The sequence below is a fragment of the Apodemus sylvaticus genome, chromosome 4 (genome assembly GCF_947179515.1).
Source record: "Apodemus sylvaticus chromosome 4, mApoSyl1.1, whole genome shotgun sequence".
Lineage (NCBI taxonomy): Eukaryota > Metazoa > Chordata > Mammalia > Rodentia > Muridae > Apodemus > Apodemus sylvaticus.
In genome coordinates this window covers 32783811-32927989 of record NC_067475.1, presented here as the reverse complement: position 1 = coordinate 32927989, position 144179 = coordinate 32783811, and the positions used below count along the sequence as shown (strand labels likewise).

Below are 144179 nucleotides of genomic sequence, written 5' to 3'. Positions count from 1 at the left end.
CTGTGAGAACTAGCTGGAGAAGTCCAAACCTATAAAAATATGCCCGAGGCTTATTTTCTTGTAAATTATAATTAAATTCACATTTATAGTTCAATAGATCACTCTGGAGATTTCCCAGAAGCTTTCAGGGGGAGAAAATAGATGATAAGATTAAATGATTGCAGCAAAATAGACTTTTCTACAGCAGGCATTAATTAATACCAGTTCCTATATTAAAGCATCCATTTGTGAATATATAATATGGAGCCATAACCTTTCTGGCTGCTTAAAAGCAATATATGGGGGATTCATTCATCCACCTGGCAACCCTTGCCCTGAATGAATAAGTAAAGGTGTGTTGCTTAAGAAACCAATGTAGTATCCAGGGTGGCGGTGGCGCAAGCCTTTAATCCCAGCACTTGGGAGGCAGAGGCAAGTGGATTTCTGAGTTCGAGGCCAGCCTGGTCTACAGAGTGAGTTCCAGGACAGCCAGGGCTACAGAGAGAAACCCTGTCTCGGGAGAAATAAATAAATAAATAAATAAATAAATAAATAAATAAATAAAAGAAACCAACCTAGTTCTTAGGAGAGTGATGCATGTGATGTATTGAGGAGCCTTGTGGGAAGTCAGGCAAGAACGTGGCTACAAGCCTTGGACCTGCATCCATTTAATGAAGTTTGCTGGCTTCTGTCCTTCCACTTGACAGGCTTTTGCCCCTAGACTCAGTTTTACATTACAGAAAGAATAACTCTCCCCTTCCCCTACCCCCCCACCCCTGTTTTTTCATTTTACTTTTTTGTAGGTGTGTGTGCTGTGCATGTGTGACTGTGTGGCTGTCCGTATGTAAGCTCCGCAGTGGGGTGAGGTATGAGGAGTGTATATTTACCTGTCCATGGATAGCATCCTTGATTAGGTTCTGTGGTTTTATTTTTGAGGCAGAGTCTTCCCTAAACAGAGCTCACCACTTCCGGCCATCTGCTGTCAGACCATTACCTCAGGCATCTACTGTCTTTATGTCCAGCATGCTGGGCTGTCACACTGGGTGGTTTCTCTGTGGGTGCTGGGGATTTGAACTCTGGGTCTCATTGGTAAACTCAGCCCAGGTGACAGCCACTGAATACAGCCATTATTGTTATTATAATCACTGAGATTATCAGAGGAGTCTGGACTTTAGTAACCCGAGAAATCTTCCTTTTATTAATTAATCACTTTATTTATTTATATCCTAAATGTTGTGTCCCTTTCCCCCTTACAGGATTAGGCTCATCCTCTCCCGCTGAGGATACATACATGGCAGTCCTGTGCTGGGGTCCTCGGGCCAGCCTGTGTGTGCTCTTTGGTTGGTGGCTCAATCTCTGGGAGCTCCCAGGGGTCCATGTTAGTTGACCTATTTATTGGTCTTCCTATGGGGTTGCCATCCCCTTCAGTTCCTTCAATCCTTCCCTTAACTCTCGCATAAGTTTTCCTTTTTAATAGTGGCTGCTAAACGTACAATTTCTTCTGCAGTCTTTATTCGGAGGCTGGGGAGATGGCTTTGGGGAGAAAGCACTGAGTCTAATAAAACTCAGCCCAGTCTCCAATTGCACTAGAAGGCTCAGCCTTTGCCACTCAGCCCAGCATGCCTTCTGTTCTTCCAAGGAGGCAGCTGCACCCCCTCCCCCCCCACCCCCCCCCCCTCCATTCTCCCTCCCATTCCCCACTCTGCATCAGGGCCTTCACCTCTCCAAGCCTCCTAGCTCCTCCCCCTGCTGCTGCTCTCAGCCTTCACTTCATGTCTTCATAGCCATCTTCGCTGACCCTATCAGGGTGATACCCTCCAGTATCTCACACTGTGACTTGTCTCAGCAGTTATAACCAGCATGGCGTAGTGACTGTCTCCTCAGATGGACTATAACCCTGTGAGGCGAAAGGAAACTTACTACTTTACAAGCCGACTAAAGTATAGAATTTTTTAAAAATTGAATGGCAACACTCTACACAAGTAGATAATGCTACCGCCAGATGTCACAGTGTTGGTATCGAGACACCTTCCCATAATTTGTCGGCCAAGGGAGACTTTAGAGATTCCTAAAAGAAGACTTGCTGCTGCCAGGTCTCTTGGTTGCCTACCAGATCTCCATGGTAAGACCCTCATGCTAGAGACTTTGCAGAACCCAAGAAATCAACCTATAACTGAGCTGGAAGCTGCCTCCTTTGAGTTAGCATTCACAGAGCTGAGAGGTACTGTGTGGGAGTAAAACCACAGCGGCCTAATATGGACCGTGCATTGCGGGTGTTAGTTACTTATTTAATCACTGTGATCAAAACACCTCACAGACGCAACTTCCTGGAAAGGAAGAGCCAGTTTGCCTCCTGGCTTCAGAGGGCTCACACATCAAGGAGGGAAAGAACTCCATGACAACGTGGTTCATGGTGATGTAAGCATACAGGGAAGGCTTTTCACAGGACACACCAGGAAGCAGGAAGCAGGGGTTGACTATCACCTTCAGTGTCCATCCCCACTGACCTACCTCCTCCAGCTGGGCCACACATCCAAAGATTCCACCCCAAACAGCACTACACCTAGGAAGAAGCATTCAAAACACCAGCTTGTCAGAGGCACTGTAAGACCCCCAAAAGCCGAGGGTGCCCCAGCACCCCATGCCTTGGAAGGCGACCTCCAAATCACTCGCAAGAAACGGTCTCGATGCAATAACATGAGGATTTCTTTATTCCAGAATTCTGGGCTCCACTGCCGTACACCACGCAGGGTTAGAGGACTGTGGACCCCGAGTGCCAAATTGTGACAGCTTTTATAAGTTTACAACAAAGCCCTCGAATCACAAACCAATCATTTCTTAGCATGGAGAGCCCGCGAAATGTGAGCCAATTGACTTGTACCACTCCATAGTTTTTAGGCCAATCAGTTTAAATTATCGGAGCCCGCGCTCAGTGGACCAATAAATTTCCTATTTTCTTGGAGTCTATAGCTGCGTGAACTCCTGGATTGGGGTAATGGTGTAAGCAGTTTACAGAAGCAAGATAAGCAGATAATTAGCTCCTTTCCAGTAACCTTGTGGGGCCAGGATCACCAATTCAAGGCCTTTTTGCCTAGCTCTGAACAAAGGGCAGGGTCTGGAATGTGAAGTGTTTGGGGCTCCTTAGAAGGCTGGAGCTAGGCTGTATTTTCTATTCTTTCAGCACTTTGGGTTTAAAGTTTAACAGCCAGGACAGTTTGGTTATCCATCACAGGTTAATCTGACTCTTTTCTGCATGTCTACCCACGTGTATCTTCTCTCTCTGTCCCCAATTCCATACAGTTTGGTTATCCATCACAGGTTAATCTGACTGTCTTTTCTGCATGTCTACCCACGTGTATCTTCTCTCTCTGTCCCCAATTCCATTAAGCCTACTCATTCCCCCACAGTACTCTGTTGCTCTACTGTTAGTTTGGGTTCCTGGGTGTCTGCCTTACTAGAGTTAGAATGATTGCTTCCAAGAGCAAGCCCTGGTATGTTCCTTGCTTAGCTGTGCTTAAGGAAATAGCTTTAAACCCCCCAGTAATTACCCCCAGCCACGCCTTCCAGGAACCCTCCACTCACGACCCAGAAGTATGCACAGTCCTTTGCCCCTCAACTTGCTCACTGGGAGTAATTGCTCTTTGAGGCACGTGAGATGTTGAAAGGATAGAAAATACAGCCTAACTCTCTAACGACCCCAAGAAGTCAGAAGTTCAAAATGCTATCTTGCTCCTAAGAAGCTCTAACTCCAGCCTTCTAAGGAGCCCCAAACACTTCATATTCCAGAGCCCACTCTTTAGAAACTAGGTAAAAGGTCACATTCCAGAGCCTGCCCTTTGTTAAGAGCTAGGCAAAAGGCCTTGATCCTGGCCCCATAAGGTAACTGGAAATGAGCTAATTATCTGCTTATCTTGCTTCCGTAAACTGCTTAAGCCTTTACCCCCATCCAGGAGTTCACACAGCCATAGACCTCCCAGAAAATAGGAAACTATTTGGTCCACAGAGTGCAGGCTCTGATAATTTGAACCGATTGGCCTAAAAACTATGGAGTGGTACAAATTGATTGGCTTGCACTTCTCGGGTTCTCGGTGCTAAGGAATGATTGGTTTGTGATTCACGGGCTTTGTTGTAAACTTATAAAAGCTGTCCCAATTCTGTACTGGGGGGGGGGGGCACAGTCCTCTACCCCTGTGCGATGTATGGCTGTGGACCCCAGAGCTCTGGAATAAAAAAAAAAATCTTCTTGCTAATTACAACAAGACCGTTTCTTGCGAGTGTTACCTTCTGAGGCAAGGGGCGCTGGGGCGCCCTCGGTATTTTCGGGTCTTACAATGTTCTCAGAAATGAGTAGGATTATCCAGCTTTGTAACGGGAAGGCATACTTATTGATTCTGTGATTAGAGAGTCACTAAATATAGACGTGGTAATCTTGGGCTTAGTTCTAGCACAGCCAGAGGATGGCAAAGTACCTTTTCCAGATGGCCCGCACAACTGAAGTCATGGATCCACTATGCTTAGATATCTCCAGGCAAAGGTATCTTAGGATCTTAGGGCCTTCATGAAAGGCTGTACCAAAGAGGATTGAGACTTGGAAGTAGAGGCTCTGTATATCTCAGTAGCAACAATTAAGAGGACTCAGAGAAGGGACAACAGCCAATCTCTGATCTCTCCAGCCTATTTGCCCCGCCCCCCCAAAAAAGTGCCTTGCAATTATCTGGCTGAGCTGACACTACGGCAATGATTACCACATCTGTATTTGCAGTACTACAGCAACAGCTGGGAAACAGTCCTGCTTGAATCACTCCCACAGCCCAGCCAGGTCCATCTCACCATGGGATCCATTTCCCATAATGCCTCTCCAAAAACCGACTGGCATTGTCTCTCTCCAAAGCCATCTTCTTCTCTGTTGAACTATTTAGACATCCTGGTTCCGGCAAAGTCTAGAACTATAACCAATTAAAAACCACCTACAGAAGTTTCAGCAGAGATAAACATTCACAGAAACCCCGAGACACCCCTTGTGGGCCCAGCATGGGGTGGGGACAGAATGACGTGGTTCCTGCCCCTGGGACAGGGCCCTGGTAGCAGCCACCAGGAATGTTGATGGCTACTGTGAGCACAAGGCTTGTTTGTATAACAATGTACAGATATATAATTTCTCAACTATGCAAAATGTAAAGATGCGATATGAATTCTGAGATGCCTGAACCTCAGGAACAAAGGCAGCTACACTCTGGGCCAGCTTGTCAGAAAGATACAAAGGCAGGCAGATTCCTGAGTTCAAGGTCAGCCTAGAACAGAGGGAGGCTAGGCCCAGGTGTGGTAGAAATGGTAATTTCAGGGCAGGGTCCCATCCTACTAGCTTATCTGTTGTGCTTAACAAAAGCAGACATTCTCTGAATCCTTTTGCAAAATTAAGGGGAAAAAAATGTGTCCTTGGCTGTCTCCTAAGAAACACAGGGTTGGAGTCAGGGGATGCTGACTCATAAGGTAATCAAAAGGAAACCTGGAGTAAATGATTGGACCAGTGCTCTGCCGGGGATGAGATATCCGGAGAATTTTTTTAGGATAAAAAGAGAACTGCTTGGAGAACAGACAGGCGTGGAGAAGAGACAGACTTAGAGACACAAACAGACACACACACAATCACTCACAAGCAAGCAAGCAAGACCTGGACAGAGATGTCTTAGAATAGCAAGCAAGCAGAATATAGACAGAGAAATCCCCAGAGAGAAGTCAGAACATAGACAGAAGCAGACTGGAGAAGCTGTGTCTTAGTCAAGGTTCCTATTCCTGCACAAACATCATGACCAAGAAGCAAGTTGGGGAGGGAAGGGTTTATTCAGCTTACACTTCTGCGTTGCTGTTCATCACAAAAGGAAGTCAGGACTGGAACTCAAGCAGGTCAGGAAGCAGGAGCTGATGCAGAGGCCATGGAGGGATGTTATTTATTGGCTTGCATCCCCTGGCTTGCTCAGCCTGCTCTCTTATAGAACCCAAGAATACCAGCCCAGGGATGGTACCACCCACAAGGGGCCCTCTCCTCTTGATCACTAATTGAGAAAATGCCCCACAGCTGGATCTCATGGAAGCACTTCCCCAGCTGAAGCTTCTTTCTCTGTGATAACTCCAGCCTGTGTCAAGTTGACACACAAAACCAGCCAGTACAATCTGTATCAAACAGAACACAGGTCATCGGCTTGGATCCACATTTTGACTTCGAATCAAGTCAATTTCACTGCTCCCAGACACCCTTCTCTCAGAACCCTTGTCCATGCCAAGGCTGGTCCTTGGCAACACCTGTCTTTGTTTGCTTTCTATTGCTGTAAGAAACTCCATGACCAAAAGCAACTTGAGGAGGAAAGGATTTGTATCTCCTTATACATGTAGGTAACAGTCCATTGTAGAACGAAGCCCAGGCAGGAACTTGAAGGCAGCATCTGGAGCAGAGGTCTTATGTAGCCCAGGCCCACCTGCCTACTGTCGTACTACCCACAGTAGGCTGAGTCCTCCAACATTAAGAAAATGTTCCACAGACATTCCCACAGGCCATCTGACAGAACAATTCTTCAATTGAGGTTCCTTCTTCTGGAATGACTTGAATTTATTTCAGATTAAAGTACTTATTAGGAGTGGCAGCTATAAATGACAGGTATCAAAACTACACTTGTTTAAGGGAGGTTGGGGGGAGGTAAATATGTGCCCAGAACGGAGAAATTTGGATCACTACAGCAGACCATGTCAGTAGAGGTCTTTTCCCTCTGTCTCCAATTTTGCAATTTTCTCTGTGGGATTAAATTTCAGGGGGGCTCTCTCAAGAGAGGAAAGCAGAATCATTCTGCTTTATCAGCTTAGCAGCAGAAGCAGGGAAGAGTCATTGCTTCTCAATAGCACCAACAGAAACCCCAAGATCAAGCCTTAGCATTCTGGCTGAGATTGGATGCCCATCTCCAAACCTATCCACGTGAACAGACGGATGGCAAATGTCAACTGGGCAAGCTCCAGTCGCAGAGCTGAGAAACAGAGTCAGCCCCCCACCCCCACAGTGAGAGTTGGGCTGGGGGGGGGTGGGGGCACAGTGGTGGCGTACGCCTTTAATCCCAGCACTTGGGAGGCAGAGGGAGGCAGATTTCTGAGTTCGGGGCCAGCCTGGTCTGCAGAGTGAGTTCCAGAACAGCCAGGACTACACAGAGAAACCCTGTCTCGAAAAAACAAAAAACAAAACAAAACAAAAAACCAAAAAAAAAAACAGAGAGAGAGAGAGAGAGAGAGAGAGAGAGAGAGAGAGAGAGAGGAGAGTTGGGCTGTACTAGAGTCCAAAGGAAAAACAACTTGCTATGCTGCAAGAGTGGGGAGTGGGTGAACCCCAATACAACACGCCTCATCCAGAATCTGCCAGTCTCTGCTTTCCAGAGATTTAGTCTCCTGCCCCAAACCTCAAGTGGTATGTTGGTGCTAACTGGTGACCCTACAACAACAATAATAGTAACACAGCCCTTTGATGGTGATGACAATGTGCTGCTTACATATTTCCAGTCAGTGCCCCTCAGGACTCCATACAAAGGTACAATCAACTTCACAAAGAGACTGAAGCAGCGGAAAGCAATTTGCCAAAGTCACACAGCTAGTAAGTGATGGATGCAGACCCCAAAGTCGGTAAGCTTACTGCAAAATGCAAACAGATCACCTTGTTTTGTTCTCATACAACTGGACAGTTTAAATAAAGCATGACTCTGTGGTAGTCGGAATAGGCAGGGCCCCATAGACACGTGTTTGAATGGGAGTGGCACTATGAGGAGCTGTGGCCTTGTTGGAGGAAGTGTGTCACTATGGGGGAGGGCTTTGAAGTCTTCTATGCTCAAATTAAACCTGTGTGGTACATGGTATCCTTTGCTGCCCGTGGGCATCTTGGCTCCTTCAGTACCATGTCTGTCATGCTTCTTGCCACGACTGTAAGGGACCACAAGAGCTGCTGCAGTCATGAAGTCCCTTCACAGCCATAGACCCTGACAGAGACCACCTCAGAATTATCAGTGATGACTAAGAAAGATTCCCTCCCATAAGTAAACATGAGGTTTACTTATGTTAAGTGGGACTTGTTAAGAGGCCAGTGACTTGGCTAGGGTGTGTACTGAACCCAACAGATCCAGAGAGCCAGGTCAGCCGCAGGGCTTTAGCAAAGAACCGGAGTTTCAGGGCCCAGTTAGCTAGCGGCAGTTACGCTGTCTCTGGGCTTAACTTGTGCTTTCTGTAAATGCTGGCGGTGGATGTTGTTTCTGAGTTTTTCAAAGCCTGATCTGCTTCGTGGGTCATTTTTATTTGGCTTTGCTTTGTTTTTCTTAATTTGCAGCAAGTCTTTCTGACGTTATTGCCCTAATACATTTTCCCTTTTAACACACAAAATCCAACTTAATCTCAAAGCTCAATGACTGTACTGCGTAACGGTGGTTAGAGTTTCTGAAATATCGATGTTGGTCTGCTTAAAAACAAACTTGATCAAAAACACCGTGGAGAGCTGGGTGTTTGGTAAAATGCTTACCACGCATGAAAGCTTAGTTCAGATCCCAAGCACCCAGTTGGACCTTGTTTGAGAAAACAGGGTGGAGAACAGTAGAAGAAGACACATAAATGATCTCTAGTTACCACACACATTACATATACACACATGTACACGTACACACACACACACTTGCCCAAGTGGGCGCAAATGCAGAAAGTGAATGGAAATAGGGAATTCTGAAAAAGTTCAAGCATTTCTCAGTGTATTCATAGGATGCTTCCACAAATGTCACCTCACCGCTATGTGCCACCCCAGATGTTAGTTACCAGGCCTTTTATTTGGAGCCAGGGATTGAACCCAGGCCTCCAGCTAACCATGTTAAGCCTTCACTGATGTGTACCCATTTCCCAGTGTTTTCATCTTTTAACTGACTCAACTTTTACCTGACTCTGTAACCGTAGGTTACTGTTATTAATGCTGTGGGGCAGCCTTTGAAGTCTCCTGTGCTAAAGCTAAACAAGTCTGGTACATGGTGTTCTATGCTACCTGTGGGACTACTGTAACCAAGTCTCACTGCTATTGTTCCTAAGCAGCCTTAGAAACAAGACACCGAACAGCCAGGGGTAGTGGCATACATCCGCATTCCCTGCACTTTAGTAGCAGAGGCAGAGGGATCAGGACTTCAAAGTCATCCACCATCACAAAATGAGCTCAAGGCCCTGTCTCCAAACAAGCAAGCAAGCAAGCGAACAAACAAACAAAAACCAAAACACCTAGAAAATGAAAAATGAAGTACCCCCGCTCTTTGTCAGAGCATTCAAAGCTAGAAAGACTAAGGACAGAACTCAATCCTGATTAGGATTAAAACAACCACATGAAGAACAATTCTGTTGGAGCCTTTATGAATTTTAAAATATACCTGTTCTATGATCCTACAATTACATTGAGAATGTTCAGTCACTGTAATTTTCTTCAAAATGGCTAAAGAAACTGGAAAAAAGATAATCTGCTCACACAGTGGAGTGTCACTCAGCCATAAAAAGGATGGGCTTGCTGGTACACAGAACAGGGAGCCATCGAAGAAGGCAACTGGACTGAAAAGCAACTTCCCTGCAGGTGTGATGTTTTCAATGAAAGAGACCTCCATCATCTCATAAGGAATGGCCCTATTGGGAGGTGTGGCCTTGTAGGAGTAGGTGTGGCCTTGTAGGAGTGGGTGTGGCCTTGTTGGAGGGAGTGTGTCACATGCTCAGGCCAGTGCCAGTGTCACTCTTCCTGCTTGCTGCTGATTGGATGTAGAGCTCTCAGCTCCTTCTCCAGCACCTTGTCTGCTTGAGTGCTGCCATGATTCCTGCCGTGACTATAAGCGAGCCCCGGTTAAAGGCTTCCATTTATAAGAGTTGCCATGGTTGTGGTGTCTCTTCACAGCAAAGGAAACTGTAACTACAACAGAGAGAAAGATCAGAAGAGTGGACAGGTTGGGTTAAGAGGGTGGCCAAGGAGCTTCCTGGGTTGATGATAATAGTCTACATTTTATAGGAGTTTAGGTTGTATGGGAATCTATCCATTTTATCAAACACAGTGGGTTTTATGCTGGAAGAAACAAATGAAGCCAGCACTGAACTCTCTTATCAATGATCTTCAACTGAAATATTTGGGGGAAATGTACCTCTGTCTCCAACTTAGCATGAAATACATTGACAACTAAGATAACTGAAAACTGGATCAAAGGACTGACAGAGATTAGACAGGTGACAAATCGTATAATACAATGTTGATGGTGGACTTTAAGTGCTTTTATGGGTGTTCACGGTAAAATTTTTTCTACTTAGCTGCAATGTGAAAACCTTCATGACAAAATATTGAACAAAAAAGCATCTGGTGATGATGATGATGGTTTCTCTAGACAGAATTTCTCTGTATAGCCCTGGCTGTCCTGGAACTCACTCTGTAGACCAGGCTGGCCTCGAACTCAGGAATCTGCCTGCCTCTGCCTCCTAAGTGCTGAGATTAAAGGCGTGTGCCACCACCACCCGGCTGCACCAGCTTAAAATAAGATATAATAAGTTTTAAATGTCAGTGTGCCAAAAACCTGGAATAATCACCTAGAAAGAGAACATCAGTTGAGTAATTGTTTTTGTTTGGTTGGTCTGTGGGCTTATCTCTAGAGGATTGTCTGGATTGTTCATTGATGTGTAAGGACCTAGTTCCCCGTGGGTGTCATGGGTGTCATTGTTCTCCACCTGGTGATCCCAAACTATAGAAGAAAGCTGGCTGGGCGTATCTGCCTGCCAGCCAGAAAGCAGTGTCCCTAAGGATCCTGGCTTGCTTCTTTGTCTGCGAAGTGAGGTCTGTGGCTAGAGGTGATGCTGTGTGGACTAGCATACAGGCCTGCCTTCAGATTTCTGTCTTGTTGTCCCTCAATGTTAGAATGTGGCTTGGAGTTGTAAGGCAAATAAAACTTTGGTTCCCTGTGGTCAGAGTGGTTTATCATAACAAGCATGGGACTCATACTTCTAATCCCAGCAACCAGGAAACTAGGGCATGAGGATGACGAGGTTGAGGCCAGTCTGGACACAATGGGATTCTGTTTTAAATAAACAGAAGGCAAATGTACAGCCCAGCTGTACACTAGCATAAACTCACTGCCTGCAGGCACTGCCTTAGCAGGCACATGGGCCTCTTGAAGTCTAGACTTGCAAAAGCATCTGGCCCAATGCTTTCAGTCTGTAAAGCTAAAAGGAATGATTATAGTTTAGGATCACATTTATCTCTCAGCTTTTTGCCTCAAAAAGTACATTTTTCTTCTAACTCTTCTAAAGTCGTCTTTTAAGATTTATTTATTGTTATATGTAAATACATTGTAGCTGTCTTCTGACACACCAGAAGAAGGCATCAGATCTCATTACGGATGATTGTGAGCCACCATGTGGTTGCTGGGATTTGAACTCAGGACCTTCGGAAGAGCAGTCAGTGCTCTTAACCACTGAGCCATCTCTCCAGCCCCCTAGAGTCTTCTGAAGCAAAGGGAGAGGTGGTTGGGATTTATGAATGAGCTAGCTGCTTCGGAAAAGAGAGTCTTAGGAATCCACCCGCTGCACAGGTATGTCTCCAGCTTACACGCCTGGTAAGAAAGCATCTGAGCCGATCACTGCAGACGTCCTGTGGGCACTGCTGTGTGAAGCATCTCCAGGGATGCTGAGCAAGTCCAACAAGGATGGCTCAACTAGCGTTCACAGTGCGCTCATCTAACGATAAGTCAAATCAATAGCAGTTTGGACCAAAATATATTTTCTGACAAATCAATGGCTGCCATTCACAAAATGTAAACAATCCACGATGAGAACAGACAGAAATCTAAAACCAGCAAAGCAAGCAATTAGAATTTTTCAGACTGAAAAACGAATTAGAATAGGAGACTTGGAACATGGACCAAATAAACAAAATGGAAATTAAAAATTAGCAGTAGCAATTACTATCTTGGCCAAGAGAACAAAATGTCCTAAAGATTGACACTCCGCAGTCAGAGGACTGAATAGTAACACACGTTATTGGAATCTGTGGGAGAAAAGGAAAAATGGCTCAAGACTGTCTATTTACTATGGCATCAAAGTCTTCAGTGCTTGTGAATGCAGAGGTCTTTCTAAGTAAGCAGATAGAGTGCCTGTTTATTAGAATGCAACACCGAATGTAAGTGTCTGTCTATATGCTACAATGTTAAAATTATTACACTGCTATTAGAAAACACAAGCCAGGGAGATGGCTCGGTGGGTAGGAGCACTTGCTGCACAAGCAGAAGGGACCTGAGTTCAAGTCCCCAGAACTCATGTAAAAAGCCAAGTGTGGTCACATAAACCCAGTGCTGCTGTCGGGGAGGAAGGTGACAGTAGGAATGTGGGTGTTTGTGGGTGTTGGGGGAGATCCCTGGGACTTGCTAGCCAGAAGCCTAGTTCCAGTTTAGTGAAAGATCCTGTCTCAAAGAAATAAGGGGTCCCATGCTGCCTCCAAGGGCCATATCTGGGTCCAGGGCCCTGAAGCAATGGGGCTGGAGAGTCTGTGTGGATGTCCATGGTCCATGTTACCACCAAAAGCCATGTGTTCTGGGCTGCTCTCTGGGGTCACATGGATTCCAAGGGCTGTGCAAAGCTGGTCCTGCCGCTCCTCTGGGCAGTGCAGAAGAGCTGGCCCTGATGGTGTCAGAAGTCAGAGAGCAGTTCCCAAGCTTTTCCTGCTGTAAAGTGGCAGGACAGGGGCCCAACCTGCAGCACTTGGGAGATTGGGCCCTACACCCAACGTGGGCAGTGCTAGAAACTTGGCCCCAATGCTACGAACACAGGAGAGCTGGCCCTGCCCCTCTCCCCCCGGCAAAGCAGGTGAGCTGGCCCTGGTTGTATGGGCACGGGAGAGCTGGCAGATTTCACCCAGACCAAGATCCAGGGCTCTGAGCTCACCCTCCCCAACTGGTGTCTCCCATTCTGCCTCTCTTCATGTGGGTAGGTGAGCTCAGAGGCCTGGATCTTGGCCTAGGTGATAGCTGAGTTGGTCATAGAGTATGTGAAGGGGCCAGCCCTGCAGAACCAAAGCTACAGTATCTCTATAACACAGATGAATCCTCTGAGGATCCTGTCTTGATAGTGTAGCAGAAGCCAGAGGCCTCAAAGCAGACCAATGGTTCATTGCAACAAACATTTTCAAGTAAAGCTGTTTGCACAAAAGGGTGTACTATGTGACACACCACAGCTTTCATGGAGAGATGGGTTTCATTTGTTTTCTTTTTTGGGTGGTATGTAAAGGTGGAAGATGGACATGAGGGGAGATGAGTTGGATTGTGGTACATAATGTGAAATTCACGAAGAATCAGTGAAGAGCGAAAAAAGAAATGACAGTCATAGAGCATGAAAAATTATCAAGCTAATGTGAAGACTAGGGAAATATCTTTATGCTTTTGAAGTTGCCGCGAAAGGACACAGAACAAATCTCTGTGGTTATTCCAAAGATGAATTACAGATAGCTAAAGAGGGGAAAGTACACAGAGGCATTGCCAAGAAAATTAAAGTAAGGCTATCATTGGGTTTCATTATGTATGTATCTCTGGTAAACCTGGAAAGCCCTTGTGAAGCCGCGTGATGAATAGACTCCCCACATGCATGGCACAGATCCATGCACTTCAGCCCTCCAGATGCTCGGGGCTCCCCAGGACACTTCTGCTCCCTCATGGGCTTCGAAAGCTAAAGTAGTCCGAGATGAGCCGCGTTCTGGCCCGATGAGTCTCTGGGAGTTCTATGATTTTCTTGGCTTCCAGGTTCCTATTAGTTGCGGTTCTGATTCTTAACTGACAAAGTGAGGATGTGGAAACAGCCTGATTAAATGAATGTACCAGAACTCTGAATTATGGAAGGCCTCTTGCAAACCTCAGATGGCTCATTCGATCTCCTAGGACTTGAGTTTTTAGAAAGTCAATGCATAATAGGCCCTACTCCAAAGCTCCAAGGCTGACATAAATTATGATGGAATCTCTTCTAAGCCCCACAAGTTAGACTCATTTATTTTCCCCAAGACACAAGCCAGAGGATGTTCTCACAGTCCAGTCTCATCCATCCTGGTCATCTCCTCTGTGCTACTTAGGCCTCCAAGTGCCTCCTCCTTAAAGACTGCCCGTGGACTTGAAAGTAAAGGGGTCAGTTGGGAAGAGAAGGCATTGAGATAGGCAAGTGAAGTCGAAATGCCGCCATTGCTGTCCATCCCAGTGCCCCACAGTGAAGACGCAGGCATCCTTCTTGGGATCTCAGGGCGGCAGAGAGAGAGGAGGCTTTAGTTCTGAATGACAATGTGTCTTGTAGGTGTCAGTCCCCATTTGGATATCAGGCTCACAGGCCTCAACAAAGGTCATCCTAGCCCACCCAAGAGGAGTGGATTGAAAAAGACAATTTGGTCAGCTATAAATTTCATGTAAATAAACCTGAGTTACCCTGACTATAGGGTCTTGCACAAACACTTTTAGAAATGCAATATATGCAGGGCGTTGGTGGCACACGCCTTTAATCCCAGCACTTGGGAGGCAGAGGCAGGCAGATTTCTGAGTTCAAGGCCAGCCTGGTCTATAGAGTGAGTTCCAGGACAGCCAGGGCTACACAGAGAAACCCTGTCTCAAAAAACCAAACCAAAACAACAACAACAACAACAACAACAACAACAAAAAGAAATGCAATATACTGTTCCATTTTGGGGCTAGCTATGTGAGAGTGTGTCTGTCCTCCGTTGTCTCTCTGAGATGGCAGAAGAATAGAATATAAACTATGAAATCCTGTTTCAAGCAGGTGAATTCATATTGTGGTGGGATCACCTGTACATTAGTAACATGTCAAACTTCCCATGTAGACATGGCTTAACATGAGTTAAGAGAAGAGAGACAGCTCTGTGGTTAACTCACAGGTTTTTGTGTGAAATCTGGTTTAACAGGCCATTTCTACACAGACAAGCTGGAAGTTTTAATGAATCCCATTGGATGCATGTTTTGGTATTTTCAGCTACCCAGTGTACCCACAACTCCGGAGGAAAGAGCCAATCAAGGTGGTCCAGCTTGTATAACTCATATCTGTCTGTTCCTCTGCCAGAAGCTAATTGGATCAAAATAAACATGTGATCTAGGGAGAGCAGAACTAGACCAAGAAGATAAAATACCCTTTCCTAAGAACTGGGAGTTGGGGAGTTTAAGAAACAGTCACACCTACTTAAAGTGTGATCTGTGGACTGGCAGCATCTGTGACAGCTGGGAACTTAGTGACAGTGTAGCTCCAGCATCCTGGACCCACTGGGCCAGTAATCTGAAATGATCCCTGGGTGATTTTGTGGACATTGAGGTTAGATCTGGAGGATGAATGCAGTGAGTGGACACATCTGGAGTGACAGGTTGTACTGGGTTGGTTTCAAGGTACACTAAACACAGGCACGCCAGGTTAAAAAGACGTGAGTTCATGGAATTTGTGCAAGAGTTGAGGACATTAGAGCAGAACTGAAGATAGTATCAGAAACAGGAAGTACTCAGAGAAGAGGCTGGGGGACCAGGGCCAGTGCCACAGGTTCCTCTCCAAGGCCACAGGCTCCTCCCCCAAGCCCACAGGCTCCTCCCCATGTCTACAGGCTCCTCCCCTATGCCCACAGGTTCCTCCCCCATGTCCACAGGCTCCTCCTCTATGCCCACAGGCTCCTCCCTATGCCAGAGTAGTTTAGTTCACCTGTTGGATAGATGCCCAGTGAACCATGACAACTTTACAGTGTAATTCTTTGAGAGAGCTAGATCTAGTGGGTTTCAGTACTGATTTGTCCATTTTATTGTCATCATTTGTTCGTTTGCTTTTCAAGACAGGGATTTTTCGTGTTGCCCTGAGTTGTAGACCACGTTGGCTTTGAACTCAGAGATCTACCTACCTCTGCCTCTCAAGTGAGGTGATTAATGGCACTCACCACCATGCCCACCTGCTAATCTCTATTTTAATATAAAAGAATGACCAACCCTGGGCAGTGGTGGCACACTCATTTTCCCAGCACTCAGGAGGCAGAGGCAGGCAGATTTCTGAGTTCAAGGCCAGCCTGGTCTACAGAGTGACTTCCAGGACAACCAGGGCTACACAGAGAAAGAGTGACCAAGCCTGCTCAGTCAGTTCTCCAGCGTAGGATCGAGGATTGAAAAGAAAGAGACGATGAGACAATGCTGCAACATGACCCCAGTCAATTCTGAGACTGCAGGCAGGTTTATTTTTTCCCAATCTTTTATACCATTTTAATTACATTTAAGTATTAAGGGCGAGCAGTACAATGAGGAACAAGCAAGGCAGTAAGCAAAGTCCTGTGATTACTCCCGTGACAGTTGTTTCCATGGGCTTGTCAGAAGGACCAAAATACCTGAGACCACTTCCTTGTCCAAGCCCAAAATCAGATTCTTGCCTGTTGCCTACTTCTTTTGTTCAACCCTAAGATTAATATTCCTGCCTGAACTTACTTGATTGTTATAGCCTAAAATTAGATGCCTGCCAGAACTTCCTTGTCATGCCCTAATGTCAGATTCCTGACTGAAGCCCATTTCCTTGTCCTTGGCCAATGTCAGATTCCTGCCAAGCAGCCCCCAAAGCTCTCCACAAAAGAGGAATACATTTCCTAGTCTAGGATTTGGGCCATTTGGAGTCTAGTGCTAAGCTCAGCCATCTCAGTTTAAAAAGGATGTTGCTATACTGGGGCCAGGCCTCCGAAGAACAGCCACCATCATAGCCTGACACTGTGTGAATGGCCTGAAAACATCATCTGCAAAAGAGAAGATTTTGAGAAACCATGTCCTGAACCAGGTAAAGCTATTTAGATATCCTTCAACCCTTGAGGTCAGAGCCATGCTAGCTCTGATGGTTACTCTCTCTGTAGGAGAGTCCTAACAACTAACTGCAACTGCTTTACAGCTGCTTTGAAAACACCACACTCTAGAAATCAGTTTTCTCCAATGTCAACACTCCAGGGCAGGCCCAGTACCCAGCAGTAGTTGGATAACACAACAAAATATCTGTGCTTTTTGTTTTGCTATTTATTTATCTTTGTTATTGTTTGTTGTTGTTGGTTGGTTGGGTTTTTGTTTGTTTTGATTTTTATTTTTGTTTAGAGAGATATATAGAAAGATAAAGGTCATGTTGGATGGGTAGGATCTGGGAGGGGTTGGGGAGGAGAAGAATATGATCAAAATATACTGTTTGAAATTTTTTAATGAAAAAAAATTAGTTTTTAAAAGCCCACATTTCCTGCGTCTGCTATAAGTAAGTTAGAAGGGGAAGCCTTTGGCACAGGCTACATTTTTCACCAACTGCACCAACTTTAAGGTCACAAGAGATTGACGATTCTCTCTTCTGATCATGAGTAATTGCCGAAGGCCACATTTCTGTATTCATCTTATTTTTCTGAGAGCTATGCCAAGTTCTATGACAGTTTTTTTTTTTAATCAAGAAAAATGGCAACACCTTTATGAAACTGAAATGCCTTGTGGGTGCCACAAGACACATTAAAAGAAACGTACGCTTTGTGATGAAGAAGCAGCAGGTCCTCGAAGTTCTAATCTGGCAGAGGATGCTAAACGGTAGCACCGAAGCACCTTGAAGCCACGAGGTTAAGGCTTCCTTCCTGCCATTTGTGAGTTTGATTATTTTTAGATTTTAAATTCCTTAAATTTTTACGTCTATTGTGTCCCGAATGCAGGCAGTAGACAGTATTTATCATGTCCAGCTCAGGATAAACAGATGTACTGCTTCCGTACATCAGATACGCTGCTTAATGTTAATCCAACCAGTCAAGAAGGGGACCATTAACACAATTTTTGAGCCACGGACTCTGATCATGTCTGTTCTTGAGTTCCAGGAAAAATAGGGATGCTTATAAAGGCAAACCCCACGGTCCCGCCCCCATTTCCCATTGGACACAATCAGGGGCAAGCAATTACCTGACGTATTTCCTGCCTACCGACCGCCCACCTGCATGTGATGAAGCTCGTCCAGTGCAGTTGGGCCAAACAAATTTGTTTAGGGAGAAACAGGTGACTTGTCTTACTGGAACAGTAGCCTCCAGCATCTGAGAAGTATCATTCACCCTCGGGCTAGGGCTTCAGGTTAGAGGCATCTTTGTACTTAAAGAGTAATTAAAACTTAAAACACTACTTTGGCTCCCACAATAGTGAACACAGACCAACCTACTCGAGCATTTGAAAAACAGCATTAAAACTGAAATGAAGGTTGGGGGGCGGGGTCCGCATCACCGCAGAGGGGAGCAGAGGAGCAGAGGAGCGGAGCAAGTCAAAGCGAGAGAAGACTGTGCACCCTTCCCGTCCGCGCTCTTCAGTACTCATCCTCTGTACCTCATCGTTATTTCCTAATGAAATAATTTCTTGTGAGAGTCCCAAGGCCGGATTTGAAAGCTGCCCGGTTGTCTCCCGGGCTCCTCTTCCTCTGACCTCCCACGGTCTCACTGGCTTTTTTAGCTCGGTCTGTAACAGAAGGCCGAGGGCGTGGCGAACCATATTTCATCCCTGGCTCAGTACAGACTCTGCTAACCGCAGGAGAAATTCCTGCTTAGAGAAGCCGGTTATAAGCCAGCCCTGTGCGCTCCATGGCTGGGGGCATCACTGGCTCAGCAAATAGGGCCCTGGAGAATGCCGGGAATGCGAGCAATTCGGCTTGGGAGTCCCAGTGTGCTCAACAGAACGCAAGAACAATTTCCTTTGTGTTCCTTTTGAAATTGAAAGAAAAAAAAAATAGAGAAGACAGTAAGATCCTTATTTCTCTACAGAGAAATAACATCACCCACGCGTCTACCTTCTGAGGCCTCAGAAGGCTGAGCCCCCGTCACAGAGGTGTCCTCTCTTACTGTAAAGCTACCTTATCAACAACCCTTTTCCATTTCATTGTACTTTTACCACTTACACCTGCATCCATAAATTGTGTGTTTGTGTGTATGTATATGTGTGCATGTGTGAGCGCGCGCAGCGCGCGCATGCGCGCGCGCGCACACACACACACACACACACACAGACGCGCGCGTGCTCTAATAAACCATCCACCATTATTATGCTTGAGACCAGGATGGTACATTGGCCTGTAGTGTACAGACAAACACGCAGGTGAGACACATAAATAATTATATATATAAAAATTGCTTCATACCTTGTGTCTTAGGGTTTTTAGAGGTGAACAGACTTCATGAGCAAGGCAACTCTTATAAGGACAGCATTTAACTGGGCTGGCTTACAGGTTCAGAGGTTCTGTTCACTACCACCAAGGTGAGAGCACAGCAGCATCTAGGCAGGCATGGTGCAGGAGGAGCTGAGAGTGCTACATCTTCATCTGAAGGCTGCTAGGAAAATACTGGCTTCCAGGCAGCTAGGATGAGGGTCGTAAAGCCCACGCCCACAGTGCCATGCCTACTCCAAAAAAGGCCACACCTCCTAATAGTGCCATTCCCTAGCCAAGCATATACAAACCATCACACCCTTTCCCCCAATTAACCCAAGTACTGGCTTAAATGGGAATGGCCCCCATAGGCTCATGTCGTTTAGTACTTAGTCTTCAGCTGGAGAAACTGTTTGGGAAGGATTAGGAGGTGTGGTCTTGTTAGGGGTGGGTGTGTCACTTGGGTCAAGCTTTGAGGCTTCAGAAGCATAAACATTCCCAGTCAGTTCTTTCTGCCTTGGGGTCGCTGTCTCAGGATGTGAGCTCTCACCTCGTCCCCCAGTACCAAGCCTGCCGACTGCCGCCGTGCTCCTTACCTTTTGTTTGTTTGTTTGTTTGTTTTCAGACAGGGTTTCTCTGTGTAGCCCTGGCTGTCCTGGAACTCACTCTGTAGACCAGGTTGGCCTCGAACTCAGAAATCCTCCTGCCTCTGCCTCCCAAGTGCTGGGATTAAAGGCGTGCGCCACCACTGCCCAGCCTTGCTCCTTACCTTGATGGTCATGGACCTGCTTTGAAACCGTGGGCTCCCACACTAAATGCTCTCTTTCATAAGTTGCCTGGGTCACGGTGTTTTATCACAGCAATAGAAAAATAACTAGGACCACCAAGAGCAAATACCACTTTGCATGTACACAACTAAAATTTACCTATTTTAACCGCCTTACAGAATTCCATAACAAAACATCACAATTTTACATTCACGTGACTGCGTGACTGTAGGAATTTGTGTGGTTTCCAGTCTTTTGCCTTTAAGAACTCTTTAACACCCTGAGAAATACAAGCGGAGTGAATTTCTCCTCCAATAGATCTATTTAAGATTAGAACTTCCAAACTGCAGACTCTCAGTGTTTAGCTGCACTAAATCATGCCAAAACGATCATAGCAATTAACACCCCCATTAGCAGTGTGTGAAAGCATGTATCATTCCACATTCTTGATGAAACTTGGATTTGTGTCACTAAAATTTCTGCCAGTATCTAGCTGTGAAATAGCAACATTTCTGTGGCTCTTTTTCACTGATCATTCTCTCTCTCTCTCTCTTTCTGTGTGTGTGCGTGCGTGTGTGTGTGTGTGTGTGTGTGTGTGTGTGTGTGATTGTGTTCCCTCTTCTACCTATTTTTCCATTCCATTGTTTCGTGTTGACTATATGTAGTGCTTATGTATTTTAGACGTGTATCCTCTGGTGTTGGTCAAATATATTGAGATCTCTTTTAAAAAGCTTGCATCTTATATTTTCCACGCTTATGGCATTCCTGAGATGGACAGCCACTAACTTTAACGACTTGTTGCTCTATTGCTCTTCTGAGTCTTGGTTAAGAAACCATTCCTTGAGCCACGTATGGCGGCACAAACCTAAAACCTTAGCACTCAGGAGGCAGAGACAAGAAGAGCACACATTTATGCGAACCTTACCTATATGGTGAGTTCCAGAGCAGTCAGGACCACACAATAAGACTGTCAAAAACAAACAAAATAAACAACACCATGGCGTCAAACTGACACCCACGGGTCGGGGCTGCTCTCGCTTCTTCTCGCTCCAGGATTGGTCAACGTGTAGAGAATAAATAACTGTGGGTGCTCGGTAAAGACAGGGAGAGGGTTTCCCACCTGGAAAGCTTAGGAGAGGGGTGCAAAGAGTGTAAGAGGCAGAAGTCGGGGAGAAACGGTGTGAGCCGGTGTCCTCCATACTCAGCACAGGGGGCGCGCACTGTAGCCCCTCCCTCCCTGAGAGAACATGCGCAGTTACAGGGTTAAGTGTTTTCTTCAGAAGTGTAGTAACTGAGAATTTGCCCCTCTTCAGGAGATTAATCATACATCATACTCACAAAAGCATAATTAAGTTCAGTGAAAAAAAAAGAAAAAGAAAAAAAAGAAGGCATCCAAGGTTACTAAAATGCTCTACAATAAACTCTCCTCAACGTTTTATAACTTTTGCCTTAAAAACTTAAGTTTACACCCTACTTAGATGTGTATGTGTGTACAGTAGAAGGCAGAGATGTCTTTCCCTTTGTTTCTGATTAGATAATCAATCTTCTGGATGGTATTTAGTAATGAGAGTCTTTCCCTCACCACTCCCTCCCTCTCACTGGCCTAGAGGCAGAGCTTTCTACTGATCTATTTTTTTCTGAAGCAATACCATACTTAGTTACTTCTACTCTGTAAGAATCTCTGGCATTTGTTAAATAAAACCTTCCTATTTAGTTCTTTTTGACACACATGAAAATTCACATTTTTATGCCATTCTACATACATTTACAATGACGCACACATTAACCCTTTGTTCGGTTTTTGCAATACTTTCACTATTTTGTCTGAAATGAACCTCTAGCTAAAAAGTTTTCTTCAATATTTGATGAGTGGATGTGGTGGTTTGAATACGCTTGCTCCAGGGAGTGGCATTATTTGGAGGTATGGCCTTGTTAGAGTAGGTGTGTCACTGTGAGGGGTGGGCTTTGAAACTTCTCTCAGTGTAGAAGAGTTAAGACTTCTGCTAGCAGCCTTTAGATGAAGATGTAGAACTCTCAGCTCCTCCTGCACCATGCCTGCCTGGATGCTGCTGTGCTCCCGCCTTGATGATAATGGACTGAACCTCTGAATCGGTAAGCTAGCCCCAATTAAATGTTGTCCTTGTAAGAGTTGCCTTGGTCATGGTGTCTGTTCACAGCAATGTGAACCCTAACTAAGACAGTGAAGGTGTTCTTATTTCCAATTCCTCAAATTTTTCTAGATAGTCTTTACATAACCTTTCTTTCTGAGCAGTACTTTGTGGAATATGGAATTCAGTGTAGTAAATATGTTATTTTATTTCTAACTTTCATTATTGTTGTATGTGTAAGGGAGAGAGCAAGCACACATGTGTGCCTCGCATGTGTGTGGTGGGCAGAGGACAATTTAGGGGAGCCAGTTCCATTTCCCCATGTGGGTCCTAGCCTTGGTGGTCCACTTTAGCAGCAGAGGTTGGGAAGAAATACTGTAAAACAGACTTTACCAGCTGAGCCATCATGACTGGTGAGATGTATTGACTCTGTATTACTACTTGTGTATTATTTTGTACTTTTTTTTTTTGCAGACAACTCTACTATTGGAAAATAATTTTATTCTTAATCTTTATGTATTTTAAGCAACCGGTCTTACTAATTTAGAGTGTTACTATGCTGTCAGAATACTATTTAAGACACGTAACACAATATTTGAATAGAAATGACAATGGAGAGAAGAGGGGACAAAAGGACTAGGGTGTCTGCTGTGAGACTGTCTTTTGTAATGACAGGGAAAGCAAACCCTTGAAATCTCAACACTATGGTTGCCTAACCAAGACCTGAGTGATATAATCAGTTGGCATGTCCGCAGGAGTAGGGAAATCTCTCAAGGACCCACCTCTAGATAAACACTATAGGACAGAACCAGAGAGGGGTGAGCCCCCTCAGGCTATTCGAGCTCAGTGGTCCATCCTACAGATAAATATGTAAGAGCAGTACTCAGTGCTAAGTGGACTCCTCAGAAGGTTGTGCTTCTATATTATACATGTATAACAGTGTGTTACATATATTTATAGGTATTATAAATTTATGTGTAACAGTGATAATTAAAGAAAAAGTGGCTAAGTATTTAAGAGGGATGAGAGGCATGGGGGTTGAAAGAGAAAAGTAGGAAATTATGTAAATACAGTATATATATATATATATATATATATATATATATATATATGAAATTCAAATAATAAATGAATGACACATTTCTGTCTCAGTCCTGCTCTAAGGGGAATGCCTTTGGCATTCCAGAATTAGGTAGAATGTTTGCTGTAGATTTTGGATGATTTCCTTCATCGCATCAGAGAAACCCACTTTTCCTATTTTACTAAGAAGTTTTGTCATGAATGCATGGTGAACGTCTCTGAAAATACCTTATGCCTGTATCATGGCTTCTTTTGTGTTGTAATATAATTGAATAATTTACATGATACTTTGAAATATTCAGCGGATGTTCTATTTGTTACATAATTGACATTTGGTCATAAAATGCTTTTAAAACTCACTGCCTGATTCATTGCTAATCTTTTGCGTAGACCTTTGAAATTGAGTTTGGATTTTAGTCACCCTTTTCCGTTCTGTACTAGTCCACTGAAGAAATAAAGGTTAAAACAAGGTGAGGAGCGCTTCCTCCTTTCTAGTGCATGATATACGATACCTGCATCCTGAATATCTGGTTGTATATGCTTGTTGTATTAGCCAGGGCTCACACAGGAAGCAAATCACAGGATATTATATAATAGGTAATTTATTATAGAAATGAAATCCTGTATAATTGCAAGGGGCATTAGAAATGTCAGGTCTAGGAGGAGGAGAGCACAGTCATCTCTCAGGATTTGTGAGGCAACGGGAAACATGGACAAGGAAGAACTGTAGGAAAACTATGGGGCCAGCCCCGGACCCTCAGTGGTAGGGTGTAGTAGAGAAGGTTTGTGGGAAGCTCATGCTTCACGTGTGAGTGTGGTGGCGGCGGGCCTGAGCTCTCCTAGGATTAATAGGAGGGATAACCAAGCAAAGGACATGAAGGTGCTCACGAGATGTAGAGAGCACAGTAGACTGGTTGTCACGGTGCAGTCACCTGGTTGTGACGGTGCAGACGGGCCTGCCTCGTGGGCATGAGAGACAGGGAGCTGGCTGTTGTCTGGGTAGAGAGAGTCGACCCTTGTGGCACAGGCGCAGGAGAGCTGGAGGGCTGACCTGCTTAGTTTCCTCCCAGGCCCAGATCCGGAGCGCCGAGTTGGCCCACCTAAACATCTATCTTATCTGTGAACTGCTGGAGTGTGGGACTGGGTCCAGTCTGTAGATCTGGAGCTACAGGACCTCCATGAGGCAAGGCAACTGCAAAATATCTGAGAGGCATCCCAGTAAGCATCCAGTATTGATGCTGTAGCAGAAGCCAGAGGCCTTGAACCAAACCAATGACTCACTGCAATGAACATTTGCAAGTTAAGCTGTTGAGGTGACCCACTACAGCTTCCACAGTGAGACTTATCTTTTATTGTTTGTTTGTTTATTTGTTTTTGGAGGTTGCAAGGGTGGGGGGCAGATACAAAGGGGCGGGGAAATGAGTGGTTTTGGGGTGCATGATGTGAAATTCACCAAGAATCAATGAAAAAAATTTAAAGATCGTGAGGGTGATCGACAGCCTGGCAGCAGTCACTGTGAGAAAGAGTGGGAGGAGCGTCTGTGCCTGCGCCTGCGCACTTCTCAGCGACTGGCTGTGGCCATAGCTTACTGGATGAGAACTCCCACCCCCACCCCTGACCCTGTATATCACAACTGAAGTGGGAAACCCGGTGTTTTCCTGGTCGCCACCATAGGGCCTCTAGCTGTAGAAACTCTGCAGTGTCCTAACAGGAAGTTAGGCGTGTTCAGGCATGTGTCTGGACTAATGAGCTTGGAACTGCACAGAGGACATAAAATGGAAAAAGAAACAACAAAATGTAAACTCTTGCTGAGATAACAGCGTTTTTAATTCTCCTAGCCATTTTGCTTAGTTGTTTTGGGGTGTGTATGTGAAGGGTTCTTACTTATTATACTTGGTAATGCTATCACATTCTCAGCGACCATACAATGATTGTATACCCATGTCTAAAGGGCACTTTATAACCAGGCAAAACCTGGATTCTAAAACCTCGCTAGGTGCCGCAGAGGGCAGAGTGTTCTTTCACACGGAGTGGGTGACAGCACGGAATCTCCATCGGGTACTGTGGACAAAACCACGAGAGTTAGAAAACGAACCGTAGTCTCGAAAATATACAAATCAAATACTGTGGATGAAAATGCTTTTTAAATGTGTATTTTCAAACAAATGATCATGTGTCTCTTAGAGACCCGAAGACAGAAGGGAAGGCACACCTCCAGGGTCACATCTGACCAAACCACACAGCAAGCCTGTGCTCTGACCAGACCAGAGGCTGCTGCTGGACCTGGATAAACATTCGCAAGGGCTCCTATTTCTTAGGTTTCCTCATTAGTGCAGAGCTCAAAGGAAGTGAGGATTTGCTGGTTCAAACCCAGACATATATTTTGAGGGACTGTGGGCTTATATTCCATTGGCTCTCTTGAGATTCTAAACAAAGTACTTTTAACATACACAAAAGGAAGGCTTCAGAAGGCTAACTTGGGAGAGGTCGTGCCTGTCAGAAATAAAAGATGAGTCTTATGAACCTGCAGGGTCTCTACTGTCAACTGAAGCAAAACCAAATTCAGAAAAAAAAAAATTGGAGAATGTTACACTGAAGAATTAACTAAGATCTTCAAACCTGAAGTCATCCTGCCCCCGAATGCCCACACAGGTTTCGTCAACATGTCCACTTTGAAAACATGCGTGTTCATGCCTTTTTATTCTGATTATATAACCCAAATCTAAAGATTTGAGGATAAAAGAGTGGCAAAGATAAACAATGGGAGGAGTTGATGCCTGCACAGCCTGAGCCCCGGACTGTCCCTGACACAGTGTGGACACCCATATCCTCTATGTTAGCCACGCCTTGGCCGTAAGGAAGATGCACCATTAGAATCAGAGTTAGTTCAATCTTCTTTACAGTGACAGGTTTAGTGAATTACTTTGGTCCAGCTCAAACTATAACAAACATCATCAAATTATAATAAAATGCAGATGTTTTAGGGTGACTTTATTTAAATAATTAGAATAAATTGATGAAAATAAATCAAGCAATTGGTTTACAATCTCATATCTTAAAATAAAATTAAAAAATCTATGCAAACAGCAAAATTTACCGTTTTTACTGGAAAGACTTCAAGAAGAAAAGACAATGATTAAGAAACACTGTTGTCTCTTAGGAAATGTTTTTAAAGTTAAATACTTTCATTCAAAGATTTTTATAGTATAAAAAAATAAATGATCTAATCTGAATAAATCAGATTCCAAGTTACAATTATTTTCACTAATTTATCACAATTCAGAAGGCAAAATTATGAGCATGGGCCACACTTGCTGTGCGTCTTAGCAATAGTGCTAATGTTCCAAGCATTCCAGGAGGTTGAGCTGAGACGTCTATGTAGATCATGTAATTTGCTTTGCAAACGACAGAGCCTGTGATCACCTGCTTTAGCTCATCTCTTCTGAGGCAACAAGGGAAAGAGGCAAACAGTCCAGGAAGAAGACACAGCTTAGATGTGAATGTCTTGACTTTGGCTTCTAATGATTTTCTCCACTGCGGTTTTGAACGTCTTCAATGGGACTACTTAAAGCAAGAAGCAGAAGTCGCAGCTATGCAGCTATGCAGCTACGCAGCTATGCAGCTATCTTCAGGACCCTGAGCAGTGATTAGCATGGAGACTGGAGTTCCCAGTCTGTAGCACTCTACCATCCGTTGACCTGGTTGCTATTTCCCCTCTGTACCTCTGGCTCCTCCCAGTTTCTGCTGAACAGGCTCTGTTTGCTGTGGCAGGTCCAGAGCCCTCTGTTGGCGAGATCCTTGAGCTGACTGGAGAGAACGCAGCGTCTCAGCCCCCAGGGCTAGAGGCCATTCCCTGTAGGAGGGTAGGTGGGAGTTTCCCTCCATTTCCTGGGGTCCTTTGTCACTTGAAGGTGGGATCCAGCAGCTTTGCCCTGTGCCTGGTCCATATATGTGGGGCTTCTGTCTCCATGAAGTCAGATGCACTGACCCTGTTCAAAGAAGATGGAAGGGAGGACAAGAGAGAAGGATGAAGGGAAAGTGGAGATATCGGGAGATGGAGATGGAGGAAGAAGAGGAGATGAAGAAGAGGAAGAGATTTCATTGTTCACAATGTCTAGAAAAAGAGATCCTTGTAACAGTCATGGGATAATCAACTTAAAAACATAAGAAACAACTTGTCTGGGGCTCGGATTTTTGTTTTTGTTTTTGTTTTTGTTTTTTTTAATACTCCTTTAGGGTTAGCACAAGCTAACCTAGAGATTTATTTTTAGATTTATTTATTTATTTTATGTATGAGTATACTGTTGCTGTCTTTAGACACACCAGAAGAACGTGTCCAATCTCAATGGTTGTGAGCCATTATGTGGTTGCTGGGATTTGAACTCAGGACCTTCAGAAGAGCAGTCAGTGCTCTTAACTGCTGAGCCATCTCTCCAGCCCTTGGGCTCGGTTTTAAAACTGGCAATGCCTCGGTTGGTTGAGATGATCCAGAGAGTGGAGTGCTCTCCGGCCTTTCCCACCTCCGCCTCAGGACCACGAATGCCCTAGAACAACGTTTAGACTTGAGAGCCATTTCCTTCCTCCAGCATGGTCCTCCTTCCCGCAACACAGCACTCTTCCCCTAACCCTCCCCGGGGCAGGCTGGGGCCCATGAAGATGGCTGTGTTCCCCACTTCTAGCTTCAGGCCTTTCTGGGGGCAGAGGGAGCATTGGCTCCTAGCCAGACTGACATCAACTCTTCCCTCACTCCCCCTCCCACCCAACCTCTGTGTGTGCTTTCACTGAAAATATCTATGGGGCGGAAACATGATGGGGGTGGACTACTGACATGGGAAGCTAGTGAGTGGATTGACGCTTGTGCTGTCTGAGTGAATAACTATGTAAGTGTTCTAATCCCACGGTTCCCAGCCTTCCCAATGCTGCCCCTTTCATACAGTTCCTCATGCTATGCTGACCCCCCCCCCCCGCCATAACATGATTTCCATTGCTACTTTACAACTGTAACTGTGCTACTGTTATGAATTGTAAATATCTGTTTTTCAGCAGTCTTGGGTGTATTTGACCTCCAAAAGGGTTGTGACCCACAGGTTGAGAACTACTGTTAGCCTTAACAATGAATCCCCCACCTGTGATATAACACATTTCTGTCAAATCTTTGAGCTTTGGATTAAGTTGCAAAATCTTACCATGTGTTCCTTCTAAGCAGATTTTCTCTGAAAGGAACAATGTGTTGTCAGCTACTTAAGAAAACGTAGTAACTACAAGACGACAGTTTACCTTCTGATAGTGCTAGCAACAAAACCTAGCAACTACTGAAAATCTGAGTTTCAAAAGTAACAGACAACAGTCACCATGCATAAACATTTATTACAGTTTTTATTCAATTCCTTAATGAGGCTTAATATACTGATCTTGTTCAAATTACGCATTAATTTTTTTCTGAATTTAGTATTTTAGGTTACAGTACACAACATGTTCAAAATGGAAATTTTGAATGAGTTTTCTGTAATAAGACCCCAGGTTCTCTCTATTGGAAACCGGAAGAGGGTGTGTGCGATAGGAACTATCAGGAAATACAAGTAGCGCTGACACTTAACTGGCTCCTGCCATTAGCAGGGGACCTGTTTTTGTTGGCTCAAAGATTCCCTTTGCTTTCCCAGTGGCTTATGACACAGAAGCCTGCTCAGTGCTGCCCTCAGGGTTGTAAAGAGGACAATGATATCTGAGCTCCAAACCCAAGGGACAGATCACAATACAAGTCCTGGCAGAAGGACCACAGCAAAGGATGCATAACTCTGTTTTTATCAGAATAAGCTCCAGGAGAACTTGAGAACTGATTCTGTGGTCCCTTAGTGGTTTGACTGGACTTCTCAGCCAAGAGTGTGGCTGAGGGCTAGCTCCCAATAAGACTAGAATATGCTGAACTCGCTAGGACAAAGCTAGACCAACTGTCATTAATAAGAACACTCCCACTAGCCCATGGAACCTGTTTGGGGAGAGCCATTTCCATCTCCAGGGGAGCTGCACTTACAGCAACTGGTAAGAACCTACACCAGGGATGCCCTACAGTCTTAAGTAGCTCACAGAAAGGAGCTAAGTCATGTGGGCTAGCTCAGAGTAATTAGCAGTCTGCAGTATGCCTGGAGAATGGGTTACGAGGGGTCTTTATAGAAAAGGGAAATGTAGTCAAATGTGTTTCTATAAACTCCACGGTATGTCACCTCCCCGCTTAGATAAGGCTAATGGTCTTTTGTGACTAGATGACATTTCTCAATGGAAAACAAGCAAGGTAAAATTACCTACTCACCAGGCTGCAGGGAGGAAGGCGGGCCAGCATCTACTACTGCACCGTTCGTGCCAGCTACTGGCAGACTCCCATTCTTGGGCTCTTGGTGTTCTTCTAGGACCACAAACTGCAGAAGAGAAAAGGGTTCAGAGGATAACTGCTGTGATGCAGAAGTCACCTTGATAAACATTGAACTGTAGCCGATCGCACCCATGCAGAAGGTGAAGCTGGAAAGGAAGGCCTTGTTAACTGTCTCCAGCTAAGGAGAGACTCCGCCTTTTAAATTTCCTTCTTACGATCTTACTATGTGTGCGGGTGTTTTGACTGCATGTATATCTGTACATTATGTGTATGCCTGATGCCCATGGAGACCAGAAGAGAGCCCTGGATGCCCTGGAAGTGGAGTTACAGATGGCTACGAGCCAGCATTGTGGGTGCAAGGAAATCAAATCTCAGTCCTCTGGAGGAGGAGTCAGTGATCTTAGCTGTGGGCCATCTCCCCAGCCAGAGAGCTTTTAGGGAGCTTCTGGAAGCATCGCATTAATTTCTACTTGGGACACAACTATTTTTACTGGGGAATCTGTTCTGATTCTGGAATCTTGGGTTAAGAATCTTGGATCACTGGAGGCTACTACTGTTTTGCTGCAAATTGTGCAAGTATCCATAGGGTTTACAAGTACTGCCCATGGGACAGATGAATAACATGTATGTGTCACATGTGTGTGTATGGGTTACCACTGTGTGTGTGCATAAGGTTATATATAACTCATTTAAGCATACTATCAAGTCCCAAGTAACAAGGTCACTAGTAAGCAGGGACAGCTACTAGCATAACTCCTGTCTTGCAGGGATCCACCACCTAGGTGAGCCGCTCAGGGGCGGAGTGCCGAGAGGGAGGCCCAGGGAAGCACAGCAGCCCTTCTCTTCACTCAACAATCATTTTTGTCATTGTTTGCATGGTTCAAACTCGTCACACACTTGCAGACAGGCTGAGCAGAGCTGACTGGCCTGCCCTCAGGCCGGCCCGGTTAGGTATTAAAAGAAATCAAACAGAAAGAGGAGGAACAGAAGCCGGCCGTGCTCTGGCGCGGGCCCAGGCCGGTGAAGTCCTTCCTCGTCAATAAGTAACCAGGTGAAGGATGGACTGCCCCAAGGTCTGGACTTCTGTTGGTTCAGAAAGGAGCCTTCTACAGGAAGGACCTAGAACTCAACAATAAAGAGTAAAAAGAAAAAAATAAATCTCTGTACCCATCTTTCCCATCAGGAGAAGAGGAGGGGGGTTGACGAGAGGAGCCAGTTAGGTAACAGGGGCTGTTTTCTCTCTCTTTCCATGCCTCAAAACACTCGTCACCCTTACTCTCTTCCTCATTAATGGTCTCTCTGCAGTGACATATTGCAGAATCAATACAGCGGCCTGCTGCGTAAGGGTGTAGGCCCGTTATTTCTAGCTCCCGCCAAGATGCGCACTGCAAACTTTCCAGCCATGTGCCTCTCTGCCAGAAGCACAGAGCTCCAGGACTCTGGCTACAATGCAAGGCAGATGATGGGAGCAGATTTGTTTTTGCTGATTCTTGGGGGAAGGAGTTGGGAACCCGGCTCTCCCCAGCTCCCTCTGACGTGTATGTGCAGCGGCAGTTGGTGTGACGGCTGGGAGGACACGGCTCAGCAGCCCCGGCTTCTGAATGACCGACGTTCCGAGCCAGCAAGCTGCTCGCCACAGCAGTGTGGGATTTTGATTTTTTTAAATGTATTTTTTTTTTATTTAAAGAGACACACATACCGAAACCATGTCTCCTCTCCTATGATTTAAATAAGATTAATTAAGCTTGTAAGTCTCTACAGCCTGCCAAGGGGAATACAGGTAATTTAGCAGACCACGAAGCCATGAGACATCAAGGAACTGAGCGCTGCCCATGTCCTAAATCACGTGGCATTTATGAAGATCAGTCTTGGCATCTCCAGAATGGTCTGCTGAAGAAGAACGCAGTTACACGGAAGGGGATGGGAGACGCAGAGGTTAAAGCACTTGTTGGAGATTGGCTGGACGCTAAGTCTAGAAGTCATTTTGAGAGCAGCTGGCAGCTGGGACAGATTTTGGTTTCTCTAAACATCAGGAAGAAACAAGGGAAGGACTAGGAACACTCATCAAGCAATTCTTAGCCTCATGTACTTTGCTACCATTACCCAAGGTTGGGGACAGGAGGACATGCCAGCCCCGCTGCTGTCGGGTCCATTACTGCTCATGTTTCTGCTTGACTCTTCATAAGGGTTCTTCGGGGGTTTTGATAGCTGCTTCTGAGTCCTGAGATAAAGCCAAAAAACCTGAGACAATCTCAAAATAAAAACGAAATACCCATCCCACTCCATGATAACCCAGAGCAACTATTTTGTCAAATTAAATCTACAGAGGGTGCACGCACAGCCCTGGATGCAGCTCTAGGGGGCAGTACTGTTAAGCAAATAGCTACAGAGATGCCCAACTCTGGGGGCATTGCAATCACTAGAAAGAGTTCTAACAAGCTTTTGTGTCAAGCAATAGTCCTTACCATTTGCGTGTGTAGAGACAGTTTGTATGTGCACACCTGTGTGGAAGTGTGCCCTCCTGGAGGTGAGAAGTGTGGAAGTGTGCCCTCCTGGAGGTGAGAAGTGTGGAAGTGTGCCCTCCTGGAGGTAAGAAGTAGTCCGTGGGCGTCGTTCTCAATGCTCTATGTGTTATTTTTTTAAACAGTATCTCCAGTAAACCCAGAGCTTGCCAATTCAGCTAGGCTGGCTGGTTACGAAGCCCCAGGGATCCTCCTGTTTCTTCTCCTCAGTGATTCAGATATAAGTGCACAGTGTGCCCTGCCTGATTGTATTGTATTGCATTGCATTGCATTGCATTGCATTGCGCAGAGGTGCCAAGGGCTGAACTCAGGTCCTTAGGCTCATATGGCAAACACTTTGCTGACTGAATTATTCTCGTGGCCTTCATCATTTTTGTTATTGGCTATGGCGGTCTGAAGCTGGAAGACTACCATCTATTAGCCACTAGCTCTCAGTCCACACCCACCACTGCGCAGGCAGGCTTGCTGCTGTGTTCATGAAATCAGAGCACTCCAGAGGCTGAGGCAAAAGAATCAAGAGTTTAAGGCTAGTCCAGGTTACACAGAAAAACTCATCTTAAAAAAAAAAATCTAAATTTCTGAAAAACATTAAGTCACATGTTAATACATCAAAAAAAAACTAATTATATCATGGGTTAACTTAAAAAAATTTTTCTCTTTCTTTCAAGATATGGTCTCACTATATATGTATATCTGTATATATGTATGTATGTATGTATGTATGCATGCATGCATGTAGCTCTGGCTGTCCTGGAACTCACTCTGTACTCCAGCCTGGCCTCACAGAGACCCACCTGCCTCTGCTCCTGAGTAGCAGGATTAAAGGTGTGCACCACTAGGACTGGGGAAGTTTTTTTGGGTTTCCTAGTTTTTCTGTTGTTTACTTTTGTTTGTTTTTTACATTTATCTTTGTTTGATGTTCTTTCCAGGGGAATAAGCCATTAATAACTTAATGTTCTTTCTACCAATATACAGAATCCAAATAATAGGCTAAGAAGTGCAGTCATACTGATGGGTTACCAAATTAAAAGTTCAAGAGTTTTCCTAGGAATCTTGTCTCCCAGAGGTGATGGAGGTTTTCAAGTATATATGCCTCTTATTAGGAAGATTACTATTCCTATAAAACAATGGTAACATTTATTATACCCAATCCACCAGCCAGGCCTATGGTGAACTCTTAACACACACTAACCCAGTCTCACAATAACCCCTGAAAGAAGCACTATTATCCCACACCTCATAACACAGAAAATCAGTGCCCACAAGTGAGAAGGCACGCCACGGGCACTGTTTAGTGCCAACTTGGATCTGAACCGTGCAAGCCAATTCCAGGGTCAGCGCTGTTTACTGGTCCAGTATGCTAGAGCAGGGTCTTTGCGGAGAGCGCCTGGCTGATTCTGCTTAATTTTCCAGAATATGAAACATTGGAACTTGAGTGCTTGTTCAGCTTTGGTAACTGTGGCTGGATATTTCCTTCTGACATCAGTAGGTACATTACCTATCACCAGAAAGCTGACACCTGGCAGGCATGTGGGCCGCTGGACAATTTTATAAAGCTCCTTCAGCCGAGTCTTGTGATTCCTTGATTTTTTTTTTTTTTAACAGCACAGACTACTATAATACTTCCTAAGCAGTTTCAACTGATGACAATGCGACATCATTTTAAAGTAAAGGAACAGGAGCACTGAGACGCCTGCTTCCTGGTGCTAAGGTGGGGCTTTTACATGAAAAACTAGTCTTACAGTTTTAAAACCCCTAACTTTAAATTACTGAAAACAAAACCCAATGATCACAGTTTCTTTCCAAGTTAGAGAAGCTCATGGTTTTCCTCTAACAAAAAAGGAGGTTTTGTGGGTAATAATCAGCAGGCAAACATGAAAAATTATAATTATGCTGGCTGATGTGGGTATGTGATGCTATGAGACGGGGCTGCAGGGGTGCATTGTGGGAGATAAGCACATGATGTGAGGATGTAGCACATGCGCAAGGTCCTGCACTCAGTCCTCAGCATCACTGAAATGGAGGGCCACAAATCTTATACATGTGAAATGACTGGGAAGGAAAATGCGGAGCGCTGATGTTTTTGCACAGCGAAGTCCAGGCTTTGGAAAAGAGACTACTCCTCCTTTTAAATGCAGTATTTTGCTCAAGGTCATCCCAAGGAAGTATGTATTCCCTGGGAGAGCTTAGAAAAGTCAAGTTTTGTAGTAGAGAATGGTTACCTGTAGTAGTAAGCCCCCCACGTCCCCAAGAGGAGCAGCAGGACCAGAGCCACCACACAGACAGCCACCACAGTGATGTAGCGCTTCTGCCGGTGGCCAGCATGGCGCAGCTCCCACCAGCGTAAGTCGCGGTGCTGACATCTCTCCCCAACGTAGCCAACGACACAGCTGTTGATGACATGCAAGCAGAGGTCAGCAGAGGTGCCCGGTTCTTACGAATTCAGTGTGTTCAGTGTTCTAGCCCTGCACCTTTCTAGATGCCACTTTGTGAGCCCGTGAAGTCGGCTGCAGGTCACACATCATCCATCCCTCACATCCACTCCCATTACCGCTCACAGGCGTTGCACTATTCCCAACCTGTCTTTGGGATGATGAGCTATTTGCATACCGTCTCTATGAGACATAACTGAACACCGGCGAGAGATAAACTCTCAGGCTAAAGTCCTAAGGAGGCTCCCTTTCTAAGTCAACATGGCCAGGAGACCCCTGGAGACAGATGTCTGGCCGGTTGAGCAGTCCTAGGTCAAAGGAAAGAACTGGAAAGCAGGGCCCCTTGTTGAACACGTCGGTAACAGAGGTGCACACAGGGCCCTGCACTGGAAGCAGGGCCCCTTACGCTATGGAGGGACTGTTTGCTTTTGTAAAACTTACCACTAGCCCAAGAGAAAACAATAGCCCAAGTGAAAAAAATAGAGATACAAGAGGTGAGGAGCTGTTCTGGAGAAGGGGCCATCTGCCTATAAACTCCTTACCGTCCCCTTCCAATGAGATTGTCACTGTAATTATCAGACACCAGTGTGCTAGCAATGCTCTAACGTAAGCGAAGCAATGCTGCCCTCTACTGGAAGTGCTTGTTTCTAGAAGTCAATGCTCAAAGAACTGCATTTTCTTTGCACCAGAATTACATTTTTTTGTTTTTTTTTTTAATCATATTAAAATTCCCTTCTCTTAGCCCCAACCCACCACCAACCCGTCCATTTCTCCACTTCATTCTAAAAGAACCCGAGGACGCATGCACAGAAATACCAGCAGCTCCCGTGGGAAGCCTGGAAGAACACTGTCGAAAGTTCCAGATCTCTTCCCTAAATCTACCATTAGCCCATCCTAAGAAAGAAGAAACTCACTTCCTCAGGAGGGAAGAAAAGGAGCAATACTTAGTAGTCACAATGACCGACACCATACATTTATTTTAACAATTAAGTCTATTTAAACAGCTGACTTCGACATCTGCAATAGCATATTTTTTAACTATTTTTTTGTTGCGGACATCCCCTATTTTATAGGTGAGGAAACAGACTCAGCATTAGCTAATTTGCATGAGGTCACACAGTTAATGGTTGGCAGGCCTGACTCACGTGGTTCTCAGATGTCAAACACCTGCGCTGTCTGCTGCACTGTGTTGCTTTCCCAGGGATTTCTGCTCCACTCACCTCTGAAGACCATGGAAGACACAGCAGGAACTGAGGTGGGGCCTAAAGGTTCTCAGGCTTCCTGGGGTCTATTTTTAATTCTAGCTCATTTTGGTTATAGCTATTTATTGACAATCCCTAACAGTCATTTGAAAAAACAAACAAACAAACAAACTGTTGGACACTAATGGGCTCCACTTGCAAATCGAAGTGATCTGATGTCTTGAGGCCCGTGTCCAGGGCAGTCAAATGACCAGTGCTTCTTCAGAGCATCGGACAGAGACATGAGTCTTTTGGATTATTTGAATTATTGAATTATTAATTACTTTGGCTAAACCAAGAGGTTTCCCTGGGTAAATACATTTGAGTTTCTACGGTCAAACAATATGAAGTCACTCTAGACCAAGTAAGGGTAAAGCAGCCTTTTAAGTGAGTTGTGGCCACAAAGCCATGAGGAATGGCAGAGTTGGCGGCATCCTCCAACCTCACCTGTCCTCAAGAAACCTCATGACCCACGGGAGGCCTTGCAGCCTTGAAAAAGATGCGTCAGAAGGATGGATGTTTGCCCAAAACCAAACCAGAAAGAATGAAGACGTCTTCTGAGCTCAAGAGTTGGAATGTCCCAAGAATCCAGGTCAGCAGCATCACAGGGAAGCAGTGGGTGTCAGTGCTTCCGGCCTCACTCTCCCACATCGCACCTGGGCTCTGCATCTTGCTCCCAGCAAGGAAGGAAGGAAGGGCCGCTAGAAGCCACCCTGCGCAGAAAGCCCAGCGAGGAGAAAGCTGCACTGACAGGACCCCTGAGGTTTGTTACTGAGGACAAATGGATGGAAGCTTTGAAAACTTTTTTTTTTATCAACACATTTTTATCAAATCAATTCAAAATAAAGTTATGTTCCAATGACTGTGGAAAGTAGACTTTAAACATTGCTTTTGGTTAACGGTCCTTAAGTGTGAGGGACATCTTCAGCTGCGGCCTGTTTGTTTAGGACAGGATCTCCTGTGACCCAGGCTGGCCTTGAATAGAATGACCTAGAACTTCCTGATTCCCCTACTACCCCCCTCCCCCCCCCCCCCCCCCCCCCCCCGTGCTGGGCTTGCAGGTGTGCTCCTATGCCTCTGCCCAGCTCCAGCTTAACGTGTTGAAAATACGAACGAAGAAAGATGGTGCTTTCACAGGGACGTAATGACAATTCAGCAGCATCGGATTGGAAAGGAAACTCCACTGTGACAAAGCCCTCTCTAGCCATTTAGAATCCTTCACACTGCAACAGTAATCTGGGGACCTACAGTTAACTACCATGAAGGGAATAAGCCATAGACAATCAACGACACATCCAGTTTTGTAATTTTTGTATTTGTATAATAGGATTAAGTGTGTAGATAAAAACTGATTGCTAACATTAACTATTAATTAAAAGTGAATTATTATTATGTTATACTTGAAAGCATCATAAGTTATAAAATCATGGTATGGTGATATAAACTCAAAAGCAGAGTTCTACTAGAATTGGGTTCTACCCCCCCCCCCCCCCACACACACACACAGGGTTTCTCTGTATAGCCCTGGCTGTCCTGGAACTCACTCTATAGACTAGGCTGTCCTCAAACTCAGAAATCTGCCTGCCTCTGCCTCTGCCTCCCAAGTGCTGGGACTAAAGGCGTGCACCACCACCTCCCAGGTAATTGAGTTCTTTTTACTAATATTTCCAAACATCTCCACAATTTTTGTCATGCTGATGTGATTTTTAATGTAAGACCATACTTAGTCAAAGAATATAGCTTCTTCTTCCTCTAATAACTTTGTTCCTTTTCACTATTATTAACAAAAATCACAGAATTGTTCAAGCCCATAACATGCATTCTGCAGGGCCCCAGGTTCGGCATGTGAGACCCATGTGTGCTCGCACATCTGTCCAGCCCTCCCATTGCCTTGAACATGTGGAATTAGTTAGAGCAGATGTAGTCCAGACTTCCACACTGCCCACTTGGCTTTGTATGTGGATCTCCATGTGTGGGTGTGCATGCAAGTGTGCACTTGTGTGTGGATCTCCATGTGTGGGTGTGCATGCAAGTGTGCACTTGTGTGTGGATCTCCATGCATGGGTGTGCATGCAAGTGAACTTGGAAACCAGAATTCCACATCAGGTGTCTGTACCCTCTGCTCTCTGCTTCTTAAAGTCATTTTTATTTCCTTGTGAGTGTGGATTCACAGATGTCCCAGAGGATGTGTGCAGGTCAGAGGACAACATGCACGAGTCTGTTCTTCCTCTACCGGGTGGATCTCAGGGACTGAACTCAGGTCCGGACTTGGTAGGGAGAGTATTTGTCCAAGGAGACCTCCCACCTCATAATTAGGGGCAGAGTCTCTCAGTGACCTGGCTTCTCCAGTCTCCTCCCCTCCAGTGCTGGGGTAAAACCATTCGTTGCCCAATCTGGGTTTTCATATAGAAGCTAGAGCTCTGACCCCAGGCTCCCTTCCTCTGCTGAAAGCACTTCCTGACGCTCCCCTCTGCCCAGGCCTGTGTGCAGCTTTCGTTACACAGGAAAGGCTTTCCTGGTGAGCACCACGGAGTACCTCAGAGTTCTCGGTCCTCAGAATCATTTCAGGTGACAACTTGGCCTGTCATATGACTCAGGGAGCTAAGAGGGAGCAGACAGCAGCCATTTCACCCCTCAGCAGCTGTTGCCAAGACAACAATGAAAAGTGATCTACTAGAAAGAAAACTTTTTTTTTTTTTTTAAAGCTTTAAATATCAGAGGCAATAGGTTCAGGGTGAATCCAGGTGCAACGTTTTTATAAATCTAGAATCTGGCTGAAACCAAATTGGTTTTGGTAAATTTCCTATAAATATGCCTTCTTCATGTTTAATGAGCAACTGAATTTCTAGATTACGTTCATAAAATTATTTATGTAAAAAGAAAGTCATCACTGTCTATAGAAAAATGTCCTCTGTATAAATTTTACACACTTTCTGAAAGTCACGGACCACACCATCACTTGGGCTGTCAGAAAGATGGTTGACTCACTTGCATGCGTAGCTGCCCACTGTTTCAACATACATGCACACACCACCATGGAGGCAGTATCCATCATGTGACGCTGGGCATTCTGGGTAACTATTCCGGACCAAATGGCGGTCATCTTCCCCAAGGAGAGGGGGTGAGGCAGAGTCTGGAATAGGCAAAGACATTAACTTTATTTTGAGTTTCTGTGAACAACTTGTGCTGTGGTCTCTTGATGATGGCAGAAGTCTCGGGAGGGTTGAGTGTCACCTTCCTAACCAAGCCTGTGTCACCCACCAAGAGCGAAACCCTTCTCTCTCTCTCTCTCTCTCTCTCTCTCTCTCTCTCTCTCTCTCTCTCTCTCTCGGATTATCATACTGGAGGCAAAAAAAAATGGACAAGCCTAAATCTGAAATGAACAACTGGGGTCTTTGTACGGCTCACAAGCTACCCAGCAGCACACAGCTCATTGCCCTCCTAATCGAGGGAGTCACAAACATTTATCCCACAAACTGCTTTCTTCTAGAATTAACTTTTACAGGGGCCCCCTCAGACATGAGACTATAGCAACAGAGGGGAAAATGTTAGAGTAATGGCAGAAAGTCAAGATGCAAAGCCTCTTGATTTTGAATCGCTTCCTATACCTTAAAGAGAAGGCACTGCTGCTTGCAACTGACTAAGAAGGTTTTCAGCCTACTCTCAAACTCATGGCAATCCCTCTGCCTCAGCCTCCCAACTCCTGGGATTATATGCACCAGCCACCACACCTATCTTTAATACCCTTTAAGTGGAGAAAATTATCTGAGAAAAACAAAACAATTCACTACGAAATCCAGAGAGCAGGCAAGTCTGAACTTCCCTGCAGTCCTTTTCTGTCTGCAGAACTGAGAGGGCAAGCCCTATCCTGGCAGCCAGGACCTTCTGTGGGGTGCTGCCTGCGCTGTGTAGGTGATGAGGTCAGCACTGACTGTTTTAAGAGAAACAAAAGCTGGCTGGGTTGTGAATTCATGTCAAGACTTGCTGACTTCAAATCAGCAAAAAAAAAAAAAGTTCAACAAATCAACTTTAAGATCCTTGAGAGTAAGCTGGGTACGGAGGCTCACACCACTGACGCCAGCACTCGGAAGGCAGAGGCAGGGGGGTCTCTGAGTTCCAGGCCAGCCAGGACTACACAGAGAAACACTGTCTCAAAGAAATAACAATGACAACAACAACGTTGATGACAGCAACAACAAAACCACAATCCTTGAAAGTGACTCTTCTCCCATCACAGCCCCCACACACTACTGAAAAGTTGCTGGAAACTCCCTGTTGCCACTACTTGCTGGGCAATGTGGTGCCACAGCCTGTAGTTCATACTGAGGTGTGTAAAATATACCTCATGTGTAAAATACACACGAGGTTTAAGATTCAGTGCCAAAATCTAAGTAGATTAGCTTTCTTTTTGCTTTTTGGTTTTGTTTTGTTTTTAGTTTTTGAGACAGAGTATCTCTGTGTAGCCCTGGCTGTCCTGGAACTCATGCTATAGACCAGGCTGGCTGAAATAAAAAAAAAGTACACTATTATAAGTCCAGATATAGTCTTGACCTGTCTAGCCCAGCTAAGTTTTTCCTCTGAAAACAATGAACCAAAGGAAAAGCAGTCACAGAGTTAAGGAGAAACACCTGTACTAAAACTGTGAGCAAGGATGATGAGGATGATAGGTTTATTACAGATGCTGTGAAATGAACAAAACCAGAATGACCTCAAATTCTGTAGCCCAGCACTAATCTGGTGATGCAATCTAGCTCTCCAGTCAAATGAAACAGTGATTTCTAGAATCCCCAAGGCAAACAAATGGAGTATAAGATTTCTTGAACCAAGTTCCTCACCGTTGATCTGGACCACCCATCCACCTACCAGGGCATGTCAGTCCAGGTGCTGATGGGCGGCCTGCGCAGGTGCAGTTGTAGCCTCCCTCCGTGTTGGTGCAGGTGGCATTTTCGCCGCAGCTATGCACTCCCTGCTGGCACTCGTCAATATCTGCCCCAGGAGTCCGGGGAAGAGAAGGGCATGCAGAGAAGGGAAGAGTTAGGGAAGCACCGAGTCCAGCTGTCAAAGGGGCTTCTTCACCTGGGTTCGGGGCCCTATGCATGGTAGGGGCCCTGTCATGAATGCTAGAAACAAAGATCGCTAGGTCCACGGCTGCACACCTATTCAGGGCTCCTGGGCTCCCCGGCTCCTGACAGGATTCCTCTCCACTTGGAAGGAATGAGTTCAAGACTCCTCCAGGCCAGAGCTCCATAAGGCACCTCGAGCAACAGCATCTCACATCCTAAAACTCAGGCTTCACTTTTGCAACTAGATGCTCATTCATTGACATAAATGGCATATCAAGACAGGCATGGCAGGGCACACCTTTAATTCCAGCACTAGGGAGGCAGAGGCAGACAGGCAGATCTCTGTGGGTTTGAGGCCAGCCTTGTCTGCAGAGTGAATTCCAAGACAGTCAAGGCTACACAGAGAAACCCTATCTTATGCATGAACTATATAACTAACTAAGTCCCCTTTAGCCCTCCCCCCCCCCAGCCCGGGCCCATCTCAGCTGTGCTTGCCCCAACAAGTAGGTCTTCCCATTGTTTGTACTAAATTACTCTATGGAGAGCTTCCTCAATAAATTCCATCATCTCCAATCTCCTCCAGGCCACTCCCAAACACCAGAGCCTCGCCTGCACCCGGGGCCACACAGTGTAGAGCCTGTGACTGTGTCACTTAAGGGCATGCCAGAGGCTTTCCTGTTGCCAAAGGCTATGTGGTTCAGTAAGGAGAGACTTGCCCTCTGGGAGTATTAGGCTCTCTAACTGCACCTAGTCTTCTGGTCCAGATGGCGCTGTCAGTATAAAATACACACCAGAGTTTTAAGTCTTAGTGTACAAGTTAAAATATAAACATCTAAAATACCAATTAATAGTAAAACATTAATATTTTAGGTATATTAATTACAGCACATAAAATGCACTATTAAATTAATATCAACTCTGTCCTTTGAATTTTCATAAAATAGCAACTAGACTGCTTAAGAGCAGGAAGTAACAACAATGGCTGACCCTCAGACTTCGTCTTCTGCGCCTAGAGACAATTAATTCATCTGCTAACAGAGGCCCTCCAGACATGTAGACCTTGACAGCCTACCTCCCAGTGACTGATCTGAGACAGGCTTTGTGAGGAGCTAAGGAAGGTTAGATGAGAACAGGAGGGTGTCCTGTTGGAACTGTGTCTTTAGCAGATGAAGGAGCACCAACCAGAGTTTCTGTACATCAGAGGACAGACTGAGGATGTAGTGAGCTTCCATGCGCCAGAAATGGCTCCTTTCCCCACACCACATCGTCCATCATGGAGCCCGGAGAGCTGTGGGGAAGGTCGTTTCTGTGCCCAGAGCCACCATCATGCACTGTGGGTTCTCTGCTCACACGCAGCCTGTTCTTAGCACGGCTTCCTATCTCCAGACACGTGATCTGTTCACATCCGGATGCTCCGCACCCCTTTACACTTCTGCTTAATGAATGTGGATTCATTCTGTACAGGCCCACCCGCCTGAGGGACACTTCCTTTAGGAAATCTTACCCAAGGCTTCAAGCAGGCCTTCCTCCCAGTTCTCAGCTTCATTGTGTTCTATTGGCAAGCAAGAATGTCCTCCTCATCGTGGTAGTCCTAACAGTTCCTGAGGCAGCTCCCCCTAACCCAGTGGAGGTTAAGGGCATTGAATGGCTATCCTAAATGGATCCGAGTAACTTCTATTCTTTGTTTCCTATGGTTTTCAGTTCTTTCTTTTCCTGCAAGCTCTGAGATTGAGCCTCTGGCCTCTCACAGGCTGCACAAGCTCCGGCCCACACCTCTAGCCCTCCAAACCCACCAGAAGGCCTGCTGTAATGCCAGGTTAGAAATCCTCTCTCACCCTTTGGTTATGAGCCTACCCTTTTAACAGCAAAGCCATCTCTCATGCTGGGTGGTAGACCACACCTTTTAGCCTAAAACTCAGGAGGCAGAGGCAGGAAGATCTCTGTAACTTAGAGGCCAGCTTGTTCTACAGAGCGAGTTCCAGGAAAGCCAACGCTACACAAAGAAACCATGTCTGGAAAAACCAAACCCATCCAACATCCAAAATAACATCAAAAAACAAAACAAAAGAAAGACAAAGAAATCCTCTCTCAATTTGAGCAAACGCATTTGCTCTAAAGCAAAAAGAGTGATGTACTGTTTGTGTGTGTATGTGTGTGTGCTTGCAGAGGTCAAAGGGCAGCTTGCCGAGGTTGGTACTCGTCCACCGTTATGTGCCCCCTAGGGACTTAACTCAGGCCACTGGGCTTGGCCGCAAGCACCTTCCCCCACCGAGCTGTCTTCCCAGCCCAGCCACACCCTTCCAGAGAATGTATGTGTCATGGCTTAAAGCCAATCACCTAGTGTGCTGGCTTATATTGAGTCAAATTTGACATAGGTTAGAGCCATCTGACAGGAGACAACCACAATTAAGAAAATGTCTCCTGAGACTGGGCTGTGGGCAAGCCTGTAGAGCATTTTTTAAATTGGTGATTGACGTGGAAGAGCCAGCCCGTGGTGGGAGGGGCCACCCCTGAGCTGGTGATCCTGAATTCTGTAAGAAATCAGGCTGAGCAAGCCAGTACACAGCGCTCCTTCATGGCCTCTGCATCAGCCCCTGCCTCCAGGTTCCTGCCCTGCTTGAGTTCCTGCCCTGACCTCCCTGGTAAGTAAAGGACTTACCTGGAAGTGTAAACTAAAATAAATCCATTCTTCCCCTAGCTGCTTTGGTCAGGGTGTTTTATCATAGTAATGGCAACCCTGATTAAGACACCTATTCTCAAACACACACACACACACATACATACACACACACACACACACACACACACATACACACACACATTGAAGTCCAATGGGAGGACACATGGCTTCTACGGTTCCCTCAGGGAACCAGGCCGGGCAGGGTCATGACCCCCTTTGGCATACTTACTACTAGGAGGTATGTTAGTAAGAGTGAGAGTCTAAAGAGCTTAAGTCCCTGGGAAATATACCTTCTTCTCTTCAAAAGAAATGAAATATGAAGTCTGTTTGCCCAAAATATCTGTGAGCCTGCTTAATTAGTGCAGTGACATTTTCCTGACTGACTGCCAACTCTGTGCTTAAAGGTGTGTTTTTGGAGGTCTGTGGACCGCACAGAACTAATCTGATAAAGCCTGGTTTAAGCCAACCAGATCCACAAATGGCTAGTCATGACCTTCACATGTGAGAGAAAACACCAGCATTGAGTTTACCAGAGCATCAGCCCTTCACTGTTTGCTTTCAGAAGAAGGAAAAGAAGCAGCGTAGAAGGGGCGGGGAATCCCTGGGCAAGCATCTCAGCGCTGCACTGGTGAGGGTGTGGAGGGCAGGCCTCCACTTGTGCAGTGCCACTGGGCACCTGACACCCGGGGCAGCAGAAGACATCCACGGAGTGAACTCCCAGCCCACAGCCCCACCCAGTCCTTGGCAGAGGAGGATGGTTACGAAAAGGCTTTCAATCAATCTTGCAATGAAATGTCAGTGCTGGAAGTTCTCATCCATGGAACCATCAGAAACACCCTGCGCCTGCCTGGGAGCCTCCTGCTCGTCTCCCTGCACACAATGATTACAACACACCTGCTGCAGCGCGGCAGTTGATCGAGGTCCAGTGGCTAAAGTCAGTAACAGAAAGGTGCACATCAACTGCCCACTGATGCTTACAACACTGAACACTGATGAGCCTTCATCCTCTAAGCCTCAGAGAATGAACTAGAAGGCGAAGAGGTAGATTTACCTCAGCATCTCAGCTTGTGCAGTTATGGCCAGGAGATTGTTTCCTAAGACCTAACTTCGTCTGTCCGCACAGGTCAAACAACTGGTCTTGACACTGTTTCACTCCAGCTCTCTCCTGCCTTCCCTCAGCCGGCAGCAACTACAACTTTTGTCACCTCTTTAGCTTGCTTCCTCCTCCCACCTCCCTTGTCCACTGACACCTGCGCTCGCTCTCTCACCGAGACAGTGGGTCCCGTCTCCTTCGTAGCCTTCTGAGCATCTGCAGACGTAGCCACCTTCGGTGTTGATGCACCTGGACGAGGTGGTGGGACAGTCAGAGCTGGCCAGCTCACACTCATCTATGTCTGTGGGGGAGATTATGGGCACGTGAAACATTTTCCAACCTGTGGGTCACATATTACATATCCTGTATATCAGATATTTACATTACAGTTCACAACATAGCAAGATTACAGTAGCAATGAGATAATTTTATGGTTGTGTGTGTGTGTGTGGGGGGGTCCCCGCAACAAGAGGAACTCTTATTAGGAAGCATGAGAACCACTGGTTTAGGCAGTCCTGGAAAGATATAACAAGCATAGTAAGGAGCCTGAGCCTTTGTATAGTCAATCGCTCAGCTGCTGACAGGTACTGTCCGCGAATAAAATGCAAACCCTCAGCGAATTTTCATGATGTTCCTGCCTGTTCAAACAGCTACATAAGTGTAAGGAAATTGCTTTCTTCCAGCGTTTCAGACAACAAGGACTAACATTTTCCCAATAATCATTAACTTTGTATCAAAATAGCTACCAATATAAAATAGAAACCTATCTATCATAATCTATTTGTTTCACTAAAATATATATACTAGGCTTCTTGGAGGAAAATGTTCTATTTATATGGATCCATAAGTTTGACTTGAGCTCAAATTCACGTTTCTCTTAGTGTCAACTTCATTTTTTGTTTAATTTTAATACAACGTTAGTATAATATGAGGTAGTATATGTAAACATGTGTATGTGTCTCATTTCCTATGCACACAATTCCTCCCCCCCCATATCAAATACTTTATTGAAACCTACTAATTGTTACATCCTCGTGGAGAGTTTTAGTTAGTGAAAGTAAAAAGAACTCTTTTGGCTCATGAGTCTCAAGTCTGTGCACTTGGCCTGTGCTCTTACCAGAGCACAGGTTTCCGTCCCCGGCAAATCCCTTCAAGCACTGACACTCCGCAGTCTCTCCATCCGAAACACAGCGAGCGTGGCTGCCACACCCCCCAGGGCCGCAGTCATCTTCGTCTGCAAACAGGGAGAGCACATGCAGTTATTTCCAGTCTTCAGAGGAGGAAGTGGCCCTCCAGGTGCTGGACAGAACGTCCCGGCACCTCCTTCCTGGAGCGTGCGTGGGGGCTAGCCTCCTTCCTGGAGTGTGCGTGGGGGCTAGCCTCCTTCCTGGAGCGTGCGTGGGGGCTAGCCTCCTTCCTGGAGCGTGCGTGCGTAGGGGCTAGCCTCCTTCCTGGAGCGTGCGTGCGTAGGGGCTAGCCTCCTTCCTGGAGCGTGCGTGCGTAGGGGCTAGCCTCCACGCAGACACAGCTGCCTAGGTCTGCCTGCTGTGTCTGTTTGCTCAGACCCAGCTCACTGCTCCCACGCGCCTTCAGTTGCGTGGCGTTGTGTGCTTACTAGCTTTGATTTGCTTTGGTTTGTGGTTGTGATTTTGCTGCTGTTCTAGCTTTTTGACAAAGTAAGTAGCCAAGGCTGGCTGCCTTTTTCTCTCCCATGCTGAGGTAAGCGTCAATCTTAAAGAACCATCATTTGATATCCAGGGAGCCAGTGTGGAGTTGTTTGTCATCTGCACGTTTGAACTTCTAATAGAGCTTAAAACAGACTCTGACTTCATTTTATGTATTATCAATCTATTCCTCTAGCTAGCCTTTATAAAAGACACACAGGCCAGATATTTTATTTACAAGCTGTCAGCCTAGATTGGCAGGTTTGGAGCTGTTCTAGCGGACACCCCGGCCACCGCATGGCCCTTGTCACCTGCTGGTTTTCCTGGCCACAAGCTCATGGCTCAGCCCCCTCATGGTGGCCTCCTCTGCCACGGTCCTTTCTTCTTTCTCTCTCTCCCTGCAGCCCTCCCCCTCCATCACCCAATCACAAGCTCCAGCCTTTTATTGACCAGTTAAACTGAGGAACAAGGTTTACATAGCATCACTTGTGTGAAGATCACTTATGGGGGACAAGCAGATCTTGACAGCTAGTATTTAGCCTTAGAATACAAGCAACCCACCACAGTTTTACTCAAAAATCCCCAACCACTGTGACATACAAAAAGCCCATCTATTCTCCTCCCGGAACACACAGACTTGTATGTAGCAAGCAGATCTGTTTCTGACAGAGAAATTGGCTCACAGAAAGATTTATTGTCAATTTACTAATATCATGTTTCATATCTAATAGGATATATGTCACAGTGCGTGCTTATTATCAAGATTTATGCACTGACTTGTAAGCCTCCAGGCACTTCTGAGAAGTCACGAACCTTACAAGTCAAATGCTGTGAAAGATCATTTCATTTCATACTCCATTGAAATGCAAATGCCCCGGGGGCCAGTGCTGCGTGTCAAGCCACTGACATGAGCACGGTTTTTCTTTGTTTCTTGCTTTTCTGCTTTAACCACTTATTCATACAGTCACTCTCCAAATGCCACACACCACCTCCTTTTCTCAGTTGGAATCTCTGACATACCACCGCCCGCTATGCACCATCGTCTATCAAGTTTGTTCACGGGATATAGGAAAGATGAAAAGCCTTCTGAGCTCCTTTGTAAAGGTTATATGTTTTAAGCTGGATTCAGGCCCCTCATGACTGCAAACAGCGGGATAATTGTGGTTTGGGGATTTTCTTCATTTTGTTTTAGTTTTGATTTTCAAGACAGGGTTTTATTCTGTAGACCAGACTGGCCTTGAACTCACAGAGATCCACCTGCCTCGGCCTCCCTGAGTGCTGGGATTAAAGGCATGTGCCACCACTTTCCAGTGGTAATTGTGTTTTTGTGTTTCGTATGTTTAGTTACTTAACCAAGATTTCTCTTGGGTGAGCACAATACCCTCCATGCATGCTTGGCTACCCCCCCTCCCGGCCTGGTTACTCACAGCTCAGGATGGGTACACTCAAATATTTAGTTCCCAAATCACAAGGCTGCTGAGAGTAGGGGTGGACAGTATCAGAGCACAGCAAACATCTGGCACCACTGTACAATTATCCTAAATTAGAATATGATGCAGAACTGTTGCAAACCTGGAGTCAGCTCTGCATGATGGAAATCAACAGATGTGCAGTAGGAGGGGCAGGCTGGCTGTGATGTGCAGTAGGAGGGGCAGGCTGGCTGTGATGTGCAGTAGGAGGGGCAGGCTGGCTGTGATGTGCAGTAGGAGGGGCAGGCTGGCTGTGATGTGCAGTAGGAGGGCAGGCTGGCTGTGATGTGCAGTAGGAGGGGCAGGCTGGCTGTGGGCAATGCCCACCAGCTTCTCTCTAGGATGAGTAGGAGTCTAATAGGATTGCTGCTTTGCATGACTGTTGTTGGAAACCAAAGAAAACATGACTACTTTAAAAATCTTCTGCCAATTAAAATTCGCTACACATAGCTAATTAAAGATGACAAAGAAGGGCACAGTCAGGGCTGTAGACCTGGCTCAGTGGCTAAGAGCACCTGCTGTTCTTCCTGAGGTCCACAGTTTGATTCCCAGCACCCACACGACTGCACACAGATATCTGTAACTCCAGTCTCAGGGGTTCTGACAGGATCAGACACCCAAGTCGTGCACAAACACATACAGACAAACATTCATACACATAAAATAACTAAAACATTTCAATTGTTAAGAAGAAGGGCATAGTGATATCTTAATAATTAGGATTGAGGGTGTAGCTCAGTGGTTCTAGCACGGGCAAAGCTCAGGGTTTGAGCACCAGCACTTAAAAGAAAAAGCCCCAAATACCAGAAGCAACTCTGTGAACTAAACTTTATAGTTAGCTATAGTGAATAAGATTCACTCAGAAGTATCTAATGTGCGCCCAGGTCCTACACAGTGATGCAGGATGCAGGGAAAGGCTCTGCTGTCTTACATTGTCTTTGGGGGCTAAGTGAATACAAAGCCAAACACAGATGATGACATAAGTCGTCTCTCCCTCGCTCCTTGACCCCCAACACCATCAAGGTACTCTCCGTCATGTTTCTTGTCTGCCAATCTCTCTTCACTATGATAGAATCTGCCCTATGCCCCCATGACTCCCTACTGAGTCTGAAGGTGGTCTCTAGCCCACTAACCCTGACGCTTTAGTTGATTAGACTTCTGGTTCTCACATTAAGCTGTGACTATGCAGGTTGTGGCTGTATTTAGCATGCCTGGGTGTACTGGCTGGTGTTGTGTGTCAACTTAATACAGGCTGGAGTTATCACAGAGAAAGGAGCTTCAGTTGGGGAGATGCCTCCATGAGATCCTGCTGTAAGGCATTCTCTCAATTAGTGATCAAGGGGGAAGGGCCCCTTGCGGGTAGAACCGCCTCTGGGCTGGTAATCTTGGGTTCTATAAGAGAGCAAGCCGAGCAAGCCAGGGGAAACAAGCCAGTAAGAAACATCCCTCCATGGCCTCTGCATCAGCTTCTGCTTCCTGACCTGCTTGAGTTCCAGTCCTGACTTCCTTTAGTGATGAACAGCAGTGTGGAAGTGTAAGCTTCTTGGTCATGATGTTTGTGCAGGAATAGAAACCCTGACTAAGACACCTGGTATCCCCAGCACTTAGTATAGTATATGACCAAAAAAAAACCAAATAGCCAAATAAATATATTTTTATTTGTGGCAACATTTTTTGGAACTTCTTAAACAGGAGTTGGTTGTCTGGCCATACTTCTTTGTTCACATGTGTGTGTGCATGTGTAGATGTTCATGCGTGTGCCTGTGTAGATAGGTGTTCATGTGTGAGTGCACGTGTAGGTGTGTGGAGAACAGAAGCCAATGCTGGGTTTCTTCCTCAGTCACTTTCTACCTGATTCTTTTGAGGGAATGTCTCTCACTGTACACGACCTTGCTAACTGAAACTGGCCGGCTAGAAGTCCTGAGTATCTTCCTGTATACACACCTCTGCCACTGGGTTACAGCTGCAAACTGCCATGCCTGCTTTGTTTTTTTGTTTTTTAATGTGGGCTCTGAGGATCCTAACTCAGGTCCTCATGTTTGTATAGAAGCACCTTACCAACTGAATCATTTCTCCAGTCCTATATGACCATAGTTTTCAAAATCTTTAGTCAAGTCACTCATCAATACACCCCAGTATCAGTTTTTACATCTATAAAATGATGGGATATAACAGGAATCAAAAATACAATTTAAATATGGCAAATGTTAAAAGTTCATACAAATCTTAATTATCACCATTACTAAAAATACGTAAAAAATTCTTTACATTATAAAAAACACACAGGTGGGGCAGGTGGTCCTTGAGCCCTGAACATCTGCTCTTCAGACCACAGAAGTCAGAGAAGACTTTTGTAACTGTTCTCGCATGGAGACATTATGTTTACTCAGGGGCCTGAGGTAAAGTTGGGACCCCTGGCTTTCAGATAAATGGCAGGGTGTGGCGGCCTCCCTACAATCCCAGTACTTGGAAAATGAAGATGGGATTCTCTGGAGCAATCTATAATATATATTCATATATATATATGTGATATATAATATATATGTGATTGAGATATATGCATATATATGGACATATATGTATATGGACATATAAATATATGGATATATAATATAGTATATATACTTCATATACATATATGATTAACTCTTTCAGAGTCAGAGTGAACCACACTGAGTGAAGGGCAATGAGCCGTGGGGACAGGGTGGGTTCGTAGCCGCTCTAGGGCTCATCAAAACTACTCACCATACACAGAACATATTTAATCTATTATAAACCAAATTATTCTGCTGATAAATGAGCAACATAGACTAAGACTTCTAGCATTTCTGTTTATGAAGTTTCTGCAGTAATTAAAGTAACCAATTAATACGGCTCATCAATTACTATCAACTTTGCACAGTGGCTAGGCAGAGCAGGTACCCACCAGAGTAGGTAATACTTGTCTCTTCTAGCCTGTCACCTGTTTCCAATTATACCTCAAACGGTTCAACCTAGAGTTCCTCAGCTTGTACAGTTCATGTCCAGCCAACAGAGCTTTAAGGCACACGCTTTTCAAAAGAGGAGGCCCAAGTCCAAGGTTGGGCCGCATACAGTTAGCTAACAGTATACCAGGGAAGGAGAGCACAGAATTCCTGCTGGTGGAACCAAAGCTGTCTGGGAGGACTCACAGTTCATCCCTGACACCATGATCTCAGCCGCTAGTGTGGAGGACTCTGTCCCATCATCGTCTGGTACTTCAGCCTTAATGGAGTTGTTCAACGATGTCACCTCTTTACCTAGATCAGCACTGTTACCTGTGGGACAAAAGACTAGATTAGTTAAGCCTTTCCATTTCAAGGAAAGTTTGATTTAATTTATGTTGATGGTCATTCATTGGTTAGGAGTTCAGACTCATTTTAGTACTCATTTAGTACGAAGATTGAGAGAAACCAGTAGGGTTTGGTAGAGCCAATGGGGGAGAGAATGGGGCTCTTTTAGATAAACAGCACTCCACCTGAATATGATCAGCTCAGAATCACAATGACAAGAAGTTGTGGCAGCCACCTCTTCACAACCTGTCTTATGCTGGCTCCTCTATTTGTTTGGCTTCCATATTTATAATACCCCGACATGGTATTTATTCCTTTCAGACTAACTGTACTTTTGAAGCTGCTGTGTATAAAAAGCCTTATAGAAACACAAAGCTCTCTGCTCCTGGAGAAGAGGAGATGGACTCCCAAAGGCAGTACTGTGCTCAGCTGTGCTAAACAGACCCCAGGGTCCACTGCACAGAATCTGCAGCACCCAGGCTACCGGCATCACAGTCTGTTTGTTCACATGTTCACGTTAATATTGATACAGTGAGGGAGTGTGGGAAAGACTGTGGCACACCGCGCGGCTCAGCGCAGCCCAGAGCACCATCAATAGGACAGATGGGCAGCCCACAAAATGGGAAAAGATCTTCACCAGCCCTGCATCTGACAGAGGAATAATATCCAAAATTTATAAAGAACTCAAGAAACTAGACACCAACAAACCAAATAACCCAATTAAAAAATGTGGTACAGATCTAAACAGAGAATTCTTGACAGAATTCTTGACAGAGGAATCTTGAATGGCTGAGAAGCACCTTACACCAATCAGAATGGCTAAGATCAAAAACTCAGGTGATAGCACATGTTGGCGAGGATGTGGAGAAAGAGGAACACTCCTCCATTGCTGGTGGGATTGCAAACTGGTAAAACCACTCTGGAAACCAATTTGAAGGTTCCTCAGAAAACTGGAAATAGATCTACCTGAAGACCCAGCTATAGCACTCTTGAGCATATACCCAAAAGATTCCCCACCATGCCACAGGGGTATGTGTTCCACTGTGTTCATAGCAGCCTTATTTGTGACAGTCAGAAGCTGGAAACAACCCAGATGTCCTGCAACAGAAGAATGGATAGAGAAAATGTGGTTCATTTACACAAGGGAATACTACTCAGCTATTAAGAATGAGGACATCATGAGTTTTGCAAATGGATGGAACTAGAAAATATCATCCTGAGTGAGGTAACTCAGACCCAAAAGGACATTCATGGTATGTATTCACTAATAAGTGGATATTAGCCACAAAAGTACAGAATACCCAGGATATAATCCACAGAATTTAAGAAGAATAACAAGCCAAAGGGCCCACGTGAGGATGCCTCAATCCCACTTGGGAGGGAGAAGAAAGTGATCACAGCGGGGCGGGGTAGAGGCAGGGAGGGACCTGGGGGGGGAGAGGGGACATGGAGAGGAAAAGGGGGACATGATCAGGTACTGGGGTGGAGGAAAAGGACTGAAGCCCTGAGGGCCAGCAGAAAGAATGGAAACAGTCACCCTTGGGAGGTAGGAGGTGGAGGAACTCTCTAGAATACACCAGAGACCTGGGAGGTGAGAGACTCTCAGGACTCAAAGGGAGGGACCTTAGATGAAACGCCCATCAGTGGGGAGAGGGAACTTGTAGAGTCCACCTCCAGCAGAAAGTCAGGGCATCAAGTAGAGGGATAGGGTTGCCATTCTACAGTCAAAACTCTGTTCCTGTCTGAAAGAACTGCAGGGGCAAAAATGGAGAAGAGACTGAGGGAAAGGAGGTTCAGTGACAGACTCAAATTGGGATCCAGCTCAAGAGGAGGCTCTAAGGCCTGACACTATTACAGATGCTATAGTGTGCTTACAGACAGGAGCCTAGCATGGCTGCCCTCTGAGAGACCCAACAAGCAACTGAAAGAGTCTGATATTTATACCCAACAAATAGACAGAAGCCTGGACCCCTGTGGTTGAATTAAGGGAAAAAGCTGGAAGAAGCTGAGGAGGAGGGTGACCCCATAGGAAGACCAGCAGTCTTAACCTGAACCCCTGAGATCTCTCACTGAGCCACCAACCAGGCAGCATACACCAGCTGATAAGAAGCCCCGGCACATATGCAGCAGAGGACTGCCAGGTCTGGCCTCAGAGGCACCTAGCCCTCGAGAGACTTGAGGCCCCAGGGACTGGGGAGGTCTGGTGGGTGGGAGTGGAGGGGTGGGGAAGGAGGAAAGGGATGAGGGTGGACTGGGAGGGGGATAACAACTGAACTGTAAAAAAAATTATTAAATAATAATGATGATGATGATGATAAAATTTTTTAAAATTTCAATATCCTAAGAACTGATAAATATAACCCACATATACAAAAACCCTTTAGGGATCTTAATAAGTCTTTTAAGAGCAAAACAGAGTTCTGAGTCTAAGAAGTATGAAACTATTATCCTAAGGCAAAATAAAAATAATAATAGGGAAAAAAAAGCCACGTCTGAAAACCCAATATACAACTCCATTTCACGGACAGGGCCATCCATTCACTGTGATCAACCTGCCACTTATATTTATAACATGCCTACCAAGTAATTATATGCTTTTTAAGGAGGCTTAATAAATATAAATTATCTTTGGCACATTTTTGGTAAGGAGACATCAAAGATGACTCCAGATCTGCCTCGTTTGGGCATGCACTGCAGGCAGAAAGGTCGTCCATCATGCAAGGCTCATTCTCCTGCCCTCTTTCTCAACTATAGCTGTAAAGAAACGGATCGTGACCTTCTCAGTACCTACTTCCTACACCTGTTTGATACAGTAAAGTTATTTCTATGAAGGACTCAAGTTTTCTTATTAAGACCTAGAGTGTGGAGAGGAGGTTGTCTTTCAGGACCCCTGAGATTAAGACCATAGTATTTTTAAACAAAATGTCTTTGAACATTGTCACAGGTGGCATTTATCTCTAAGCCTTGGTACACCCCACTACAAATAGGAGAGAGCTCGAAGCTTAAAGCTTTTACAATCAGAGGCTTAACTCAGACTGTGATAAGGTCAATTTAACTTAGACCGTGGCTGAAAAATTCATGGGGGGAGAGTGCAGACACCAGACACGCCCAGCATCTTGAAGACACAGGAGCCCTTAACAATACAAAGCACTGCAATCATCAAAGTAGAACATGGACGCCCTGGGAACGGAGCCCGGTGAGGTAATCCACTGCACAGCGTGCTAGGCTACCTGCCAGCGTCTGATGACCCTTCAGGGCGAGACACGCTTTCCCATCCTGGGCTCTCACAAAGCCTTCACGACACGAACACTGAGCAGTGCCCAGGCTCTCCCGGCAGATGTGTTCACAGCCTCCATTCCTGTGTAAGCAGGGATCTGCACCTAGGAGAGAGCAGAGAGAACGTGCAGATGGCTCTGGAGATTCCTTTGTCCTGACCCAGGATCTGCACAAACTCAGAGGTCCTCAGGATGAGGAGATGCTGAAGGGAGGGAGCTGCAGGCCCTTCCTTGCATTGCTCCTGGCTGCTGCTCACGGCCTGGCATATGGGGTAAGGGGACCCCAAGGGAGGGCAGAAGTTCCCTGTGAAAATCCAAGTTGCATGACTCAATAACTTTTAACATCTCAAATAATTCTATTTGGTGTTAGTAATTCCAGGTGGGACCTTTTTCTATTGTGTTGTTTATACCTGGTGATAATTTCTCTATCCAACTATCTGTCTGTCTGTCTGTCTAGTCACTATGAACAAAGTCTAACTTGCTTATCCTGACTTTCTGTAACCCAAGTTTTTTGAAATGTAGCAAGCACAGAGAGCAGGGAGGAGTGTGGCTGGAGAGACAAAACCCAGATTATTAAAATCATATTAGGGACAAAGCGCAAATTACCAAACTACCAAGCTTGTCTGGGTTTTCATTCAATCAATGTCCAAATCTTGGAAAATCTTAACATTTATGCAGACAGGTGAAAAAAAATCAGACAAGCCCCCTCCCGCCCCACCCACCCCCGGCCTGCTACCATTGGTTAACACAGTCGCTGTCTCCAGTGCAGGAGGGCCTGCAGGACTTCTCCAGTGTACCTGGTTTTGCCAATGGGTGGACCACAACCAGTGACGAGGGCTTCAGCATGCTGCCTCGGAGACGTACCCTGTTTTGACCAGTCCTCTTGTTCACCCTTATTACCGATGGGATGGCCCAATCCGAGAACCACAGGTGATCCTCAAACACGGCCAGAGCAAATGGGTGACCTGGAAGCAAGTGACAGGTCACTCATCACAGACCAGGGGCACCTGTAAGAGGACAAGGCTTAGAACCACTACACCCCGTCCCCGGGGTGGGTGACCTCCATGGGTCTGAACGGCCCCAAGGGTGCCAAGGTGGCACGCTCTGTGCTCATGTGCCACAGACCGAACTTGAGTGGGTTTCTCTTTGCTCCAGGTCCCCTGTCATTTAAATGGCAGGACTAAACCTCCTTACTAAAACCTCCTTCCCTGTCCCCTCAGACTCTCTGACTCTTCCCTGACATGCAGAAGGGAGCTTTTTTATTTATCTGCTGCCTCCGATTCTACAGCTCCTATCCAGTGGGGCTGCCTTCTGAGCCCTGCTCAACCCAAAGCCCCTCTGCAGGCCTCTGGAGCTGCTGGGAGTGGATTCAGGTGCCGCCACTCAGGAGAATGCAGCTCAGTGTCTCAAGCTGCTAGACGCCAGGGTGAAGCACTTGCTCGCTTGCTCAAAAGCTTGCCTCACTCCTCTCTACCTTCGCCAGGTCCATGAATTTGGAGCTGTGAAGTGAATATCTCCCCCGTGTGGTAGAAAACTCAAATGACTTGTCCTGGCCACAGCAGGCCTCCTCCACTTCACTACTGTTGACCAGGGCGCTTAGCTTTCACCTCAGTCACTAGTCATCATGGAAATTTGTTTTACTTGACTACTGTTCTTTTTTATTGTGGTTAGAAAACATACAACACCAAATTTACTACCTTAGCTTCTACGTACAATTCAGAGGTGCTAAGTACACTCACACACTGCTGCACAACCAGTCTCTAGAAGTTTTGCACTTTTAAAAAATCTGAAACTCTGTGTCACCTTCCCCCAGCCCTCGATAAATACTATCCCCCTGGGTATGAGGCTGCCTTGCGGCATTACCAAGAGTCAGTGGGCGTGTCCAGCAGTTGTTTTTTTACTCACTTAGCATAATGTCCTCAAGGTTTGTTCATTTGAAGCACGCACTAGAATTAGCTATGATGCTCAACAAACACATTAGACATAATCTTCCTTATCTTAAGGCAAAGAACCACAGTTAATTGTACTTTAATTAAGGATAAATTCATCCACTCTTTTCATTAAGTCTTGAATGGTTGTCATTCAGAAGATGGCTCAGTGGTTAAGAGAACTGACTGCTCTCCCAGAGACTTGGGATAGAGTCCCAACACCAGCATAGTGTCCCACAACTGTCTATCATTCTAGTTCCAGGGGACACAATACTCTCCATGGCCCCAGGCTTACATGCAGCAGACAAAACAGCCATAAAAATAAATCCATAAAAGAAGAAAAAAATCAAATCCTGAGATGTCAGTGGAGAACACACCGCATGTTTTGTGGTGGAGGGTGCTCTAGAGATGAGGAGACAATGAAACAGAACATTATGTAAGGTTGCTCTTCAGGAGAGAGTTGCACTACTCTGATTGTAGTAGCACTTGCAATTAAAAATCTCCGCTCAAGGGCTCTGGGTCTACCTCGGCTGGTGAAGGGCTTGCCTCTCACTTGCTAAGCTCCCTTTAATCTCCAGCACCATCTAAATAGGCCCTGTCATCTCAGCATTCTGGAGACAAAGGCAGGAGGACCAGAAATTCAAGGCAATCCTCCACTATACGGAAAGTTCAAATCCAACCTGGAATATATGAAACCCTGTCCCAAACTAAATAAACTAGAACATTATATACTGTGTTTTTGGGTCTAGAGTGCAATGGCTTCTTCTGGTTAGGAATGCTCACATATCTACCTACCTCAGAAGCCTGTGAGTATCTGCCAAGTGCAGGGATAGATATAGTCTAACTAAGGATGCAAGTTATCACTGTTTGTAAAGAATGTGGCTGTTTTGAGGAATCTTAGAAATATATACAATTTAAGTATCTTTCTTGCTTTATTTCAAGTTATATTGTCTCTAAACTAAAGAGAATTAGGAAGATCTAACTATTTTATTAGTTCCTTGCTAAATGAGACTGATTTTTGATCTTCCCAACTAGCGTCTAAATCCCTAAAGCCCTCTGTCCCAACACTCCCAGGTTCTCATTCTTCCTTACACCAACTTGCTATCAGACCCTAAGTTTTATTCACAGTACGTTTTAATGCCCTAATCTTCTATTTCTCTGTTTAATAGCAATGTAGTTTGGGTCTTCATGCCCTGATGTGTGGACTAGCACTGAGCCTGTCATTGATTTCCCTCTCTCTAGACCCCAACCTGACCGCTGTGCTGTAATCTGAATGGTTACCCTGAAGTGGCGGCCTTCTCACATATATCTCTCACTCAAGAACATTTACTGTTTCCTTAGTAAATTCAACATTAGGTTCAGTCACTTTATGCTGGCACTTCTTACCACATGGCTGCGTTCAAAGGGTCAGAAGGGTCCTTGTAGACTCCCTGAGTCCGGGGCAATTTCCCACTGCCTTTGCACTGCTCTTTTACAGGCTACAGTGCGTGTCCGTGTGTGTGCATGTGTGTGTGTATGTGCATGTGTGTGCATGTATGTGTGTGTGTTCTGTGTATATCTTTGTGTGAGTACGTGTGGGTACCTGCAGAGGCCTGAGCAGAGTGTCAAAACTCTTGGAGCTTATAAAGTTATAGGTGGTTATGAGCCAAATTCGGGTCCTCTGGAAGACTAGCAAGTGCTCTTAACCACTAAACCATCTCTCCAGCCCCTGGCTCAGTGTTTTAATGATATTTATAAAAATTCATGATCTCCCTTGAAGAATCTTAAAAAGCAACAGGGAGCTGGGCAGTGGTGGCGCATGCCTTTAATCCCAGCACTTGGGAGGCAAAGGCAGGTGGATTTCTGAGTTCAAAGCCAGCCTGGTCTACAGAGTGAGTTCCAGGACAGCCAGGGCTATACAGAGAAACCTTGTCTCAAAAAAATTAAAAATTAAAAAAAAAAAGCAACAGGGGAGAAAAGTACCTTGATTAATTTTCCCATGTTATTAATTGACATTCATCAGTGCCTAAAAATGATATTATCACTGTTATAGAATGAAAGAAAAAAAGAAGAGAAAAACAGAAGAAATAAGGTTCTTATTCTTAAATAAGTTAGAAAAAAATTAAAAGTTTTCAGTTTCACTTGGGGAAATCTTGAAGAAAAGTGAGTCTATAATACTACATTTTACCCAGTATTCCAGTGCTTGGGCTTGGGTAATCTTTCCGTTTTACAATCCTTGGAGAACTCTCTAGTCTGGTTAAACGTGAACATGTGCAAGCCCAGGCTGGATTTATCATTCCTCAGCACTCAATCAAGGAAGCCAGAGGCTAGAGAGACGCCCAGCTCTCGTGAGCAAGCACTGCTCGTACAGAGAAGCCATGCTGGGCTTCCAGTCCCACATCCCCCTGCTTACCGTCACCGCAAACTCCAGCTCCAGAGCACCTGACACGCTCTCTGGCCGTTGTGGTCACATGCACTCATATGCATACATTCCCAAACACATACATACGTGTACATGATTTAAAAAATAATAGTACAAGTAAACTAAAGATGAAAAAAATCATGCAGCCCGAAGCCTCACCTACATCATTCTGGATAAGTCTTCGACGTTTGGAACCATCCAGATTGGCCATTTCAATCACAGACCGCTTGGTGTCACACCAGTATAAGGTGTCTGTTAAGTAGTCAATCGTGATTCCGCTGGGTTCCAGTAGATTAGAGCTGGCTATCAGGATCCGGCCAGAACCTTGAAAGGAAGAGCTTTCAATCCGTGGAGACATCCCTGTGTCCGTCCAGAAGAGTCTCCTTCAGTCAAGAAAACTCACAAGTCAAATTTGCATGAAAAAATTCTTACGTTCTTTCAAAGCATAGAAAACCAATAGAAATCACTTTAAAAAGTGGTATGCCAAGAAATATGCAAGGAGAAAATGCAGCAGTGCATGTTAAACAATTAAAAACAAAAACAAAGAAAACCCTCAGTTATGGCCTGTATAAAGCATCTAGAACAAAAAGAAAAAATGGTGCCAGACCTTTAGATGGAGAAGGAACTGATTTTTGAAACTGCAGAGTATTACTTAAATTTGTACCTGACTGAACAGCAGTAAATTAGCAGCAAAATGCATACAATTTGGTAGCTCATCCTTACATTATGTACATATTAAGTTACAATATAAAAGAAATAGTATGTTTACCTGTTTCCTAGAGTTAAGCAAGGTACTGTGCCTGCTAAGATATTTTTAACTTCACATTTTTAAAAATATCAATCTGGTTTAATATCTTGTTGGCTTGTTTAAAGATGGGTTTGCTTTGATTTGGCCATTTGAGCAACTCCAGATCAATTATCAGTTACTACTAACACGTCATCCAGAGATCACTATAACATTTCCATCAAAAATAAAAACTTCAAGGTTCTGGCCAGATGCTGAGAGCCAGCTCTAACCCACTGGAACCCAGTGGGATTGCAATTGACTACTTAATAGATATTGGTGTGACATTAAGCAGTCTGATTGAAATGGCCAATAAAACAAATAAGCATTTGTTTTTCTCTTTGCTTTTTAACAACTCTAAAAAAAAACTCTCCTTAATTCTCTACTCTCAAGCCAAAATGTGAAATGTTAATTCAGTTTGTAGCATAGAATCTACTAATTTTTCATAATTTTTATTTCTGCTTATCTGATTCTAGAAATGACTTATCATTTGAAATTATCCTAAGATTTCTCTAAATAGTGCCGATAAGTCAACACTCTTAATTTTATTTTCCACTGAAGAAACAACACAGATTTTTCCATCATTTTTGCAAATAAAGGATTTTAAAAATTTTTATGTAGAATGTTTTGCTCGCCTGTATGTCTGTGCATAACATTTCATGCCTAGTATCTGTGGAGGCAAGAGATTTCCTGGAGTTTACAGCCCCATGGGAAGAACAATGATTTCAGCCACCCAGATGCCCCAAAACTTCCAGGGACTAAACCATCAACCAAGGGGTACACATGGTTCCAGACAAACATGTGGCAGAGGAAGGCCTTGTTGGGCATCAGTGGGAGGAGTGGTCCTTGGTCAGGTAAAGGCTCAATAGAGGCCCCAACAAAGGGAAATCGAGGGGAGCGGAGTGGGAGTGGGTTGGGTGAAGGAGCATATATGTGGAGGCAGGGGGTGGGAGGAGGGGTTGGGGGTCTGGGGGGGGGGAATCGGGAAAGGTTTTTCCATTGGCAATGTAAATGAAGATGATATTCAATAAAAAAAAAAAAAAGAGATCTCCTGGAACTGGAGCTACAGACGGTTGTGAGCTGTTATGTGGGTGCTGGGAACAAACCAAACCTTGGTCCTCTGGAAGAGCAGTCAGTGCTCTTAACCACTGAGCCATCTTTCTAGTCCTGACAACATTATGAAAAGTAGATTCATGGGATTAAGCATAGTTGGTTAATGAGAACCAAGAGACAAGGAAGGGATATAAGTTGTTAGACATACTGGTTCTGAAGATCTGTGAACAAAACTCACAGATTTGAATGGCTTTTGACTGTATTGACCACTGAAGTCTTAGTACAAATTCTGGCCATGAGCACTACAGACATGAACAACTGCATAAACTCAGATAAATGGTTCCATCTTTTCACCAATACCTACCTGGCCTTTGGATGCACAGCTATCCCTCGTGGCCTTGAGATGCTCTCCTTGATGATTATTTGATGATGCTTCCCGTTCAAATCACTCCCTCCAATGGCGGACTTCCTACGAGGTAGATGTAAGCGGGAAGGTGTTAACTCATCATTTCAACTAAGATTTTCCTTTTCTCATGCTGATACATGAACATTCTCTTTCCCTTCCCCTCTGTCTCTGTCTTTCTCTCTCTCTGTCTCTCTCTGTCTCTCTCTGTCTCTCTCTCTCTCTCACATACACACACACACACACACACACACACACTCATCAAGTTAGTACCAGCAAGCTCTCTACATAAAAAAAATACAGCCCAGCAGTGGTGCTTACCTTTAATCCCAGCACTTGGGAGGCAGAGATAGGTGGATCTCTGTGAGTTCGAGGCCAGCCTGGTCTAAAAAGTGAGTTGCATGACAGCCAGGGAGACACAGAGAAACCATATCTTGAAAAAAAAAAAATCAACCAACCAAACAAACAAAAAACCAGTTAGCTAGCACCCCTTATTGATCCCAGGCACGGGACAGGATAAAGGGGGGCTGTCAGCAGGCTGGCAGAGACAAAGCCAAGAGGCAAGTGGTTATTTAGTCTCTTTCTTTTCACAACCTTCCATTTCCTGCTGGAACTCACAGAAGCCAGAGACTAGGAGGCCAGGTCACAGGCCATGAGAAGAAGACACAAGCTAGTGTAAGGATAGTGGGATAGTGTGTTGGGGGAGGATTTACACGGGCTTCAGGGTGTGCTGTGGCCAGCCCTTATCCCTCACTTGGCTTCCCATGGTTTCAGGTCCTTAAGGTATATTTGTCTCCTTCTGAACTGTGTGACCAGCAGTAATAAAAGCACCCTCTCTGATCTCACTGTTACATCACTTAAGTTTTCAACTGCTTGGAGCAGGAGTTAGGCAGTGAGGATTGAGCTCCCCATGGTGCTGTTCAGTTCAGGCCAAAAGCAGAGCAGAGGCCCCAGGATTGGTGCTAGGAAGGCAAAGCCTGTGGGGCACTGTATGCCCCTGGAGCCTCTCTCCACAGAGAGTGCACTGTATGCTCCTGGAGCTCTCTCTCCAGAGAGTGCCCCAAAGAACAAGCACGCATGTATCTTCCTTTATGACTCAACTTTACGACTTTAGAGGTCAGGACTCCTTAATGTTAATTAATAATTTCATAGAATTATCAATGTTTTTTCTCTCAACCAATACAGCCACCCCTCTTCCATTTTCATTGACTTAGAGATACCACATAATCTAATATCTAGATTAAAGTCTAATATCAAGGTTTTAAAACTACAAACCTTTCATTTCCAGACAAATTAAAGGTTTTGCTTAAGCAGCTGTCTTTGAGAGCGGAGGGGACTTAAGAAGGGTTTGTTATTGCCGAAGTCAGTGGGCTGGGGGACATGCGTGAGGTCTGGTTCTGCAGGCTCCAGCTGTGCCCATCTGAAGGCACTGCCCGGGCAGTAGGCACTAATCACACACTGGTAAAATTAGAGGTGCCTCCTGAATGTGTGGAAATGGGAAGAGAGCTGCCTCAGAGTTGCTGAGAGCTGTTGACATCTGTAACCCTGATAAACGTTTACACTTTGGAAACAACCACGTACTAGCTCTGTTATTACCCACAGCTGACAGGGAGAACATCCTTTTAAGTCAGTTCAACATGGAGAAGGCTGTTATTATGATGGGTATAATCGTTTTGGCAGGAGCTGATTTGAATCTACTCTGTGACTCTGGGTCTTACCCGACCTGACGCTGAATGACACTCACCCATCCTGTTTCCTGACAGTACCCCTCTAGGAAGGTTTGTGGTCCTGGGGCTTGAACCCAAGCCTTCTAGTGCTAAATGCATTTCTACCCCAAGTACCACCCCAGCTCATTTCTGTGATGAGTCAGGAACTGCCTCTGGAAATGGCTAACCTTGAGTTCACTGTTAAATCCTGGGAAAGTTATTTTAGCACTTTGATTATAAATTCTTTTGATCTTTAAGAGATATGAAAGCATACCTATTTAGGACTTAATAGTATCCTGGATGGAACACTCTTAGCGCAGTATCTGGTACACTTCAATTATTTAATAGACAGATGTACAAACAGTGAAAGGTGAAGGAGAAGGCTAAAGGAGCAACTGAATAGAAAGCCACGGCCAACCTGGACGCGGACTGCATTTCACTGGGGATTTCACTGGCGGCCGCACGCCACTTGGCACATCTGGCTCACTGTGAAGAACCTGTCTGTTTTCTAGAACCAAAGACTTTCTGTACACAGAGCGGCTGCGCACAAGCCCACGTGGACAGTCCCTGGGACTCTGCTCTTGGAGTCGGCACTTCTGTTCTCCCGGACATGAACTCCTAGTTGATTTTCTTTTCTTTTCACGTGGCCGTGTCAGCCCCAGATGCTCAGAACGCTCACTACCCACTCTGTGCTTTTCAGATACTTGGAAGAAACAGAGCACATCATGGCCCCTCTCACACCATCTTGAGAGGGGGTCTGGTTCATACTTCCCCGCCAGCAGCGCGGGAGTGGGCTTCCTTCAGCATCACGCAGGAGGGAGCCCCTTCCCTCTTCTAGCCTCCTCCTGTCCAGCCCTGTTTCTTCTCTGGCTCATAGAGGCCACAGGCTACAGGGACAGAGGGGACTGAGAGGACAGAAATGTCCCAACATTGTTTCTCCTGTTACCCTAAGGGAAGAAGCCCACTCTATCTGACCTCTGACCCCATCTCCAGGAAGTTTCGGATCTTTCTCTCATGCCTGTTCAGCAGGAGCCAGGGCAAGGATTTTAGGGAAGACTTGTCATTCACAAGCTTGTTAACAACCCGGGACAACCTTAGCAGCTCTGGGCTGTAAGACGAAGGGGTGGGGCCCACTGATCCGTCGGCCTGCCTGTACCTTTCTGTCTGTTGGCAAGTATTTATGCATGGCCCGACACTTCCATTACCTCTGTCTACACCAAGACTTTGTAAAATGGGAAGATCTGTCTTTTCTTCTCAGCTAAACTGAGAGCTGTCCACAGAGATGGATCCCATCGCTTTCTCTATCGTGTCTTCTGGGAGATTCCTAGGAGAGCGCCTCATACAAGCGTTTCCTGACTGTGCTCAGCCGGGTTTGAGGCTGCGCTGTTGACAATGGTCTGAACCGCAAAGCCCATACCAGTCCTTGGTCCTGGAAGTCCTATCCCTGTGGACCCTGTCCCGTGAAAGGAGTGCCTTGCTTGGTGGTGGGGAAGGGTGGGGTGGGGCACCACCAAGCACCAATAGAGCCATCTCTCATCCTCACCAAGTGGCCCGCAGTATTTCTCTGCATTCAGAGTAGAGGACAAGCCAGTAGTATCACCTGTGCCCTCACCTCCATCTCCTACGACAGAAAACTAAAGCAAGCAGCATACCCACTGTCTGTCCAGTAGATCCTCCGGCCAACCCAGTCCACGGCAAGGCCCTCTGGCGTGTCTACTCCTTCCGTGATAAGTCTTTCTCGCTGGGAGCCATCCATATTAGCCCTCTCTATCCACTTCAGGGCTGTCTGTGCAAAATATATCTGCAAGAGAGAACCAGGCATTTCTGGCTTGTATTCTAAATATTAATGTAGAATATGCATGAAGGATTAGCAGGTCTTCAGGTCACTTTTTTTTTATCAGAAATAGACAGATGTAACTACAAAAAATAAGTCCCAGGTCTGCTGCTCCCGAATACGTGTCATCTTGGGCGAATTAATCTCTGTGTGGTAGTTTGAACAAGCATGGCCCCCACAGGCTCACAGATCTGAATGCTTGGTCACAGGGAGTGGCACTACCAGGAGGTGTGGCCTTGTTGGAAGAAGTGAGTCACGGGGAGTGGGCTTGGAGGTTCCAGATGGCAGGCCCCGGTCTCTCCTCCTGTTGATCTGGATGTATCTCAGCTACCTCTCCGGCGACATGTCTGCCCGCATGCTGCCATGTTTCCCGCCATAACAGCCATGAACTAAGCCTCGGAACTGTAAGCCAGCCCCAGTGAACTGTTTTCCTTGTAAGAGTTGCCACTGTCATGGTGTCTCTTCACAGCAAGAGAAACCCTAAGACTCTGTGTCTCTTTCTTCCTCCCCACCCCTCTCTCTCTTATACACACACACACACACACACACACACCCTTAGTCCCTACACTGTTAATTTAGTTATCTTTGACCATTGTTTGGTGACATAGCATTTCTACTTAACCCCTGGTAGCTTCTACAGCGGACAGAAAGCAGTGATCTGCAATGGAATGGGGGACGCAAGCCAGGCTGGATCTGCATTGGTCCAGTCCTCCTCTCTCTTCAGGCCAATTCAGAAAACATGGGTGCTCGCTTGCTTACCTGACTCGGATGAGGCATAAAGCCTCAACTTCCCTGACTGCAAACATGAGGGCATTCGGTCAGCCATTTCCTGAGTTCCTTTCATCTTGAGTCCTTCATCTTGCCCAACTCTGCAGCTGCAAAGTGCTTTCTATGTGGAAACGCAGGCTATGAGACAGACTCTGCTGCTTCTGAAGACACGTAACCAGAAGTGGTTTAATCCCTCTCTCTTAAACAAATCACCTGGGGTCTCGTTAAAATGCAGGTTCTAGTTCAGTGGTTGGGGTGGAGCCTAGAATTCTGCAGTTTTAATAAGCTCTAAATGGGCCAAAGACCACAGCTTGAGTAGTAAGAAAATGAGAACACTAATCATGAGAACAGCGAACAGCCACCTGACTTATGCTCAGTATCATTTACATAAACCATTATATGTTAGGCTGCTGTTTTCACAGAATCATGAATCGTGTTCACCGATTTTCATATTTAAGAAATTATTTGGTCCTCTCTCCTGGTGACTTATATCAAATGTCAATTACTAATTTATACTTCTGTTTTAGGGTTTTACTGCTGTGAACAGACACCATGACCAAGGCAAGTCTTATAAGGACAACATTTACTTGGGGCTGGCTTACAGGTTCAGAGGCTCAGGCCGGTATCATCAAGGCAGGAACATGGCAGCGTCCAGGCAGGCACGGTGCAGGAGGAACTGCGAGTTCTACATCTTTATCTGAAGGCTGCTAGCAGAATATTAACTTCCAGGCAGCTAGGAGGAGGGTCTTAAAGCCCACACCCATAGTGACACACCACCTCCAACAAGGCCACACCCTCTAATAGTGCCACTCCCTGGGCCAAGTATATACAAACCATCACAACTTCTTATGCTCGAGGGCCAATCCACCCTCTGCTCATACTAGCAAATAATCAAAGCCCTCCTGATGGGAAGCACAGCTACGGGCGAGCATCATGCTGGTCCCCCTCGCAGAGGCACCTGAAAGGAGGATGTTGCACAGTCTGCCCGGGAAGGCAGTCATGAGGAACAGGGTAGAGGTATCAGAGCACAGGCGTTCTAAATGTTCCTCACATGCATATATTTAACTTGTTCCAGGTCTAATACTGTGAGTGTGGCAGAGCATTTTCAAGTAGGCCAAGCCATCAGTGAAGCTAAACTCCTCCACCTTCATAATTTGTTCATGCATTTAAAAAGAAAAAGTGTACCTTGCTTTCCACAGGGTCATAATCCAAGGCAAAAACCATTCCCATCTGCCGGCTGAGCAGAGTTTTGTAGTCTGTTCCATCAAAATGCATGTGTCGGATGTCCTGGGAATTTGCAAACAGTAAAAATGGCTGTGGTCCTGTTAACAAAAATTTCAGATACGGTTGAACTGAAAATGCTTCAAAACCTATGGCATTTGTGACTCTTGCTTTTCACTGCACAATCTTCTTTAACTCCTGCAGTACTGGTCTACTCAATCTCCCACTAGGGTTATGTAGGCAAAGACAGGTGGAAAGACATTCCCTGCCCCTTGCAAAGTGTCACTGCAAGATTTAATCCCAGGGCCTTACTTATAGAAAAGGGTGGCATTAACTCAAAGCACAGACAAATCACTCAGATCTTTTGGCTGTAACCTCCTTCACTTACAAGGGATGAATTCATTAATTCATTTTCCATAGCTGGGTGCTCTTCTGAAAGGGGATCATATAATCCTTTGAATTATAAGGCTCCCTAATCATTCTCTAGGTTCATTATGTTTTATTACCCAAGACCTATGGAGTTAAGAGTATTGAGATCAGACTTAGGCAATCACAGAATCAGAATTACAGCATCTCAGATTATCAACACCAGCAACCCTCAACAGACAAAAGCAATTCGGTAGAAATCTAAGATTCCAAGGGTCGTGAAAGATAGAAAAGATGCAATATCAGCAGATGAAAAGAAGCAGTTGAAGCACACAACTTCACATGAAAGTTGAAGGAAAAAGAACTTGTCAAAGTGTTATGATTACTATACTTACCAGAGAGATCAAAATCAAATCAGTCAAAAAATATTTATTAAACATCGGTTCACGCTAAAGCGCTTTAAAAACCATTCCCTGTGATGGTCTCCCATCTACTAAAGTCAGCTGACCCTACTATAAGTGTCTGGATGCCCCTTAACTAAAACAAGACTCATTCTACTTCCAACATTTTCTTTTCAAATCATATTTTCTACCAGAAATCCAGAAGCAATTTAACTTTGTATGTTTCTAACGAAATACTATTTTTGTGTAATCTCATTTTCAAGGAGAGACTAACCTGAAGCAGTACAGCTCTTTTGGTCCAATTGTAGGTCATACCCAGGAAAGCAACCACATTCCCAGGATACTGGGCTGAGAGGAAGACACATCTGGCTGCACCCACCATTATCAGGTGATGAACAACCTACAAAAACCAGCCATGGGTAATGATGTTATATCACACAAAATGTAACTTTTTTTTTCTGGAAAATACTCTGTGGAACCAACTGTGTGTCCTTTACACCCATTTTCTTAATTATTGATACTGTTGCCATCAAGTGTATCTTCAGAGTTTGGAGGAACTGTCAGTCACAGCATCCTCCTCCCCATAACCCAGCATTCTGATGTTAACCCTTCACATTCCTTTGGTCCTCATCCTTGTGTCCCACCACTGGGTTCAGGAACACATGCACTGGCAGCCGCCTTTGAGTCTGTCCTAACTCTACTGCTGGGTAATACAATTTTTCTATCTCATACATTTTGGGCCTCTTGACTTTGGGCCTTTTTTGTTTGTTTGTTTCTTTGTTTGTTTGTTTTTCAATGATCTTAACTCACTTTATTTTCAATTCTAGATTTGGGTAATAGTAAATCCCACCAAATACGTGTCTTCATATTTTGCAGATTTTATTTAAACAATTCAAAACTACTTAAAACTCTTCCACTAATCTTGAGTTCTGTCCAGACTTCTGTGTGCTTAAGTCTCTAGGAAGAGACAAGCCTGAGGTTATTAGTGGCCTCCCACAGGCTGAGCGCTTTGCGTGCTTCGGCAGCACTAAGGTCACAGGAGGGGTTTACACCACACTGCTAGGAACTAATAATGCTAGTTCAGGACTAACAATGTCAAAGAACTTCTAGAAAACACTCTGCTGTCTTAAAAACCTCCCAAATTTATCTATTAATCTGTTACATAAGTGACTTTCAATACATAACTGAAGACCTAGTCTGCTTTGGCAAACAATAGAGTAAAAATTTCAGTGTCTCTTATAAGATTCATATTGTAAGTCAATAAGCCAATAAACTCACCAGTGCATGTCTTCCCATCCGTCCTAAGTACTGAACCTGCAGGACAGATGCACAGGGGACCATCTGACGTCAGGACACAGCCATGGCTGCACTCTGATACGTTGCCAGGACAGGAAATGAGTTCTAATTAAGAAGAACAAAGCAAGATTAGTGTTAAATTGGTTGTGAAAATTTGTTACAATGAGTTGCTACTCCAAAAGGTGAAAGTGGAATAAAAAAAAAATCAAACATTTATGAGACACCACAGTATTGAGGAATATTAAAACAAGGAACTGTCTCCAATCTCTTATGAGTTTCTCCTACTTTGAATAATATTTTTAAAGTATTACAAAAATATTTTACATAGAAATTTACCAAGTGATTCTGGAGATTACAAATATTGGAAGCAGTAAAGGTATTCTGTGACGGTTAAATGTTGGAAGAGAAACAAAAGGCTCTCAACAAATATCAAAGTTTATGATACATGCATAGGAATACACTGTGTATGTGTGCTATTGTACAAATTCAGAGCACTGGGAAATGGGACCAGGAAAAGACCGATGATGATATCAGGAAAGGATAGAAAATTCAGGTTAGAAAAGGCTCCACCTGGGAGCCTGTAATCCCAGCCACAGAAAGCTAAGGCAGGAGAACCTGAAGGTCAGGGCCACCTACACCACCCTAATGAGACTGGGTCAAAACAAACCTAATGAGAAAACCCTTCCAGGGCACACAAGGTTGTTTTTTTTTTTTTAAATGGGTGTGCATATGAAAGTTCAACAGTAATATAGAAATAACAGCATAGTGATTTAAGCAAACTTAGATGCTACTCTATATCTTGTATAAAAATTAACTCCAATAAATTTGAATACAAACTTTAAATATCTATCATTAAAAAAAGTTCTAGAAGCTTTGAGAATTAAGCAAAACTGTACGTGTTCTTGTTGGCATATGATGGGTCCTATATTCAATCCATTTATACCCAGTGTTTCAGAGCATTTAGTAATAGGTCAAAAGCAAGTCTTATATGTGCAATGATGATAGGTAATTTCCAAAAAATTCATTATTCATTATCCATCAATTTCAATGATTCTGGTTTCATAAACCAGAATGATTTACAGATAGACCTATTCTCCATCATCTGATACAAAGCTACATAATAAGCATGATTTCAAACACGTGTCTGAACATTAGTCATGCTAAGAGTGAACTGAAAACCAGGACTAAAGGAATATCTGACTATGCAGTCCTAAATTCACACTGGGGGATCCACAGGAATTCACAATGTTCCTTTTTTCCTCTTTTTTTAAAGTACATTCTAATATCAATGCCCCCTCCAAACTAGAAATTACTAATTCACTAGCAAATTATATCCTCTAAATACAAAGTTTCACATTTGTTTTGCCCTATACTGTAAGAATTGTGTCTTGGGAAAACAGTTAATGAGACAGTTTCCTTTATAAAAGCTTTCTAATTAATAATTAGAAATGGAAGGACAAGAATATTACTACAAAACTATTGGTGAAATAATAGATCTAGGAAATATTAAAATGTGACTGGTGAGCTCTGTAACAGATGAATGGACACTGACTAATCTCACATACAAAGGAACCACAGGGCATACCTATGTCTTGGTGGAAGTACAAATACACTTATAATGTATTCTGGCCAAGAAACAACAATGCCGACTCTAATCCAGTCTACAGTTGTAATTGCAAGTCACAGAGCATTTCAGGGACATCGAGAAAGTGCAGCTGACAAAGCCCACAAAGCAAGCAGCTCTGGAGTAAATAAAAATAGCTAATTTAATTACCACTATCTGAGGGATAAGAAGAGTGTATGAGAGACAGACGCATCAGGTTAAAACATGCTATTCAAACAAATCTGTTATGGAGAGCACTTTTTAAGGATGGTGTAACCTAGCAACACCCTCTGCAGCACAAGCTTATGTAGACTTGAAGGTTTTGTTTTTATTAGTTTTTTTTTTTAAAGATTTATTATTTATATGAGTACACTGTAGCTGTCTTCATGACACACCAGAAGAGGGCATCGAATCCCATTACAGATGGTTGTGAGCTGCCATGTGGTTGCTGGGAATTGAACTCAGGACCTCTGGAAGAGCAGTCCGTGCGCTTAACAACTGAGCCATCTCTCCAGCCCCTTATTAGTTTTTTATACAGACACATAATAGAAAAATTGATATTTGATGCTATTAAGAATTATTTTCAATGTTAGGGCTTATAACTGTAGTATTGTGATTGTATCTAAAAACTGACAGATATCACACTAGGGGATTATAGTTCATTTTCAGGTGTAATAATGCACCACCACTGGTTATTATATGCCTCTCTTTTAAAGCTACACAGTGAAATATTAGATAATATAAATTAAAATAGAAATCTGTGTTTGTTTATATAGTTTTATTTCCCTCACCCTGAAGTTTTTCTTTTCTTTTTTTTCTTTTTTTGAAATGTAATTATTTCATTTTATTTACAATATTTAAGAAAAACCTATATTGTTATCTTGTGCTTCCATTTAAAAATTTTAAAACACTGTATTGCTTCATGTCTCATTCAGTTTCTTTTTTTCTTTTTTTTATTCAATATATTCTTTATTTACATTTCAAATGATTTCCCCTTTCCTTGATCCCTCCCTCCCTGAAAGTCCCATAAGCCCTCTTCCCTCCTTCTGTTCCCCCATCCACCCCTTCCCACTTCCCTGTCCTGGTATTCCCCTACACTGCTGCACTGAGCCTTTCCAGAACCAGGGGCCACTCCTTCCTTCTTTTCTTTTTTTCAATAGGCCTGTAATAGAGCCTAGTTATACATGTGGTTGTTGGTCTTTAAGACAAAGTTCTTCTTTGTAGACCAAGATGGCCTTGAACTTGTGATCCTCCTACCTTCACCTTCAGAGTGCTGGGATTACAAACCATACCACAATGTCCAGCTTCAACTAGCCATGTTTTATAAAGCAAAGTAAAATATAAGCCCAAGTAAGTCTGATGCACACTGCTAACTGAAGACCACCAACTCCGATCACAGCCACCTTAGGGACATTGCTGAAAATAAAATAAAGCAGTGATGACTTGCTGTGGCTTACCGTGACATTGTTTCCCATCAGGAAGCAGAACAAATCCTGTAGGGCATGTGCAGTAATAGGATCCGGGGGTGTTTTCACACCCGAGAGTACAGCCGTGATTCTGAAGGGCACACTCATTGACATCTGCACAAAGACAACAACCCATGATTATCCTTGAAAATAAATGGTGACATCCCCAATTGGCACAAGGTGGGGCATCTCAGGCTTGCTTCCACTGCCAATCACCACGGGAGGGTGACTTCTCCAACCCTCGGAGAGGGCGACAGAAATCAGTTAGCTTAGTGCTCACGAAAGTCATTTCTATCAGCCCAGGGTTACTTAGAGACCACTTTCTCACAGTTTTAGACAGGATTTACCCTTTACTAAAAAGTTAAGACAGGGGCTGGAGAGATGGCTCAGCAGTTAAGAACACTAACTGCTCTTCCTGAGTTCAATTCCCAGCAACCACATGGTGGCTCACAACCATCTGTAATAGGATCTGATGCCCTCTTCTGGTATGTCTGAAGACAGCGAAAGTGTATTCACATATATAAAATAAACAAATCTTTAAAAAAGTAAATAAAAGTTAAGATGAAATCATGTGGAAAAGTAGGAACTCCTTTTTGTGACTCAGAGGGTTGCCCTGAGGGTCTTACCTGTGTTAAGAAAGTACTCTGTCATCTGTCCCTGGGCTGCATCTCTCTCTCTCCTCTTTGAGAAAGGGTCTCCCTATGCCCCACTGCTGGTTTGAATTCACTATAAAGCTCACAGTGGCCTTGAACTGTAATCACACATAGCCTCTCTTGAAGCTGGGGTCAGAATATTCCAGCCGCTTTAGGAAATTTCCTGTTCTGCTTTCGGTCTTTCCCTTCCTCAGGAGGGACACTTCTCCACAGCTCTGCTCTGACTGAGGCTCACTGGGCATAAGCAAGGGCTGAAACATGTAACAGCCACAGGCTAGCTGTGCTCCAAGTCAACGAATTCCTCTGAATGTGTATATCACTGCGCCTTCTGAGAAACAAGTTACTTCTCCGGGGTTCCACGGCTGATTATACTGGACTAGGAATTTCCAGACCTCTAGGTTTCCTCTAGGAGGAGGCCTGGATAAGGAAGCAGCTGGATTCAGTTTCCCGAGGATCTCTCTAGATCTCATGTGGGGTAAGACATGTATGGAATACTCTCAATCTGGTGGTAGCTATGGAATTACTCCTAAAACATATAAAATTTAAGAAACTGTTCATCCTGATATTTTGCAAAATAAAAGAGAAGAGAGAAAGGGAGAGGGGGAGAGTGAAGGAGAGGGAAAGAGGGGGAGAGAAACCTCTGGCTTAAAGCTGAAGAGATGGCTCAGAGGTTAATTGCTGCTCTTACAGAGGACCCGAGCTCGGTTCCTAGTACCCACACGGTAGCTCACATTCTTAGTTACAGGTCCAGAGGATCCCACGCTCTCTTCTAGGCTCCACAGGCACCAGGTATGCACCAGGTACCAACCATGCAGGCTCTCATACAGACAATATAAAAATAGTCTTTAAAAAAAAAATAAGTCTTTAAAAAAAAAATCTTGGCCTTTTATCAGCCCCTCAGCAACTTCCTAATGGGTTGCATCTAGCAAGAGAAGTCTAATTTTAAAAAGAACTGAGAGTATAATAGAAATTAAAACAGAAGAAAAAGTTCTCTTCTGGGGAAAGACGAAAGGGAGGGAGGGAGGGAGTAAGCCGACGATTTAAGTTTGTTCTTCTTGGAGGCCCTGGACAACTGCAGTCCCCCACGAATACAAGCCACAAACAGACACATGCGCTTCACTAGCAGTCCTCCTTCCACTACTCAAAAGGATAGCTTCCGGTACATGCGCACATTACCTTCGCAGTACTTCCGGTCTCGGCTTAGCGTATAGCCTGCAGCGCATGCGCACGAGTGGGACTTGGGGTCTCGCTCACAGAGACTGTAGCGGCACGGTCCTCTCCTCTGTTTGCAACGTTCGGAATCTAAAACAGAAGAGTGTTTATTTCAGAGCAAGTGGGGATGCGGTTTTTTGACGGAGGGCCATGCTAGAACGCTTATTGATTACAGCGGAGCTGGGGGTGGGGCTAACCTCGAGGTGACATCACAGCGGTACCGCCTACTGCTCCGCTCCGCTCCAATCAGCCCGCAAACAGGATCTCCCTCCCTCCCTCCCTCCCTCCCTCCCTCCCTCCCTCCCTCCCTCCCACCCACCCACTAGTGGCCAAGCCTCTTTATTTTCCTAATCCTAAGGCTCCTGTGGTCGCTCGGGGTCAGGGCAGGGCATCATTAGCTGGAGACGGTATTTAGTTTGCAAAGTGAGCATAGCTGATTAGCGCCTGCACTTTGCTTTACATTTATATATTAAAACTACGCATACTATATCTTTAAGAGTTTAAAAAACCTCGAACGTAAAAATGTGCTTTTCTTGACAGAAATACAGCTCAGGTCTGACACCTGACTGGTTTTATGGTCTTTACTTAAAGAAGAGCGTTTCATATTTCGTACTGTTGGCATATGCCTTCCTTCTGAATATTTCGTTTTACTGCAGTTAGTATCCAATGTGTCATGAAATATCCCAGGGGAAAGTGTAAAGAATGCGCAGTGAAACGGATGCTTGGGGCGAATTAGCCAGAGTTGGGTTAAGTCACGGTTAACTGAGTGCTACCGTTACATGTGCTTATTAACCATAAAGTGAGGCTTAGGCTAAATTCACTGTGATGAGTAAGTGGCTCACATGGTAATTTTACTTTTCAGACCCAAATGCCAAGAATTAACAACGCTAACATATATCCTTTTTCAAAATGTTAACAAGAACTTTGTCCATTTTGCTCCCTCCTACATTTTACCAATTTCACTCGTAGGCATTTTGTAAGGTGCTTTGAAACTTTTGTAAAGCGCTTAGAGTACAGAACTAAGCCTATGGCGGTAACGCACGCCTTTAATCCCAGCACTTTGGGGCGGCAGAGGAAGGCGGATTTTGGAGTTCGAGGCCAGCCTGGTCTACAGAGTGAGTTCCAGGACAGCCAGGGCTACACAGAGAAACACTGTCTCGAAAAAAAACCAAATAATAATAATAATAATAATAATCTGTTAAAAGATAAATTTGAATGAATTTCGTTAAATGACTTCTTTGTCTTTTATTTGCAACCCAGAAATCGAGCAGCAGTTAATCGAAGCCTTGAGAGGTGTGGTGCTGCAGGTGGCTGAACAGCTAGCCCGAGTGGAAAGCGGAAATGACACTGCGAAGAACAGATTGGGTGGCGTCAGGTACTCCCCTAGTCAGGGTTACAACATCCGGACTGCTGGGGAAATAAACTGCGGGGGACTTGGCCATCCAAGGTCTCTCTCCGGATTGCTCAAGTTAGATAAACCATCAGTCATGTGGAACGTAGTTAGGACTGGATCTGTCCAGGACCTGGGGAGGATCACGCTCAGCCTCAGCCAGGGACCTCCAGTCCTTCATGCATCTTTATTCAACATCAGTGAGAAATATACGAAGGGGAGCCTCATGCGTCTACGTATTACAGGATCTTTAATTCTGATGCCAGAGTATTCAAAATATACTTTTAGAAACTCTAGCCTAGTGTGCCGCATGTTAGTTGCAAGTAACTACTTTTAGCCAATCTGTTTTATATTCTTAAATATTTCTAATTTTTTCAAATAATTAAATGCGGAATCTTGCCAACAAGCAATACAAATTCAGCAACGCCTACTGGGTAGGTTGAGTTGCAGTGGATAGTCTTTTAGAGATTAATTCTAAAATTTTGTTTATTCTCTGTGGTTTTTATGTCAGTTGTGCACACATATTATTCACATCTCTGTGCTTCACTATCAGAAATTAGGATAGAAGCAAAATTAGGGGCTGAGGATGTAGTTCAGCTGGTGGTGTTCATGCCTAACTTGAAGAAAGCCCTGGGCTTAATCTTTAGCATAGCACACCCTGGGCACAGCACACAGCAGTGCACGCCTATAATCTGTACCCAGAAGGCAGAGGCTGGAGGAGAAGGGTTGCAGGTCATCTTCAGCTATGTTGTAAGTTCAAAGCCAGTATGGTGTACAAGTCCTTGTCAAAAAGAAAGAGAGAAGGGAAGAAGGAGGAAGAGTAGGAGGAGGAAATTAACTGTCAAGCAAAATTAAAAAGAAAATGCCTCTAATAAAAGTGAATGAATAAAATTAGAAATGTATACTTATTGGCAACAAAATATAGTTTCAATTTTAAAAAAATCAGAGCATAAAGCATGTTTGAGTTTTGTAACTTTACAAGTGAACACTACAATTTAGAGGAGTCTGCATCAGCCTCTTAATGGCACCAAAATGCCACCACTTCCCTAAGGTGGAAAGTAGGAGATTATGCTTCCTCTAATACTCCTTATAAACATCTTTTCAAGTCCAGCGTGGTAGATCATTATAGGATTAAGAACCATGAAAACCAAGTTCTGTTTCTGTCTTTTACAACAAATCACTTTATACCTTTGACCTTCGATTCCTAATCCATGAAATAGAATTGTTGAAATAGATACTCTCCGGCACCCCTCTCTCTTTATCTTAAATTTATTTTTGGAGTGCCACAGTTCAGACTCGGGGCTTTGTAACACTAGACGACTACTCTACCACTGAACTACACCCCCAGGTCATTTTCTCCCTTCCCAAACAGGGTTTGCTCTGTAATCCAACCTGACCTCAAATGTTCTGTCCTCATACTCAGTCTCCTGAGTGTTGGGATGATTGGTGTGAACCGCAACACCCAGCTCTTCTTTTAGAAAAAGTTATATGATTCTTAAAAGAATTAATTATTTATAATAATTCCTCTGCATTTACACCTCAAAGACATCAAACTTGATGACTGCTTAATATATGGTAATAAAAAAAATCAAACTGATTGACGAAGAAAACATTGCTCTGTATGTAGGGTAGAGGAGATATGCTGGGTTTTATTCTAGTCCCCTATTGTCTACCAGACTTTTCATTTCTATTCTATTGGACCATCATCAGGACCACCATCACCATCATTACAGTTATGTATATGTATCTTAGCTACATGTTTTTAATTGATTAGAGTCTGGGAGTAAGTCTTATACTCTATTTACATTTACTGTTTCAATAGAACCTAGAGTAGTGCCTATCACAGCGTGTGTCCAGCACATGGTCATCGGACCTGCACTCCTCTTTGGTTTGCCCTTGAATTCCCAGTCAATCTTACTGATAGAACTGAGAACCTGATAGCTCTCCTCTGCCCACTGCTGGTGGCTTCCAATGCTATTCAGTATTAATATAAACCACTCTCCAAGGTTGGACACAGGTGGGAAAATGATCACTGTTCTGTGGCTGTGCTGATCGCGTGACCCGAATTCAGACACTCAACACTCGAAAGGTCATTTCAGGAAGCTGCCAAACAGGGTTGAGCTCTGTGTTTCTGTTTGATCTTGTTAGGCTTCCATTCTTTAGCGTCCAAATCAGCCAAAGCTAACACTCCAAGGGTTGCTGCTGCCCTCAGGTAGCACCCCGTCGCGGAGCCAGGCAGAGGGCTTACCTACCCCCTAGATCAACTGAAGCTCCTAATGGTGGAGGTTAATGTCCACAGCCGGCCATGTCTTCAGCAACTACTAGCTACCTGCCAAGCATACAGGCCAAGGTGAGCTGTCCTCCAGCTCAGTAAGTCACATTGTTCCAACCCAGTTCTAAAGCAGGGTGAATGGGATTCCCAATCCTGTGCCCCCACCCACCACCCATGTGCTTTGTGCTTTCTTTGTTCCTTAAATTCTGTGTAACATTCACCCCATCAAGAAAGCCTTTCTAGTCTTTGTTCAGCCCATTTAACAACACATACACATACACACACTCACACACATACACACACACATACTCACACACATATACACACACACATATACATATACACACACTCACACACATTCACACACACATTGGTTTTTGGAAACAGGGTTTCTCTGTGTAGCCACCACCACCCAACCCTAATGTTTCTTTTAACTAAGTATTTGGCATTGCCTAAATATTTAGGCAATAAAAGTTAGAGTACCATTTTATAAAGTACATTATGATACTTAATGTTCAGAACAAACTATCAGAATATTTACAACCAATATTATTTTACAGATTAAGAATTTGGATTTTGTTAAGGATCAAATAAGTGTAGAACTGTGACTCGACCTCAGACCTTCTGAATGCTGACTATGCTTTTTACAGTGTACATATGGACTCTCTCTCTCTCTCTCTCTCTCTCTCTCTCTCTCTCTCTCTCTCTCTCTCTCCCTCTCCCCCCCCTCTCTCTGTCTCTCTGTCTCTCTCTCTCTCTCTCTTTCTCTGTGTGTGTGTGTGTGTGTGTGTGTGTGTTTGTGTGCGTGTATGTGCCTGTGTACATATATACTTAAAAATGTTACAGTGTGTTAAATCTCTGTAAACCTATGATTACATTTTGATTCACTTGTTTATTGCCTTTCTTGTTGGTGAATTCTCATAAATAACTGCCTGAACCTCCTCGAAGATTCCCCAAAGTATCTAGTATAGATTTGGAGAGTGGATTCTCTGGGGTTTTTTGTTTGTTTGTTTGTTTTGTTTTTTTTCCTGAGACAGGGTTTCTCTGTATAGCCCTGGCTGTCCTGGAACTCACTCTGTAGACCAGGTTGACCTCAAACTCAGAAATCCACCTGCCTCTGCCTCCCAAGTGCTGGGATTAAAGGCGTGCACCACCACCGCCTGGCTGGATTCTCTGTGAATATACACCACACACACACACACACACACACACACACACACACACACACACACACACACATACACACACACACACACACACACACACACACACAAGAAATAAAGAATTCCATTACTGGAATTTTAAACTGGTTTAAAAAATAAATCACCTGAACAGGATTTGGCTACTTGCTATTTTTATCCTGCTGGATTCCTTTAAGAATTAGAATGTAAACCAACCAATGGCTTTGAAGTAGTTGAAAAATAGGTGCTTTGGGGCTGGGGAGGTAGTGAGTATTTACCTGGCATGTACTAATTCCTATGTTTAGTCCCCAGTACTGGGGGCAGGTAGGCAGAACTAGCATTTAAGACACCCTCCCTTTCTTATTTTATGCCCATTTCTGACAAGCTTGGCCATCCCATAGAGTGAACATGGGGAACCCGAGGTGTGCATGGCCTGATCCCCCTGTCACCTGTGTCTCCGGTTGCGCAGTGGCTGTACAGTTCCAGTGCTCATGCTAAGCTGGCCTTGGCCTTGCATCCCGGGTCTCCAGGCAGCATCAGCTTCACCACAGAGGGAGGAACCTAGTGCTCATCTTTCCTATGCGGATGGACGAGCCTCAGATGAGCTCCTCTGGGGAAGGATACTGCCGTGTGAGTATCCAGAGGATAACAACAACCAATCGAAACATGCCAAAAAGATGCTTTGGGTAATCCTGAGAAATTAACTCTTTCTTCTGCAAACATGTATGCTAAGGGAGAGCGTCAAGTTTTGAATTTGCATTTCCTATCCTAGCTCCCTGGAGCAATACTATATTTGATATGAAAAGATTCCTCTGTGTATAGGAATTCTAGCAGATAAATGGGAAGCAGGGTTAGAGTGGATGGCTTCACTCTGAGCTCTTAATTAAAAAAGAAAGAAAGAAAGAAAGAAATGGCGCTAGTGACATAGGCACTAATCAGTAGCTTCTAAAGCCATTGTGCGGAGGGCAGACGGGAAGTTTTATAGATGATAGACCCAGCTGGCAATCTCTGACCCCTCTTGTTAGCCAAAACCAGACCGGGAGCTGGCCTGGTGTGTCCTTAAGTTGGTACAATAGGAGGGGTGCAGTGCCACCTGCAGTCTCATCCGTAAAGTGTCCTGGAAAAAATTACGGGCTCTTAGGCTCCAGGATCTCATGCTCCAATTCTGGGAAGGACAAGGGACACAAACATGTTAAGTGATGCCAATGATGTGGAAAAATTCAGAAAGTGGACAGCTCTCCAGGACAAATGAACTGATTTCTTGAACAAACACTTGACAAGGAAAAGCCACAGGTTAAAGAATAATCAGAAGACCCCCCTCCCATTGGCAGGCATGTGGGAACCAGCAAGGTGTGAGCCCTCGCTGCAAAGGAGGAGCCAGGAAGAGATGAGGAGCAACTCAAGTTTTAAAACGGCATTTCAAACAGCAACCATTTGGCAGAAGGAGAAACCTGTACTGTGAGGCTGGCTTTGCTCCAGCCAATGCCTTGCTCACCCGGTGGCATGGACCTCTGACACTCTAAGATAGGACAGTAGCTATGAATGATAGAACAATTCATATTTTATTTAAACTGTCTACAAATAGTAGCTCAGTGGTATTTTGTGCATGAAGCAACTGTCAAATCTCACACAGCCATTTGGATGACAGGCTCCCCCTATTGGCCAATGAATATGCTTTGAAGACTCATCTCAAAGCTCAAATCTACGTCTAAGGAAAACAGAAGAAATAATAATAATAATAATAATAATAATAATAAAATTAGACCATTTATAAAATGACACCTGTGAGCAGTCAAAGCATAAAGTCTTCAGATGTTCACCATTAAGACACCATGGATAGTGTGCACATAGACGTTCATTAATACATCTCCGATAGTACGCACAGAGAAGCTCATTAATACATCATCAATATTGTGCACATAGAAGTTCATTAATACTCCATTGATAGTGTGCACATAGAAGTTCATTAATACAACATTAATAGTGTGCACATAGAAGTTCATTAATACATCTCCGATAGTGTGCACATAAAAGCTCATTAATACATCATCAATAGTGTGCACATAGAAGTTCATTAATTCTCTATTGATAGTGTGCACATAGAAGTGGTTTAGTGTAATACTATGGGATCAGGGCAGCAGGCAGAGCTGGCTTACTGGCATAACTAGGCCAACACAAATGTGAGTTAAATTCTTTGTTTTGAGTCATCTAGAAGAAAGGATCTCAGAGGGGGTGGGGTATGAGAAGGATTTTCTGTGATTAAACTGCCAGAAAGGGGAGATGTTAACTCCGTGGTCTCTTTCACCAACAGGAGGAGTAAATGGGCAGACACCTGCCAGATGTGGCAGATAGCAGGTTTTCCCAAACCAGTTCACGAAAATCTGTGCTCTGAAACAAATGACCAATGGAGGGGGAGTCCAGCGTGGGCAGGGGAAGGGATGTACAGGCCAGTCAGCCTGAGTTCAGATCTCAGCCTCACCACGCTGAAAAGCCGCTGAGACATGGTTTTAGTCTACAAGACAGTATTCAAATCACACCCTTTTCCATAAAGTTATCACGAAGTTAGATGACATAATCTAGGGAAAGGTCCCCAAGTAGAAAACTCTGGGGACACGATGAGAAGGCCTGCTGCTCCTGGGCCTGGAGGCGGTGTTCTTAGATACTGCCTATTTTGAAAACCGGTTACTTCGACTTTGGGGGAGAGCACGCCAAGGGTCGGGTGGGGGTGGGCCAGTGTTCACATTTGTTTTCCCACCACTAGTTAAAATCCTCTTGGCTTTGGACTACAATGGAGAGCTGTATTCCCTGTCACCGCTGCTAAGGAAGTTTAGAAAGACTGGCAATGGCAGATAGGCATGCTGGGTACTATGTGATGGGAGAATTTCTCCAAGAACACATTCTCTGCAAATGTGTTCTCAGAACTCTGAGGTGCAACCACTCAGTTGGTCAGGAAAGGTGTTCTTGAAGGCAGTGGTGTGGAGCTGTTTCTCAGAGGATAAGAGGGTCAGGGAAGAGAAGGGGAGGGAGGGGGAGGGAAGAGAGGAGAAGAGAGGGAAGGGGAGAGAAAGAGAGGAGAGGGAAGGGAGGGGAGAGGAGGAAGAGGGGAGGAGAGGACTCTCGAGGGTGCTGACTAGCCTGGCAGAAAGGAAGCCCTTCTTGGGAAGAATGTCAAACCTTTGAGGCTGTCTGGGGCAGGGAATGGAACTACACCATGGTACAAAATGAAGTACAGAGCCTTGGGAGATACAAGGCCGTGAAAGGCGCAGAGGGGCCAGTGAGGAGACTGTGTGTTCATTGCTGGAAGCTGTCAAAGGTTTTAACTAAGATGAGACAAGATCAGGTTCTCACATGGGGAGGCTGTTGGTCCCTGCAGCCTAGGCAATGGAGGTAGGGTACCAACCTTCCCGGGGAGGGGGAGGGCAGTGGAGAGGGGAAGCTATGGGGTGGGGCACAAGAAGGTTTGCTTATAGGGGAGGAGTTGTTAGAATCTGGAGGTTGGAACATCAAAGAGGGAGGGGCAACTCCTGGATTTCTAGTCTGGGAGATGGGATAAGTACTGGTCCCTTTCACTGAGCTAGAGAGACTAGAGAGGCAGGAGATGGGGCAGTGGTGGTCAAAGTTCACAGGTCAGCAGAGAGAGAATTGCACATTTGAGATGAACTGAAGAGGTGGAATGGAAGGAACTTGGTGGAAAAAATGGAGACCACCTAAAATATGCCCCCTAATATATTGAGACAGTGGAGCCAAAGGCAATCTCTGCCCTCACTCTCTCTTGCCTAAGGCGAGGCATGGTCTCACAAAGGGGTCCCACAGAGAGGGCAAGGGTAAAACTACCTAAGTCAGTCTCCCCCTCCTTGCCTGGAGACAGTCCTAGAGACCTAGATTCTAACAGCTCCCAGCAGCTTTTGTCCGCCAGTGATTTTCCTACCCATAGCGGCCACCCGTGGGGACTCAAAGAAGGGTTTTCCCCCCCCCATATCTCTTTTCTAAAACCTCATCCCTGAAGATAGTCTCTAAGCAGCATGTGCTCAGATGGGTCTTTTTCGATCAACCAATCAAAGAGCAACCAATCACATCCCAGCTTTGTTCTCAATGCTCCCTTCCATGAACGCATTACAAGGTGTTACTATGTATCAACTTGCTTTTTTAAAAAAGTTCTGTTTCCCACCTGTTAATATGGAACGTGTAAGCACATGAAAGCATTTTATTTTGTTTTATTATTTGGGTTTTAACTGCCACGTATGCAATGGCTATTCATTAGAAAGTAAATCTTACACAGTAAATATTAGCCAGATAAATGAATCATTGACTAAATCTAGTCACTTCCCAGGTTTAATTTCCTTAGGAACCCTGTATGTCTCCCTCATAGATATGAAGGCAAATGCTAATAAATGTGGATTTCTCTCTTTAATCTGCCTTATTACAGGACTACATTTTAGCTGAGAACAGATGGAGGCTGAATAAAAAATCCCCACCCCCTACACACCATGCTTCCTGGTCTATCTTGAGCGGGTGCATAAGAAGTAAATCCATACCAGGGAGCTAGCGACTCACCAGGGCCCTGAGTTCCATCCTGCGTCCCGGGCTGTGCACGTGGGTGTACTACCTTCAGTTCTCCAGGAGGAACAAAGGATGCATTGAGGTTAATTCTAACAATGTCCTTCCCGGTGTGTTTGTTGGCTATCCAAATTGCCTTCTTTTTCAATGCCGAGTAGAAGATTCGGTCACCAAAGAAGGACATTGAAAACAAACTGTGCCTAAAAACAACAAGAAAAGGGGGAGGGGAGGGTTAAATAACCAGGCATGTATTACTTGAATTTTTAAAGCCTAATCCCCCTCCTGATTTTTTGTTTGTTTGTTTGAATTTTAGTCACTTTATCTTCATTTGTCATTTCAGTTTAGAAAGACATACTAGGTTTAAAAATCTAGCTTATGTCATCGTATTCAGAACTATGGGATAAAATGTTTGCTTCCACTTAATTCCTGTCCCTCTGTCACTCCAATGTGATGAAACAGAGACAGAACTAGGAGTCAAGTGTGAGTGGAGCGCTGGTTTTGATAATGTCACACCAGGTGAGGGGTTGCTTTCTCCACCAGCAAGGCTCAGAGAGACAGTGCCTCACAAATAAATTTCAAAATGAAGAAGGACACATATCAACCTGTGGGAGCTTATCCTAGGCCACACCTGTTGCTAAGTATTATATGCATATATTTCCTTAATCTTCACAAAGACACCAACAAACAGGTACAGTTACCAGAACCCCATTAAAGAAAACCTAAAACAGGAAACGTTAAGGAATGACTCCAAAGTCACTCACCAGTAATTAATCAGTGACTGTGTATAAGCAACTATATATACCCCATTTGCTGCCAAGAGTCAAGTTAACTTGTCACACTAGCTTCAAACGTCAACTCTTTTCTGTATATCAAAAGCAAAACCTACTGCGCTTGATGTCTGATAAGATGGATGGAGCCACCGTCATAATCACAGGAACGGATGTAAGCGTGGCTTCCTTCTCCCCTGTCCTGAACCCAAAAGAGCCGTTTGTCCGGGACATCCAGAGTCAGCACCGATATCCCCTCCGGTGTCTCCAGCAGTGTTTTCACACCCACACCACTGAGATCTGCTCTGTGAAGACTGCCGGCCACCTCTGAAGACCAAAATATCAACCTGGGGATGAACACAGCATACACAACCATAACTGAGTAAACAGCCACTAAAGTGGGGAGCGGGGGTCTCAGGGCCCCCACGTCTGGTGCCTGTCCAGTCTGACTGCTTTGAATGAGAATGTAAACCTATGTCTGTATGTGATTTCAAGTGTGTTGGGAAACTAGCTTTTATAGAAGAACATCAGGCAGGGAGAACTGTCTAGAATCCTAATCCAATCACTTGTTTTGGGGAAAATGGCGCCTGTGTATTGTCAAAGAAGACCTGCATCTCACTCAGGAGTCCTTTCAAGTAAAACAATGTACAAATCTTGGTGAGATCTGAAGCTCATTTTAATCTCCTTTAAAACAAAACAAAACAAAACAAAACAAAACGGATTTTTACCTCTCTGTTGGATCCACTGCTATATTTGCTGGCTGTTTTAAGGAGCTTAGAAGAACTCGGGAATTGTTCCCTTTCATATCTGTTACGGTGATGACTCCATGCTGTTGGTCTGCCCAGAGAATCTCTTCCTCCATCCAGTTTACGGCCAGCCCAGAAACAGTCTTCTCTACTTTGCATACTGTCTGCAAAACCAAATCCCAACATTGTGAATATTTACAATTCACACTGCGATTGCTACTTTATCGCACATTGAAAGTCTGCCATCTTAGTATTTGCCATTTTAATGCATCCGTGCATCTTTTAAGTGATGAAATGGCCGCAGAGCGAGCTGGTTTTGACTCAGCAACAGTGCAGCCCTCCTTGTGAATAGGCTTTTTGTATCATAGCTCTGAAATTGAAAACTATCCTGTATACTATTGACATTAGAAGAGCAGCCACAATAAATTTTTCACAGATTTTTTTTTAATGCTTAAAACAGTTTTTTAAAATTCCATTTGTTGATGGAATCCTAACAAGAATTCAATCTTAGGTCTTTCCAAACTTTGGTAAAATTCCTTGGGACTAGAGCAGAGTCCTGGTGGGGAAGGATCTCAGGCACTCTAGGTTGGCCTTGAACTGTTTGAAGATGGTCTTGATTTCCAGATCAAGTCTCTGCCTCTGTATCTTGAGCGCTGGGATCTCAGGCCTAACACCCAGGGTTTTATGCATGCCAGGCCAACATTCTAGCGACTGAGCTATAGCCACCAGCTCTGGAAACAGTTTCGTTATGGAACCTGGTTTTCTTCTGTTCACCTTTCTACCATCAAGTTCCTTTCTTCTATCAGACCTCAATGACACCAGAGAAACAATGTTTCTCTTTATATGTCTTAGGCTGTCCCTTGTCTGTTCTTGAAAGAACCAAGCAAAAGAATCAGTATTCTTGAGTCTAACCTGAGTAAGTCAATTAGTCTCTTGAGGTTTGGATTGGGCAAGGCCTTGGTTTTTACCTTCACGGGTTCCTGCGGTATCTTAACCCTACCACTGTGGTTTCAGATCCCTTTGGGTCATCGATGAACTTAAGAGCTGTGCTAGATCTCATGCAGAACTGTCCAGCCAAACGCTTAAACAACTCTGTGTTCTCTCATTAGTCCTTCCCTTGAAATTGCCTTCATGTTCAGCGCCGGCTGTTTTCTGAGTTTTAACCATGAAGGAATGATGGCGGTGTAATGTGAGTTATTAGGCACCAGGCCAGTCTTTCCTAAGGACTTGACATGAACCCACATCTGCTTATGCTCTTTTCCTTGGTTGCTGACCAGGAGCCTCCAAATTCTCAGATTTCCACACTGTTCTAGCACATGACTAGAGAGTATGGAACAGCCGAACTTGTTAAAGTGAGGCTAGCCACTATTAGAGATATGCAAAAACAGATTAGCACCTAATTGAAGCTTTTAGAAATAATTGGAAGGAGAGAGGTTTAGTTTGGAAGTGGGGGAGGAAGAAACTCAAACACTGAGCACTTTGTGTTGGGAATAAATGCTGGAGGTTCCGCTAATCACCTGCTCTCTGTAATCCATCCCCTGGGACATTCCTCCTGGGACTCACTGCTGAGTTCTACCCATTGAAGAGAAAGATTAAGGGTCTTTTGTATGTACTTGAAATACAACACTTTTTATCTGTCCTTGGCTTCATTTTTTTTCCCCCAGAGTACAAGTACTTTGAGAATACAAGGCCAACTTTTTTCATTACTGTCAGGCATTCCCTCCCCTACATGAGAAGAAAAATGTATACAGATAAAACAGAGTTTCTTGACTAAGGCGCTATTGACTCCTGAGGTTAGACAGTGCTTCACTATGGCGCTGGTCCACACAGCCCAGGGTGTTGATTAACAGCCTTGCACTGGGCCCACCGGATACCTGGAGCATCTTCATCCTCTTATTGCAATTATTTGTGATAATCAAAAAGGACAACTGTCAAATATTCATAGAGGGACAAAACTGTCTGAGGTACAACATACAAATGATGTCTTCATGGCGACTGACTTAACAGAATCAGATGTTTTCAAAATTATATTCATCTTCTCATGTCCTTCTGATGGAGGCTTACAAATGTTGATCTGTAAGCTTGATCAGTGGTGTAGCACCACTGGTGCATATTACATGCCTGCAGTTAACGTCTGCACCTTTGAACCATGATGTATTTTCATGTATCTCCCTGTCCAAGTACTAGGTACTGTTTAGCTCCTGAGATCAGGCCCATTCAGAGAATTCTGACCTTAGACAAATTAGCCACACATTAGAAATTCAGTATGTCACATTTGTCAGATTTTTGTATAAATTCTTCAAATACTATGAGGGGATAATGGTACTTTACCTCTTGTCTTGACCCGTTAAGGAAAACTCTTTGCAAAAGTTGTCTTTGTAAATCCACCCAATAGAGTCTCTCTTCCTTGTAATGAAAATCCATGACCACTGAGATACCAGCATCTGCCACCAATTGCTGGTGATTTGTTCCATCTGGGTCAATCCTAGAGATGCTATTTCCTTGTGAGAAAATTAGGAATGGGGCAGGAGCTGATGGGGGGAGAGGAGAAAGAAACCAACACAGATATCAGTGATATTTAATCTAATCCACATAAAATATGTCCTATGACAGTTAATATATGTAGAAGTGACTTAAATTTGTAGTCTTATATTTTAAATAAAAACTATTCTGTACAGAATAAGGGATTCCTGCCTATTTCTATAAACCATTGTCTTTATAGGTGGTGTATAAAAATGTGTACTGCCAATTATGAAAAAATTAATTAATTTAAGGGAAATATATGGTCTACTAAGGTACATTTGATATATATTATCAAGAAACAAGGTAATGTTTGCTATCACAGAAAAAAAGTCTGTATGAATGTTGGATTTAGTTGTGTAAACTGGGAGTAAAATTACTGCATTAATCGCTTTGGGTTGCTATGACCAAAATACTTGATAGATCTGCTTTGAATTAGAGTTTAAGAGTATCAAACCCTCTGTGGTGGTGGTGGGGGGAGGCTGGTATATCATGGCAGCACGAGTCGTGGAGAAGGCTGTTCACATCATAGCAGACCAGAAAGCAGAAAGAGTGACGGGAACATGGTACTGACTCCAACCGTGGTCATCTGCTTTGGCCGGCCAGGCCACACTTCCTGAAGGTTCCACAGTCCCCCAACACTACAGCCCTTGAGGACCAAGTGCTCAAAGCCTGAGCCTATGCAGAACGTTTTGGATTCAAGCCATAACAATTACAGATACTATTATGGAAATAGATGTTCTTTCTTCTAACTTCACCTGTGGCCAAAGCCACCAGGTACTGACAGAGAATAGGGTGGGGAGCAGGGGGGGGGGTCTTAAGTGGAAGCAAAGAGATTTGAATGCTGGCTTCCAAATGTTAGGAAACATTTTGACCGTGGAGAAAGGTCAGCGTAACCTGAGTATGCAGGAGATATGAGACGTGAGTCTTGAGATGATGGCTTCTTGTTCTCAGAAGACACCATGAGGAGAAACAGCAGGCAGGCACTGGGGTGGATATCCAGACAGGACCAACAGGGCAAAGAGGAGGACTCAAGGGCCCTATAAAAGACCCGAGCCAACGTCTGTTTAGTGAACTTCCGGCATTAGGCTCCTCCTACTCTGAGTGTCTAAAGCTGCTGTATGCCCTTTCTCACGGTCTTCTGTCTCTCCCTGTCATTCAATTCTTCGTTCATGCCAAGGAGCAAAGCCAGCATTCCCCTAGACAACTGCCGATGTCTCTGTGACAGACCGGCTACATTATCCATAAAATAGAGGATAGCAAGTTAAACTTGAAATCCACATACAGATTGAAATTCTCTAATCTAAAACTCCGACATTCCAAATGCTTCAAAAGCTCCAAACCCTGATCGTGCTGCACATGATATCACAAGTAGAAAGTGCCGTACCTGGTTGCATAGGTAGACTAAAAATTTTGTATCATATCATCTTTAGACTTCATGTATCAGTGAGGTCTGCCATAGGCATGGACGCTATTCTTTGTATAGCTCATTATGTATATATACAAATATTTCAAAATCCCAGAGAAACTGAAACATTTCTGACCCCCAGGCACTTTGGGTATAAAACCTATCTAAATGTTACATATATTCACACTCAAAAGATTATTCTCTATTTATCGGGAATTAATTTCAGCAGGCTTCTTGAATTTCCATTCACTAAACCTTAGCGGTAGAGCTCCCTGGTTTCAGAAGTGCCTTGCTGAGCCCTGACCATTGCCTGGAGTCCTCTCCTATCTAGATCATGGTCACCTTCTATGCTGACTTCCCACGGCTCACTATCTGAATGGGAACCCAACCATTTCTTCAGAAACCTCAGCATGAGTTACTGGACGAGTTTGTCTTTTACCCTCTGAAGTGAATCAGGGGATATCAGTCTCATTTCCCAGTGTGAGGCTGGGTCCCTTGCTCTCTGGCCAGAAGAGAACAGGTTGCTGCCACCTTGCATGTTGAAAACAACGGAACTCCTGAGGAGATTCAGAGGGCAATTCTTGACACCTTTTTTGTTGACCTGATTTTATTCTGAGTATTAAGCTTTTTTCCTGTAATGGAATTTGATAATTGGCTCCATTGTTCTAAGGATTAAACCTGATGGATTAGCAGGCTCTAACTCTGGAGTTGGGGGTCCATAGCTAGAAAGCATTAACTCCATTTCAGTGGATACATAACAGTAGAGAAACAGGAGTAAAGAAGAAGTCTCCAATCAGGAGAGTTTCAATAGGTGTCACTACAGATGTCTAACAGCATGCACTCACAGCCCCTTCCTACATCTTTGTGTCAACACCAGCCCCCTGAACAGAGGGGAATGGTCCATGCTTGGTCACCACTGAAACTCGCAAAAGCCCCGAGACACCATCCAAGATGCAGAAAGAGGCCTGACTGAGACACAAGTGGCTTTGTCTAATGGTGAGTTTTTGTTATCATCTTGGTTGGGCTAAGAAATACCCAGGAGGTAAGTGAGCTACACTCCTGGCTGAGCATGTGGGGCCATCTACTGAGACATCGAGCTCAGCCGTCTCTAACAATCCGTGGGTTAGATCACAACGGACAATTGTCATTAGGAGGCAGAGAAGGCAGAAAGTGGGGACCTCTTGGCAGAAGCAGGTCAGGAGGGGTGCATCTTTGATAATCGTGGAACCCAGGCCTCTTCCTCTATCGTTCCTTCTGCTTGCTGACAGCTGAGAGTGCTCTACCTCATAGCGGATCTTAAAACACACAGCCAAGCAAATACAGAAAACTCTGAACCTATGAGCAGAATAAGCCTTTTCTCCCGAAGAGCTATTGTGGACACAAACACCTCACTGACAGGACATACCTGTTTTTCAACGCTTGCTGGCAAGGCTCTGTGACCATCTCCCAGAATTTCTCCTGCTAGGGGACTGCTAGAGTAAGGGAAAGTGAAACCACACGGGAGAAGGCACCACATTAAAGATGGAGGGCTACATGTCAGGAACTTCCTGCTGCGCATTCCCACAGTCCAGGCTGAGCTACCCAGATTTGTGCCACTGTCCAGTCGGAAGCCAGGGCCTAGAATATGCGCATAACCTATTCCATAGAGGAAAGGCAGCCCAAGCTGAGAACCACTCACTTGTGGGTATAAAGGCATACAGGACCCCAGGTTTACTGACAAGGGGCTTCTCGATCATGTGTAACAGGCCTTATTTAAAAAAAAATAGAAGTAATGATTTCTCAAACATATCTGATTAATTTTTGTTGCATTGATACATTGATGTAATCAATACAACCTTTTGTTTATGTCACTACATGGAGAGTTTACAGGTTAAAAAGCACGGAGCATGGACTAAGCATTTTAATACCCATCACCCCCGATTACAGTCTGATTCTTTGTACATAATAGGCAATCAAAAAACTCTTTGAGTGAATGAACGCATTAATCAAAAAACAGGAGCTGGAGGAGTAGCTCAGTGGTTAGGAGTACTGGTTGCTTTCCTGGAGGACCTGGGTTCACTTCCAAGCACACACAGGACAGGGTCAGGACAGTCTGTAACTCCACTTTAGGGGGAACTCTTCTGGCCTCTGTGGACACAGAGAATGTGATACATCACACACACACACACACACACACACACACACACACACACAAATAAACTTTAAAATAAAAAATATCAAGAAATAACTGATTTTATTTATTTGCCTGGAATTTTACCAGTAGACACCGAGAGGAATAGATCTACTAAATTCATACAAGCATGGTGCAGGCTATGGCATTTATTTTAATGACAATATGATAACAGCAGAGTTTTCACATCATGGTCTTAATTGTCTTCATAGGATACCATGAACCAGAGAGATTAGATATTGTGTAGTCAGTTTTGCCAACTTGAGACTAGCTAGGGTCTCCAGGGAAGAGAGAGCCTCAGGGGAGCATTGCGTCTATGGGATTACCCTACGGGCTTGTCTGTGGGGAATTTTCTTAATTGATTATCCATGTTGGAGGGGGCTCCCCCATTGTGGGCAGTGCCACTCCAGGCAGGTGGAACTTAGTTATTCAAGAAAGCAATCTGAAAGTCAAGGTATGGTGCACACCTTTGATCCCAGCACTCAGGAGGCAGAGGCAGGAGGATCTTTGTTTCTGGCAATCCTGGTCTACAAACCAAGTTCAAAGACAGCTAGGGCTCAATTACCTGTCTTAGGAAAAACAACAACAACAACAACAAAATCACAACCAAACCAAACCCAATCACACCAAACCACCAACAAGAACCACAGTGCAATACAAAGAAAGTGAATAGAAAAATTGAACCACTTTTCTAAGGAACAAAACCCGAAGAGAATCCCTGATTTCTCAACCTCTGGGTTAGCAGAGTAACTTTAGGGACCAGAGCAGAGTCCAAGAGGCATGGGACATTTTGAAGGCTTCCATTAGGACAGAGGCCCCATGGCACAGCTAGAAACACAAAGCCAAGTAGGGATGAAGTGGGGCACAGACAAACCATCTCACATCCTCTGTGCGTCTATGGGATCGACACTGAGTGGGAGGAGGCCTTGACAGTTTTCTGCTCACCTTGGAGGTTTTAAAACCTCAGTGGATCAAGGAGCCACCTGACCTCTCACTAGATTAACACGAAAAGGGGCTGATGTGCCCCCTGTCGGACAAAGAGGTGAACAGTAAACTGGACTTTCAGGAAACAGCTACACCATTGGTAAAAACTTGGGCGGCAGTGAGAAAGCCTGCCACCTCCTGGAGATGCTGAACCTGGCAACGCCACAGCAATCACTTCCCACCGCTCCCGGGGTGGGAGTGGGGGTAGGGGTGGGGATAGGGGTGGGGGGTGGGGCAGGTGGGGGATGGGGTGGGGGTGGGGGTTGGGGATGGGGGGTGGAGGGGACCGACTTGAAGGAGAGACTACCTTGGCTTGTACATAGTGCTGAACAGTTTTTTATTATGCTGAGACCAACCCGTCTCTCTTTTTACAGCAACAGTACTGAAGTGGGGACCAAGCGACTTTGATAATCACTCTTTTCTTCTTGGCTTACTCATGAAGGGCAAAGTTAAGGTAGGCTGGATATATGATCCAGGTGACTCCGGAATAATACCAAAGTGGCAAGGTTTGAGTCTTAGTCTTAGCTCTGCAGAGAACTCTCTGGGCTTTAATCTTACTTCCTGAAAATGAATGGGGTTACCACCTGAGACCTGAGAAGTGACAATATATTATCACCACCCAAGCCAGGCACAGTCAGTTCCTGCGAACTCCTAACTATGTCCACAGTCAAGGGACTCAGGTTTGAGCTAGGTCCTAGGGGCCATAATCAAGACAGGACAGCAGTCTCCACAACATTAGCCTTCATTTTCAGCTGGACGGCTCAGTCTTTAACGCTATTACACATGTTAATGTTCCAAGGATGAGGTGGGGACAAGCAGAAGAGAAAGACAATATCTTTTTTTGTGTGTTTGTTTGTTTTCCGAGACAGGGTTTCTCTGTGTAGCCCTGGCTGTCCTGGAACTCACTCTGTAGACCAGGCTGGCCTCGAACTCAGAAATCTGCCTGCCTCTGCCTCCCAAGTGCTGGGATTAAAGGTGTGCGTCACCACCACCCAGCTAGGCAGTATCTTAATTATCTGGGGGAGTAGCACTTTGTATCCATCTATTGGATAGTACTACATAAGAGGCCGTCACCCCTGTTACTCAGAAGACACTGATGTTTGGAGCAGCTGTCTGGCCACAGATCCCAAGGCCAAGACCCATTTGATTCACTATACTAAGGTAAGTCTTTCTTCTAAACATCAGGTTGCATCGCTAACCCCAAAACCAACTGCACCAGGAACAGTTAGTGTCTGGCATGCTGTTGTTCAGATGTGCCAAGAACTCAAGGCAGGAAATGTTGTTTCAGGCATAGTCCTTGCAAGGCTGCCTTCCTCCTCTCCACGTCCCAGGTGCTACTGATGAAGGAGGACCCTTTAAGTAAGTTCCTGTAATCGCATCACTTGCAAACTGTCTGCTTAATTCTGTGATGGATTGCAGCTCATGTGGAATGCATTCTTTGCAAGCATTGGCTCCCTGCTCCTTTCCCCATCTTGAAAACTGTAGTGAAGCACCTTAAAAATCCCGGCTTCCCTTGTCCAACTTCCTCCTATGCTGTCCGTAGGACCCAGGATTGTCCTCTTACCCTGGAGGATGACATGCAGGAAGAGCTGCAGTGGGCAGCTGAGCTCCCTGGAGATGGCTTACTGTCTGAGGCACAGTCCCAGAGACTTCATCCTAGGATTGCTTCTTGCTACTGATGGGTCCTTGCCAATGTTGTTAGCATTGCTTCTAGGCTCCGCCCAACAGTTACCAGGCAACAGCCAGGTAGGCCTGTCTTGCTGTAAAAGGTGATCTTTGGCCCCTCCTCAGTCTCTCTGCCCCTCTCTCTCTCTCTCTCTCTCTCTCTCTCTCTCTCTCTCTCTCTCTCTCTCTCCTCTCTCCCTGACCTCTCTCTCTCTCTCTCTTTCTCTCTCCCTCCCTCTCTCCCCTTCCCCTTCCCCCCCCGCATCTCTCTCTTTCTCTATCTCTACTCTCTTCTCAAATCCCCTTCCCATGTTCTAAACAAACTCTATTCTACCCATCATATGGCTGGTACCTCAGGGGGAAGGGATGCCTCATCTTGGGCCTGCTGAGGCACCCCCACACCTCACCATACCTGGCTCTACAAAACATATCCTGGTCTTTTTATAAAACATAACAATAGTCCTCATTTATTTGGCTTAGTGCGAGTGGACGCCAGGAGACCCTCAGAGCCTATAGCCTGGCGTGATTATTTCCTGCGTGATAGCCTACCCAATTGTACAAATTTTCTACAGATCAACAAGAAGATGAGTGTTTTATGAATTAACACTGTTTAGATGAATTAATGACTTTATAGAATTCCTGATTTGATTAAAATAATTTTAGGAAGAAGGTTTAAGGAAATGGTTTTAGTTGTTTGACAAGAAAGATATAATAAAGTTAGAATCAAGAATAGAATGCGCCCCCTCCTTATAGAATAGCTAAGTACAGGCTGCATAATAAGAAATACAATGAGTTGTTATAGCTTGCACTAAGAAGAGAAATAGGCTTGGGACAGATCTGTGAGCAAGGAAAATCATTCACTCTAGGTCAGGTCCAAGGATAAGGCCACAGGTGTGCACTGTGATAAAGCAAGGCTGTGCAAAACTTTGCTGTGAACTTATAATGATCTCAGAGAATGAAACACTGCTTTGAATTTACTATTGGCAACCATCTTCTACTCCACTTTTAATGTAACATTTTATCTATGAGGTAATTTCTATGTAAAAAGTTTACATAGAAAATTCTTGTCTAAAAAGCTGAAACCAATAATAAAACTTTAGGTATAGCCCTTTCTACATCACCCCATGTGCATGGGCTGTGACTTTCTCCTTCCTTCCTTCCTTCCTTCCTTCCTTCCTTCCTTCCTTCCTTCCTTCCTTCCTTCTTTCCTTTCTTTTCTCTCTAGCTTATGAAGAGTTAATGAGCTCCCAGCCTCTCACCTGGCCAGAGAGGCCCCCATAAGTCAAAGAGAAAAGAGACCAAGTGACTAAGTTTATTTTCTTATTCCCGTGCTGCTATCAGAAATTACCAGAGAGCCATGAGAGGGAGAGGGAGGGTAAGGAGAGGGGGAGGGGAACAGGAGGGGAAGGGGCAAGGTGGAGGATGGCAGAATCCATCAGCTTCAGCTTCTGGCCCCCAGAACAGTAAGCGAGAGTTAAAGACTAGAGGTCGTCAGCCTGTGTCCCTCTCAGTACCCAACCCTTTCAGGGCTGGCCCAGCATCACCCCTGGCATCACCCCAGAATCACCTCTACAAAGTCCCCTTTGCAGTCATGAATGTTGGGGAACCCCTCTAATCCCAGCACTTGTGAGGCTAAGGCAGAGGGACTGGCCAAGAGTTCAAGTCCAGCCAAGGCTGCAGAACAAAAAAGGAGAGACACGAAGAAACAAGGATGGAAGAAGGGATGGAAAGAGGGAGGGAGGGAGAGAGGGAGGGAGGGAGGCAGGCCAGCTCCTTTTCTATGTGAAGGTCACACTCACAGACCCCAGGAATTAAGACATGGATTGAAGCATAGCTCAAAGGGTGGCCAATGTTTGAAGCCCTCCATACTCTTCCAAGAGCCAGGACCAACTCGCAGATGACCCTGACAAGTGTAATATAGCCAAGCTGAAGCCTGAAAGACGCAAGGATTTCTCCCCAAGGACCAAACCATTCCTCCTCAAAACAGGAGATTCTCGTCTACCAATGTCAATAGGAGCCTCCCTACCCCCCTCCTCCCGCCAACCTCCACTCCCCACCCACGCTGTAATCCATGGGAAAACATGATGCGAGGCTAGAGAGACGGCTCAGCAATTAAGAGCATGCATTGCACTTCTAACAGACCCCCATTTGATTACTAGCACCTGAACCAGGTGACTTATACCATCCTGTAACCCCAGGTCCAGAGGACTCTGTCTCTGGCATCAGTGTATCTCTGCACTCACTCTGTAGACCAGGCTGGCCTTGAACTCAGAAATCCGCCTGCCTCTGCCTCCTAGAGTACTGGGATTACAGGTGTGCGCCACCACTGCCTGGCTCAATTTTTCTTTTATAAATTCCATTCTTTGTATCATTTTCTTAAAACTTCCCATTTAACCCCAAAACAAAGATGTCTCCTTTTAAAAACTTTGTCGGTTTATATTTTGAATTCAGGTCTGGGGCTGGAGAGATGGCTCAGCAGTTAAAAGCACTGAGTGCTCTTCCACGGGTCCTGAGTTCAATTCCCAGCAACCACATGGTGGCTCACACCCATCTGTAATGGGATCTGATGCCCTTTTCTGATGGGTCTGAAGACAGCTACAGTATACAGTGTATTCACGTGCATAAAGTAAATACATCTTTAAAAAGATTTCAGGGCTACAATACATTTTGAGTCCACTTTTATGTAGAGTGTGCAGTTAGCATCCAGTCATCCAGCTGTCTAAATGGTACGACACTGGTAAACAGACTCGTTTGCCATAAAATGTCTTTTGTAACTTTGTGAAGGATCAAATGACATGCTTGTGAATTCATATCTGCATGCTACTGTCTGTTCCATGGAGTCATGTGCCTGTCTCTTGGCCAGTTCCATAATCAAGATAACCAGAAAAGCTCTTTCAAAAATGCAGCTTTGAGAAACAATGGACTCTATTGTAATGTTCTGTGCTGTAAGGAATTTTTCATTTTAAGTGAGCAGTTTAAATACCTCTCTGTTTTTCAACATAAATTATGCTCAACTTTATTTAAAGACCACTATAACTAGACTCAACTGGATTATCAACACAAAGAATTAGAAAACTTTTTTTCAGTCCTAAGCATGAGGAACTGAGTTCAAACCCACATAGTCAGATGCACTAGGACACATTTGTAATTCCAGGTGTCCTACAGCGAAATGGGAGGTGGAGATGAGGCCAGCTAAAGTGAGAGCAGACATCCTAGGCTGTCCTCAGACATGAGCTCTGTGACACAGGTGCGCTCCCTGCCCTTACACCATACACAGGACACACACACATGATTCACACACAGACACATGATTCATACATACGCACATGCATGCATGCACACATACACAGTATACATACATACATACATACATGCATGCATGACACAAAGACAGATCCCAGTAGAGCACCCCAGAGGCTTTACTGAACATTTTGCCCCTAAGTCATCAACCCCCTCCCATGTCCCAAGAAAGTTTTCTTAATCCAAGTTAGAATTAGGAACACTTTTTGGCAAGGAGAACCAATGAAATCATCACATGCATGGACTTTTAACAGACTATTTAGGGAAGTGTCGGTGTGCATTATACCTTTGCAGAACATGAGCCTGGAGTTCTATGGACTGACAAAAGTGGTCTCTCTTGAGCTGCTGCCTCTGTGTGGACCTCCGCCTCAAATTGCAAGTCAGCTATATGACCCCCAAAGGCCTCTTCTACTATAATATCCATCACCCCAATTCCTAACTGCCTACATTCTAGAAACAAGTGGATTCTGTGCTTGAAGTAGATTTGTAAGAAGCTTAAGCCTGTGCTAAATTCTTGGATAAATATCTTTACTCTTAGCCTCTACTTCTGGGAAATATGTGTTTCCCTTTGCTTCTCTAAGCTTTAAATACTGTATGAAATGTGTCCTTAAGATCGCTATTAAAGAAAGAATTTTTAAATCACCCAAAATAAACAACTTTTACCAAGTGGCATTTAATGTTCCACACCCCAAAGAAGATCTAAAAGATTAATCAATTACTTAAAATCTTAAAAAACAATGTTAAGGTATAAAATTTGATGTGGCTCTTATTTATAATTAATGTAATTGCTGTTCTCATTGTTGCTTTTAAGTAACCAAAATGTACATAAATATTCTCAAATTGCAAGGCTAAAACATATATACACTTGCAATAGATACTTGTCACACGAGTGTTCTTAGAAAGTTTTTTTTCTGTATTTCGAGACAGGATCTCACTGTATAGACGGAACTGCTCTTGAACTCACAGAGATCCACCTGCCTCTGCCTCATGAAAGCCGAGATTTAAAGGCATGTGCAGCTGTGCTCTACCCAAGCAAAAAGATGTTTAGGACAGAGAAGAAAACTAGTCAGAGGTGTCAAGCTACTCCTCAGCTCTAACTGCACTGTTCTCTGTCCCAATCTGGCCACAACTGAGTTCTGGGCCACAGCTTATATATTCAGAAATACACCGAAAAATATCTTAAATGAGCGTTTTATTTGAAATGTTAAAAGCAAATGTGATCACAGTAAGAATAAAAATATTAAGACTTTGCCATCAAGGATGGCATAAATCATGACTAACATCCTAGATCTGGCTTATCCAGAGAGCGAACTGCAGCCTCTGAGTATATTATTAGAATAACACAAAGCAAGGCACAAATGAAGAATGAAATGCGAATGAAGTGAACCGCTACTTCGCTACTTCTTAACTGAGGTACCGCATGGAAGATCAAGGCAGCTGCTGGGAGGCTCTTCTGAGTCTCCGTATCCTAGCAACTGCCTACCCACAGAAAGAGCTACCTCCTGAATGAAATGGGGCATCCCATAGAGCCTGGGCGGAGAAGGGAGACAGAGTACAGGAAGGCCGTGATTTCCTATGAAAGGCCCTTTTCTAGTGTGTCGATGGGACTTTGCAAATAAATAAACCAGTGGTCATCATGAATCTCTACCACAGAAGCAAGCTGGGTCCGAAATGTCTGCACATTCGCACAGTTCCACGACATGAAGGATCCTAGGGAATAGTTGGGGAATCCAAACACTGACAGACATGAGCGTGCTTGGCCTGCTTTGGGAGAGTCAGACAATCAAGGAAAGAAGTGAAACTAGATGTGCAAATGCAAACTCCAGGCTTGGAAAGGTCAAGGGGCGATGACAATACACATTCTGTGTCAGGCTAAGAGAATCGATCGAGTTTCTCTAGATTTCCTAACTCCCAGCTCTGAAAACCAATGCTGAGGAGCAAGCGTACTAAAGCAGACACGGTTGCAGGCTCCATCCCATAATTACCTGCTTGTAGCTCGACTACAGAGAGAATGCATTTTCAGAGAGCAAGAGGCCCGTCAGCAAACAGAAAGATCCCTTTGTTTTCTTTTAAAAAAATATTTAAAATTTTTTTTTCCGTTTTCCACACCTGGCAAAAATGGCAGGCATCTGCACAGGCCTGACTCTGGTAATCTTTTTATCTTGGTGTCTAACAAATGGGACAGCTGGGAAGACATGGACAGACAGCCGAGATGGTTCATCCCCAGGGCTCCTAGCAAAACACTAGTGTTCGAAACTATGGTGTGAAGAAACTACCACTCTGCCGGGCAGTGGTGGTGCACGCCTTTAATCCCAGCACTTGGGGTGTGTGTGTGTGTGGGGGGGCAGAGGCAGGTGGATTTCTGAGTCTACAGAGTGAGTTTCAGGACAGCCAGGCCTACACAGAGAAACCTTGTCTTGAAAAACAAAAAAGAAAGAAAGAAAGAAAGAAAGAAAGAAAGAAAGAAAGAAAGAAAGAAAGAAAGAACGAAAGAAAAAGAAAGAAAGAAAGAGAGAGAGAGAGAGAAAGAAAGAGTGAGAAAGAAAGAAAAAAGTAAAGAAAAGAAACTAATACTCTACTCTCTTACTTTAGGATTGTTTAGGTTCGCAGCAATAATTGAAGCTAAAGTAAACACTAGACTGCTTACAGGTGACTCTGAGTGACTGAGGAATGGGACCTAGAGTTTATATGTACAGACAGAACAGAGGTAAAACATGGTCCCACAGTTTCTCTGTGGTTAGGTGTCAAAAGAAACTTTTCTTTTTTCTTTACTCTTTCTTTCTTTCTTTCTTTCTTTCTTTCTTTCTTTCTTTCTTTCTTTCTTTCTTTCTTTTCTTTTCTTTTTTTGGTTTTTTTTTTTTTTTTTTGGTTTTTTTTTTTTTTTGTTTTGTTTTTTGTTTTTTTGAGACAGGGTTTCTCTGTGTAGCCCTGGCTGTCCTGGAACTCACTCTGTAGACCAGGCTGGCCTCGAACTCAGAAATCTACCTGCCTCTGCCTCCCAAGTGCTGGGATTAAAGGCGTGCACCACCACCGCCCGGCAAAAGAAACTTTTCTAAAAACTGAGTGAAAACATGGCAAGACTTTTATCTGAGAACGGCCCTGCATTGCACATGACTGGGAAGCCAACCAAACTTCAGCCTTCTCTGAAATCAGTGTCTACTGTTAAAAGCAGTCCACCCAGTCAGCTGACTGACGCCGCGCCCAGAGCCCTCCCACAATCAGTTCTCCCGAGGCCGGGCTTCTTCTGAGACTGTCATTTACCAAGAACAAATAACACAGGTTTAGACGCCAGGCAGGAACAGTTCCCTGTCCAACTGACATTCGTCCTCCGGGGCAAAGAGCTTTAAAAGTTCAGATACCACTTGCTGACTGTTCTTCGCCAAGGTTCTCGTCTGCTTTTGCTTAAATAAAAGCCAAGAAAATATTTGATTTCACGTCTGGTGAATGGAAAGAAAACCAAATCCTGTCTTTGTTATTCCTTGGCTTGACCTATTGGCGTTTACATGACATTTTACCTGGATTTTGTTAGGCCACAAAGTATTCTTCTTGCTAGGTCGGGTCGGCCATGTAGGTGAACAGTCTAATGGCAAAGGCAAGAGGTACAAACAGAATTTAAGTGGGGGAAAAATAGGCGATGTCACCATTATCTATTTACAGAGGAGAAAGAAATGCTATCCGACGGAACGCAGGGGTGACAGGGTGTGGCCTAGGCACTTCTCCACTAACCCAAGACACAGAGTGAAGCAGAGGGCTTAAAGCAGTGACCTGCAACAAAGGGGAACAAAGAGGCCAAGCGTCATGCTCTGAAGTCCGCACCATGCTGCAGTGTTCAAAATAAGGCAACACAAGGAACGATCGGATCAAAGAACTTACGTCAAGGCATAGAGTCAACCACTGGGCGAGAGATATCTCAGGTTGCCTCGAGTTATCCCAACCATGATCCTGAGAAACTGGTATCACTTCCCAGGGAGGTTGTAAAATAACCCAATTATTAAGAAGGCAATGCAAACTTGAAACTGAGCGTTTTTGCTTCTAAAATCTAGTTCTTCCACACTGTGACACACTCTCCCTCCCCAAGTCATTATTCCTGTCAGAGCTTCCTGTGACTCTTATGCAAACTATCTCTGAAAAGCACTCGAGCCCCCAGAGTGAGCGGGTAGAAATACAAGCCAGAGGAATCACACACTATTCCTGAAGCCCAAGAACCGTGCACACCTGATCGTTGCTTCAGTTTCTTCCTCTTCTTAAGTTCTGCTCATGAGCGCATTGCTTCTAGCTCTGAGCTGTGTGACCAGTTCCCACCATTACCCCCTCGCTAACCACACAGGTAGCAGGACCTGACCTGATCACTCTCCAACTATTCCAGGGGCTGCTCTATCCCAAGAACTTTCCAGTCCAGTCCAATCCATTCCACGTAACTCAACTGTGTCCAAGATTTTTCTCTTCTGTCATGGGGGGGGGGAGGGTCAGTTCTGTCTTGTCAACCCTTTTCTGATGTTATTATCTGAATATATGCAAAGTAGAAGGGCCCTGGGTCCTGGGGATATACATGTAATTAGCAGTCACTCTCTCCTTCAAAACTGGTCTGCTCTGTGGTTGCAATGAATGCTTCCTGGTATCAGCTGGGCCTGTGGGCATGCACTCCTGATTTCCTTATGTGCAGCTCCTCTGAACTGAACGACCCAGGTTGGAGGTCCCCACAGCAGCCGGCAGAGCCCTGGCACTCTTATTCCCATGATTCTCTTCTATCGACCTTGCAGAGGTTTCTCTTCTGAAAACATAGTATGTTCTCTTCAGACAATCTACTTTATTTATTTGTTTGATTGTTTGTTTGTTTGTTTGTTTAGGGACTCAGACCCTATCTTAACCAAGCAGGAGGATAAGAAATGTGTGAACCCTGGTGGTAACACACCACACCAGTAACACACCGCACATAGGAAGCACAGTGAGTCCCCGGACAGTCTGAGCTGCAGAGGGAGACAGTGTCTCAAAAACGGAGTGAAAAATGACTAGAAAGGATTTCCAGCACAGAGTGGGCCCTTGCATGAATGGAAGTAGCTTCCTTGATTATGCAGCAAGCTAGGGACTCACCCCCACCCCACCCCATAATCAATAGTGAAAAAAATTGTTTCCAACTGGAGTGTTAGGTGCTACAATGTGCAATCAGAACAATTCCCAGTTCCTGTTGGAGAAAATGCTGTCTGTAGGAGAGGAGCTGGGGCTCATTACTGCGTGTCATTTCTCAGCTTGCAGAGTCATGGTGCACCTGTTACTAAGAACCCGGGAGCTGGGGCAGAGCTTCAGAGTAGGGGAGGATCAGAGGCTGAACTTGAGACTGGTTTTTGTTTGGTTTGGTTTTTTTCGTGGTCTGGTTGTTTTTTTTTTTTTTTTTTTTTTTTTTTTTTTTTTTTAATACACTGACTTTTGCCATTTTCTGCCATGAAGTTATCAGAAGAGAGGCTTTTCAACAAGATCGACTGCCACCATATGTTCCCCCAGTTTCTAATACGAAGCTGATCAGCGAGCGAGTGAGCGAGCGGGGTGTTACTAGCTCCCGAGAATAAAGACTGAGGTTTAAACAAATATTCAGCTGGTTTTCAGTGAGGCATGTTCACTCATGCACAAAACAGTGGAGAATGGTGACATTTTATAATTGGCAGTATCTACCAAGACAGACAGACAGACAGACAGACAGACACACACACACACACACACACACAACCAGAATACACAACTTAAGCAAACAGACCCATCCAAAGACAAACCAGGTGGGGAAGGCGCAGGTGTACAAAGTAGACTGAGCAGCCCGCCTGCCTGAGGCATTGTCCCGGAAGGGAAGGGTGGGCTTCTTGGATTACTTACCCGCACAAGTGGAAGACCAAGACCGGCGCCTCTCGAGAGGACCTGGCTGACAGTTCCCGGTCTGCCCTGCTGTGACGCTGAGTACACTAATCTTTAAAAACACCGGCAGGAAGGTGAGCGAGAGCAGCATGGTCTCCGTGGTTCTAAGGTCAAAAGAAACCCGGTGACTTAGTTGCTAGAGCTTGGAGCGGCGGGAGTCCGTGCTTCTGACCCCCAGAACGTCCAGCCAGGCTGGCCTTCGGCCCCAGGGCATCTTTTATTTAGCTGTTTTAATGCTGCCTTCCAGGTCCTTCTCCACTTCTTCGAGAGCCTCTGAGTGCAGCCCGAAGTGCTCTGGGAGAGTTCTTTATCTCACTTTTTCCCCCCTCTTGGACAGCAATAAGAAATCCCTGACACCTGTATGACAAATTTCACACAGCCTAAGAGCGCTGGAAAGCCTTCAGGTGACTGATTTCTCCCTGTGACAGGCACCGCCAGGCAAAAGTGACAGGCAAAATGAGACAGAAAAGAACTAATGCAAAGTTCCGAGCCCCACCGGAATGAGGGACGGAGCTAAGGAGGAAATATGCAGATAGGATTCCTTCTCCTTTTGGAACCCAGAGAGACTCTCCTCTCCCTTTTAAAGCTCTTCTGGCCCCACCTCCTCTCCTTTAGTGACACTTGAGCAAGCAGGCAAAGCCTCTTTGCAAACACCCATGAGGGCGAGCAGGAAGGCGGGGCAGGGTGCCAGAGGCGAGATAGCTGTCACTCACTAAAAATATTCAGGGCAGAGAAGAGGAAAGAGCAATTAGGGGGTGTGGCGCCGCTAATGGTTCCAGGGACCTGCTGAGGACCGCTTATGTCTGAGTATCTTGAAGCACAGAGACAAAATTAAACCACACATTTTAAATCAAAGGTGAGGAATGCGTCGACAGTTGAGAGAATTTGTCATAATTGATCACGGACACGAGGGACGTCGAGGAGAGCTCACCTTCGGCTCATTATTTGAGGGAAGTGTCATCGGCAGCTCGCATTCCTAGAGCTTAATCTCAGTTCTCTCTCCTGTATATTTTATAGTGGAATTTGTAAGATTATTCTTTCCATACCGAAGGGAAATCCCTGTAGCCAAGTGAGGAGATACAATGTAGACAGATACTTTTTCTTTCTGCACCAGTGTAATTAAAACATCACCATGGGTCAGGAGAACAGGGAAAGGGGTGGGTTGTTTTGACTGAGCTGTATTGGAAAAAGAATACAAGAGAATTGTGTCAAAGCTAGGAGCCCAGGAAGCATAGCAGAGTGGAAATCCTCAGACAACTCTAGCGGTCTATCCCCTCTCAGTGATAGAAAACAATAAGTTGGCTCTCCACTGGCTGTCTCATCAAGCACTTGTACGTAGATCAAACCACTGCTCCCTCAGGAATATACACAGAACCCCAGATACCCAGCTGTGGCCATCCATTTCATAAGACTGGATAAACAATCAGAATTCTGATAGTTCACTTCGCACTGGAGATGGGCTTTTCTTGAAGATGCCATGAGGGTTCCAAATTCAAGAAAAAATGGAGCTCTAGCGATTATCTCAAAAGCAAGAGACACCCTAGAATGGAGACGGGAAGAGCCCCAAGCCCTTTGTCCATGCCTAACTGGGTTCTGACTAGTTTTCAAAGACAGAAGGTTAAATGTTTCTCAAATTCCACTCTCTTTATCCCAGGCAGCTCTGACCCTGTGTAAGGAGAAACAGACCCTGAAGGAGTAACAGAAGTCATGTGGACGAGTGTACAAGAATGTTTGATTGCTTTCTGGACTTGTGGAGACTCAAGACTAAGAATGAACGTCCTACAAATAACCTGTGCTGAGTATTTGTCACCAATGTTGTCTGTGAACTCTCCCTTCAGCAAAATGCATTTGCTGGTGTTGATGATGGCGATGAGTAAGGACGTTGGTTAGCAAGGGGAGCGGAACACACAGTACGGCATGAAAGCAAGCTGGTGCGTTTGTAGAAACACACCCAGGATATAGCCCACAACCACATTCTATTTGGATTTGGAAACAGTCAAATCATTTTTAGTTAAAGAACATTTGTTTTCAAGGTGGTGAGGTGGCTCCAGCAGGTCAAAGAAAGGGCTGGCAAGGCCAATGACCTGAGTTTAATTACTGGGACCTACATGGTAGAAGAAGAGGATGGGCTCTTGCAAGTTGTCCTCTGACTTCCATTCACGCACAGGACACACCCACATGCATCTACACACACACAATAAATAATTGCAACAAAAAATTTAAATGTTTGTTTCTCTCTTTACATGCCACCTGAGCTAATGTCATTGGTGTTGAACATAATAGAATCTTCTAAGAGATATGGAACCAACAAGAGATAGAGTCAATGTTTCAACCGAAGTTTCAGCTGATAGTAAAAAACCAATCCAGTGAATTCCCAGACTGCCCACAATTACCCAAATAGCAAAATCAGCAAACTGAGCTACCCAACAGCAATGGGTATCCAGAGGAATCCGGTATTCTCATTTCTATTGATAAGGCACTGTGGTGAGGAACAGGAGTCATGGTCCTTAACATCAAGGGCTTGCTATAGTTGATTTTCAACAGCAATAAAGAAGAGGGTCACCAAGTGTTCTGGGGAGCAGAAGACAGCAGAACAAAAGAACTGGAAACAAATGGTGAGCTGGAACAGCGACCCTTGATGCAATGGTTGGGAGCTTTGGATAGGATACGGGAGAGGACACAGCCATGGTGACAGGAAGATGAGGGTCAAGAATGGACAAAGAAAATAGTTGCTGACTTATTAGATTCTTAGGTCTGAGGGAAACTGGAGGATGGAGGGAAATCTCAGGCAGGTCTGTAGGAGAATGGCAAGGGGACTGCTCTTTTCAATGTGGGTTGGAAACAATGGCTAAGAGAAAGGAGTTCTGTCTATGTGTGTGTGTGTATATATATATACATTCTGAATATATGTATATTTATATATAATATGTTATATATTATATGTATATATTATATATGTGTGTATGTGTATATATTATATATGTGTGTGTATGTATGTATATATTATATGTATATACGTGTGTGTATATACATGTCACACACACACACACACACACATATATAATCACTGCTACCATGTCACCAACTGATTGCTTGCTCTAGGCCATGTGCTTTATGTGTGTCACCTCTAACCATCAATATCACCTTGACAAGGGGTTAATATTATTATCCTATGCCACCAACTTAGGCATAGAAGATTATCCATATTTATGACAGATGGGAGCCCTGGAGTGTTTATTCTTTCCTTCTTACACAGTGAACAAACAGGTAAAGCTCACCAAAAGGCAGGAGAGACTTAGATTATACTCAGGCTGTGACTGCAGAAACCAAAGTGGCATATCATCCGTGTTGGTCAAGTGACTATTAGCACATAGCATGTACCTACAGAAATGTCGCTATGGTTATTTAGATGAGGACTGTCCCCACGGACTTGGCTATTTGAATATGTGATCCTCAGTTGATGGCACCATTCAAAGGGGCTTCAGGCGTACAGTCTTGCTGGAGGAAGTACTTCACTAGAGGTGGCCTATGGAAGTTCATAGCATCTCTCTACTGGCAGCTTACATTTTTTTGCCTCATGGCTATGGTTGAGATGTGTTCTTTCATCCTCCTGCGCCCAGTAAGCCTGCTGCTTATTGCCGTGCCTGCCTCTCTGTGATGAACTCATGCCCTCTGGAAGATCAAATCAACTCTTCCTCTTGTAAGATGCCTTTGTCATGGTGTTTTACCATTGCAACATACAAATAACCAATACAGGAGATGGTGCCAGAGAGTGGGCTGTTGCTGCGAAGAACCTGACCATGTTGAGTTTTGGAGGATTGTGGGAAGACTTTAGGACATTAGATTAGATAAAGAGTTGAATGCTGTAAGCAGAGCTTAAAAGCCAATACTGGGAGGAGCCTAGGCCACATTGCTGAGAATAATGCAGCTCACTGTGGAAGCGAGCCCCAGGGATCTCAGAAAGAAGCAAGAATTTTAACAGCAACTGGGCTGGAGGCCATCTTATATTTTGGCAAAGAAGATGGTTGTTTTCTGTTTGTGTCCTGAGAACTTGCCTGAAGCTAAGTTAAAAAGTAGCCAACTCATTTCTTTGATGGAAACAATGTCAAGACTGCATACCTTTGAGTCTGTAGGGTGGTTATTTTTGATCCTGTGTATGCAGATCTACAGAAAAAGGAGAGAGAGGGTCAAAAAGAAATATCAAATGTGTGGTTTGGAGAGAAAAGGAACACTAGGAAACTTAGTGTTACAGCCAAAGCACGTGCTGGAAGGGAAGCTGTAACTGTAAGGTGAGTGCCATTAAGGAAAATTCTGTTCTGCCCTGGAATGAAAGGAGTAAGACCCTCAAGGCAAGACCCTGCCTTGTAAGCTTCCAGGGGGTGAAAGAGAGTGCAAGGCATTTTCTGCTCCAGGAAAGAACCCTGAGAAGCAGACTGCTGTTAACAAGATTCAAGGGCACCAGGATCCATCCTTGCTAGTTATTGTTAAGATTTACGCTTGGATTCTTTCTGTATTGGATTGCAGGCTCTTACGGCGACAAGGCCATGTTGTTTTTATAGGGAGTCCTCAAACATGCTAGAGTAGCCTCTCCAATTTGGCTTCTGTCTTAGTCAGGGTTTCTATTCCTGCACAAACATCATGACCAAGAAGCAAGTTGGAGAGGAAAGGGTTTATTCAGCTTATACTTCTGCGTTGCTGTTCATCACAAAAGGAAGTCAGGACTGGAACTCCAGCAGGTTAGGAAGCAGGAGCTGATGCAGAGGCCATGGAGATATGTTCCTTACTGGCTTGCTTCCCCTGGCTTGCTCAGCCTGCTCTCTTATAGAACCCAAGAGCACTAGCCCAAAGGTGGAACCACCCACAAGGGGCCCTCCCCACTTGATCACTAATTGAGAAAATGCCCCACAGCTGGATCTCATGGAGGCACTTCCCCAACTGAAGCTCCTTTCTCTGTGATAACTCCAGCCTGTGTCAAGTTGACACACAAAACTAGCCAGTACAGCTTCTTTTTCGATACTATTTTTAGCTATTCTTGCTTCTTTGCATTCACATGTAAATTTGGGGATTTAACATGGCAGTTTCAATGTAATTTTCTTTTGCAGATTTTATCAGGATGCCATTTAATCCTGTAGGCAAATTTGGGAAGAACTACTAGTACTGAGTCTCCTATGAACATAGTGTGCTTCTCTGCTTTTATGGGTCTTAAGTTTTTGACTGAATGTAGAGTCTTTTTTGGTCAAATTCTGCTTCTGAATCTTGTATACATGGGTCGCTTCTATTAATTTTATTTTTCAATGTTCTTCTGGTCCTTTATAGAAATTTACATAAAATTACATTTTATATAAAGAACTTTTAGCTTTTCTCCTCGATTTGTATTTTACTATGTCTGGAGTTTGGTGAGTCTGAAACCTAGTATTTCTTCCACAATGTCAGGGATAAAATATAAGGGATTCCGCTACATTTTCCCAAACATCAGCCACTTCCTCGTACAATCTTTCAGGGCCCACTACCAGGAAGACAAAGGAAAGAGAGTTTCTGTCTGGTTCTATGGAAATAGACATTAATTCCATTTGATAGAAGATAATCTTGGAGTCAGAAAGGCCATACATCTTGTCCCAAGTATTCATCACTAATAAGCCATGGGATGATTTTATTTATAGCCCAAGTCTGTCACAAGAGCATCTACTTTGTACTTAAACCTCACTCTCCTGCCCTGTTTATTTGGGCACAGGGAAGTGTTGAGACACAATCTTGCTAGATAACCCATGTTGAGCTTTAACCAGCAATCCTCCTGCCTCTGCTTTCTTAAGATCATAGACATTTCTTTACTTTTTAGTACTGGAATGATCATGTATCCTCCACATCTGCTTGCAAGACTGAGACAACAGCAAGATAACATGTGTCCCCACACCCAAACATAGACTACCCTTTCTTCTAGCTTCTACCAACTTCTTTTATGTCTTTTCCACAATCAAAATCTCACCTTTAATGTTCCTCTGGCTTCCCGTGAATGCCATCATTTGCCTGGTTGGCAAAAATGAAGCAGTTATTTTTTTTTTCAGTGATCCATAAAGCTCTGTCTAGAGATAATAAGAAAAAGAGGCAGCATTCAATTTGATGGATAGCTGCATTGGTCTTCAGGGATGCTTAAATAGGCACTCAAGACAGGGAAATGAAATATGAATATATGAAAACAACTCCAAGAATGAATGCAGGTGAATGTCCTGTCTGGGACGTAACCAACTAGATCGTGGGACTCCAAGTTCTGTACAAAGATTTTAAGTGTACTAAGAAGGACAAGGGGAAGAAATGGGGCCATTTTAGCTGAGACTAAAAGACCAACTCAGCCAATTTAAAAACAAAACAAAACACACACACACACACACACACACACACACACAGGAACTAAGATCATATGAGAGCTTTCCTGATTTAAACCCACACCATTGAAAGAGACAATGCTCCCTCAGGATTACTGGGGCTCTAGTTTCCTTGGATGCACTTGCATGTTCATCTCAGTCCTTTCAGGACACGTATCTTGGCGACATTGAACCCAAAAATACAAATCAAGGCAACTCAGAAACCGTACGAATGAAACTGCTCGTGTGTGGTAGTTGTCTAAACTGTAGACCAGATTCTGTTTACTCTATAAAAGAATTTTTTTTGTTGATTTCACAGAATGAGCCAGTGTTAACCTTCATTTCTAGTCCCTCCGATGCGAGAGAAATGAGATACTATGTGAGTACACAGACACAGTTATAACTCCCATCCTACCTGTATGCTGTGGCAGAAATACTATGTGTTATTGTACCTGAGGCTTAAACTGCAGCTTGTCTAAAACCTAACTCCCAGAAAAGACCATCTGCTCCACAGATACGTCCAAAGTGAACAGGACAGAGGGCTGTGACTCCCTGGCCTGTTCACATGACAAATGTTGTCCCTACCCTAGAATATATTCTTTTTTGTTTTTGTTTTGTTTTTTGAGACAGGGTGTCACGCGCCTATCGTCTGTCTCGCCAGCAAGAACGACGCATGGCAACAGGATTCTTCTGCGGACACTCTTTATTGTACAGCTTTTTGGTACCACTCCTGACGCTGAGAGTTCTGAACCTTCCCCGGACGGGCCACCAACTGTCGGTGCCTAACTCAACCATCGAGGAAAGATGTGACACGACCAGGTTCTCTGCAGCGCTTTATTCAGGACCTTGCTTTTCTTCTTCTACACGGGCCCAGAGCCTGTCTTTTGCCGCCCTTATATAGCCCAGCAGCCATTGCTTAGGGGCGTGTCGTATTGTGATAGGAGAACTAAGGTGCACCTCATTAGCATGCCGTACTGCATGTGTGTCAAAGTTGTTTACCAACTGCACGTGTGTCAAAGTTGTTTGCACGTGTGTCAAAGTTGTTTACCAGGACTAAATATTTCCTGCCAGTGCAGTCTTGCAACGGCGCTGGATAAAGTGGCTTCCCACAACAGGGTTTCTCTGCATAGCCCTGGCTGTCCTGGAACTCACTCTATAGACCTGACTGGCTTTGAACTCAGAAATCCACCTGCCTCTGCCTCCCAAGTGCTGGGATTAAAGGCATGGGTCACCACCGCCCAACACTTAAAATATATTCTTATACTGTATGCTAGCAAGTAATATTTTGTATCCCAGGTGATAAATGGTTACTTTGATACAAGTCCTCCAGTTCTCTCCATTTTTTTTTCTAAAAATGACAGATTTTACTCTTTGCAGTTGAATAATTTTCCATTACCCATATGGGAGCAAATATATTTTGAATCCCCCGTTTTACATAGAAGATTATAAAAAGCATGAAATTAAATTGCAGATTAGAATTTCCTTTTTGTTAACTTATTGTTTAATGTATGATTGTTCTGGTGCATATACCCCTGCCTGCCTGAAGAGGGCATCATATCCCCCTATAGATGGTTTCAAGCCACCCTGTGGTTACTGGGAATTGAACTCATGACCTCTGGAAGAGGAATCTGTGCTCTTACCCACTGAGCCATCTCACCAGCCCTGAAAATTAGAATTTTCAATTTTATTATTGATAAGTCAGGTCTGATGCTTCCAGGATATTCTTTATTGGAAAGACATATAAAATAGCATTGGCATCTACCTGAAAGCTTTGGTGTAGTCTGTGTGTTTTGCAAACTCCTTCACTTTGAGGCAAATAATAGCTATATTCATTGACTTCTGGTTGAGAGAGTGTAAACTTCACTCCACTTCTTCCCTAAGGTCCCTAAAATACCTTACTCTTGGCAGATGGCTCGTTTCTATTTTAAGGTTAATTATCTCAGTGGAGGTTCCTCCAAAATGCTCCTGCCAGGTTCCTAAGTCACAGGACCAACCATGCCTCTTCTCTACGCAGTGTGCTTAGAGCAGAGGAGGCCCTCAGTAAATATATTTAGTAAATGAATAAATGGCTATTAGGTTAAAGTGAAGAAAAGCAGAGAAAAATATTTTTCCAGTGTGTGTACATAGAGACCTAAGCACAAAGATTCTCAAAGAGACAGACCTGACAACCCTCCATGAACCTCACCACGACGTAAAGACCATCTTCTTGTACAGGGGTCCCCCCGTACATAGCATCAGTCCACTGGAAGACCCCACTGACAATTTGGGAATGTCTGAAGAATCCCCAAGGGAGATTGTGTCATTTCTACCATAGAAGGAAGTCAAACCACTTGGGGAGAGAACTGAGAAGCCCTGTAAACCTCACACAACCTCTCGGCTGCCCAGGGAGCAAAGCCAAGGCATGGTTCTCAAAATGCCACCATGAGAGAAAGATTCTGGAGGGTGGCATCTGTGTCCCGCAGCAGGTGACACACCCTGTTTTTGACCACAGCTGTCCATGCTGTTCTTGGATGGCAAGGACCAGGAAGAGGCCAACTGGACACAAAGTTAGAGAGCTTTGGGCTAAGGTCATGGGAGTGAAGTTGGCAGCTGGACTCCCTCGCTGAACAAACTGACCTTCGCTGGAATGGACCCATTTTAACCTAGCGCGTTAGCTGGTGGCCCCGTGTCCCCACTTTCTCCAGCATACCGGGGCAGTATAGCTTACAGCGGTTCACACTCACTGACCTTGCATTAACTTTCACCTGGAAATACTGATTACGAAGTACTCAAAGCCCAGCAATGGGCCTTTCCCTTAATTGGCTGAAGCCAGCTATGTTTTCTGAAGAGCATAACGAGTGTTTTGTAGCACATTAGTCTACTCTCGGGGTTTTTAAATTTATATTCCCAAGAACCATTTAATTGCATTCCTGAAAAGGGTGACTTTTCTGGGGACAGAAAGAATAGGACTCGCAGCTATTTTCCTAGTCACATTTAGTCTCGGGTGCCAAGAATGTCCAGGCGATGTTCAAGGGAACGTGTCTCCCCTGAAGTCCTCTTAGGTTACCTGCATTGGTTTTTAAGCTCATTGAGCGAAAGCAAATTCTATTGCACACATGATCCCTAAATGTCCAAACAGACCTCGATGACCTGGTTTAACTCAGCACCAAGTAATTCACCTGCACGAAACTTGGCAAGCCTGTGTGCCCACAGAGGTGCTGGTGCCCGTCGTCGGTGGGTTTTCTCATGGCCCTAGGAAAAAGAAAAAAATTGAGGCAATTGCATCTGTGCTAGAATTTTCTTTTAAAAGCCTTTGCATCAGGCCTCCATCTTGAATCTGCAAAGATATCATAGTTTAAACAAGCAGTTCTTAACCTGTGGGTTGAAACTCCTTCAGAGGATGAAGGTCCCTTTCACAAGGGTTGCCTAAGACCGTCAGAAAACACAGATGTTTACATTATGGTTCATAACAACAGGAAAATTACAGTTTATGAGGCAGTAACAAAACTTATATTGTGGTTGGGGGTCACCACAGATGAGGAACTGTATTAAAAGGTCTCGGTCTTAGCAAGGTTGAGAACCGCTGGGTTAAAGGGTTAGTTCTGGTTCATTCACAGAAGAAATCACTTTAAAATTTGTTGGTTACCACTATGTTTCAGTTCTCTTAAATTCATTGTATATATTCAAATGTATCTAGAGGGATGTGCAGGTTTTCTGAACCTAAGACCAAGGTCTTAGTGGTTTTTATAGGAAAGGCAGGAATAGGAGTTTTGAATCAACATTTAAGGAAAAATAGTGTGAATCATTGTCTCAGTGTATATTGTGTAGCATGGAATAGGCTTCATGACGATGCACACACACACACACACATACACACATGCACACACATATGCATACACACATGCACACACACACATGCACATGCACACACATACAGAACAGAGGTTCTCAGCATCACCATGCACTGTGTACTTCTGAGCACAGCATCAGCACCACTGTGCCCAGGAACCCCTGGAACCCCACACACCGAGAGCACCTCTGATGCAGGCAGGATGCTGGCGCCTGATTGGCATTTTTAAAGGTCCAGTGGAGCAGTCAAGCCTGGGACTTAGAGAAGAAGCTTTCCACCTCTCTCCCCATGTCCTTAAAAAGGAAGAATGTCTCCCAGGTGAACATTTTTCCCCATGACGCAGATCACCTAGGTGAACTGGGAACCTCCTTATGACGTGGGCCCCAACTCATAAAGAATAACTCCTGTCATCAGTTCACCGCAGAGACAACTGAGACACCCAGAGAGGTATGTTGTCCCCTTCTCTTTTTTAAATCATAAATGTATGACATGTCAAAAGTAGATAGTCTGACCTGTTGTGTAGTTACAAGAACTATTGTTAATTTAAGAACACGGTGTTTACTTTTATTACACTCAAAGTTGATATTGTATCTGCCTTCTATTTCACATCATATATAAGTTAGAAGTGCACATAGACTTAACATTTTAAAGTAAAATACAACTATAAAAGGCACAGAGACCTTAAAGAATACATATGTGAAGAGGAGGCCTTTCCAGGCATAGTAAAGACTGAAACTATTAGAGAGAATGTCTTCTGATTTGATGACACAGGAAGCAAAACTCTAGAAATGATACTAGAACATAAAACAAGGTAAGAATAAGCCCCCCACACACACACAGTGAGTAACTGATGTTCTTAATAATTTAATGTTCTTATAACTTACAGATGCAAGTATCTTCATCAACCAGAAAATGTGTGGAATTCAAGCTATCCACACAACACAACAAAACAAACAAACAAACCCCCGACTAAGCAATTTCAACAGATGTTCAATCTCAGCAAAGAAAACACAAATTTAAGTTGGAATTTAGAAAGGATTATTTGACCACGCATTGAATACACAATTTATTTGGATAATGCCCAGTGTTTTCAATGGTGTGTGGAAAACACACACTCTAAACAAAATGAGCCTGATATTTCAGGTGAGAGCAGTTTGGAAAGATACATCACAAAGGTGGGAGGTAATTTGTCTCAATGCTTCTTCGGGACAGCTAACATGAGAGAACAGTTAGACACATTGGCAAAAAGGTGTGAATTAGGAGTATGCACTCAAGCATTTTCTGAAGTACAGCAGCAGTAAGGGAGAACTTTATTTTGCCTAAGAGTGTATGATTAACTGCTTTCTGATTGGATCCAAGGCCTGCAACACAGAGGACTCGTACCATAGATAAGAGCCTTTGATTTGGGAGTCACAGACCCCAGGGATGAACCTACTACTGTTTCTTAGTCAGAGTTTCTATTCCTGCACAAACATCATGACCAAGAAGCAAGTTGGGGAGGAAAAGATTTATTCAGCTTAGACTTCGACAGTGCTTTTCATCACTAAAGAAAGTCAGGACTGGAACTCAAGCAGGTCAGGAAGCAGGAGCTGATACAGAGGCCATAGACGGATGTTATTTACTGGCTTGCTTCCCCTGGCTTGCTCAGCCTGCTCTCTTATAGAACTCCAAGGCTACCAGCCCAGGGATGGTACCACCCAAAATGGGCCCTCCCCCCTTGATCACTAATTGAGAGAATGCACCACAGCTGGATCTCATGGAGGCATTTCCTCACCTGAAGCTCCTTTCTCTGTGATAACTCCAGCCTGTGTCAAGTTGACACAAAACCAGCCAGTGCATACTGTTACTCTTTCTCTCCCTCTGAGATGAACACCATGTCAAACTGCCTCTAAGTTCTATTTCTCTACCCATAGGTTAATGCATCTCTTGGGTTCAACAGAGACATCTCTTTGTGTTTTAAGTGGTGATTGATGAAGAACCCCACAACTGATCAAAGTACAAAGAATAAGTGTCAGTGGTTTGCTCGACTAAAGTGGGATGGCTACGTCTCGTTCCCTGTTCAAGGTTCAGAAACATCTCCAAAGAAGGTGTGGAGAGATTGTGAGGGTTGGAGGATGGAGACAAACTTGTCTCGGGGACATGACAGAAACTCATAGCAGTTGACAGTGTTCTAACACAGAGGAGGGCAGAGTTCATGAGCTGCACCCCAAGCTCAGGAGATCGGGGAGGGGCTCCCAGTTGGATTCTGGTGAGAGAGTCAGTTTTCAAGGACGTGAGCCCTGCTAGGTCCACCACACTCCTCCGACAGATGGACTCGTGTCCAGGAGTTTGTGGGCAGTACAAAGTGGAGGCCATGGGTTATAGAAAGGAAAGAGTAGTAGGAAAGAAGCAGGGGGAACAGGAAGTGAAGGCAGACCTGAGACGAGTTCACGGGAAAGAGGTAAGTATGATCAAATAAGGTGTATGAATGTCTCCAACAATTAATAAAACTACTACCTCAAAAAGTGGTTCATCAGCTGGGCGCTGGTGGCACACGCTTGTAATCCCAGCACTTGGGAGGCAGAGGCAGGCGAATTTCTGAGTTCCAGCTTAGTCTGGTCTACAGAGTGAGTTCCAGGACAGCCAGGGCTACACAGAGAAACCCTGTCTCGAAAAGAAACCAAAAAACAACAACAAAAAAAAGTGGTTCATCTTTATGAGAAAACAAATTATATATAAGTAAAAGTTAATACTTATTTAAAAGGATAGGGCCGGACTAGCGATTGATATGGGACACAGCTCATGATATGTTGCTAGGTTTTAAAAGAGGGTTCTGGAAGTGGAATAAGATGAACAGTACAGTCTTGGGATAATGTCTTCCCACAGGCACAGGTGAAACAAATACTCACAAGCCAAACTACCTTCCCAAGACCTGAGCACACGAGATAAGAGACTGCCGCGCCTGCCTTTAGTAAAACAAATTGGAAAAAAAAAAGACATATTGAAACAATGCAGGAGGCAGCGTGTCCTTATGCTTACCGAGCAAGCACTGAGGTCTGAGTTCAAGTCCAGAACCCACCTAAAACAGCCCAGCGTTGTGTGCGAGGCAGTATCCCGGCACTCGGCAGGTGGAGCTGAGTAGATCCACAACTCTCTGGCGAGTCAGTCTAGGCTCCTCCGTGAGCACCGAGCCGCGAGAAAACCCAAGACGCACAGCTCCTGAGGGAGGACACTGGGCATCGAGAAGTACGGGAGAGCTTTTTAGGGAGTTTAAAGCAGCTCTTTTAAGGAAAGATAACAAATTGTCTACCAGCCCCCACAGACTGGAATTGTTAAAGGAATTTTTCAAAGTGAAAGAAACATTAGTGGCAGAAACACAAGATTATCTAAAATGGTGTTTCTCAGCCTGTGGACTGAGACTCCTTTGGGGTCAAAAGGCCCCTCCCCCGCAGGAGTCACCTAAGACCATCAGAAAACACAGATATTTACATTACGACTCATAACAGCGGCAAAATTACACTGTGAATATTACAGATGTGAAATTACAATGTGAAATTCCAGTTGTGAAATAGCAACGAAAATTATTTTATGGTTGGGATGCCGAAAGTTCAAAATGCAGGGAAGAAGATGCAGGTGTCAAATTCTTCAGACACACCAGAAGAGGGCATCAGATCTCATTATAGATGGTTGTGAGCCACCGTGTGGGTGCTGGGATTTGAATTCATGACTTTTGGAAGAGCAGTCAGTGCTCTTGACTGCTGAGCCATCTCTCTCCAGACCAAGGATTTTCTTTTAAAGATTTATTTATTTATTTTATGTGTATGAGTACACTGTAGCTGTACAGATGGTTGTGAGCCATCATGTGGTTTAGATATACCAGAAGAGGGAGTCAGATCTCATTATGGATGGTTGTGAGCCACCATGTGGTTGTCGGGATTTGAACTCAGGACCTTTGGAAGAGCAGTCAGTGCTCTTAGCCACTGAGCCATCTCTCCAGCCCCAACTTAATACTTTTATGTGTTAACATTACATTTAAAAATATTTATAATATCAAAAAAAAAACAGTTTCAGAAATAATGTGAATAATGTGTATAATTTCTTCTCATCTGTAAAACACTTAGATTTAAACTAAAAGTCTGAAAAACTGTATGCTATGTACAACTGCTTCTTTTTGAGACACCATCTCGCTGTGAAGCTCTTGGGGGCTGGCTTTGAACTTACAATGTGCTGTGGATAGCCCTGGGCTTGTATTTTGATGCTAATTCCACTCCTCAGAGGGGCTGCAGATGAGGAGTTGCCTTGTGAACCTTTGCCCCACCTTAACTTTTCAAATAAACGCTTGAGCCAATGATTGGGCAGGAGGAAGGGGAGGAGCTGAGAGTTTGGGGGAAAGGGGGAGGAGCTACGGAGGTTCGAAGGGAGGGGAGAGGAGCTTGGAGGGATCGACAGAGGGGCTGCAGAGAGAGATCACGGCCTGGAGAAACTGCACCTTATCCAAGATAATATAGGTGGGAATAGAGTAGTGTAGTGGGAGATCTGCCCAATCTAGGCTTATAGCTTGTATTGTTACTGATTGAGATGAGATTTCTTTTACTGGATAATTGGGTTGGAAACAAAGTAGCAACAACTTTATGTGGTCCAGGATTGTCTAAAAGTCATCAGCCTCCTACCTCTGCCTTCCAAGTACTGAATTACAGTCACTCTTCAAACCAACATACTGACTTTTAACAGTTATTATCTTTCAGCATTTTTATATTTGTTTATTTTATATGTATGTAAGAGTGTTTCGCCTGCACGTATGTCCAGGCACCACGTGTGTACCTGGCACCTGAGGAGGTCAGAAGAGGGCGTCAGATTCCCTGAAACTGGAGATATGGATGGATGTGAGTCACCATGTGGGTCCTGGGAACTGAACCTGGGTCTTCTGCAAGAGCACTCAGTGCTCTGAACCACAAAGCCATCTCTTCAGCACCAATAGCTGTTATCCTTGAGGGCAGCTAGAACAAATACGATCTTTCATTTTATTTTTGACTATAATAGGTACTAAGCTGCTTGCAAAAAAAAATTATAATAACCAAATATAGAAAAGCTGTTTCCACCTTAGAAAGAACAATACCTGTCCTCTGTGATGCTCTCCTGTCCTCTGTGATGCTCTCCTGTCCTCTGTGATACTGTCCTGTCCTCTGTGATGCTCTCCTGTCCTCTGTGATGCTCCCCTGTCCTCTGTGATGCTCTCCTGTCCTGTGATGCTGTCCTGTCCTCTGTGATGCTCTCCTGTCCTCTGTGATGCTCCCCTGTCCTCTGTGATGCTCCCCTGTCCTCTGTGATGCTCCCCTGTCCTCTGTGATGCTCCCCTGTCCTGTCCTCTGTGATGCTCTCCTGTCCTCTGTGATGCTCCCCTGTCCTGTCCTCTGTGATGCTCTCCTGTCCTCTGTGATGCTCCCCTGTCCTCTGTGATGCTGTCCTGTCCTCTGTGATGCTCCCCTGTCCTGTCCTCTGTGATGCTCCCCTGTCCTGTCCTCTGTGATGCTCCCTTGTCCTCTGTGATGCTCCCCTGTCCTCTGTGATGCTCCCCTGTCCTCTGTGATGCTCCCCTGTCCTCTGTGATGCTCTCCTGTCCTCTGTGATGCTCCCCTGTCCTCTGTGATGCTCTCCTGTCCTGTCTTCTGTGATGCTCCCCTGTCCTCTGTGATGCTCTCCTGTCCTCTGTGATGCTCCCCTGTCCTCTGTGATGCTGTCCTGTCCTCTGTGATGTTCTCCTGTCCTGTCCTCTGTGATGCTCCCCTGTCCTCTATGATGCTCTCCTGTCCTCTGTGATGCTGTCCTGTCCTCTGTGATGTTCTCCTGTCCTGTCCTCTGTGATGCTCCCCTACCCCGTCCTCTGTGATGCTCCCCTGTCCTCTGTGATGCTCCCCTGTCCTCTGTGATGCTCTCCTGTCCTGTGATGCTGTCCTGTCCTCTGTGATGCTCCCCTGTCCTCTGTGATTCTCTCCTGTCCTGTGATGCTGTCCTGTCCTCTGTGATGCTCTTCTGTCCTCTGTGGTGCTCCCCTGCCCTGTCCTCTATGATGCTCTGGTCTGTGCAGCTGCTTTTCAACAATTCCTGCAAAAGGAAGGAGACCGTGTCACCGGCCTCCTGGGCAGCCCCTAGATCAATAGCTGACTAAACACTGACAAATTTTTATAGACTTAAATCAATCAGTTGTTTTTTGAGCTCCTTTTTGTGTCCAACAGTGAATTAATCTATAAAACATATGACTCTCAAAATTTCTATTATGAAGCAAAATAGTTTAAGAGATTGGCTTTAAACGAGTCCACTGTTACTTTTTTCTGTATTCCACATTAGTCATTAACAAATAAAGTAAGTAAATGAACCAAGGGGCACAATGTATCCTGTAGTCAGACAGGGTTCTTGTGGTGGGAAATAGCTGATTTATTTTAATCATTTATTATCCATTGTAAAGATTTATTTCCTGCAAGTGAGTTAAAGGATAGCAATTGTATTAAACATATTAGTGAGTTTGGGAACCATAGACCTATATTTTCCATAAGAGTTTCTGTGCTCAGCACCATAACACATGTTTAACAATCATATCTAGTTTCAGCAAGCTGACAAATGTGGTCAATCCTTCTGCAAGTACAACCTCTAAATTCCATCCACGGCCAATATCTATAGCCACAGATCGAGAAGTCTGTGGGAACTCCAAGAGCATGCGGAAAGACAAGTTTAGAAGGAGTAGACTGTCCAGGGCATGCAAGAATGCACACACATGCAAGTTTAACGAAGCCAGGAAACTGGGACACACCCTTGAGAAAAAAATCCTGGGTGTCCAATTTTGCAAATGTGCAAATTGCTGGGAGTGGGAGTAGGATACTGCTGAGAGTGAAGAGGATATAGAGATTGCAGGGGAGGGGTGGGAAGCAGGTCGAAGGGCGTGGGCAGGAAAGGGCATCCAGAGAGTGCTCCATCTGTATTCCCCAGAGTTAAAGAAGCTGCTCCCTCAGTGCAGAGGAAAGAGAAACAGCTGTCATTTGAACACTGGCTGGTAAATGCCTTAGATCTGGTTCAAACAAATACCAAAAGTGCCAGCCCCACACAGTCATGTTCTAATAGTGCATGTGCTGCGCTGTGTCCTCTCTAAAAAGACACGCCAATTGCATCCGTATCTGTGTGTGATTCCAAGTCTTCACCACTGCTTTAGCACTGTCTGTCTTTAAGAAATGTCGGAACCAGGTCAGTTATGTTCCTGGAGGTGCTATGTTTCTTGTAGTGTTTGTTGAATATACATACATACATACATACATACATACATACATGATACATAGAATCCAAACCCCAATCCAATCCACAGGGCTCTTCCTTGCCTTTCTCTTCTCACATCTGTTTGTTCCTCTACCCCAGGGAAATCCTGGTTTGGAAATACAAACACATCTGCTCATTTGCTTTAGCTTCAAGATCCTGGCACCAGGAGTCCTCCAGAGTACAAACCTACCAAAGACATTTAAGATGCATTCTTTTGGTTACTTCAAACCGGGGGCTGAGGATAGTGGGTTTGGTTGCTTTCAGTTTTTTTTTTTCCTTTTACCTTATACTCAAAATATATTTGAGGAAGCTTCTAGAGAGAGATGGCATAGACATATTCATACCCAGCTTTCTAAACTGGGGAGATAGAAATCCCTTTTATAATTTTAGTTGAATTAAAAGCACTGACCTTCAAATATGAAACAAATACAGAGATATAGAAAGAAGACTTAACATCCTCAGACTTTGAGTCTGAGAAGAGCTCACTCCTGAATGTTGTTGTTGTTGTTGTTGTTGTTGCTGCTGCTGCTGCTGCTGCTGCTGCTGCTGCTGCTGCTGCTGGTGATATTGGGTTTTGGGCCTCAGGTGTTCCAGTATTGAACTCAACCAGCCAATACAGCAATAGGCGCACAACAGATGGCAATGATGACTGCCATTATGCCCTCTAGCCCAACAGGGCTGGAGAGGAGTATTATTCGACAATAACCATTCTACTTCAGTCAGATATCCCAAGGAAAAGGGCATCAACAGGCCCATGCCTGCAAAAACCAAGGAAGAAGCCAAGCCTTTGGCCTCTGCCAGGTCGTACAATGTCACCCTAATCCTCCTCAATAGCAACTTCATGTGGAATCTCAATTAGCGCGAAATAAAAATTATAATTTAAAAAACAAAAACAAGGGTCAGGAAGATAGCTCCGTGGAGAAGCCACTCACTGTACAAGGGTAAAGACTGGAGTTTGGGTCCCCAGTACACACGTCAAAGGTGATGGAAGGATGGCCTACCTGTAATCTCAGCATTTGGGACATGGAGACGGGACACCCCTGGGGCAAGCTGGCTAACTACCTTGGTAGACTTGGCAACCTCTGTCTGGGCAGCCGTGGTGAATAAAGTAGGGACTGTCAGGGAAGACATGCACTGGCAGTCTCTGCCAAGCCCACAGCCATGCACGTGTGCATACACACACATACATGCAAACACATGCACCACATACATGCCAACACACACACAGCCCGTGATTCCAGCACTAGGAAAGCCAAGGCAGGAGAATTGTGAATTTCAGGCCAATCTGGACTGCACAATGAAACCCTGCTTCAAAACACAATAAATAAATAAATAAATAGGGCTAGAGAGATAGTTCAGCGGTTAAAAGTACTGACTGTTCCAAAGATCCCAAGTTCAAATCCCACATGGTGGCTTACAACCATCCGTAATGAGATCTGATGCCCTCTTCTGAAGTGTCTGAAGACAGCTACAGTATACTTACATATAATAAATAAATAAATCCTAAAATAAATATAAATAAATAAAGTGAAGTTGCTTGTAGTTTTTTCTTTCTTAGTCCCTTTTAAACGTTATTTCTTGGAAATACAGGTGATGCCTTTTTGTTTCTGTTTATATTTAGTATTTTTATTTACCCTTACTAGTTGTTTCGGTTTTGAGTTCCTAATGCGTCGTACAGCTTTAATAAGCTTCTTTCTGAAGGAGGGAAATGGTAAGGAGAGATTCTCAGAAGCTGCCTTCTCCCTCAACCCCTGACCACGCCCTCCATTTTCCTTTTCCCTCCCTCCCTCCCTTGACCACGCCCTCACGCAGCTCACTGTTCCTAAGACACAGCTTCCTTGTTGGCAACCTGTTTTTCTGCTTTCTCTCGTATCTTCCCGTGACTCTTTTTACAAGTGCATGCAGACCCATCCGACCGTGTTTTATTATTTCCCAGTCTCTACTCAGAAACCGCGCTCCTTTAGATAGCTATGTTGGGAATGCGCCTTTCCAGTATATTTTTATTTAGCGATACAGCTGACAAGCCTCTGTGTATCAGGGCATGGGCATCTTCTTTCAGCTTTAGAGGGGCAGAGGGTTCGTTTCATCACGTCAAGGTTGCAGATTTTATTTTCAACTACTTTTCAATACTTGGGATTTAGGTAATGTATTCATTTTTTTTTTCAAATGACAAATGATACTGGAAAGTATTCATTTTGTGTATTTTATTTTGCTTAAGGCAGAGCTTGAGAATAAATGTGGAGAACTTCAATTGCTACATGCATATGAAGTCTCAGTAGACACTCCTAGATTCTCCACCATACTGATGCACTTCACATTCGCCCTACAGGGCATAAGAGACTATAGCTGTATCTCAACAACAGAATAAATTGTAACGATTATGAACTGTTGCCAAGCACACAGAAGGGAAATAGTATCCCAGATTTAGTTTCTCAATAGAGTGCATTTCTCTTACTGCAAGTTAAACTCCAAACATACTAATACCTTTAGACACATCTGCAAACTACTTGTGCACCCCTCCCCCATCTTACTGACAGAAGTGTCTTTTTCTTTCATTTTAAAGATCTTCATATATTAGTGAGATTGGTAGCTTGTGACAGTTTTGAAATATTAGTTTCAATCCAGTGTTTATCTTTGTGCTTACATATTTGCTATGTGAAAGTTGTTTCACCTCTATGTACAAACATGTCAATTTTTACTACGCTTACATTTTGCATCGTATAAAGTGGCCTTTTAAAGCAAGGTCTGGAGAAAGCCTTGCCTTCTGTTACGTTTAAAGTTTTGGGTTTTGTAGTTAGATCTCTGATGCATATTCATTCTGTTCTTCTGCACACCGTGAGAACTTAGCCTACTGTTACCTTTCCCCAAAGGACTGGTAAATGGCAGTGGCCATCACCGTTTAACTAATGCTGGCCACTATCTCCAGTGAGTTCAGATGGCTTCCTTACTGTGTGCTAAAGTTCCACATGTTGCTGAGTCTATTTCTACTATTTCCAGACATCCTATTTTAGAATTCGTCTACGTGCTCAAGATGAAAATATTTCATCATAAAACTAGGGTTTGATATCAGGCAGCGATAGCCCCTCCCCCGCCCCATCCCCCGGTTTTTGGTACCTGGCTTTTCCCTCTTATGAACTTTAGTAATGCCTCGTCTAGCCTTGTATTTTATTGTAAGAGCTCATCCATACAAAGACTACCAAGAGGCTCTGCAGTTACCCAGACCCGAAGAGAGGTCTAGCTTAATCTAGCCTCTCTCTATGCCCACAAGGACATCAGACAAGTCAAGAAAGAGGTCATCCTGAGTGCATGTCCTGCGGCCCCAGCCACCCCTGTAGTTATGCAGATCATGTGGGTAAGCAATGGACAACTCAGCTGAGCTTTTTCTAAACTCCTCTCCCATAAAATCATGTGCAAAAGGTAATGCTGTTACATTAAGATTCTTAGGACCATCTCTGTTCTCTGGGGCGTCGTAAGGACAGCTTAGCTTTCTAGAAAACCCTGGTTTTGAAGAATGCATGGGAGGAGGGGTACAGCTCGCAGGTCCAGGGGTAAACGTAACCACTCTCATTTTGTTAAATGGACATTGCATTCAAACTGTTCTCTAATAGATTAGCAGAGCTCTCTGACATCATCAGAGAAGTGTCTTGGTGCGGCAGGAGTCAGTTAATGAAGAAACTCAAAACTGGTCAAAGTGCAGAGAAAAATATCGGTGGAGTGCTCCCCCACAAGGGAGACACCTCTGTCGCACTTGCTCCCCAGGGCAACAGAGGCTGGGGCCTCACAGTGGCCTCAGGTGGCAGGGCAGGCTGGTCCTCCTCAGGCTCACATTTCCAGCTCTGCCTCTCTTCACAGTTCTCTTTCCCTCACATCTGTCTACCACAAACTTGGACATCTTAGTGGTGCCCTCTGCAGGCTGGCCACACAGCAGACAGGCCCCTGGGTGTCTCTGTCTGACTGACCATGCTGCAGGGCAGCAGGCGAGCCTCAGGTGTTTCCTTCACGTGTTCCATCTGGTAGCAAATCCTCAAAACAAAGCCCATTTGTGACTGTATTTGTATTTTATAAGGTTTGTTATTGTCATTTGGGAGCAAGGCATGGAGATCCCATGACATGCAGACTGTACTGTTATCATGTAGACCCAACATACAGATCTTTTTGAGATTGTTTTCCACCCCAGGAAGAACCACAAAGAAAATGATAAGTAGCTCAGCTTTAGGAATATAACTCTTTGATTTTATTTTTTTGTTTTTTTTTTTATTTTTTCAAGACAGGGTTTCTCTGTGTGGCCCTGACTGTCCTGGAACTCACTCTGTAGACCAGGCTGGTCTCGAACTCAGAAATCCGCCTGCCTCTGCCTCCCAAGTGCCAGGATTAAAGGCGTGTGCCACCATCACCCCGTGGGAATATAACTCTTTACTACTGCCATGATATTAAATATTTGAGAATTCAGATAAAACAAAACAAGTAATGCTTAATAATGGGAGTATTACAATAACAGCAAAATAGGAAGACACTGGATTACACTAAATCAGCACATAAACGTGATGAATTTTCTCCTGAGTTATGAGTGTTATACCCTATGCCAAAGGCAAGAAACATGGCAATGAGTCTTCACCTCACTTTTTTTGGTTTCACTTTGTTTATTTGATCTCAGCAAGCCTGGCTTCTACTACCCCAGTGTTTCCCTGAGGGCAAACAAGGAGTTTTCTACACAGCATCTCAGGATGCTAGAGGAACTAACTGTGTAGTATGCATCTGGTGGTCCTTGCCCACTGCTGTAATCACGGTCCCAGGCACAATCCATCTGTGGGGTGCTGTGCCAGCTTGGGGGACAAGGGGGGGGGTGAGACAGACTGCCCCCTGCCTTTTCAATGAGCTCTGTGTTCATGCTGAGGTCCAAGCCAGCATCTCGGGCTCATTGGCCAGTTTGGGAAGTTTTACAAACACATTCTCTTATGTGAAGAGCTGTTTGCTGAGCCTTGCATTGGAGGGGAATGGACCAGGGGCGCACCTTCCTTTGCCTTTCCTTTCTTACTCTTCCTACTGAAAACTCCTTTTCTTTTTCTTTTTTCTCAGTTTACCCATGGTCTTTCTGACACTTTGACAACAGCTCTGCTCTATTCCTGCAGTAATCACTGTTCCTCCCTTTTCTGTCTCGGACGCATAACACTGGAGATGATGAAATAGTCACTAACGCTCCCGGAGCTGTCGCCTAGAGTCTTTTAATTATTTCATGGTTATTCAGTTAGAAGGTTTGAGTTTAAGATTTTATTTTCATTGCCTGTGGAAGCAATGAACTCTGAGTACCTGGATTCCTGGTGCTCTGAAAGCTGACGTCGGAGGAGTGTGAGTTCAAGGTCACACTGGGGTTTACAAAGAGAGCTCGTCTCAAAAAAAAATTAAACAAACAACAATAATAAAATGATATTTCTGCAGTTATTTAATCAGAAAGACACTTGATGATACACCTGATTTTGTGGATTGTGAGTCTATAAAAATTCATAGTAATTCTCCACCCATAAGAAGTTATTACCGTTTTTATTTAAATCTCAATTTTCAATCTATTATGAATAAACATAATATTATGAATAATATTATATGAATATTATTATATAATAAACATAATGTCAGTGAAACTGTTCAGTTTTGTTTCTCTCTTTAAAATTTTTTTCTCTGCGTTACCTACATCCTCTTTGTTTTTGTGGTGCATTCATGTGTGTGTGTGTGTGTGTTTATCCATGCAGATGTGCATCTATACTTGGGTGCAATGTGTATGCATTCCATGCATGTGTGGTGCATGGCCACAAGCATAAGATGCACATGATCACGTGAGGACACTCGGAGGTCAGATTTTGATCTTAACTCTTTTAAGAGAGCGCTGGAACGAAAGCTCACCATTTTGTCTAGCCTGGCTGGCCCGCAAGCTTCCGGGATCTGCCTGCCTCTGCTGGAGGGAGAGGCACATTACAGACTTTTGCATAGGCATGCCTAGCTTTCTGCATGCTGGGGATCGAAGTGCAGGAACTTGGGCTTGTATGCCAAACACTCTCCCTACAGAACCATCTTCTTAGGTTTCAGTCTGGTTTTTTGTTTGTTTGTTTGTTTGTTTGTTTTTTGAGACCCAAGTCCAGAGGTCAAAAATATTTTTTTCTTTGAATTTTTGTAAACAATATTTCAAATTCCAGGACACACTTGCTTGTCTCTATGCAATGCTATCTTTCTGAACATCTTAAGAATCTGGATATTTAATGCTGGAGAGAAGGCTTAGCAGGAGGAGGAGCCCTGGCTGCTCCTCCAGGGAACGAGGGTTCCATCCCCAGCACCAACATGGTGGCTTTCAACTGCTAACTCCCGTCTCAGGGGGTCTGATGCCCTCTTCTGGCCTCCACAGGCACTGCTCACACATTGTGCAGACACAGACATTCAGGCAAAAGAGTCATACATGAGAAATGAAAATAAATAAAATTTCAAAATCAGGAATCTAGATATTTTGATGTTTAGTGTTAGAGCACATGATAAAAAAAATAAAATGTTTTTGTTCTAAATGTAAAATATTATAATCATTGCAGGGGAGAAGAGGTAATTTTACTGTGTGTGTGTGTGTGTGTGTGTGTGTGTGTGTGTGCACATGTGCCATGGTGCATCTCTGGTGGACACAGAGCAACTGGGTTGAATCAGTTCTGTCCTATCGTCTTTACAGGGCCCCGGGGATCCAGTTCATGTCATTGGATCGTCATCCTCAGGCAGTAAGTACCTTTATGTCCTGAACCATCTTGCCTCGTAATTGTTTTTAGTTAGCACGCCCATTAGCTATCGGTCATTTAGGCGTGCTCGGAACCGTGTCTCCATTAACAGTATTAAGATATTGGTTGTATGTATTACATGTTGCCCAATCTGACTTCAGTCCTTCTCTCCTTCCTGAGAAAGCAAACTCAAAAGACAAGATAGCAATGACATCACTGGGACGCTTTACACCTCTGATGTGCATGCTTTTAAGGTATACAACTTACAGTGCTACAGCTTTCACTATTAGTTGTGAATTATTTGCAGCACACTTCATGTGCCAGTCCCAGGCTGAGGAATAACAACAGGGCTTTCTCCCAGTCCCGTGACTCCACATCCCCAGTCAGCCTTTTCCTTGACAGTCAAAAATCAACTCCCGGCTGGGCTTGATTTTGAAGGAAATCAGTAATTTATCATAACTGATGGTCCCATCCTCCTGTCTTGACAATGTCTGTTGTATAATTTGGGTACCTCTTTGAATCCACTGCTGGGCTCAGAAGTCTGCAACACTCTCCCACAGTTACAGAATTGTTGATAGACTGTGAATATTTAGCATGTCTCTGAACCATTTATATACATGATGACAACACTGAATGACACCTATGGAGTAGTAAATAAATAAAATCTTTTATTTTATTGACCTTTTAATTTATAATAAGTTAATCTAACGTCAACTGAGGTTAAACAAAGTTATTTATAAAAAGTGTTTTGAAGATCCTTAACAGTGAATAGTAAACTAAGCTAAACGCTTGAGATCATTAGACAATGCACTCAGTGGTGAGAGCACCAGGGGTCCCTGGGGGGGAGGGGAGGGGAGGGCAGGGGGAAGGGAAGAGAGGGAGGGGTAAGGAGGGAAAGGGGAGAGGAGGGAAAGGAAAGAGGAGATTATGGGAGGAGTGAGGAGGCAGGGGAGGGGAGGAGAAAGAAAAGGGAGGGAAAGGGGGGAGAAAGGAGGAGTTTGAGAAGGAAGGAGAGGGAGAGGAGAGAAGAGAGGAAGGAAGGGAAGGGGAGGGGAAGGGGAAAAGAAGGGAAGGGGCATAGAAGGAAAGGGTAGGAAAGGGGAGAGAAGGAAAGGGGAGGGAAGAGGAGGGAAGGGGAGGGAAGGGAGGGGAGGGAAGGAGAGGGGATGGAAGGGGAGAGAAGGGAAGGGGAGGGAAGGGAAGGGGAGAGAAGGGGAGAGAAGGGAAGGGAAGGGAAGGGGAGGGAAGGGGAGGGAAGGGAAGGGGAGAGAAGGGGAGAGAAGGGGAGGGAAGGGGAGGGAAGGGGAGGGAAGGGGAGAGAAGGGAAGGGGAGGGAAGGGAGGGGGAGGGAAGGGGAGAGAATGGGAGGGAAGGGGGAGAGAAGGGAAGGGAGGGGGAGGGAAGGGGAGAGAATGGGAGGGAAGGGGAGAGAAGGGGAGGGGAGGGAAGGGGAGAGAAGGGAAGGGGAGGGAAGAGGAGGGAAGGGGAGGGAAGGGAAGGGGAGGAGGAAGGAGAGGGAAGAGGAGGGAAGAAGAAGGGAAAGGGGGGAAAAGGAAACAAAAGGAAGTAGAAAGGCAAAGAGAAAGAGAAAGGCAAAGAGGAAGAAAAGAAAACTAGTGAGCAATGGGCTCAGGGAAGTCTTAGACTCTAAAGGAGCTATCCACCCACAGCTGTTCTTTCAGTATGCACATCATATCTAAACTAAAATTCTTTTTAATTTTTAACAAGATGCTTTTAATTTTAATTTAACATTTAATTCCCTAGCTACTTATAATTTCTATGATGAGGTACATTAGAAGCCGGCGCGTCTTACACAAAATATATTTTATCAGAACTCGCTTCTCAGAACATTTCAGAACTCCTGACACAACTTCAGAAATCTATCCTATACCTCAAAATCTTCAAAGTACAGGGAAAACAGAGTTTGGTGTAATGGATTCTTCTACAATGGCCTCACTGTGCACCTGTAATTCAGAACATTGGCAAGATTTCCAGCCACACCAGGGGTGTTAGGAGAACCTAAAGGGGATGAGATTATATGTAGTTAAGAGTCAAAGACAGCGACCAGGACAGAGCAGTCATGATTCTCCAGTGGCGGCCACATGAGAGATAGCCAGCCCCCCGGGCCAGGCATCCTGCACAAGAACAACGTGGCAGCTGCAGCTGCTTTTTCAGCTGCGGGCTAGATTGTGACAGGCAGTGACTGTGTCCTGCCTGTAGTGACTGAGCAAACTTCAGATTATTTGAAAGCCCTCAATCTACTTGGCAGAAGGACTTGAGCATGTTGTTCGTGGTCTGCCACTATTGGATCCCAGCACATGTCGCAGGTGTTGACGAGCCTCTTGAGAGGGCTTTCTGCCTCACTGCGAGAGTATACAGATAGGCAGAGGCCTGCAGTCAAATCCTTTTGGGGGATACTGTGACTCTGCTGGGGTGTTTGATCAGGAGTCAGTGGAGAGTTCCTCGATTGATGGATCACAAAAGAGCGCCCCGAAGAGAAGCTGCTCCTGTGTCTTTGGCTGCCTGGCATCATGGTGCCGAGGAACTTCCGATGCTCCTCCAGGCGTCTGCAACGTACCATGTGGTACTCACCGCTTCCAGCCAGGATGTCTTCCTGACCTTCCTTCCTCATCAGAGCTTGTCTATCTTCCCAAAAGACTGAACCAATTCTGGAATTATTTTGGCAGGTTTAGCCGGGCGGGAGCCTACATCACAGACACACAAAAGCTCCCGTGGAAGGCAGTAAGGGCAGCGAGCAGAACAAAGCCCTCCAGGCCCCCTGTGGAGCAGTCACCACTTTCGGCCACACTCAGTCCTCCCGGCGGAAATGCCCGAGAGGACTCATTTAAGTGCTGAATCCCACTTTCTTGCCAGTTTTCAGCTTTAAGCACAGGCCAGCCTGCTAAGAGCCAGCCTCCCTCTCCTTAGGACCATCAAAGACCGGCCCTGGTTAGCAGTTCTATATAAGATGGATGGGGACCGATGCTGGTGCAGTAGCCACATTGCATCAGAGTCTGGTGACACAGACAAGGGCACCTCAGTCAGAAACCATCCTCAGAGTTTGGTGGACACTTCTCTCCCTCACATCTGTCTATATTCAGTCACACTGTGACCAGGTGTTTCTTTCATAAACAGAACTGCTCGGAAAGGCTAGCTCCTTCCCACGGTTCATGTCCATGCCTGTACCGAGGTAGCCTTGTCTCCTGGATAGCTCCAGGCTAGGCTGCTGCACACTGCTATGTAATGGTGTCAGTCCTCTTGACTGCAGACTATACTGTGCCCTTGATTAATCTTTGTAGCCACACTGCCTATTCTGTTATGAATAGAATACTCGTGAAAGGACTTTTTTAAAAAACTAAATAGTATTTATGAAGTCTTTCTTCTGCATGTTCATGGACCTCCTCCCGTTTCCCTATTTTTTTAACCAAAAAGTAAAATAAAATACAAATGAATCCACCAACACTTCTCTTTCAAAATCTTAAAATTATTGCTTTATGACATAGTCTTTCAGCCCATTTATGTGGCTAGTTTTATGTCAATTTGACACAAGCAAGAGTCATCAGAGAGGAAGAAGCATCAATTCAGAAACTGCCTCTATAAAATCAGGCTATTGGCAAGCATGCAGAGCATCTTCTTAACTAGAGATTTTTGAGGATGGGCCCATGTGCCATCCCTGGGCTGGTGATACTATAAGAAAGCAGGCTGCACAGGCCACTAGGAGCACGCCAGTAAGCAGCGCCTTCTCCATGGTCTCTGTATCAGCTCCTGCCTCGAGGTTCCTGACCTGTGTGAGCTCCTGTCCGGACTTCCTTTGAGAATTAACTGAGGTGATGTGAAAGCTCACACCAAATAAACCCTTTCCTCCCTGAGTCGGTTTGCTTATGATGCTCCATCCCAGCAATCAAAGCCTGGCTAAGAAAATTGTTATTGACACTTACTGACTTGCATGCGTTGAGCTATCCCCGAATCACAGGGATAAAGCCCACGCAGCCATGGTGAGTGATCTCTTTGATGCGTGTCTGCACTTGGTTTGCAAGCGTTTTACTGAGTATTTTTGAATCTATGCTCGCTCGCCAGGGCTATTGGCCTCTTTCACTCTGTGGCTTGCTTGATCGCTCGCTAGCGTTCCTGCCTTACCGCCATCGTTTCCTTTGCTGCTGTGTCTTTACCTGGTTTGGCATTAGCCTGAAACTGGCTGTATAGACGGACCTGAAGAGTGCTCCTCCTGTTTGTTGATTCCCTTGTTTCTTTCTTGGTTTCCTTTGACCCACTCATCAAACAGTAATGAATGAGTTGTCTAATCTCTAGTCCCAGATGCCCACTTCTATCCTCTGAGGGCACTGGGCACACATGTGGTCCCCAAATACATATTCAGGCAAAACACCAAGCCATATAAAAATGAAAAGATAAAAATAAAGGAGGAAACCACTATACCTCAACAACAACAGCAAAGAAATCCCAAAGGCCTCTGCTCTCCCCAGAGAATAAATTACACACCAAGGCCGAAGACAGCTGAGCTTAGAGTCCTTTGGCTGCCATGCATCTTCTGACCCTTAAGGGAGAAGTTTTAAAGGATGAAGAAAGAAAATGGCAATGATATTAAAAGAAAAAAATAAAAGAAAGTAGGAGGTTATTCTTAAACTAACACATCACGAGACCCATACAGTTTATCAACTGTGTTAAATATAACCACTAATTCTATAGAAATTTTGTTTTTGTTATCTTTTTGTACTAAATTTGAGTGATACCTAACTGCAAATGATGAGAAAAAGCTATTTCTAGACACAAAATTCATTAGGATCTCATATTCTACACACCAGGCAATGGCGGCAAATGCCCACAGCAAACCTGAGAAAGCACTTTGAACATTTGGGGCCGTCAGCCTTGGCCGGTTCCACCGATGTTCTTTTGCTGTTCAAAATAGTCTCTCTTCTTAAATGCAGAGTTTACCTATTGTGATTATTTTCTAGTCAATTTATTTTAGGAACTGGATTTCCCTAAAATTATTACAAGTATCTTAAATTCCACTGGAAAATTATTTATACAGACGTCATCCATGTAATAAAAATCGGGACCATTTGTTGTTTTAGTTGAGATGTTTCTCAACTAAAAATTTTTAAATAAATCAAAAAACATATCCCATGTGTGGTTCTCACAGATCACATGGAAGTCTGTCCAAAAGCCACCCAAAAGAGGATCTACGGTAGCCTTAGCTCCTGCGTTTCTTTGTTTATGTTCATCTCGCCTGCAAAACCTCAGCCATAATACTCAGGTCTACAGCCATCGCTCTTAAGATTCATCTGAGAGTCCACACTTGACCTGGAGCATAGCAGCAACTTCTCCCCATCGTCTTTGTGCCTCCGTGTCCAGAGCTCCCCTAGACTCAGTGACCTGGGCGACAGCGTCTCAAATTGGATGTACGTCTCCTTTGACAAATCATCTTCCCAGAAAGGGTCTGATGTACATTGCAGTTTGCAGACTTTATATAATAAGAAACAAATTAGGGGTACGACTATCACACAGGCGGTACTGGTCACCACGATGAGCAGTGACCACTGGGAGTCACGCCCCTCTACTCTGTTGGTAGAAAAGGTGATACACAGATCCTCCCGGGGACCCACTCCTTTTGGACAGACACATGCCACGTACTGACTGCCGGGCTCCAGGCCATTTATGGTTGCCTGGTTCTTGCCATAGTCTGCATTCACTAGCAACAGATCCTTCTCACCGTACTTAGAATACAGCACAGTCACAGCGGACTCCTGTGTGCTGCTGCTGCTGCTGCTGCTGCTGCTGCTGCTGTTCCAAGTCAGAGTCACACTCCCGCCGGTTTCTCGGGCCACCCTGAGGTCTCTGATAGTGACATTTGTTTCCGTTGGCGCCGCCTGATCCAACAAGGCCAATTCTTCTTTCTTACTTGCACTGAGCGGAGGAAACTTCCTGCCGTTCTTCTCTATCTTCGCATTGCTTTTCCCACCGCGGTGGAGCAGGGGTATCTGGTGGCTAGTCCTGATGGTGCTTCCTGAGATGCTGGTTTTCACACTGGTGGTTGCAAAAGCAGCTGAGAAGATGGGAGGCGAGGAAGAGGGAGGAGGGGGCGACGTAGAGGTAGTGAGAGCAGCTGAGGGGCTGGGGTAGGGAGAAGGGGAAGAGAGTTCCGGTGATAACCAGGATTTAGATGGAGGTGTTGATCTTTCTAATCCCGGCTGGGGATGCTGCTGTTCAGGGTGCTCTCCGGGGCTTCTTTCTGAAGTATCTGGTGATAGGGTGGTCGTGACAACACCAACAACTGTCACAGTAACCACAGCTTCCGACGTCCCTGCCAGATTTTTGGCTTTACATCTGTAATCCCCAGAGTCCTTGTAGGAGATGCCGGTCAAGCTTAGGATGGACCATCGGACTCCTTCTCCTGGAGACTCCTGAATTACTAGAAGAAAACAAATGCACTTAGGAAGTCTAGGACCTGCCAAGTGCTGTAGAGTCTGTCTGTTTGAGAAATAAGTGTTTAAAAGTGTGTGTCGGGGGTGGGGGTGGGGGGTGGGGGGTGGAAATCAGGAGATCCGGGCCATAGTAAACTTTTGTCTCCTAAGCGGCATGCAGTTGTGTACAAGGTGACTGGTATGTGCAGACAGACCCATGCTTCTGTTTGTTGAACAAGAGGATGAGAAAAACTAATCTTAAAAGCTCCCTTTCGGGGCTGGTTAAGAGCACTGACTGCTCTTCCAGAGGTCATGAGTTCAATTCCCAGCGACCGCATGGTGGCTCACAACCATCTGTAATGGGATCTGATGCTCTCTCCTGCTGTGTCTGAAGACAGTGACAGTGTGCCTACATACCTGCATATATATGAAATAAATCTGGCCTGAGTGAGTGGAGCAGGGAAAAAAAAGTTCCCTTTCAGTTTTGATTGTGAATCTATAAAATGTTTATTTTATAGTTAAGACTTACTTAACTCTTTCTCAAAAAAAAATTTTTTTTTGCTGCAATTAAATGCATCTTTGGCCATACCTAGAGGGATCAAAATTCATTTTCTGGCAAAGAGGAGTTAGGACTTTCATGCTAAATCACTCATCCCATATTAAACTCAGATAAATTAGAAAATTATAAGCACCCTTGTTTACAGAGTAACATATAAATTATGCAGAAAATTGCTGTATTTCTTTACTGAACATTAAAAATTGTTTTTTATCTGAAATCAAGACAGAAGGTTCCTAAAGAATAGTATTACAGAAAGCAGGGTGCCAGCAGCCCAGGCGTGAACTTAATCTTCGGGAGTTTAAACTGTGGATCGCCTGCCAGCAATCTATAGGAATATAAGGCATTAACTTCTTTATCCTATCAAATGTAATTTTGTTTTGTTTTGTTTTTTTTTTTTTTTTTGGATTTGGTTTTTTGAAGACAGGGTTTCTCTGTATAGCCCTAGCTGTCCTGAAACTCACTCTGTAGACCAGGCTGGCCTCGAACTCAGAAATCCTCCTGCCTCTGCCTCCCAGAGTGCTGGGATTACAGGCGTGTACCACCACCACCCGGCTCAAATGTAATTTTTAAACCTCAATTTTGATTTTATTTTGAAGAGTCCCTAAACTATATCCTTCTAGTTATTAGGATATCTTTGCTTAAGTGGGCCAACGCCTGGGCTTGATCTTTCCAGGCTTTAAAAAAATCTAGATAATTAATATTTCTAAAAGTATTTCTGCCCCATTGTAAACTCTCTGTGTAGTTTAGTATTTAAATAGTTGTTCAAAATTGTATGAAAGACTTTGAACATATTTCTTAGGTTTTACACTTTAAAATGACTGTATCCAAGATAACAGAACAAGACAAAAGTCTTAGCGGCAATCATGTATTTACTTCACATGAAATTTTTACCTGAGGAAAGAAAATGATTTGATTATCTAATCATTTTCTAGGTATTTATATAAAGTGAGAAATATTAATCAATAAAATGCACTGTTGAAATCCTTTGTGCCCCTAGAACTAGGAATATAATACAAAAAGTCCTGGGTTTTGTTCCAAGCATTGAAACAAAAGTTCACTTGAATTGGTAACTAAAGGTGGAACTTTGTGCGAGAATACTTGCCTAGCATGAATAGGAAGGCCCTGGGCTCCATTACCACCACTGAAAACAAAAACATGACTATAACCCACGTCCTTGCATCCAATGATCTGGGTGTCATAGGAATTAACTAGCCATTTAAATTTGCAGGCCAGATCTTTGTAAACATATTTCATGTCTGAATACTGACTATACCTGTATAGTTAACTGGCGAGCTGTCTGATCTGGTCCATATCAGCTGTGGGGTAGGGTAACCCTTGGCATCACATCTCAGCAGAACATTACTGCCCAGAGCAGATGTGATTTTGGTAGCCGACATCATCACCGATGGCTTCAGACACTTTTCCAGCTCCACCCGCTGAAACAAGATTCCTTGGAAGCTCTCGGGCTCGCTGCAGACCATCAGAGGATCGAGAAGTACAACGGTGTGGTCGGCGACTTTCGACAACTCAATCACTTTGGAAATGTGACAGTCACAGAACCAAGGGTTGTCCTGTAGACCTAAGCACAGGAAGAAAAATGGACAGTAAGGATCATCCTGAGAAGTAAACTTGCAGTACAGCTTGTCTTGTGACAAAAGGTTGCCACAGTATCTCTCTCATAAATGAAGTTCTGGGAGGGAGAAATACAATCACCGGCATGCCAAAAGTCAGCGATCTCAATGGGTGAATCCCTTCTAGTTGCCAATACTTGAACCTAGTACTTCCTCCACTCTATATACTTGTTGCGGGCTTGGGTTATTGCTTATATTATGTTAAATGGGTTCCCAAATTACACAGGAATTCACACATCTACATGTGAGACACTGAGGGTCCCTGACCCCAGCTGGTGACCAGTGGCTGGGCAAGGAGACAGAGGCGGGACTTTAGATTTCCTGGACAAGGGAACCATGGGAAGAAGAGGATTCAGAATCCCTATGCCAGGAAGGGATCAGATAGAGCCTTGAGAGCTGCACAAGACAGAGACTCAGCCATGTAAGAGCGTGGGGTGGGGGGCAAGGGGGCACAGCCCCAGGGGCCTCTCCCTGGCCTGGGTCTGGTAGCAAAGATGGAACATAGATTTTAGTAAGTAATGATTCAGGAGTATTGGAGGGGAAGTGTTAGCTCTGTGGAAGTTTGAGAGTGGCCCAACCATTGAGCTGTTTAAAGGAATATTAAAATAGAAGGCTGAGCACATGTGCACTCGTGCATGTGTATGTGTGTGTGCACATGCATGTGTGTGTGTGTGGGGGTCTTTCATTGGAGAATCCAGAGCATTTTGGTGGGTGGCAAGGAATGCTCACTGTTGCCAGTGGGGCGATTTAAGTAGAGCTAATATTCTCATTTAATTTCAACAATCCTGTGAGGAAGGCGGTATTGTTATTATTATTTCCATTTTAGAAGTGAAGAGGCTGAAGCACAGAGGGGTTAGAACCTTGGCCAACATCACATAGTTAGTCAATGTGTATATATGTATACATATATATGTAAACATATGTATATATACTCACACATATGCATACATATATACACACATATACATCATATACATATACACATACATACTCATATTCATATTCATAATCATATATACATGACCCCTCTCTCCTGGTCATTGAACCCAGGTACCACAGACCGCCATGACTACGGGATAGAGACACACAGTCCTGCAGTACTCAGATACCTTCCAGCCCATCACAGGATGAGGACAGCTGCCTAGCACAGCCTGGTAGGTGTCATGGGTTTGTGTAACTGGAAGACAAATTAGAATAAAATGAGGCTTGTGGAAACACCAGCAATAGCAGGAGATAAGTCCAAAAAGCGACTTTGCGTGGAGGTCACGTGTGGTAGCCACCAAGGCGATGTGCCTGAGTCTCAGCACAGAAGGACCTGCAGCAGCAGGGGACACATGGGCTGAAGGTTCCCCTCTGTGAGTACCTTCAGTATCTACCTCAGCTTCGGGGATTGTGAGCTGACTTCATTTGACCCTAAGGATCTTGTCACTGAGAGCTGAAAGGAAGTGATTTACAGTTCCCAGAGAGGAAAAGACAGATCCTCGCGGAGTGGTAGAAAGGTTAGTGGCATTGCTGACTGCGGTGAGTGTGAAGGCTCGAACGTGTGCTTATGTAGCAAAGACTCTCTGCTCAAGGTTATACTGCACCTAACACCAAAGCTGACGAAGGCTGCACTGAAGAACCATCCAGGGTAAAAGAACCAAAGATGTTGGGCTCATTCCCAGTCTCATCAAAATTACCAGACTAAGAAAGGCATTTAGAGCAAAACAACCCACGGCAAGACTCGGAACGTCTTGGAGGGACCCAAGGTGGTTCTCTCTAGAGATGCTGTCCTCTAACCAACAGCTTCCCCAAAAGCTTTAGACAAGGGCTGGCCCTGGAGGTTTGTGGTTACAGCTTTTGCTGATGGTCTGGGATCGAAGCTGAGAAGAAAATGGAGAACTGTGATTTAAAGAATTCTAACAGTGCTGGACGCAGAACTGCCTGTTTGAAGGGCATATATTTTCTCTTCTGCAGGTCCCGGGGGCTCATTTTCCTGCCAGGACTGGTTACTTTTTAATCTCTTATTTGAGAAGTTTGTTTTTCTCCTATGAGTAACCTTGAATCCTTTCCTCTGACATTAAATCCTGTGAATCTATGACTGGTTCTCTAACTAATGCTAATTTGTACTCTTTTCCTCTGCATATTGGCTCCTCCACCTGGTTATATATCATAAGCAGAATTCTTGGTTTACTCTTTTTTGTTTTTCTTTCTTATATTTAATAAATACATTTGTGTATGAAACCTAATATCTAGGCTGAAATTCCAGTTCTAGAAAGCTCTACAACATTAGATAGATGCAACAACCTCTCTCAGAATGTAAATATAAGGTTGGCCACTCTTCCATTTACATAAATGTTAATTTATTCATCCATGTAAAGTACCTGACAAAGAATGATTTGTGATATGAAATATCTGTAAACTTTAACCATCCTTCCTAAACATAATAAACCCCTTGTTGATATAGTCAAAGTTTTGAATTATGAATAAGCAATAAATAACACAGAAATGTCATTGGTATACACAGATTCTCTCTTCTTTAATCCATACTTTCGTGCCATTGGCAGAGGTTAAACTGTAACAGCAAATAAATACAATCGAGTTTCAACCTCACTTCATTCCTAGATGGTTAGGAAGTCAATCACTGCTGTAAATATTAGCTGGTTGGACATACTAAGGGCAGGTTTAACTATGGAAAATGAATGGAGATAGGGAGGAAATGGCATCTTCACCAGCCCTACTATGTGTGGGTTCTAAACAGGGCTGGGAAGCTCAGAAGGGTGGAGCAGCCTTCTGAGCTGCTACTTCCTCGTCTGTAAGAGGAGAAAACTGAGAAATCTCCAGAGCTCTCTCTCTTTCCAGAAATAACATTTTGTCAGTCTATAAAATAACAATAATAATCACAGATTGTAGGAAATTTAAGGTTAATCAGCAAATTAATCGCTACAATCAATTACCACCAGTCCGATATAGAATGGTATGGTTGAATGCCTGAGCTGTAACATTTTTTATCTATCAGTTGAGGTATGAAAAGTGTCTATCCATAAAAATGCCTTGAGTCAGGTGTGGCAGTATACACTTTCAATTCCAGAACTCAGCCTGGTCTATATAGCAAGTTCGATGCCAGCCAGGGCTAAACAGTGAGACCCTGTCTCTAATTAATGAATTAGTTTTAATAAATATTGGTTAAGTGATTCACTAGATTTAAAGTAAAAGCAGCAGGCCTCTCAGGACAGAGCATGGCAATCATGGGGTAATATACTCCAAATTCTAAGAGCAGATGTCCCCCCAACCTAGTCATGGTACCCAGCAAAGCTGTCACATAAGACTGATGAATGAATAGACCCTCCAAGTTAAACACAAACACAGTTTACAACCACAGCAATACTGCAGAAGGCATCTGAATGAATCCTAACCATATAATAGGAGAAAAGAAATCCATGCACATGAGAGACAGGAAAGAATACACTTAGCTAGAAGAAAGGAGATTTAGAAAAAAATTAAATATTATGATTTGGTAAACCAGAAAAACCTAAAGCAGTGGTCCTCAACATGTGGCCCATGACCCCTTTGACAAACTCTATCTCCAAACACATTTACAGTTATTACTTAGAAGCAAAAATAATTTTATCGTTGGGGGTCATCACAACATGAAGAACTGTATTAAAGGCTGAGAACTGTAGGAAGGCTGAGAAGCACTGTTCTAAATTATCCTTCTGCATTAGCAGTACAAATATCATCTGAGAACAGATCTGACAACTTTCATATAAGACCTGAAATGATGAAGCTACAAAAGGAAATGTCAAGATGCAGGCATGTCAAGATTCCAACCCTTCAAAACATAATAGCAAGAACTGGCAAACGGATTGCATCAAATTAGACTGCACAGCCCAGGAAGCAATTACCAACAGTCAACCAACTAACAGAATGAGAGAAAATCTTCCCCAACCACTTACCCAAGATGGAACTAAAAACCAGAACTCATGAAGAACTCAAAGAATTAAACAATACAAGCACAGATAATCTGACAAATGAACCAGCAAATGATGTGAACAGACACTTTTCAAAGAAGTGTAAATGGTCAATAAACATACAAAAACATGTAATGCCTTTAGTCGTCACAGAAATGCAGATTGAAATTGATATTTCATCTCACTGCCATTAGAATGACTAACATTAAGAAACCAAAGAACTGCCAGGTAGTTATTCTGCACGCCTTTAATCCCTGCACTTGGGCAGCAGAGGCAGGCGGATTTCTGAGTTTGAGGCCAGCCTGCTCTACAGAGTGAGAGTAGACAGTTAGGGCTATACAGAGAAACCCTGTGTCAAAACAAAAAACAAAACAAAACAAAACAAAACAACAACAACAACAACAACAAAAGAAACCAAAGAACTTAAGATGCAGCCCTAGCGATGGAAAAGCCTTGCCTAGCTGCCCACCATGCTTGCCACTCCAAGTTCAACTCCCAGTATGAGGAATGATGGAAGGGAAGACGTGAGGGAGAAGGGGAGGGGAAATGTGGTGGTTTGAATAGAAACAGTCCCCATAGACTCATGTGTTTGAATGCCTGACCTATAGGAAGTGGCACTATTAGGAGGTGTGGCCTTATTGGAGTGGGTGTGGCCATGTTGGAGGTGGACTTTGAAGTGTCCTCTGTTCAAGCTAGCCCAACAGATCAAAGTCACCATTTTCTATAACAGTTAATGTGTGCCCAATACTTTCCTTTGAAAATTCCTTGATTGGTAATGCTGGATGTTTTGGGGTTTTTTTCACTAACACTTTCCCATGTGGCAAATACTGCCTTTGTCAAGTATTATAAAAACACCAACATTTTGCCCCAATTCAAGATGAGTTTGCCCAGGGTTTTACTGATTTTCGCACTGAGAACCAAGCCGTGAGAAACCTCAGCCCTGACAAGCCAGCCTGCCGCGGTTGCATGGATCTTTGACCAGAGTAGGACTGAAAATCACAGCCGTGGGGGAAATAATTATCTTAGTTATACTGGAAGTGACTGGAAGAGCACCTGACTTTTGCTCTGGGAGGAGTCTTATCTCTAACATCCAAAGACTTTTCTTTAACAAAAATCTTCACCGAAATAGTGCAGAATAAACGGGCGCATCGCTCCTCAGCTGTGCTCGAAGGCATTCGGAAAGTGGGACACAAGAAACTACTGGATATGAACACTAAACCGCCCTGGGTTCTCACAACACCATGAAGCAGGTAACAGCGGAGTGATCCTTCTTCTAAAGCAAGGAAGTCTAAGGTAACACAACAGGGCCGGCAGGATTTGAACTCAAGTGTCCGGATCTTAAAGTGATTGGCAGGCTACCTGTGACTCACACCAAGCTCAGCCTTTTGCCACCTTGGGAAGATGGTGATTGGTTTTTTTGTTTTGTTTTTTTTTTTTGTTTTGTTTTTCTGATTCCACACCAGAGGAAGCTAAAGCACAAAGAGATTACCTCTTTGATTTCTTAAGTCTCTTAGAGTCCTGACTAACCCCGCATTTCTTTAGCCTCCTAATCTAATAAGCCTTCTAGCACATTTCATCTCTTGTCACCTAAAAACATCCCCACCATTGGGCAGTGGCTCTAAGGGTAAAGTAAAACTACGAGTAAACTGTAAGTAAAACTGCGAGAGCGAGAGTGACGGCAGCTGTCTGGAGTACAAACATCTTCACAGGGAAGCACTCAAGAATTAGAACATTAACAGTTCCACTCAAACTTTAAAGCGATCATTAAAATGTGTCAGCTATGAAAGAAATTAAAAATCAACCCTACCAGTTACATATAAAAGTTATATAAACCAAGAGGAAAGTTTTTTTTTAATCCCCCAAAACATAAAACCCATTTGTTTCAATCTTGAAATATCTACGGTCAAAGGTGCAGATTTTAAGTTACATGAGAACTGACGGAGTCCATTCGTTCACTTGGTGTTTTTCCTCTAGGGGACAAAGGGACAAGAAGTCACTAAGGTTAAACTATTACTCGAATTCTTTGAAGGGGATACACAAGTCTCCGTCAGAGTAATTCGCATTAATTACTGTTCGTGGATGGGGCCACTGGGTGCTGCTTTATCCCTTCTCAGAGACAAACTCTGTATTGCTCATGCATCAGAATAGTTGAAGTAGACTGGCTATTTCTGTGTGCATTCGGAAAGTCAGAAACAGATCCCTGTACAAAGCCTATTATGCAAACCGTAACCCTGCAAAGCAAGGGTGAGACCTCGTTTAGCTTTGTGGAGACTGTGGTGTGCGATGGGAAAGGTGAGCCTCTTGGACAAATGATGTCCTGCTTTGCCCTTGTGCAGACAGACTCTTCTGAGGTGAGTCACAGTCCTAAGCAGGGAAGACAAGGACATAGTGCTAAAATCTCAATGTAAAGACTCCGTCTATAGAGACGGAGTCTCTCTGTAATCTTGTGGTGCGGAGATATTTATTAAATGGTTCCCAGGAAGCTCTAAGAGTAAACTAATAATAAGTCACATGCCATCAAATTTTAAATATTTCTTACCAAATACTAAATAGAAATGAATGGGTCGGCCAGAATTAAAGTATTTGTAATTTACATAATTGATTAAAGAGCTATCGAGTAGAAAAGACCAATGGAAAATGACCCTTAAGAACAGGCAAAAGACGCGGACAGATAGTTCCGTGGAGGATTACGTACAAATGGCTGGGGAAAGAAACGGCAACCTGGTGACAACATTAGTCACTAAGGCAAAGCAAAATGACTCAGCTACTTGATTCCCTGGAAGAGCCAAAACAAAGGGTCGACATCATGAAGTATTCAGGAGGACACACAGGGCCAGGGCAAGGCATAGTGCTACGTACCTGCTTTGGAAAATGAACAGTTTCTTTAAAACTTACACACTCAGCCATTCTTTGACATAGCAATGTTGACCTTAGGAACTTATGCAATAGAAATAAAAATATACACCACATAAAGCCATTTTGTGAGAGTACTTAAATTCGTATGAGAATATTTAAGTTTATAAGAGCCCCAAAACTGGAAAGAGTGAAGGTGCCCAATTGGAGAACGGCTCAACAGCTGGCTCATACAGTTTAGTTCTTCAATAAAGCACCACTGATGGGTGACAGGGATGGGTCAGCTTTAAAACATGCTTGCTGAGTGACAGAAGCCAGGCACCAGCCTGTGTCACAGGACACACCATTCCTGTAGCATGCTGGATCAGGGGATGTAAATCCACGTAGTGGCTCCTCAATATGACAGCGTCTCTGGCATGAGAGATCAAAATCACAGCCATTTTAAGTGATGGAATATTCTTCATCTTGATGAAGGTATCATTTTCAAGGGCATGCTTTTGTAAGAATTTACCAAATCATATGCTTCAGATCTTGCATTTCACAATGTACAAAGTATGTGTCAGTCTCTCAATTAAAAAATACTTATAAAAGACAAATAATGTCTTTGGAGATGAATGACAAATTTGAGACTTGATTCTGCCTCCTTCCTGGCTATAAAAGAACAGGTGATAATTATAGATCCACGCCCCAGGCTGTTGTGACCTGGCAAGAAGTCAGGGTATATCCATAGATACTGGGAAATGGTTGTTGAACTAAATTAATGCCTTTGGAGAATTCTGTGAAAACACTTGGGCAGGCACTTCGGGAAAATTCCACTAACTATGTTTACAACTGAGTAAATTTGAGTGTCAATAAAAAACAAAACAAAACAGTGAATAAACATTTGGTATCCTCTCCAACTATTAGGTTTTCCCTCTGAGGTTAAACAGTAGATGTCCTTACATATGTGCCTGTGTAAAGATCTGGAAATCTCCCTGCATTGTCATTTTAAACATGAATTCCATGACTCTAGTTTGGGGATTTATCTATACATTAAAATATTGTAAGTTGGTGTTTTTACTCGTCTAGATCAGAGAGAGAGAGAGAGAGAAACTCAAAATTTGTCCCTACTTCTCTTTTAATCAAAGACACGATCTGAAAAGGTCATCCAAGAGGGCATACATTCCACACCACACCACAGAGGAATGGGATAGGGCATGGCTCTTGAGCCCATGGGGCCAGATGGCTACCCCAGCTGCCCCACTGTGAGGTGAGCACATCATGGCGAGTGGCGTGACTGTGCCTTCTGTCTTTATCTGTAAATATTATAAAATGGTCCTTTCCACAAGTATGACCCAAGACCGGAAAAACAGGCGTATGTGGAATCTCCAACTTTTTTTTTTTTCCAAGACAGGGTGTCTCTGGCTGTCCTAGAACCTCCTCTGTAGAGATTTAATAGAAACCTGGTACCCTGTCCACTCCTGAAGGACTGAGTAAGAGGCTGAAAACGGAACAGAGCAGGGAGTAGCTGTGTGAACACTGGTGGGATCATATGAGTGAAGTGGGCTGGTAAACTCTCTCACAGTGAGAGCAGCTTTCTCCTCACGCTTTCTACAGGCTCACACGCACATCCGTGCGCTCCCATGCACAGCCATTACATATTACAGGAAACACAGCTAAGTAGGTATAGATTAACTGAATTCAGGGAGTGGGGATATATGCTTATATACTTAGCAGGTACAAGAGCCTGGGTTGGATTCTCACACACACACAAACACACACACACACACACTTAAAACTATGCATAACAAGCTTTCAAACTTACCAAGAACAATTCTTCTCAGGGGAATGTCCGGGCTTCTAGAAGGTGTCACCGCTACATGAGACCAGCTGTCCAGGAAATCTGGTGGCAGCGTGGTCAGTCTGTTGCTTGACAAATCCAAGCAGGTAAGGTTCCTCAGATATCTGACCGCCTCGTGTGGCACGCTGGTTATTCTGTTATTGTGCAAGTCCAGCGTCTTCAGGTGGGGCATGTCTAGCAGAGACACCCAAGGGAAAGCGGTCAGAGAATTCCCATCCAAACGCAGCTCATGCAGCTGCTTCAGGTTATAAAAGCTACGGGTGTCCAGGATGGCCACGGAGCTGTAGGCCAGCCACAGGTACTGCAGCTCCACCAGGTAGTAGAAGGCCTCGGCGGGAACCCTGCGGACTTCGGCCTTCTCGATGCGAAGCTTCACGGTGTCCACAGGGAAGTTTGTCGGGACTTCATTCATATCCAGGTCGTTACACAGCACTGACCTGTCATCACAAGAGCAAGACCTATTCTCTGTGACTCACTTTAAAACAAAGCCTTATATGAAACATGCATCTCTTTC

The 144179-nt window shown here is 44.4% G+C and overlaps 2 protein-coding genes across 2 annotated transcripts in view; both read right to left on the bottom strand.

The window, feature by feature from the left end:
• Positions 1-26204: 26204 nt before the first annotated feature.
• Positions 26205-102740, bottom strand: Egf (epidermal growth factor). The gene is made up of 24 exons (XM_052179264.1): positions 102163-102740; positions 86585-86784; positions 84236-84417; positions 83627-83854; positions 82738-82940; positions 73305-73430; positions 71467-71589; positions 68389-68511; positions 67385-67510; positions 66308-66444; positions 64173-64321; positions 60776-60880; positions 58734-58957; positions 55043-55210; positions 54201-54350; positions 50830-50955; positions 45644-45760; positions 44702-44827; positions 40554-40676; positions 38679-38823; positions 34240-34407; positions 31599-31716; positions 29436-29541; positions 26205-27117 (listed from the first exon to the last, which is right to left on the bottom strand). The coding sequence occupies exons 1-24, from the start codon at positions 102290-102292 to the stop codon at positions 26834-26836; spliced, it is 3687 nt and encodes a 1228-aa protein (XP_052035224.1). The 5' UTR covers positions 102293-102740; the 3' UTR covers positions 26205-26833.
• A 28928-nt stretch (positions 102741-131668) lies between these two features.
• Positions 131669-144179, bottom strand: part of Lrit3 (leucine rich repeat, Ig-like and transmembrane domains 3) — a 15494-nt gene continuing 2983 nt past the window's right edge. The window contains exons 2-4 of the mRNA XM_052178501.1: positions 143630-144102; positions 134665-134970; positions 131669-132840 (exon numbers count right to left, since the gene is read on the bottom strand). Of these exons, the coding sequence (XP_052034461.1) occupies positions 131669-132840; positions 134665-134970; positions 143630-144102 (1951 nt within the window). The remainder of the gene's footprint in view (positions 132841-134664; positions 134971-143629; positions 144103-144179) is intronic.

Bases quoted from the DNA above. Each gene is read 5' to 3' on its own strand.
- Egf (XM_052179264.1), bottom strand. From the start codon at position 102,292: ATGCTGCTCTCGCTCACCTTCCTGCCGGTGTTTTTAAAGATTAGTGTA. The intron at 82,941-83,626 runs GTAGGTTTTGCT...TGTTGTTTTTAG, and splicing joins CTTATCAGACATCAAGCGCA to GCACAGTTTGTTTTCAATGT. The intron at 71,590-73,304 runs GTAATGTGCGCA...GTCTTTGTGCAG, and splicing joins AGACCGGAAGTACTGCGAAG to ATGTCAATGAGTGTGCCCTT.